Source organism: Sebastes fasciatus, chromosome 20, assembly GCF_043250625.1.
Source record: "Sebastes fasciatus isolate fSebFas1 chromosome 20, fSebFas1.pri, whole genome shotgun sequence".
Lineage (NCBI taxonomy): Eukaryota > Metazoa > Chordata > Actinopteri > Perciformes > Sebastidae > Sebastes > Sebastes fasciatus.
Genome location: NC_133814.1, coordinates 21,382,594 through 21,526,772, shown reverse-complemented (window position 1 = coordinate 21,526,772; position 144,179 = coordinate 21,382,594). Strand labels below are relative to the sequence as shown.

At 41.0% G+C, this 144,179-nt stretch overlaps 2 protein-coding genes across 2 annotated transcripts; both read right to left on the bottom strand.

Annotated features, from left to right (window-relative positions):
* Nucleotides 1–33,977: 33,977 nt before the first annotated feature.
* hs3st3b1b (heparan sulfate (glucosamine) 3-O-sulfotransferase 3B1b) lies at nt 33,978–60,246 on the bottom strand. The gene is made up of 2 exons (XM_074620705.1): nt 59,403–60,246; nt 33,978–36,958 (listed from the first exon to the last, which is right to left on the bottom strand). The coding sequence occupies exons 1-2, from the start codon at nt 59,951–59,953 to the stop codon at nt 36,340–36,342; spliced, it is 1,170 nt and encodes a 389-aa protein (XP_074476806.1). The 5' UTR covers nt 59,954–60,246; the 3' UTR covers nt 33,978–36,339.
* Nucleotides 60,247–67,763: 7,517 nt separating this feature from the next.
* On the bottom strand, nt 67,764–109,494 carry cox10 (cytochrome c oxidase assembly factor heme A:farnesyltransferase COX10). Its single transcript, XM_074619936.1, has 7 exons — nt 109,342–109,494; nt 107,703–107,845; nt 107,181–107,580; nt 106,144–106,268; nt 75,790–75,860; nt 71,816–72,048; nt 67,764–68,879 (listed from the first exon to the last, which is right to left on the bottom strand). The coding sequence occupies exons 1-7, from the start codon at nt 109,370–109,372 to the stop codon at nt 68,449–68,451; spliced, it is 1,434 nt and encodes a 477-aa protein (XP_074476037.1). The 5' UTR covers nt 109,373–109,494; the 3' UTR covers nt 67,764–68,448.
* Between the last annotated feature and the right edge of the window lie 34,685 nt (nt 109,495–144,179).

Genomic DNA, 144,179 nt, shown 5'->3' with positions numbered 1-144,179 from the left:
AAGCGTGAGAGGAATATTGATTCACATTTACCATAAAAACAACCTGCAGTTTGCTGCTTAATTCAGTAGCTGTTGGTCCACATATTGCAGTAGATGAGTGAAATGTGAGGGAGGGAGAGATTAACATTCGCCCCTCTGCTTGTCCATCTGTAGCTCCATCTCAGTTCCGACATGTGCTGCTGGCAGGTTGGCATTCCAACCTGTTCACCCTCCCTCAGATAGCATGTTTGACATGCACGAACAAGTTAAACAGGAAGGCACTCCAAAATATCAAAACAAGTGGCAAGGTAATATTAAAAAGCCTTGATTATAGTGGCAAAAACATTAAAAAGCCAACATGTTTCGACCACTGTAGGCAGGGTCTGAAATTAGCACCCGCCACCCGCCACCCGCCACCTGCCACCCGCCAAATGCGGGTAAATTGTTGGCAGTGGCGGGTAAAATCGGCGGAAAAACGCTAGTGATGGGAATAGAGAACCGGTTCCCGTTAGACACTACCAAGAAATTGGACAACTTAGAACCTATCAATTCCTCTGTATTGATGCTTTCCCACAGTGACACCTGCACAATGACGCATACGCCCGCTGTAACATGTTTCAGTTAGTTTGGGACCGGAGCCACGGCGGAAGGAAAAACAAAAGCGTTCAACAGCATAGCCTGAGGTGACACACCCTGTTTCTTCCCTGACAATGCGACACTGTGAACGACAAATCTGTGTTGAAATCAGCAAGAGAGTTAGTAACGTTACCTGTTAGAAGCAGGTGGGCATTACAGTCCTGCTTGGCTAAATAATGGAGCTACTAATCAGGCACAAAGGATTAAAATATTTGGGTTTTGGAGTGTTAGTAGGACAAATCAAGCAATTAGAGGATGATGTCTTGTGCTCTGGGACCTTGCCAAGAGGAAGCGAGTGAGTACGTTCCGTATAATTTGGTCCGGTAAGCCCGTGGGTGCCTGCAGGCCTGGCCAGATGGCCGTCCACCTCTCAGCACTTCCAGTTTGTGACAGGAAGTGTTTGCCTGTGGCCAGGATGTGATCAGTGTCAGCAACCCAGGCTTCGCTAGCCACTCATCAGGCCAGCTGCCTGCCAGGAAACGCCTGACCAAACGGGCTGCATGCGCTCCGCTTTACCACGCCGGCGCTGATGTTTGTCTCTCTGTTCGTTCTCATGGTTACTGTTAATGACAAACCTACTGCCAAAAGGGATCAAGAAAGTTGGAAAAACAAAACAATTTTGAATAAAGACACTGGAAAGCTGTTAAATATCTGATTTCCATAACGTGTGAGAGTGTGAATGAGGGCCAGAAATGACTGTATGCTTGCTTGTTTATTATCTTTTTAATGGAGAATACTGAGAGGACAAACTGAAGATACTGTAAGTAAAACGTTCCACTACTCTGTAGACAGTGTAGGACAGTGTTACGGGGCAGATGGGATGAGCTGAACGTTGCCGCTGGCTCAACATGGATTCAATTAAAAGTCCAGTTCAGGGTGGAAGCCACCTGCTCTGATTTACGTATGCTTGTTTGTGTGTGTGTGTGTGTGTGTGTTTTGGTCCGTTCCTTCCTGACTGTAATATGTTACAGATGTTGTATTTGTTGTGTGTCTCATTGCTGGAACTAAATTCCTGTGTCAGTGGAGGTGACTGTACACGGAGTGTTTTTGTTCTTGTTCTGATGACACACGTACATGAACTGTACATTGAAACTATTTTCACTGATTGATACACATCCGGGAAACATCATCATGCTCCATTCAGACGGGTAATCGGCACCTTACACAAGTGTGTAGTCTCAAATTAATACAAAATCAAATCAATAAATACACATTATAAAAAAGGCCAAAAAAGACATCTTGGTTACCCTTTCTTTGTATTCTTCGTGTACTAAAAATTTAAGTCAGTTATTTCATTTTTTATTGTATTTCATCATGTAGGCTTACTCTATTTGTATTTTGTAACTCAGTTTTACCACAAAATACCTATTATATTTTAATTTTTAAAATTAATTTTCACCCAGATTGTATCTCCCCACACACCCAAAAATAAGTAAAAAAAATAGATAAAAATAAAAATAAAAATAAAAATAAATAAACTGCGAATGGTTACTTTATTTTACAGATTTTTATTTTTACTAGATTTATTTTTAAATAATCTCAATAAATACCTATATATTTACAGATTTGGATAAAGCCACAGCTCTATACAGGCCAGTTTTTTTTAGATAAGATATAGGCTAGGCCTTTCTTTATTTATTTATTTATTTATTTATTCTCTAATTTGACTTGAAACTGTTTTGTTCATTTTGCACTAAAGTTCTTAACAAAATGAGAAAATACTTATTTACTTCACACAGGAGCACACATAAATAGGCTTTACCATGTGGTTATTTCATGTAGACTATTTATTTATTTAATTACAAGAAAATGCGCTATATCGTGAAATATATGGTTATCGAGATATGAAATGACCTGCATTGAGGTAGAAGATTTTGGCCACATTGCACAATCATAATGTGTAATATGTACATTAACTAACATCTCACATAGCGTACCTCTTAATATTTAATAAATGTATCTTTTACTCATTAAGTATGAGTTAATAATCTGTACTGTCATTTTAAGACAAGATATTTTGAAGCAGCTTCTGGTTTATTGTCATATTTTTAAATGGAAATCCTGTGCAGCACACAAGACATGAAGAATCAACACTATACTGATTAATGAAATGAGCCCTGCCTTCAGTAAACAGTAACGTATAATACGGCTTCATCTAACAGGAACTGGAAACTTATTAATGGGAAATGCTTTAACTGGCACTTAAATCAAGAGGATTAGGAGCCATATGTGAGGTCCTAATCTCATTTGGCAGAACCCGAGGGTCGCTCTGCTGGTATGTTTTACATTAGCTGCATCAAATGCTTCAAGCCTGTGAGATGGCACATATACGGGTCTGTCGTCGGGATATATAGGAAGCATATAGAGAGCGTCTCCAAAGTGTCAAAGCAGTTCAGATGAGAAACTGGTTGTATAGATAGAAGAGAGGGAGCTTCCTTTCCACCTTTGCTGTTAGGCTTACATCACCTGTCCCCAGTGTCAGACACAACTGAGAGACGCATTTAAATATTCATAGTATACACATATTAATAGACCATGTATTTTCTGCCTAAATTAACCGTATCTCATCTTGAAGGGTTTGCTCATGCAGAAGTAATAGCATGCTCTATATAAATATTTCAGTGAGCCTCACTTCCTCTGCAAGTTGTGGAGTATCAAAACTTTGCATGGAAATGTACCGAGAGGCTAACAGTTTGCGTTGACGGGTCTGAATGCAGATAAGCTGGGATCCATTAAAGTTAATGGCATATACATGAATTTCAGATGAAAATGTATTGCTTGCTCCTGCTTTTTTTCCTCCCCCGACATAGTCTTGCCCCCTTGCACTTTCCAAATTAACTTTAATTTTAGACTGAACTCATGCTGAACTTTAATAAGTTGCATGCGGTATTGCTGCCTACAAGGATATAACACTTGATGTATTCCAGCCACTACAAGAGCAATTACACTTGAATACGTACGTTTAGCCCAGTGACTGTGCTTCTCTTCCCTCATGCTGATGCATTTTGCAGATGTGTATGAGCCGACTGGTTTATGGATGAGTTATGGGAACGTCGTATCCTTCTCTTATACTGATGGGAAAGAATCACAGACTGTATATCAGAAGAGGACGTAGTCACCGTGACGTCACCCATTGGTTTGAGGACTGCTGTTTTGAAGCCTTGAGTTCGACATTTTGCAACCGAATGCTGAATAAGACATTTTCAGGTTAAAATAAATTTTCATCAACTGAAAACACACCGTGAAAGGGTTAAAGCTCTAAGGCCATACTCCATACTAACACGTACACTGGGCATGCGCGTGCCAGTGTAAACAGGAAGCAGCGCGGTTGGTTGTTCAGCTGCAGAAAATACTACGAAGGAAGTACAGCAATAGCGAAAAGTAAGACCAGATATTTCTTTGCTTGGACCGACAACGAGGTGGAGCTGTTACTGAAATTAACGCACGAGTATAAGGCGTTCAACGCGGTGGAAAACACAGGAGATGTCGTTTGTTTTCTTCCGGTAAAGGTTCACTTGATAGGGTTGTGACGAATCAGGGAGGGACACGTCATGACTGATAAGACCCAATCAAGAAGCGAACGTAAGTGTCTGCGTCATCGTTTTTAAAACTAAAACGGGGTCAGCAACGTTTTTAAATGTCTCTGTTTTAGAGGCTCGAAAACGACGAAGTAGTGTGGAGGCTAGGCATAAATGTAGCAAAGGTAATGTGTTTTAAAACAAAAATGTATAAGTTTGTGGTCGCCGTGGTAGCGACCTGTCAATCACAAGGTAGCCACGCCCTAAAGCATCCCCTGCTTTATGGTCTATTTGACTCTAAATGGGACCATAATTTACTAAATGAACATCATGTTGTATTGAAGAAGACTTGAAACCAGCGATTGAGACCATAAAATCATGTTTACAATGTTTACTGAGGTAATAAATCAAGTGAGAAGTAGGCTCATTTTCTCATAGACTTCTATACAATCAGACTTCTTTCTGCAACCAGAGGAGTCGCCCCCTGCTGGCTGTTAGAGAGAATGCAAGTTTAAGGCACTTCAGCATTGGCTTCACTTCTCAGATCGTGGAGTTGCCCACTGGAAACAATGCAAATTGTACAATTCTAGGATTAAACCTGGCATGTTTAATGCAATCAACTCAGAGAGGAGAACAAAATCAAGGATAAGAGTTTCGATCTCGTAACTGAACACCATTTCTCCACTTCTTCTTCAAACAAGCTCACACATGTCCGTAAACACAATGATGAGATCTGGAGGCAACTTGAAAAGCCAACGAAGCAATGAGCTCTTCAGTAAGGAACGGATTAGAGTTCAGGTCGCTCTATCAACACAATAATAAATCTGAAAATGTATTTCTCTTGAAGATGAACGGCCAACTCGATTACCTCCAAGTTGTGAAATGAGCTGGAAAATCAGAACCACGTTAAAAAACTATTCTGGTGTGTTTTTTTTGCTTTTATTGGTCAGGAATAATTAGCTGAAGGCGGTCGAAGATGACCAGATGATTCCAACGTCTGCTACGGCAAACTAGTTTGTATATGGAAAATAGTCACAGTGTAGCCAATTCTCATTGCCGTAAAATAACTCTTTGTGTAGCCCTCACTCTCGCAGCCAGCTTTTAAAGTGCCACATAAAAGTCACCCTCACACTAGATGAAGGCTCTGATTTGAGCTGCTGAAAATACTGCACAGTAAGACTTTAAAGTGACATCCTCTGCAGACAGGCCACATTTTGGAAATGTTTCCTGTTTCTGCCTTCATCTTGCTGTAATATATGAGATTAGATTTCAGTATCAAACTGTAATGATGCCCGTGGGGGAATTAGACAGCGGAAAAGAATTGGATACAGATAAAAAATAGAGCAGATACAGCCACTGAAGATGAAACAACTGATAACTGCAACAAAAGAACACTGGAGATAATGCAGTAATAATCCAGCTGTCCGCACATTGGCAGGTGTTTGCAAATGAAAACTCTGCAAAGGACAAAAAAATAAGCAGAATGTACATATACTAGGGCTGTCAATCAATTCTCATATTTAATTGCGATTAATTGCATGATTGTCCATAGTTAATCATGATTAATCACATTTTTTATCTGTTCAAAATGTACCTTAAAGGGAAGTTTGTCAAGTATTCAATACTTTTATCAACAAATATGCAGCTTTATGCAAATGTGTGTATATATTTATTACTGGAAATCAATTAACAACATAAAATAATGACAAATATTGTCCAGAAACCCTCACAGGTACTGCATTTAGCATAAATAATATGCTCAAATCATAACATGGCAAACTGAAGCCCAACAGACAACAACAGCTGTCAGTGTGTCAGTGTGCTGACTTGACTATGACTTGCCCCAAACTGCATGTGATTATCATAAAGTGGGCATGTCTGTAAAGGGGAGACTCGTGGGTACCCATAGAACCCATTTTCATTCACATATCTTGAGGTCAGAGGTCAAGGGACCCCTTTGAAATTGGCCATGCCAGTTTTTCCTCGCCAAAATGTATTGCAAGTTTGGAGCAACGAGCTAGTATGGTTGGTACCAATGGATTTTTTAGTTTTTCCTAGTTTCATATGATACCAGTATCTTCACTCTAGCTTTAAAACTGATCCCTCTACAACCTAAAAAACGCGAGTTGCGTTAATGCGTTACAGAAATTAGTGGTGTTAAAACAAATTTTCTATTATCACATTAACTTTGACAGCCCTAACATATACCTTATTTTGCATGATCAAATCGCTCACTTCATATATCTAGCATTCGACATCCACAAAACAAGGCTCAAAACAAAGCCCATAAGGAAAAGTATTGCATTACAGAATGTAAAGCAATGTCCGGATGACGTAAAAGATGTAAAGTTAAATTGGACAGAACAGGAAACACGGATTTAAAAGAATGCAAAGAGCACAAAGGGGGTTCAGTGAAAGACTGGGCTGTGACCAAAACGTCTGGGCCCTAGAGAGCGAGGATTTGGGGGTTCATCAGGTGTTTTCTCCATTACGAGAGCTGGAAGAGTGGAAAGGTGAAACGGCAGGAATTATAGCATGACTTGCAAATCGGTTGGTATTCCCATCAGGAGTGACAAACGCAGTGTGGGAGAGAGTCCAGAGAAGCTGCTCCACAGTTGAGTGACTGAACACAATCACAAAGTCACAGCATTATTATGCTGGTATTGTTTTCAACTTGTGAGTCTGAGTGAGTGTGTTTCATCATGGCAAAATGTGGTCTTGGAGACACCTACTGTAGAGGGAACTATCATGGAGGCGGTTCTGAGTACTTTGCCATATGTATGTGGACAGATTTCGTCACTAGGGCAGCATCCAACCACATAAGATGTAGTCACAATACTTTACAGGTGTAGTTGATATCAAAATGAAGGAAGTAGACGAGTAGGAAGTCGGGAAGGGGCCATAGTCACACCACGAGCCCGATTTGGGCTCCGGTCAAAAAGTCTTTTTTGCTTAAGAAGGTTCCTAACTGAGTGAAATGACCCGGAAGTATCTAAGTAGCAGCCATGATATGAGCTCGTTGAATTCTCTAAATGCCAAGGAAAGGTGCTTCAATGCTTCCTTTCTTCTCTCCTTTAGCATAGGGTACACTGGACCATCCTTTACGAAAGGAAAGGAGATAATGCCGTCCCACAATTCCTTGCGGCAGCAACATTTAAAGCGACGCACCATTTAGACGTCAATAACATCCGCCGTCATCGATTAATTGTACATTGAAAGCATCCTTCTTAGGAGGTTTTATTTTTCTGTCGATTGACTAATCGATTAATCGACTAATCTTTTAGCTCTAATATTTTGTATTGATAACCTGAATCTGTTAAGTAACTAAAGTTATCAAATAAATGTTGTGCAGTAAGAAGTACAATATTTGCTTCCAAAATGTAGTGAAGTAGAAGTATAAAGTAGCATAAAATGGAAATAATCAAGTATAAGTACCTCAAAATTGTAACTAAGTACAGTACTTGAGTAAATGTAGAGCAGTAAAAGGTGAAAGGTGAAAGGTATGTTATGAGTTAAGGGTAAAAAAGATCAGATAATGGCATTGGTGCCTTCAGCTGCTTCGACATGTAAAAAAAGAATTTACCCGAACAAAATGAATTACAGAAGATGAGTTTTTCCTTCTCCCTTTCATTGTGAAACAAACCGTCGTGACCATGATCACCTCGATTACTAAATCCGTTCCCACAACCCCCCACATCCCTGACCACTGTCCATTATTCTGCATACCAATAAAGAGTGGGTCACTGCTGGCCACTGTCCATTCAGGACACTCTGACCCCGTCCACCCCCTCTCATAGGACAACGGGGGCTGACCGCAGCCTATTGTGGGCCCATTGTAATGGTCTCCAGAGAGGCAACCAGATTTGTGTGGCCACCCCCTCGGTGATTGATGCTGGCCTGACCCCAGCCGTGGCCTGTCCCGAAGATTGCGGTGGACATGCAGCTGCAATTAGCCTGAATTTGTCCCTTTAAGTGTCCTCGTCTGCAACAAAAGGTACAGATTCACTTCTTTCTTATGTCCTTTTTTTTATCCAAGAGAACTTTTCTCCAGGACTTTTTTGTCTATATAAAGTAATTTCCCAACATCTAACCCCCCTGCTGCCTCCCCCACCTGAGGAAGTCCTAAAGGAAGAGCTCCTATCACTTCCTATCTGCTTCTGTCTCCTGTCCCGGAGAGAACTGTCACCACTCCTCCCCTCTAGCCACTAATGCCTCCTCTCGCTGTGTTTAAAGGGGTGATAACACCTCTCCCGGTGCCTGTCGTCGGTGCAGCTCCACAGGGTGCGGCGCGGCTCCCTGAGCTAACTCCATACATGGCTGTAAAGTGATGGAGAAGCCCTGGGACTGTCAACCAGCTTGTAGTTTACTTCTCTCCCCATTTCTCTCCTCATCCTCGCCCTCTCCCTCTCTCGCACCCTGTCATACGTTCTGGCACCTTCGTCAGGGGACACTTCAAAAAATAAACACCAGCTCTTCCTCCTGGCCCCGTTCTGTTTCTCGGCAAGAGAAAGGAAAAAGTATACTTACTAAAACCACTGAGGATATACTGGATAGGTCGTGTGAGTGTTTGAGAGAGAAAAGAGCATGTTCTATAAAAAGACTACACTAATCTTTGAACTTTGAAAGTGAATCTGCAGGGAAACAGGTACATCTTTTGCCTTAAGCAAAAAGTAGTGTGTCCCATTACAACACTGATCCAGTAGCTCTGGAAGTTCTTAAGCTGAGGTGTAATTAAAAAATGACTAACGAGCAAAAGCAAATGTAAGTTAGGGCTGTAAAGTTAGGGCAAAATCGGTTTAACGCCACTAATTTCTTTAATGCATCAATCTTTCGAAGGTTGTACCAGGCTCAAGAGTGAAGATAATGGTATCTTACGAAACTACAAAACCTAAGTAATCCATTGGTACCAACCACGTCATAAAAGCTTGTCGTGAAGGAGGCTAAATAATGCTACGAATTTGCACTAAATTCTGGTGAGGAAAAACTGTCATGGCCATTTTCAAAGGGGTCCCTTGACCTCTGACCTCAAGATATGTGAATGAAAATGGGTTCTATGGGTACCCACGAGTCTCCCCTTTACAGACATGCCCACTTTATGATAATCACATGCAGTTTGGGGCAAACACACTGACACACTGTCAGCTGTTGTTGCCTGTCGTGCTTGAGTTTGCCATGTTATGATTTGAGCATATTTTTTAAATGCTAAATGCAGTACCTGTGAGGGTTTCTGGACAATATTTGTCATTGTTTTGTGTTGTTAATTGATTTCCATTAATAAATATATACATACATTTGCATAAAGCAAGCATATTTGTCCACTCCCATGTTGATAAGAGTATTAAGTACTTGACAAATCTCAATTTAAGATCCATTTTGAACAGATACAAAATTTGCAATTAATTTGCGATTAAATATTTGAATCGACTGACAGCCCTGTTTGTATCACATCCTATCAGCACGAGGTTGCACATGCATGTCACTACCAGGGGTGATTCAATGCACATTACATCACTGGGTTGACGTGACACTCACTTCTGCAAACCGCACTGGGTGGTAATGCGCATTGAGAGTTGGTTGCACCATAAATTAGGTAGCAGTGAAGAAGAGAAGAAGCCTGCAAGCTGATGTAAACAAAACAGATTTCAAAACATGCATAACAAATGTTTGCTGCAAATTTTTCGTGATGTTCAAAATGCATTCAACATGTTTTCAAGGCCTCAAGGACACACAGATTGTAAACAGGACTGTTTGTTTACACTGTAAGCTCCTCAGGCTTAAGTTTGCATATTTAAATATTCTTATGGTTTCTACAAAAGTTTTTTTGCCATCAGATGGATCAGATGGTTGTTGTTGTTGCTCCTTATGTTCTCCCAAAGGATTGTCCTTGAGATCCCTCGTGTTGTGCCTGTATAACATCCATATATCCATCAATGATCAAGTAGGTCCTCAGCTTTGACATGATGGATTGAACCGCCGACACATGGAGCGTGGACTATGTGCTCTCGCTTGACCTTCTATTGGTTAAAGGTCCGAGCGACGCCACTCAGGCAGCTCTCTGAGGGCCAGACAGCATCCCCGACGTCACAGACCACACATGGCACGGCAAGCTGAGACCAAGTATTTAGGCACCATAATTAATGAGTAATCATTAAGTCCTTTTAGAAGTGAACAAATGTAGTTATACCTGGGATTTTACAGTGGACTAATACAGTCTCTGCTCCCATCAGCCTACTGTCTGTGTATCTTATCAGAGCTCTGAGGTCAGGATGACAATAGCAAGTAGAAGATGGTAATTCATTATGCAGGTTTTGTGGCTTGGTCAACTCCTTTCTCACATCAGCAGCTGGCATGTTTATTTAAGACTGATCAGTAGGCAGCTTTGGCCCTGTTCAGACCTGGCATTACCATGCATCTTGGGTGATCCGATCACAAGTGAACATGAGTGGATCTCACTTCACGTATATGTAAATAAACACGTAGTAAACACATGGCTAATACAGCAGACGCTGTGACGTAATATTACAGGAATGTCAGTAGTAATATCCTACATATATGTGAATTCAGGTACATTTTATTAACATCAAAATAGAAGGTTATTGTACCGGCGGTCCCCCGAGGATTTCCGGAAATCTGAATTTAATGAGGAATTTGAGCCTAAATGCTCAACGATTAACGTTGTTGTTTCTGTAGCTTTCTGGCTTTGTGCTATAGGTTTGTGTTTTCTATGCATATGCAGTTGTATATTGATTAGATATTTATCTTCCAAGCTGTTAGGGGGTCCTGGCTGGGGTCTGCAGGGGCATGAAGAACAGAGGCCCCCATCCCTCAGGTCACAGATTGAATCTCTGTTATCTGAACAAGCAACCACACACACACACACACACACACACACACACACACACACACACACACATACAAGCCTGTTGATCATCAGGACTTTGTGGGTAAATGATGCACATCATGAGTGTTGTACATATGTATATTCCAGCTTTGTGAGAAGGTGTGTAGCTCAGCGAACACATGCAGGGAGGAAGGGAAACAGTCCTTAGATGAGACAACAGCGGGGCCTTGACTGTGCTATGGAGATGCAAATGACCCAAGAGACAAAAGTGCACTCACAAAAAAGTGTAAATGCAAATAAATATGCAAGTGTGCTGCGTGTGCGACTACACACACACACACACACGGACGGGCATCGTCTGACCTTTCATGCCAAGCCACAAGGGACTGGCCCCCGTGGTCTTGTGACACGACCTCGGCATCTTATGGGGATTCCTTTGCTGAGTAAAAACAATCAACTCCCCCACAAATCCAATCTCATATTTGCCCCTGAAATTAAGCTTGAAGACAACAAAGGGATAACGGAGTGGGAGAGGCGTACGAAGAGGGGCACATGCGTCTACGAGGGTCCCAACTCAGTGTGACATCCTTTCTAATGATCGGCAGAGCAGATGGTAAGAGATAGACACACATATGTGGCCCCGCGCATCTCAAGCTTGTGTCGTTGTTGCCCGCTGCACCGGCGCTGTGTTGGTTGGCTTCTGAATTTATCTGCAGGATTACACCCCGTTAGGTCGCACAATAGGAGGACACTTTTACTATCCTTTCCTATCATATCCTACTATATCTAGCCTGGACTTTAAACGCCTCCATCTAGGCATGAACGACAATTGGCAAAGCTATACACAATCATAAATCAGCTTTAGAAAATGGCAAAACTTCAATGCATGGGATCAATTACAGCTGAAACAATTAGCTGATTAATAGATTAGTCGATCATAAAGTTAATCAACAACATTTTTGATAGTCGACTAATCCTTCAAGTCGTCGATCAAACAAAAATGGCAAATGTTTGCTCCCTCCGGCCTTCCTAAAACATGAGGACTTGCTGCTGTTCTCTGTTTTATATCATCGTATATCGCCGTCAGACAGCCCTTTCCGACGGAGAACTGAAGCCGTTATATCGCTGTCTTCAAAGCCACCAGACTACATTCATAAAAGCAGTAATTTGACCTCACAGTACGCAGGAATATACATACAACCCCATGTAAAAAAGATTAGAACTAGGGCAGCAACGATTAATCGATTAGTCGTCAACTATTAAATTAATCGCCAACTATTTTGATAGTTGAGTAATCGGTTAGAGGACGTCATCTTGAAATTATCAATAAAAAATAATAAGAAAATATATATATAATCTACACAACATGTGTTTATATTATTTGATCCTTTAGTAGGATAGTTGATATTAAGTGTAAGGGGTAAAAGTCAATAGTTGGACATGTTTTAACGGAGTCCAGTGTTTGTTCTCAGTGTTTACTCTGGCTCTCAGGATGCACACAGCAACACACTCCCACTAAACAGACAGCTAGCACACAGAGCGAGGGACTGTTTTGTTTTGGAAACCTGATTCATTTCTTTTTCTTTCCCAGGAGAATCCCGGCAGCACACACGGCGAGGAGGAGGAGAAGGAGGGAGTGATAAGAGGAGCTGGGGAGAAAATGTGGGGAGAATGGGAGGAATGTCTTTGAATGGGGAGGGTGGGAAAAATACAGTACGGGGACAGTGTGGATCCACAAAACCAGAAGCCAGACCCTGCGTCTGTCCGCTCTCTGCTGGCGTCCCGATGCCACCAAGGGAACAGCAGACGGGGCCTGGGGAGAACGGGGAGGGGGGGGGGAAGCCTGCCAAACTCCCATAAAACCCCAACCCCCCCTATACCACACACACACACACACACACACACACACACTCTCACGCACACTGAGTGGCAGCTCCGTCTGGGTCAACAGTGCACCCTTTGACATTCCTACAGTGAGAGAGATATGGGGGTGTCAGCTCACCTGGTTTTGGCTGTGTGGCATAGCAGAGGACAGTAGGGGAGCAGCGCGGCTGTCCACAATATTTGTTTAGCTGTTCGTGGTATCAGTGATGTCTTAATTTACCCTCCTGTTTGCAGAGCTTGCAAAAGTCAGGCCACGGCAGGCCATCACTGAGGCAGTTAAATATAAAAACTCCTCTTTGGAATGGTGTTTTCAATCACCGGCGCAAAACCACTCAAAAAAAAGGTGGATGCATTTGAATAAAACAAGTTGTGCATTTAAATAAATGCAGATCTTGAATAGGGCTGCAATTAATTAACATTAGCACTCATTCTTTGATTTATTATAAGTCACTAAAATGTCAGAATATAGTGAAAAACAGCCCATACCAATTTCAAAGAACCGAATGTGACTTCTTCCAACTGCATACTATGGATGTGACGACACCAGAAATGTAATTGTCGATACCAATATCAGTGAAATTCCACAATTCTCGACACAGAATTCGATACCACGGCAAAAAATAAAAGTAAAACGATAAATCCCATGTACTTCAACTTACACTCCTTTATTACCATTTGCGTACTGGTTTTTGTTAGGAAGTTAAACAGGTCATAATTCCCTCTCTGTTATCTGTTCTATATTGCTGTGAAAACATCTCCTTCAAACAACTGGATTCATCAAGTTTCTCACCAAAAAACACATTTTACAAGACTAGTGTTGAAATCGACAGGACGAGTGCTAGTTAACGTAAGCTGTTAGCTCCGCGCAGCTAATGTTAACTATCTCTCATCCTGCCGATTTGAACAGGGATTTTTTGTTCACTATTTGGCATCATCAGGGAAAAAAATAGGGTGGTGAGTTTACTGCGTCCCAATCACATTTATCTATCGTCCCTGGGATGACTGGATGCCGTAAGTATCAAGTCCTGACAGTAGTAAGGTACCAGCGGTACTGTCGAAAAACAAGTACAATCATGTATTAAGACATGGCATTGACTTGGTACCAAAGTATCAGTTCTCGTCCCTACTGCATACCAAGATGACACAGAAAAGCAGCAAATACTCGCATTTGAGAAGCTGGAAGCAGCGGACAATTTTGCTTGATAAAAGACTTGAACAGCTAATCATGCCAGCTCTGGTCTTAAATTGTAGAATGGTTGAGGACGAAGTGCTGCAAAAATCTTGGATTGCCACATGAAGGTCTGTCATGTGATACGTTTCTGAGAATCGGGACTTACTTGCACATCGTGTTCTTCACTATTACGGTGCAAACAGAAGAAGAGCACTTCAGAAATGGTGGAAAGCCTCTTGTTGGGCATGACACAAAGCAGGCTGCACAAGACGGAAAATGGATTCTATTTGTTCTGGTATTTGCTGTGGGCAACAATATTTTGGAAAGATATCTTAAACCCACATTACTTACAGCTCTTCTAAAAACACATTCGTATGCACATCATGGCTATCTTCCTGCGTTCATTTGGAGCATTAGTTGTGCACATCTGCAGAAATTAATGCTGGCTCTGCCTTTACTTTCTGCCTAATACATTTTGAATCCTCCAGGTGCACAATAAACACACAGGCAAGTATGTGAACGATTAAAAAAAAAATTCTGGATATACACATACATGTTGCATCACTGGAGGTATTTTGCATTCTGACATACAAGACACTTAACCCCTTCGCAGTACTATTAACTTCAAATACATGTAGAGTGCAGATAACTGGATGGTTGTCATGGCACCGTGATCTTCTCCTCTACAGCTCAGGGTTTTTGTATTAGACGCTGCCGGTCCCCTCCCCCCAATTTATAGGCACAAGCACTCCCAAGTTCCTCATCTTGTCACAGTGAGCTTATAGTCTGAAAGCCGAGCAGACACGGACCGGCACAAGCCAGAGTTTATACCAAACGCTGTGTGCCCTTTAGGTGCAATCCAGCTTTAAAGCCACCTTTACTTTGCTTTTGCATGTATTGATCTATTTATTTATTTACTTCAAGCTTGATTCCTCCCTCTCGCCTCTTCTCCGTTCTCTCTCCTCTCATCTGCTCCCGGTCCAAGCACCCAGGGATCTCTCTCTCCCGGTTTAATAATTCATGAATGTTCGGGCTGCTGCCGTAATCCTGACTGACACTAAAAGTCTGTCTAGATTTAGCGTCATGAAATTTTCATCCGTAAATGTACAGTCGAGCTCCGTCTTCCGCCTCCCCTCTTCCTCTCTTTTAAGGAGCACTCTTGCTTTTACCGAGAATCTCTCTCTCTCTCTCTCTCTCCCAGCAAGTCTGCACGGCTAGCCTCATTCTCTCACTCACATGCACACTTGTATGAGCATAAACATATACAGGCATGCACAGCGACAGGTAACACACTGACACACACATATATACAGAGAGCCAGACAGAACGAGAGAGAGAGAGAGAGAGAGAGAGAGACAGCACAACACTTGACATTCCACTTTGCTCCATCTTGATGGGGATATTTACTGTGTCACATCTGGAGTCATTTGTTCATCTGTGCAGCAGCTGAGGAGAGGCGTGGACCCCATGAGGACAAAGTGACTTACAGAACCGTGAGTGGATATTTCAGTGAGGACCGTTCCCACAGGAAATCAACATCCTAACTGAGTGTCGGTCTCATGTTGAGCGAGAGAGAGCGGCACTGAAACACAACCCTAGCAGTTGTGTCCTCTCCACTCCCTGCACTGTCTAACTCTGGTTGTATTAAAGGACATTTTTAACATCACATCCTGAGTTTTTACTGTCTACAATGGTAAAAATCGTAATAGCAAGCTTGTTCCTAAAATGTGCATCACATTGGTGGATGTATCGCCTGGTTCAACTTGCAGAAATGACCTAGAATTAAATTTATTCCAACCTCATCACTGGACAGAATGTTGATATTGGACGATTCTGCAAAAACGCAGATTATGCAACATTTTTTTTTTTGCTTGTTTGTTTGCTTTTAAGCAAGATTAGGGAAACATTGTTATTTTTTTTTTTAAAGCATTAAACTAAAACTATGATTTATTTCAATTTGGGTTGTATTTGCGCAGCTCTTGTTATCAGTTCTATCGGTTATGCTGACGGAGATCTGCTGAGATAAGGGATGTCACGATGCCTGAAATTTAGTAGTCAAAATTTGATACCACGGTAAAAATCAAAACAATATGGGCTGCAACTAAAGATTAATTGGCAATAATCTGTTGATTATTTTCTTGATTAATGGATTAGTTGTTTGGTGTATAACATGTCAGAAAAGGGTGAAAAATGTTGTTTCCCAAAGCTCAAGATGACGTCCTCAAATGTTTTGTTTTGTCCACAACTCAAAGATATTCAGTTTACTGTCATAGAGGAGCAAAGAAACAAGAAAATATTCACATTTAAGAAGCTGGAATCAGAGAATTTTTTCCTTTAAAAATGACTCAAACCGATTAATTGATTATCAAAATAGCTGGCGATTCATTTAATAGTTGATAACTAATCGATTCATCATTACAGCTCTACAATATAAATCCCATGTACTTCAACATACAACTTTTATTACCATTTACATACTGTTTTTTGTGAATTTATTATTAATCCCTGATGATCCGACTCAAGTTTCTTGCCAAAAACTACATTTTAGAAGATTACATTTGAACACATGATAACGTTATAATTTACGTTCGCCAAATTCTCATTTTACGGAATAGAGCCTGAACGTCATTATGTAACTAAATGCAATGATAGCTGTTACTGTAGCTCCATTATTTAGCCAAGAAGGACTCTGCTGCTTACCGGCTGCTAACAGCTACCGTTACCAGCTCTCCTCCTGCGGATTTGTTGTTCACAATGTAGCATAATCAGGGACATTTTCTATCATCCCTGGGACAACGGGACAACGTTAGTCTCGAGCCCTGATCCCTGGTACCTACGGCAGGAAAACGAGTACCGTCACGTTTTCAGAATTTCGGCACTGACTTGGTACCAAAGAATCGGTTCTTGTGACATCCCTAGCTCAGATCTCCGAACACAGCAATGTCATCAAGAATAGGCCCAACAGGGCAAACAAAACCCCCAGGTTAGTTAAACGTAAGAGAAACTAAAGCTACCTTTTATCACTTGGTTCAATTCCCAAAAAGGGATTTAGGGAACTATGTTACAATGGACTTTGTTTTAGTTAGGTTTGTTTTAAAGCCAATTCCCTACAGGGAACAGTAGCTAAATACATTATCATAACCAACAGGCACAATAACAAGAACTAAAAGAAGAAAATAGGACTCACATTGTATATTTCCCCTTAAGTGGTAGCATAGATATACTGAGAAACTGTGTCCCCAGTCTCCTCTAGGCTCCATTCATGTGTGCTAAGCTCACCAAAGTTTGTACAAACTGGTCTTGTACGCACTTTAATTCTGTGCACAAAACTTCAAGCTCTTTTGCTGTAGAATGTTTCATTTTAGAAATAATTGGAGTTAAATAACTGTGAAACTTTAATAAAAGCGCCTGCAATCAAAGAAACTGAATAACACTAATAGCATTTTAGGACGCCGCTATAGAAATGTCCATCAAACTCAACGTGAGCGATATGCTTTGACGTTATTTAATTGTGCATTTGGCATGCATCCAATTTTTGTAGAGCTATGAACGCACTCCCACACACCCTAACTCCGCAGAAAAACAGAGAAAGACGTTTAAGAAAAAGTCTTCAAGGAGACAGCTTGTTGAACAATCCCGTCCTTTTTCCTGGAGGGAGGGAAAATCCTTCATCATCACGCACACACACATAGCGCCTCAAACCAGGCATTTGTACGAGGCAGGAGACTATAACTCCACAACGCGGTTCTTAGAGTTTATGACAGAGCTCATACATTGTACGCCCAGAGCTGTTTTTATATTATACAGTACAAAACAACTCATCCCTTTTTTTTCCATTAAAAATGCACTTGATGGTTTTAGAGAGTAATCAGCTGATAAGACGCCTGGAGCTTAGCCTCTTCGCCGTATCAGTTAATTCTCTCTAGAAGAAAGAAAGAAGTGGAGCCCGGGGAGGAGTTGATAAACTTTCAATGCTCATCGACGGGCATTCATTGCCACAGTTAAGTGCCAACCGTTGCCACAGTATTAATAGCCCGCTTATCAGAGAGAGAGAAAGGCCCTTTAATTGGCTGCCGGGGTAATTTCTCTCCAGTATCAAAACACGGACCAGCAGAATAGATGCACAGATAACCCTCCGATGACAGTAATGTTTCTAATTACCACCCACCTCTGCTTCCATCACTTCCATTTTCCTCTCCATCTTCTACCCCCGCCCCCCCCCATACTCCTGCATGCTTCAAGAGGGATAAGTCAACCTGAAGAGAGAGGTAACCACAGTGTGGAAAAGCACCACTCACACTAATGGACAGAATATGGTAGCGAGGAGGGAAAAGGGTTTGCGGATTCCAGACTCACTCACCCCCAATTTCATATTCCTCTTTTTTGCACTTTATTTAATGTCCTCCTTTTTTTTTTCTCTTGGCTTAAACACTTCTCATACTATCCGCTTCGCTCGGGAAGAAAGAAATCAGGAAGCACCTCTACAACGTGCACCCTTGTAAACTCTATGCACTCTCTGGCAGCTGTAAAATATGCATGGCAGCATATCTTTGGTGATTTCTTTTTTTTTTTTAACCAGGGACACATTTTATGCAGGTTACAATACCACCCGATGACACCTATAAAGACAAAAAAAAAAAGATCAGCCACACTTTTTCTATCTCTCCTTCACCTCTTTAGCCCGGCTGGAGGACAGTCGAGTGGAAGCCGTTATATCAGCAGTCTGGCCGTTTGCTTTTATTGGTGCTTATTAAAAAAGGACATGGAGCGTTGCGGTTAGTGTGCTCTCCTCGCTGTCCTTTCCAATTCTGCTGCTGGACTATGACAATGTTCATGCCAGTTTTTATTCTTTATTTACATGATTCCGTCTAGTATAAATTTTATGCTATTTCTGTGATCTTAAAAACAGCACATTAAAGTTTTAGCATGCTGCTAAAAATGGGACTAGCGCTGCTACATTTGCACCATGTGACTGGCTTTCCATTGGGAAAAGGGAACGCTCCTCTTTGCTGGTTTATTGACGTCGGTTACCACAGCACTGCACTGGGAAGGCATCTGGTGGAAAAGCTGCCGAGATCTATTCCAACAAAGGCATAAATCCTCTTATTGTCAGGCCATTATTGTTTTCATTACAAGAAATAAAACTCTAAAACTCGCAAAGAACATGAGCTGCCTGAACAAGCTTCCAACTGCAAAGCACATTAGCTTGAGGATTCAGCCATGACTGACAGCTGACGTGACCATACGATTTCATACTAGCTTGTAGTGAAGGAGGCTAAATAACACTCAATCTACGCAAAATTTTGCCTAAAGTGAAGCCAAAACATCTCGATCGCCCCCTGGTGGCTGGCTGCAGTATAGGTCATAAATCCCGCCTCCTCTATGTTAGCGGATGAGACATGGGCCAAACTAAAAAAATCTAAATACACGTCCAATACATTTTTACCAAAGATGGTCTCTGTCATTTAAGGTAGTTCTTATCACGCTGATGTTTGTTCAAGTGTTAATTTTTCTGTTAAGTTTGGTTTAATTAGTTATTTGATGCTATAAAAAGGGGTTGAGACGTCATGATTGACAGCTGCTCTGATTGACAGCTACTCTGATTGAAGTAGTCACGCAGCCGGAGGCTCGGGAATTGGACGAGAGAGAAGACATAATTTTAACTTTCCATAACTGTCACGAGTCTGTGCAATAGAACATGTGTCAATTATGGTTAGTTGTTAGTTGTCTTTCTAGCCAAACAGCTACCGTGGTGCTAACGTAGCAGCTAGATGGTTCACACTAGCAAGCTGCAGCCGCGCTCGACTCGTGATTGGCCCGGAAGGCAAATCAAAGGTGATGAGGCCGGGGTATTCGATATTTTTCTTTTTGTTACCAAATCCCTTGAAAAGAAAAACAAGATGCACTTTGGCTAACCTTCCTGTACTTGTGAAACCGTCACCATAACCCTCATCTGTCACACTCACATATGCACGATGACATGATTCAATTCTCTGTGATGCAGATACTATCAAAAGCATGATAATCAAATGCATAACCCCATTTGATGTTTTTCCTTTTTTGTCTTTGAACAAGTGTGAAGAAGCCGTTGCCCCGAAGACGAAAAAAAATGAACGTTTGAACCAGGCTTCAAAACCGGAGAGGACAAATTTAGTCTGGTGAACTATCCGTGACTCTCATCTTTTGATCAGAATGGTAACTAATGATACAGAAGAAAGAAGAATTGTCTCTTATCTGTGCAATTCACATATAGCCTGCTGGTGTCTGCTCAGAAGCACTGCCTCCAGTGTGTAGGAAATTATAAAGGGGAAAGCTGGAGGATGGGGGAATAAAAGAGGAAATACAAATTTACCATGTAATGGAGTGATCACGTTTCATATGACTTGTTGATGGCGAGTTACATATGTATCTGCTGGAGCGGAAAAAATGCATTAGTATTCAATACTGACGCGCAGGACAAGACGCTAAATACAGGTATGACTTGGTATGGGTGGGAGGCTGCTCAGTGACTTGAGCTAATGTGTTCATTTCATTCCCGTGTTCAAGGTGCGTTGATGGCATGCAGCCAAATTTCAGTGTGTGTGACAATGTGTGTGTGTGTCGGAAAACAATGACAAACACACACTCACACTCAGGGTCCTCTGGCCCCCATTTGAAGGAGATGATGCTCGGTGGGCAATCTCAGCAGACAGATGTCAGCGCCTTATTAAAGAAGATGCCTGCCAGCCCCGGGGGCCGGGAGAAGGCTATGAATAAATTTATTACACTAATGTACTGACCTTAAAACTGTAAGTGACGTTCAAACGCTGCGGTGATGCAGGCAATTGATGTGATAGTCATTAAGGAGAGGTGGAAATGTATGGTGGAAAAATTTCTTCAGCCCGTGATATGTGATATTTTGCTTTTGCTTGTCTGCATGTTATGTGAAGTTACGTTTCCATTAAAATGTTGTGCAAGTTTTAAGCAAATTTCAGAAATTTCCGCAAAATAAAATGTGAAACAGTGAGTGTTCCCATCAGCTACCTTTATGCATATAGACGTGACAAGATTCAGAGGTGTGGACTGGAGTCACATGACTCAATGTACACAAATTTGGTGACTCGACCTTTAAAAAAAACAGACTTGAAACTCGACTTTAACTTTAACACCAGTGACTCCACTTGGGACTTGAGCCTTTTGACTTCCCCCGCGCCCAAAGATTAAAAAGTATGTTACCCATATTTAAAAAGTGTGCCATGAATCAATTCATGATTTCCCTTCAATTCCTGAATCAACTGACGTTAACGCTATTCAACACTTAATCCCCCAGATCCACTTTGTTTGAACAAATCTGACAGCATCCAATCAAGTTGCAGGAGAAAACCACGAAGAACTAATGTTACGTTACTCTCAAGGTTCCAGAGTGGAGAGGAGGTCGTGTTGCTCTGGCTCTATCTATTTGGCATGGAGAGGAGGTTGTGTTGCTCTGGCTCTATCTATTTGGCGTGGAGAGGAGGTCGTGTTACTCTGGCTTTATCTGCTTGACATCCTCCTGGATCCACCTTCTCACATATGTTCACATTATATGTATTCAGTTTTGTCATATGGATTGTCTATGCTGTATTTTTATTATGTTGTTACTCTGTACACACGACATCTATTGCACATGTGTCCATCCTGGAAGGGGGAAACTTGAGATCTGTGATTTTGGGCTATACAAATAAAATTGACTTGACTTATTGCACACAAAATGTATGAAGGAAAAATGTCCTCAGTCTGTGTTATCTCTTCATTCTTCTCTCATTGACCATGTCACCACATGTGCATCCACGCTGCCACCGCATCAGCTTCGTCCACGCGTCTCCAGAGGAAAACCCCAAATGGGGCCCGTTTCCATGCCAGGACTGGGAATGCACGGTGGCTGAGGACTTTCCACCACCTCTATCACCAGCAAACCACCTCAAACAGCCCCACAGCCATGCAGGAACGCTGGGCGCTCTCATCAGGGCCTGATTAGGGCTGTGAGTGGGCCGTCGGTCATGGACCAGCAGGAGGAAGTGGCAGGGCAATGGTTTCCAGACTAAAGACTGGTAGCCATTGACTGTGCAGCACTGGAAGCGTTACTATTAAAGTCTGAATGTGACATCACCTAAAAACAAAGATGAAATGAAGCTCTGTTCTCCCCGAGGCCGATGCGGTGGTTTACGGCGATGCCAGCATGTGGAAACGCTGCAGTGCACACATGTGCCCACGCGCGCACGCTCACACACGTGGACGTGCCCACATTTCCTCTTTGATGCACAGACGCACGCAACATGCAGCCACAGTCAGCTTTGTCAAAGGAGAGAAATATCTTTCAGAAAAAAAAATAATCAGCCCCACACATCTAGCTTAAAAGACTCGTAGACATTCCTGTCTGACTTCCAAAATCTGCTTTCAAATGATTTCTATTTCCTTTGACATTAGATAAACTCATAATTCCTGATGACAGAATGATAACCATTAGATATAAACACCGCTGAAGCCGAATAAATGTGCTGAAAAACAGAATCTTTTTAGATTTTCTTCGCTCTGATCACCAACAAAACTGTCACCCCACGTTCCTATAACTCTGCCTCTTTGCCTCCCACTCACACAAACACAGTCGGCATCCGTCTCCCCCACACATTATCATGCCAACAGCTGGGCTCGGACCCCCGCTGACAAACTGTGAGATATTGCCTCATATGTTAGTGAATGCTTTAACCGTTATAAAGACCCACTTTTCCAGCGCAAACACCCAGGCCGTCTCATGCAGGGTCCTAATGTTAATAATCAGGCATTAGATGGGACGATGATACTCACTCATAGACTTGGGCCGGGCTAGTCTGGCAATGGAGGGTTTTTTTTTTTTCTACTTTTCCTCCTCATCAGATAGGAAATTGAAGCCATCCGTCTGCGGAAGGCTTCCAGCAGGGACAGACCAATTGTCCCTGATGATAACGCGGGTTGCCGGATCCTCCCGCCATGTGCATTATTGATGGCCATCAGTCGGCGTGTGTCTGACCACATTTAAGTGTCTCAGCAGGGGGGTGGTGCAGTAATCAAAATACACATACACACAGCTCGCTCTCGCCCTCGCATGCAGTCCATCATCAAGTGTGCATCGGCACATCGAAGCTGGCACTCACAAGTGATGTGTTCATGCAAACAAATACACAAGGATGCAGGGATGGGCTGTACATAAGGGACCTGTTTACTGACACATTTACGATGTATACGAGTTAGCAGAATTTTGCTTTTTCGATGTTCAGCTGATTTTGCTTTAATTTGCTTGCATTGTATGTCAAGTTTCCATTAAAATGTTGCACAATTTTAAAGCAAATTTCAGAAATTTCCACAACAGTAAAATGCGAAACAGAACAGCTGCCTATATGCAGATAGATGTGACAAGATTCAGAGGTGTGGACTCGAGTCACACGACTTGGACTCGAGTTTCAAATTTGGTGACTTTAGACTCGACTTGACAAAATCAAAGGCTCGCGATCGGTTCATGAGGGTGACCTCGATACCACAGCTCCACCACCCGATCACTACCGCGCAGACTCTGGCTCCAAATTATGTCACAATCTCAAGATGACAGCTCCTGTATCCAGGATATTTTGGCTTCATTTCTGTACAGTGGGAGGAAGTGGAGACGCGTCGTCCATCTTTATATACAGTGTATGGTCCCCGCCAACTATTTCTTCTCCAAAGAAGCCTGAGTTCTTTGAGAAACATTAGGTCAAGCTGGTTTTGGCTTTAGCTAACCAGCCAGTAAACCAGTTTATTATAGCACACATACAATTATGCATCATACATTTGAGATGTATTTAACAAAATGTTTGGTAATCTATTCCTAATTTGTTGATTTGTTGAAACAAATGCATGTGTTTGCTATGTGTACAGCCACATACAGTATGTATAGATGCAGAGAGCTGCACCATCTGCTGTGTATGCAGCATACAGCATGTGTGCAAGCAGCATATATAAACCTACACAGTACAACAACATTACTTATGGACCGGGGTAGCAGCACACTTGAGCTGACACAAACAAGGTAGCAGCTATAAAGCGCTTTAAAAGGCAAATAAATCACACATCAGAAAAAGCGATGCTTTCTTCTTGAGCAGGAGCTGAAATGGACTGCACACTGACGCTAAACATAAACAGGGAACAGTAAAATCACTCAAACGCAAATGGAAAAACCAGACCGCCGTAAAAAAATCACTAGCAGTGCTGAACGCTCGAACTGAGGCAGCTCTTGCAGGTGTATCGACACCAGTCCAAACATCTGTTTACCATACAGTTGTTTTACTCATTCTCTTTAATCAGCGGAGCCCACCTGCCTCCTACTCTGCCTTTACATTTCCTCATTCTACAAAACGGCCCCCCTCCTGGCCGCCATGAGCCAGACAGGTGTGTGAGCCAGCTTCCTGCGTCTGCTTGGTAACAGAGACTGTGTCTATAGAGCCAGCGGGGGCTTCGTGTGACCAGAGGGGAGGGTTTACACTTGTGTAGCACACGCTATTCCTGTCAGATATCCTGTCAGGAGATGGCACCGACATCAAGCAGCAAACATGAATCTGCATTCATAAATGAGAGGATGTGACAGACAGGCACGGAGAAAACGAGATGTAACGCCACGAACAGGTTGTCAGTTTGTTCTCCTGGGCTTCCAAACACAAATCAATCTCTTAATCTTCAATAATTGTGTTCATAATTAATGAGTCGTTTTATGTATTACATTAGGGCTTTCAACGTTACCGGTTTTAACGACACTAATTTCTCGAATTAACACAGTCAATGTTTCGGAGGTTGTAGCAGGCTCAATGTGAAGCTAGAGTGAAGATACCTAAGGAGTCCATTGGTACCAAAACATGTCATACTAGCGTGTCGCAAAGGAAGCTAGATAACGCTCCAAACTTACGCTAAATTTTGGCGTGGAAAAACGGGCATGGCCATTTTCAAAAGGGGTCCCTTGACCTCTGACCTCAAGATATGTGAATGTAAATGGGTTCTATGGGTACCCACGAGTCTCCCCTTTACAGACATGCCCACTTTATGATAATCACATGCAGTTTGGAGAAGTCATAGTCAAGTCAGCACACTGACACACTGACAGCTGTTGTTGCCTGATGGGTTTGAGTTTGCCATGTTATGATTTCAGCATATTTTTTAATGCTAAATGCAGTACCTGTGAGGGTTTCTGGACAATATCTGTCATTGTTTTGTGTTGTTTAGTGATTTACAGTAATAAATATATACATAAATTTGCATAAAGCAGCATATTTGCCCTCTCCCATGTTGATAAGAGTATTAAATACTTGACAAATCTCCTTTTAAGGTACATTTTGAACAGATAAAAAATTTGCGATTAAACACGATTAAATATTTTAATCGATTGACAGCCCTATATACCATATAACATGACCCTGGAGTTTCCTGTGAGCATGTATCCAGATTCACCTCAAAGAGTGAGGACAAGCCAAAACCTGATCTAGGGTTGGATAAAGGCGACGGAGGTGAGGTGTAATTGACTGATCTGAGGAAAGTAAACCCGATAGGCCAGCTGTATAGGGCCCCACTGCAACACCACCTTTGTTTAACCGGTCATTACCCCGGCGTAAACCAGCACGGGCTGCTCCTCAGGTGCGTCAGCTAATCTCCTTTTATACCTGCGGTGATAAGATAGACTCCCTCTTGATCCCCGTGTTTCCTCTCTCGCCGTAACATCTCTGGGGCTGAGCCTGTCGCAGCATGTCTGACATCTGTCAGACAGAGGAAACAGCGGAGGTGGGGAAGAGGGGGAGCGAAGCATGATCCAATGAGGCCCCAGATGTAGGCGCTATATTTGGCACGTAGCGGACTTTACATCCACCTGAAATCACTTTAGGCAACTGTTTCATTTCTGAAAATTCAACGCATTAGACGTCTTTATGATCTAAATATGGATTTTAAGTTCAGTATCCAGCGAAAAACACACTAATTCTTCTAAAAACTGACTTTTTCATTGAGGTCACTTTTTGATCTCTTGTGCCGTTTTGTCGACTGTGGGGAATTCCACTGAGACAACCCTGCCTGTTTAGATGTGTGCAAGCTCTTCTTTATCTTCCTGTATCACCTAATTCCACTGACACACGTATAATATGCAAGTCTAAATTTACTGTATGCTATTTCTATTTCATTTATTCTTGTGCCAATGTCCCTGACCTGATATAACACCTACTATAAAAGGATGATGATTATTCAGTTTAAAATTAAAAACACCAGAGAGGTAGCACACACACAATACGGGAATATATCACCAACTTAAAATGCAACAACATCAGAACCGGTCCACCACAGCCCAGCAGCACTAGGTCCAGGTCCAGCATCATCCAGAGTCAGTTCACCCAATGTATATGAAAAAACATTAACTGGTTTTCTTTTTGAGATACCTGCCTCTGAGATTTCTGCCGTGAATGTAGGATTGCAACTAATGATTATTAACATAGTCGATTATTTTCTCGACTAAGCGATTAGATCTTTGGTTTATAAAATAACGATCAGTGTTTCCCAAAGCCCAAGATGACGTCCTCAAATGTCTTGTTTTGTCCACAACTCAAAGATGTTCAGTTTACTGTCATAGAGGAGTAAAGAAACCAGAAAATATTCACATTTAAGAAGCTGGAATAAGAGATTTACACACCTCAGAGATAGATATATATCTCAAAACCTGGGCAAAAAAAAAACTAAAAATATCTGCATGGCAATAACAACAAGAGGTAAGTGAGAAAATGTGTTTTTTCATATTGAGCAAGTGATACCAGCCGAGGTGGCACAGTCTGCAGACTAAACAAGGGGTACAGCAAAGGCCAAAGTGCAAGATTGCGTGTGAAGCCACCACTTCCTTTCTAAAGAGCTGCACCATGTTGAGCTCTCAAAGGCGACGAGGGTAGACAGCTAAATTTTTAATGCCCCCCCCCTGCCATGTTTCCAGCCATTGTGACAAGGCTGTTTGGATATTGTGCAATTGCTTTGCAGCAGCTTGAAGCTAATATGATCAAACACACCACATAGCAACCTGCTCCGGAGGTGGTGTCAAGGGATGAGAGGGGTGGGGGGAGAAGGGGGTTCGGATCGGGGAGGGAGGAGGCGGTGAATAGGACGAGTCAATAGGGGGTTCGCGTGTCTAGTGCTGCCAGGTGTCTGTTCCCATCCCAAAGCCCAAAGCAGCAGCCGCCTGTACCCATAACAGCCCGGGAGGCACCCACGATGACAATAAGACATCATCTGCAAACGCTACAATTACCCCCTGTCATTCTGCTGAGCTTCTCTGTTAATTACACAAACCATTTCCTTCAAGATGGCCCGCTTGGCTGCCAGCCCGGGAATCTATCATTCCCGTATCTGCGGCTGTCTGATCCATGAACAGGTTAATCAGGTTAGTCATGAGTTAATACAGGTGGCATGGATTCAGGGGACAAGCTGGGCGCTCGCCAAGAAGAACATGCTCCACTTCAACCTGCCAAGCCTGGCTCTTTTTTTCCTTCACTCTTTTTATCGTCATTCACACCACATCCTGTTTGTCTTCCTCTCCGGTGTATCTTTCAGTGCTCCAGCTGAGCAATTATCCAGCTCCAGACCTGTAAATATCAACGATGATTTCTGATGAAGAGCAAGTCTCTACCTGCATGCGAGCTGGGCTTGAAAACCACATACTGCTTCAATGGAGGCCGATCGCTCTGTTTGCATTGTATCATATTGTGCTGTAATATAGACCGCTGTTTACTTTGTGCGATACATTTTCCACTGAGGTTAAGTGGCTCTGTGGAGAAGCAGTGCCACTGGCGTACACCCCCTCCCCCCACAGCAGTATTAGCCAATATTTCCAACAGGCAGCGTCTCAGACACATCTGTGTCCTTGTTTGGACATCGGCATTGTCTGTTGTGAGAGAGATTTGAGTCTTCTCTCCCCGTGGAAACACAGTTAGCATGCTGGAATACATATGATGTCAATCTCAATTTTACCCACTACATTTTTACCACACTACAGCTAAAGCAAACTGATTTCAGTTATGAATATAGTTTGGTTTTATGGGAATTAGGGCTGTCAAAGTTAACACGATAATAACTCATTAACGCAAATTTGTTTTAACGCCACTAATTTCTGTAACGCATTAATGCAACTTGTGATATTTAGGTGGTAGCAGGCTCAGTTTTAAAGCTAGAGTAAAGATCCTGGTATCACATGAAACTAAAAAACCTAAGGAATCCATTGGCACCAACCATGTCATACTAGTTTGTAGCGAAGGAGGCTAAATAACGCTCCAAATTTACGCTAAATTTTGGCGAGGAAAAACTGGCATGGCCATTTTCACAGGGATCCCTTGACCTCTGACCTCAAGATATGTGAATGAAAATGGGTTCTATGGGTACCCACGAGTCTCCCCTTTACAGACATGATCACTTTATGCTTACTCCATGTAGTTTTTTTAATGTAGTATGAATGTAGTCTAAATATAAAAATGGTTTCTGCATACTGGCGTCCCTAAACAGTCTTGGAATTGCATAAATTGGACTGGAAATGAGCCAGATTGTATTCAGCAGGTGGGATTTAAGGGGTTAAATATGTAAAAGCTAAAAGAATATTCAATTTGGGGAATTTGGGATCAAAATACCATTTTGCATCTTAACAATACAATACAATATGTGTTTGCTTTTGGCCCGTGGCCCACCATTAAACTCCAGTTCTGGCCTCTCTAAGGGAAAAAGTTTGGGCACCCCTGCATTAGGATGTCTGTGACTGACAGGAAGGAAATAGTTTACCCACCTTTTTAATTTGCCACTACATCACAGCATGCACACTGTGGGGATTTCTGCTATGTTCCACTCATTACAGCCCACCTCTTCCTGGGGGGTTGGAAAGCATTAAAAGGACTATTCGGAGAGTTCAGCCAATACAAATTGGGAAGTTTAATTGCATTATAAAAATGTTTTATTCCATCCGAGTCGGCCCCAGTGAAGTGAATCTGGACTTAAAGATAGAGTATACTGTTGCATATTGGTTACATTACAAAAATATGTCAACTTATTTGAAAAAGCCACATTTTGATTTGCGTACTGCGGCGGGGATCTTTTGTTGGTTTTGTTTGCGCAACCTAAAAAAGGAACACACAAGCAGGGAGCAGGATGTGTCAGTCAGATATAGAGCATCTATACCCAGGAGAACACAAAGAGAAAACAATGATTCAGAGCCAATTATAACTTAAGAAATCTGGATCAGTCCACACTTCACTTGGTAGAGTGAAAATACTGTAAAATATATGAAATATGGCTGCATAGCTGCAGGGTGCAGAAAATGTTAAAATGCCAATTTTCTGACAATATTATCCTTTTAATTAATTTGATTTCCACAAACAGCTTTCTTATTTTGTTGGGAAAATATGATTTGATCACTTGCAAACTTTGGTTCACTGGTTTAGTTTCAGGAACATTAGGGGTGAGAAAAAAATTATTCACCTAGGTATCACAATTTGTTTTTTAACTATTTTGAAATAGATTTTTTTAATGCCAGAATCGATATATTTGCTTCGTTTGAGTCTATGTGGAGGTACAAGGAAGTTACCGCTTTTATTGTTGTAGTCTGAGTAACGTGACGTCATATATGTTCCATATCCGTCACCAAAACAAACCACAGCAAGCCAAAATGAGAAAATACAAAACAAATCACATTTTAAATCCAACGTGGTAAACACTACACATACAGTAAAGTATGGAAACACTTTGGGTTTCACACATTGCCAGGAAAAGCAGAGCTAGACATCACGGCTAAAGCTGCATGCTAACTCTGTCATGGACAGGAAACGTTATCGTATTGCGGTAACATGCGGTCAAGCCGGCCGTCACTCGCATCTCCGTGGTCAAATCGGCCGACGCTACAACTTTAGAGCACCTATATACTGACGTTTATGTTAAATGCATTCAAAAATTGTATTCTTGACAATGATTGATATATTTGACTTCAGGACATCTCTGACTACATACATGCTGAAAATCAAACATTTTTATTGTATTCATTTTGATATTTTCCAAAGTAAAAGTCCCTAAAAGTGAACGATTCAACTTTTTCCCATGGTTTAGTGTTAAAAAAGTTAACAAAAATCACAATAAATCATAATATCGAATAGCAATACTTTTAGAATCATAATATTTAAAAATCACAATACATACGGAATCGGCACCCAAATATCATAATAGTATCAAGAGATAGATGTATTGTCCCAGCCCTAAAGAACATTGTATTAAAAATGAGAAAATTATAAGAAGTTTTGAACAAGTGAATAAAAAATGATGTGCCAACATATTCTGAAATCAAAAGCAGCGAACAGGACAAAAAAAAAAAAAAACAGCATTTTTCTCAACATTGTCCAGCCATAAGTTACAACTTCATTTTAGCTGTGTGAGTGTAAAATCAAATATAAAACTGTGGTATAACTGTCAACAAGGTCCTCTGCACTGCACCATTTTGTGATCTTTAACTCGGTGTGTGATATTCATCTGTTGGGATAAATACCGGCATATGAATTGCCCAAATCCCCGTGACCATGAAAACTTCACCCCCAATTTGCTGCGGAAGTCAACATCTCTGTCCGTGGACAGGTTTGTAAATACATCACCTCCGATATTGTGAATGGACGCCCTGTTAATACACAGAGGTGTTTCAGAAGCTTGTAAATAAAACAGCCCTGAAGGTGTATCTCATTATGAGCCATAAGGAAACACTGGCTGCTTTTACAGGGAGTGAGGGTGTGGGCACCGGGAGGGGGGGGGGCATTTCCGATAAGCAGGCAGACCCACCACTACCAGCAACCAAACCTCCCACACAGCTATGGGTCACCTGAAACCACACAGACCCCCCACTTCCATAACCACAGTGCCAGGCTGAGCAGGAAGCAGAAAAACTAAAAAATTAGCCCCTTTTCTTTTTTTTTTTTTTTGCATCCACTCCACAGAAAGCCAGCCCGACACATCACACGCACTGTCTGCCTACTCTGCTTACTCAGTCACACCACATGTATTGAACAGGAGGCTGGCTTCAAATCTTGTTTTTGCATGCTTTATAAGAAGTGTAAATAGTGAATACGGCCAAATAGTTCACAAACATACTGTTTGAACCGCAAGAAAAACAGACAGACGCAAGCCGCACTGGACACATTAGAAACGCTTTAAAGCAAATAGTTTGAGGTATTCTGTTTACTCCTGTTTGGAGGTCAATTCAGTACATCTACTGCAAAATACTGATTTATAGTAAGGTTGTATTCAAAACCATTCAACATCAAGAGAAAGTATCAATTTAAATGAGGGATGTTGATGCAAAAAAAACACTGAATAGGTAATGTGGAATATGACAAATATACTCTTTGAAACGCCGGTATGGCATGTCAAGAAAAAAATAATGTTTTTTGGGGGTTGCTACTGCATCAGGATTCCACGTTTGAAAGATTACGTGTACAATTCAGTAAGCCAACATATATGGAGCATGATTATTACATGACCACACAGATACTCAAGAAAGCACAGCAGAGAATGGGGATGACAGGAAACCTCCTTGACCAAACGGCATTAGACACAATTGTTTTTATCTTATGACTCACTGGAATATACTACGTAGTGAACAGAGATGGATAAACCTTAACCCAGCAATCCACCTGATATGCAGCAGCAGTACAAGATACATTAGTAGTGCAACAGATGCATGTCATTTATGTACATTAAAATCACAAGAATGCATTGCTTGAAACCGACAGATGTAGTATTGATTAAACAGGAGAGAACAATCACTACCAACCTGGATATACGCTTCAGGAAGAAGCAAAATGTTTGGAGTGTAATAACAGCATAAAGCACAGAAACTGAAGGATAGCAGTTAAGATGTATGAAGAATAATGAAAACCAGTTGACACATAAGATCATTGCTTTTGAGCTGCAATATCTCAGTGTGTGTGTGTGTGTGTGTGTGTGTGTGTGTGGAGAAAAGTGCATGTTACTATCTAGCATGTGTGTGTGAAAAGCTGAGTTGAATTTCCAACCTGAAGTTATTATTAAAGTACATTATTACATATTATAGTTAAGCAAATGGGTCAAACAAGTCATATTTAAATCCCTAAAAACCAACATGCAGACACTAGCAACATTTTTGGCAAGACAGGAGCCAAAAATAAAAAATAAAACAGCAACAACCAAGAGGGAAACATGTCACAGAACTAACTCCACAATACTGAAACATGATTATTCATATGTTTATCAGCACTTAAACATGCATGCAAAACATGCATGTTAGCACCAGCAGTTAGCACGTAGCTTACCTTGACCCCTGGCTTCTCCTTTAGGAAGGAGGAGTGTCCTCCTGACCTGGTACCAAGCTGCTACATCATGGCCTTACATCTGGCTTCAAGTGCACCTGTGTGGCCCACAGCTGACAGCTCCACAAAGTCGTCTTGAAGTGATAAAATCACACTTGTTGGTGGCTTGCTTGCTAATGAAATGCTACTTTAGCTGGCAGTAAGCACCTGCAGCATCTAATTGAAGTGGGCGGAGCCTCTAGAGCTTCACTGCAGAAGGTGTGTTTGATTGGCTGAACTGTTCACCAATAGGTGCCAGGTGTCAATTAGTCAATTAAAGGGTCAGTTCACCCAAATGACAAAACATATTTCCTCACTTAACTTATTTGTACTGGTATCTAGTCATGTGGATAGTTTTGGTTTCATTTACCCAGGTTCCAGTATATCTGTCTCCTCCACCAGTTACATACAGGTGAGTGGGTTTTTGTTTGTGGTGACAGCGTCGATCTCCAGAAACAGTTTGTCCCAATTTAAAGCCTACTATTCTTGCATTTTAATACACTTAAACATAGATCCCATTTTTAGCATTATTATTATTTGCACTGCTGTTGTATATTGTAGTAGGCTATACATTTTTTATTTTTACATATTTACATATTTATTATTATATATTGTAGTATAATGTGCATACTTTAACATAGTTATTATACTATACATATAATTTCTCTATGTTTATATTTATACTGGGTCATGTATGTCCCTTGAAATAATTTGATGTAGCCTATTTTTTACACTTCCATAGTTATGTAAAAGAACAACACAAGAGAAATGTATTAGAAAGATTTGGAGAGAGTTAGAATAATAACAATAATAATAATAATAATAGTAATAATTTTATTTATATAGCACTTTTCAAAAATAAGTTACAACATGCTTTACAAAGCTATAAAAAGCAAGAGAAAAATAACAGGTAGTAATAAATTAAAAAAGCGTTTAATAGAGACCATTAAAGATTATTATAATATTATTTTTTGAACTATGAAAGTACACACACATATACAGTATATATATATATCCTCCATATACGTATATATATATAGACCCCACAGACCCCACTTCGAGAATCACTGCTCCCAGTGATCCACAGAACATGAATTGAATGGTATTTTGTAGGTATTATTTCTTTAATTGAAAACAGTAATGAAACCAGGACATTTTCTATGGAAATGCATGTTTATGTTGAAGTTTTTCAAAGTTTTGGGAACCACAAATGAAATCCCATTCTCTTTTTGTATTATTGTTTTGTATAATTTGGGCAAACCAGCACATGTCAACATCCCCAAGTCGTGTTTTATCTGCACTCATAAATTACTCCCAGTAAAAACAAGTAAGAAATGAAAACACTGGAGTTGTACATTCCCTCTAAGCCAACAAAAGTACAGTGAATGCCTGCTGGTTCTGCTTGTACACTTTATGTCACAGCTTTTACGAGAGATTTCATGAAATACAACCTTAGTCATCATGCCCTTTATTCATAAAAAAACATTTGAGAATGTAATTTGGCACTTAGATAATAATAAAACTCTGGGAGAGAATCAAGGAAATAAAAGTCAGGCACAAAAAGATTTGGTAAAATATATACTTTTTTATTTATTTCTTCATACAAAGAAATATTTTGAATGTTCAGTATTTAATCATCTAGAAACATCTGTTCCATTTTGCTTTTGCATTGTGTAAAATTAATTCCTTTGATGTACATACCACAAAATACTTGATTTACATGTCTTTTTCATTTTTGTACATACAGATCTGCTAGTCTAAATACATATTATAGTATGTGGGTAAGACAAACATTTTTAACATTTTTTTTTTTTTAGATCTCAAAACAGGTTGAATAAAACTCAACCGTAACCGATGCAGCAACACGGAGTAAACCCATGAGTGCCAGTTGTTTGTTTTTTCAGATATTCCCTCAGTTACATGAACTTGAATTCAAATGCAGTTCTCCATCAATTAACAGGGGCGTTCCTTCCAGGATGTGAGAGGTCATCATAAATGCTTTTTTTAATAATCAAACATTGCACTAAGGAGAGAAGAGAGGATGAATTTTCACTAGGAGAAGCCTCCATCTCCTCTGCTACCAACCACTGGTTTGAGACTAAACCAGACAGCAACTGGAAAATAAGAGAAATAGCTGAATTGGGGTCATTCTCTCTGTCTTAATGACAGGAGCAGGCTAACTGTGTTGTATTGGTTAAAGAGGCACAACATTTTCTTCACAAGGGACAATTAAATGTAACTTTTAACTAAAAACTGAGTGACAATCTGACCTTTAAAAATCGATTTGAGGGTCTTTTTAGTGTGAGGATAGGTTGTGTACATTCAGTCCTGGGCCCTGCTTAGCCCTCCTCTGGATGCTAATTCCCATTATCCCTGCATTTTCACCACATTGAGCATGCATAGCATAGCGTAGCACAGCGTAACATAGCATAACACGGCCCGCCTCCCTCCCTGTGCCCTTATAATAGCCGCTGCAGAGAGATGGGGCATCGCATCAAAGAATGATAACTACGCGTTTTCTCCCTCTTGCATATCAAGAATTCAAGTAGAAAGACAGAAAAAAAACAAAAAACAAAAAGAAGCGATGCAGGGGGAAAAGCAGAGATAGCGACTCAAGCTGTGTGATATCAACCCAGAGGGTTTTTTTGTTTTTTTTGGCAACAAGTAGAGAGTTGAGATTGTGAGACGTGTGAGGATGATGAGAGTGAATAAGGCATAAAGTATATAGGCCATGGACGATGGCACATGAGGTTTTCTGACGACACCAGAGAGGTCGAACCCCCGTCCCTCTGCCTGAGGCAGTTCTTGCTGTGCTGAGAGTGCTTCACAAAAACCTTTCCTCTTCATTTGATCTCTGGGATCTGAGATGGGGCCTGGTGGACTTGCGTTTGAAGATTTCAGCGAGGCGAAGTTGTTGTTTTGCCTGTCATCTTTTCCATCTTTACGCTCGATTCCTGACAGATAAGCCTCCGCTACCTCACGCAAAGATTTCTTTTTTTTTTACCGTGAAAACAAGGCACACACTCGCCCTGACCCTCGGTGCTCCAGCTCCGCTCTCCTCCAACAAATCAAATGCCTCTCAAGGAAATTTGATTGAGACTTTGTGTGACCTTTGAACTGCGCGGATAGGGCAAGAGGCTGGCTCTGAGCCAACACTGCTTCTAATGGGGGAGTTAGAGAGCGGAGGCTCGATCGATCTGCCAGTTACCTTTACCCGATTAGCATAATGTTAACATGGGCCCTTATGTGGTCCGGGATAGGATTTAACGTTTGATGGATGGGCCATTCATTAGAGCAGGCAGCAGGAGCACTGAGAATGAAAGGGCAGCTGTATACTTTAAGCATGAGTGACACAATGAGGATCAATTAGGCCTATTGATCTAACTGTTATTGAGTGGACGGGGACATGAGATCTGCAGCTCAGGCCTGCGCCAGTGCAGGAAAATTGGATTATAGATAACTGTGTTGCAGTGAAACGCGTTATAGAAGAATGAGAGGGTTTGAAAAGGATAAAGGTAAATGAGGATGCAACGTGGTTAGGTGTTCTCCACTTCTCTGTGAGCACTCTGTACCCGTATTATGGTGCTTTTACATTTTCCACCCTAATTTCTACTTCAGTCGTCGCTGATTATCTGCATTACGAAGCACCGGTAAATCCGCTGAGTTTACAGGACCGCGAGGGAGGAGCGAAAATTAAAATGAGGAATGTTAAAAACAACACGTGGGCCAGATGTTATGTACAAATATGGTTAGGCAGCTTAGTGAATTAATTGCTTAGAAATAAAAATAAATTATTATAAAATAGATTTCTGTACATTTTACATATATATAGCAATATCTCCACATCTTGCCATTGAATTACAGAGGAAAAAAAAATAACTTCTCGACAAATTAACAAAAAAAAAAATGTCTTTTATGAGTTTCACATCAATCCCAACCAAAGTTATGTCCCGTCATCTGGTAGAACTTCATGTTGAAGGGCCGGTAGAAGTCCCGTAGCCTCTGCACCACCTCAGGGTCAATGTTGGGATGGGTCCTCCCTTTGGTTTTGCCCAGGCAGTGGGGCTTGCTGCTGCCCTCGGCCTTCTTGAGGCACGGGAAACCCTTGGTCTGGTTGAAGTAAAAGTGTTTGTCTGTGATGATCCTCTTGAGCCCCAGGAAGTCCTGCACGCGGCCCAGCTCTCCGGCCGGGTCGCTGATCAGCCGCTCGCCGCTCACGAACAGGATCTGCTCCATGGGGAAGTACTGCAGCCAGTTGTCCAGGTGCTTGGCGTAGATGCCGATCTGGATGGCGCTCCACGAGGTGTCGATGAGCCCCGTAGTCCTGTTTTTGAAGGTGAGGCTCTCGAACGAGGGAATGTCGGGCTTCTTGGACAGCGTCTGCGTGTAGTCCGAAATGGCCCTGGTGACGGGGTCCCTCACCACCACGATCAGCTTGGTGTCCCGGGACATGGCGGATATCCTGGCTGGAGCCTCTCTGGTCACAAAGTAGCTGGGGGTTTTCTCCATGGTGATCTGGCCCTCCAGGGTCTTGGGCATCAGCTCCCTGCAGAAGAAAAAAGACACAAAAAAGGAGGTTAGGAGAAGGGTAAGGTGGAGCAACGACGTCTTGCATAATGTAATCAAGTTGATGGAGTGTACTGTGTTCTGTAATCAATGACTCACTGGGCCTGTTTAGGCTTATTATAGGGCTTGAAAACCTATTAGTGCAGGCAGCTCTCCAACATCAACAAGCTCACTCACTCATAAGATATCTCACTTCTGACAGAAAACAGAGAACTCTTATTTACTACATAATCAACCACAGGGAAACATTTACAGGAATTTCTAAACATGACCCGGAATTTAACCATATTAGGGATTAAGAGCTGGGTTTGCTCAATCCTCCTGCTCTGTTAAAACGTTAATTAAAAGCAGTGACGCAGATTATCAAAGTAAGCTTATCAATAAGGTTATGAATAATGTGAACAAGTCAACGTTAGCTGTGCCAAATTTGAACTGTTGAACTGTTGTATACTCCCGTGTTCTGCGAGGTAAATTGACTGTTTGTGTGCATGGAGTCTGGTGGCTTTGAAGAGAGCTATATAACAGCTTCAGTTCCTCGTCAGAAAGGGCTGTCTTACGGCGAGGTAAAGCGGCTGTAAACGGGAGCAGCAGAAAAAAGTATTTTCGCCACCTAAGAAAATCGATATCAGTTTAAGTGTACACTATATTTAGAATATTTTCATCGCTTTACCTTGCCATCAGACAGCCATTTCTAACGGGTAACTGAAGCCGTTATATCGCTGTCTTCAAAGCCACCAGACCAGACTCCATTCACAAAAACAGTAATTTTACCTCGAAGAACACAGGAGTTGTTGGTCTACCGCTGCATCGACTGCTTAGTTAGTTAGTTAGACTTTCGGATCCGAACTAATCTGGCATCCACACAGCAGTACATTGCTGAGCTTCCATGCCGGTACTGTCTCCTTCTCAAAACTAGGAGCGTGCCAACCGCCATCCGAGTTACCGTATGTAACGTTAATACACTGACTATAAGGATTTATATATACTGTACATGTAGCAGCGTCATCATGCAGAAACCTACATCAGGACATGAATGTTTGAATTCGAATACATAAGAAACACCACAGTGAAGCTATAGAATGAAATGAAAACCTAAAAAAATATAATTGTCATTGTGATTAGCCTTACAATGCATTTTTTTAAATAAATTAGCTCACAACATTATGTGAATTCCATTATCTGAGCCCTGATCTCGTCTTTCCTCAAACCTCACTGCTGGATGTAATGATCCAAAGTGGTCTGACTTAATCTAAATTCACTCTCCCCTCTTTATACCATTGGAGCAAAAAAAAACACTCTCAATCTGCTTTGCTGATTCAGGCTCAGCCCGGCCACGGTGCCCCGCCCCCTATCCGACCAGCAAAAAGCGCTGAAAGATGATGAGGCTTGTTTCAGAAAGGGAATCTGGAGTGGGTTTGGTTTAGGGTGAGGGCTGGCTGATGTGCTCCACACAGATATGTTACAGGCAGACGTATAATCAAGAGGTACTTGAGAACAACTGGTTTTGAAGGAAAAGTGAACGCGCTCTGCTCTCTCAGCATTAGGTTTCACAAATTGGTGGCCAACCGCAGCGTCTCGATTATGGTGGAGGCGATAAGAGCGGTTTGACTGACATTGGGGACGTGGATCACCTTTCCCTCTTTTTGGGCCTCCGCACCGGGAAGAAAACTATGTGTGATGTACGCTGGATCTAATGTGTTTCTGGTGCAGGCTAGGATAGTGGGGGGGTTCGGATTATGGACTGGAAACGTTTCCACCAAGCAGTTCAGATCAGTTTGTTACACATTAGAACGGTTATTTTTGCGTTTCCATTAGCAAAAGTTGTGGATGGTACCAATAGAACCACCCCATTTTTGGTACCATCTCAAGTCGAGGTTCCAAGCGAGCTGAGCTGACACTAGAAGGTGGAGTTAAAATACCGCAGACCCTTTTTTAAATAGCCAAGCTGCCGTCTATAGCAACCGTAATTTTTATTTCACTCGACCCTGATTTTAAAAAATGGTAGCTCGCAAAACTACGCCGTGCAATTGACGAAGTGCAAATGTTTCTCTGTTTGGTTGCCGTTGAAATGATTCAACGAGTGTCCCGTTGAAGATGATGTCACAGCAGTTTCATGCGCCACCACAATGGTGATCAGCTGAGAATCCCGCCTACACTGATGGGGTACTATCTGCAGTGGAAACACGGCTAAAGAAAAGGACCGAACATGAGTCGAGTCGATTTGAGCAGAGCCGTACCATGCAGTGGAAACACGGATAAAAAAGACAAGCAAAAAAAAACTCTAAGGGACACACAGACGACTAAAAACAGCAAATATAAAGCAGTTTAAAGCAGAAAAAAAACAAAGGATGGACGAGATAACCTGGGTCACTTATCAGGGTGAACACGCTCTCACAGATAAGACTCCTGTTAGCCTGTTGTACCCTGAGCCCCGCCTTTGTTGTTCAGCACTGATACACCATTGTGTACTATTGTAGTCCATCCCATTCACATTGTGTGTAATCCTACACTGAGAAAGGTAAACGACGTGGAAACTACATAACATCGGACACATTCTGTACACTCGGAAGTCTGTAATACTCGATTCGTCCAAGAGCTTCAGCTGAAATATCCTCTATAAAAGCTGGAATCTAGTTCACGTCCATCCAGCTCATGGCTAATTCATGGAACATCGGCTCTCCATCAATGCACATATTTGTGTGCAAGAAAAGAGGGACTGGTGAGGGAAGGAAGAGAAAACACCCAGGGTAACGTCAGGTAACCAATAAAATGCCTCGCTGAAATGGTGTTGGCATATTTGTGTAATCCTAATGCAGCGCCAGTGATCTAATTATGATAATATCTTCTTGATTGCTGACACATCAGAGGGGTGAATGGAGTAGATGGAGGGGGGGGAGCAAAGCCGTTTCCAAAAGCTCATTCAGGGCCAGACTGGGATGATAAATAAACAAGCTGGGAATTTATCGTCAGCCCGGCTCGTTTAGATTTATTACTAAAAACAGCGAAGTGCGTGCAACAAATCGTGTGTGATGACAGGCAGCAATCATACCATCAGGTTAAAACACAATGACTACAACGTGCTTTTGCTTGTAATCTGCCAATGGATCAAGTGAGAATTCGCTTGGTGAGATTTCTTGAAATAAGATGCAATATTCAGGCCTCTCAAGATAAAAGAGATCTTGAAATTAGCCGGGAAAACTCATTTTGAGCTATATTTCGCTAGTATTAATGTTGTGTGTCATAATAAGTCATAATAATAATCTGTAATGCTCAAAAGTAGTATTTTTTTCACTTAACAAGATATTCAATGTCTAAAAATAAGTCCCTACTGTACAGTATATCTCACTGATATGTTACTTGTTAGGTGATTGTGCAACCCGTTCTCACTCCCAACTCATCAAATACCGCCGTTTGGTAAGCGCCTCCATGCGTCGGAGACCGACGCATGGAGGCACCCTTTAGCAAGAGTATGTGACGAACCGGGCTTTCAATAAAGTAAACCCACCTGTGGCATTATTTGATGGTCAGGATAAGTGACATAGTATTAATAGCGTGAGAGTCAGCTTCGGGCGGAAGGGAGGTCAAACAAACGAAAGACTTTCAACAAGGAGACCGATGTTCGTGTCCCATGTGAAACTAAAAGTAACGTTGACTTATTTTGTCGCATCAGTCGTCGGTATCGTCAGTTACGTGAGTCACGTGAGTCGACAGTCAGTGAAGTTGACGTCAACCACGACCATTTCCTAACCCTAACTAAGTGGTTGTGTTGCCTAAACCTAACTTCCTGTGAAAACGAAAGTGTATTTTGAAAGGACACTATGCATGTAACAAGTGTATATTGACACGCCGTCCCTGGTCCGTCCATTGTGTCTTATATTAAGTGTTGTGAAAAAATTGGACTAGTAATTAAACAAATATACTTGGTATTATTTTGCATTTTCAGCTGCCCCGTGTTGTTTTCACTTTAATTTACCCATTTTATTTTGCATTTATAACACAGGCCTGTCAATCATCTGGTCAGGCCACCAGAAGTTCTCTCGGTGCTCCCGATGGTCAGTCCGGCCCGAGCTCATTAATAGCCTATTGAAATCTAAACAGACACAGCATGTCGTTTTATGCAAGAGCACGGCAGATCTATCCGCCAGCAAACTATTCCTGGAGATAAATGCAAACAACACATTAATTCTCTGCTTAAAACTGCTCCCCTCTTGAATGTCTTCGAGTAATATAAACCAAACATGCTCGACTTAAACTGCGCGCTATTCGTCATTCTCTCGATGCACAATGGCGATACTGCCTGCAAGCTTTTTGTCATTCCTTGTGCTAACATACAAAAAGAGTCCAGAGCCGTTACACAGAAGAAGCAAATGGCTTCCCATCTAATCCGATTTCAACATGACAATACGGCGTGGAGATAGGGAGGAGGCCTGAGTTACAATGTGCATAGTGATAGATTATGCTGATCCAAGCTCGGGGATTTTTGGGGGTTGCAGAAGCGTAAAAACAAGGAGATGCTTGGAGAGCGAGGGAGAAAGAAAGAAGTGGTGAGGAAACCCCTAAAAAAAAGCGCCAAATCCGCAAGAAGAGACCCCCTAATAAAAAATCTCCACCTCTGACTTTGCCCGCTCTCAACGCCAGAGAGAAGAGAGAAAAGAGAAGAGAGGGGAATTTTAGTGGGACAAGTAGCTCTTGGAGAAACAATGCCTATTATGCTCTTTTTTGATTTATGAGGTGCTGCTTTTAAAGATCCCGTCAGCAAACAGGCAATTCTGTGACACCGGGCTCCCCTTTTTTCCTGCTTTTCTTTGAAAGTGAGCCATTGTTCCTGAGCGGAGGGGTGAGCAGGGCAGTGGTCAGGGCAGCGGGGCGGGGATGGGGGCAGGGTGGAGAGGGGGCAGATAGAGGAGAAGGAGGGAGAGAGGGAGGGAGGGAGGGGTGCTTATCCAGGGCTGAGTGGAGCACTTCTACATCCTTCTCCACCTCGAGTGAGAGAAGCCTTTTGGAGAGCTCTTAAGTGGAACGTGTGCCTAAATTGCCCTGCAAACATCACCCTGTTCCCCTTAGATACCGAACACTCCACTGACTTCCACTCTCTAATAAGGAAACGGATCCTCATACAACGGCATCTTACGAAAACGTATTGCTCATTTTTTTGCGTTTTCCTACGAATGTCCAGCAACATGTGTCAATTTCCGCTTGTTACATTCTTTTCAAAATAAACTTCTGTCTTCACAGGAAACAAGTTGTTTAGGTTTCGGCAACAAAACTACTTAGTTAGGTTTAGCAAAAGATTGTGGTTTAGGTTAAAATAACTACGGAAATGGCGTTACTTAACTACGGACTGCGTCACGTGTTGCTGGACATTCGTAGGAAAACGCACGAAAAATACTCTGTTGAAAGTCACGAGAAAAAAAAGGGAAATTCGTGTTTGTGTACACGAATCAAATAGATTAAATTTCGTGACTATTTCACGATCTGCCGTGAGACTGTGTTGGGATTATATACAAAATAATTTCGTGGGATATATACGAATTACAGTGCTTTACTTTTTGTAGAATAAGGGAAACAGTAATAGTAAAAACTGTAAATAACTTGACCTCAAACATCATGATGCACAACTTTTTCCTTGCTTATTCTTTCACACGATATATATCTGTCGACTTTTTCCCTCCTTGCCTCCCTGCACCTTTGTCCATTGAGAATATTCTCAAGTTAAAAGACATGCCAAAAACAGCGATAAGACACAAAGCAGAAGCCTTTGTCACATGACAGCATCAGACGGGGGCCGGCGGAGTGGCCCTTTGGCCTCTGTTTTAAAGAGCCCTCATCCCGGAGGAGATAAACGGCAGGCAGGAAAAGGGTTATTTCTGTCTGATGCTCCTGCCTCCCTCCTGTCATGTTTGATTTGATGATAACGGGCTGCCACTGTCACACAGCATCCCTGACTAAATGACTGGTTTGCTCATAGACAAAAGAAAAAAAAAAGAGCTATTTGGCGTGTTTGACTGTCAATTTTCCGTTCGATACAAAAGGTTTTCAATTGTCTCACGTGTCTGGATGTTGAAAGCATTTGAATGTCAAATTAGGGTTTGTTGATTTGAATACAGACAAATCAGAGGGCACTTTGTATCCACCAGCGAAGGCAGGGTGCGGCTTTACTCTTATGGGAATGTAAAGCTATAGATGTCTGGTTTCTATGGCTCAGAGACCCTCAAGCGAGTGTTATCTCCCCGTGGGAGGTAACACCACCCAGAACAACAGCGTACTCTGAACAGTACTCCAAGTAGAGGCAGAATGAACCAAAATAACTGACATTCGTTATGAACAATTCACTTCTACGTGCTGAGATCCTGAGTTTTCCTCACATTAAAACCCTCCACAGTGTCCACTCTTCACCCCGCTCTCTTTCCCATTGATCCCAGAGGTTCCCCCCGACCTCCCCGACAACCAGGCCTTGAGGTCCGATAGCAAAGTGACATTTCACAAGTGGGAAGATGGAGAGGGAGGAAATGAGGGAAGAAGTACTGAAAGGCTCCCTTTCTTTTCCGAGGGCCTCTCAGCCGAGTCCTTCACATGAACCGACGCGGCGGCGGACCTACCAGCATTTTCAGGAAACACAAAGAAACATCTTTATTCCTCGTTGTGATGATAAAGATCTGGAGCACCACTTGTTCACTCACAGTTGAACGTGTTATAAATTAGATCTTTTCAACAAGCGTTTGAGTTCCTCCAAAGTCAAGTCCCAAGTCAAGACTTACTAGTCCCAAGTCAAGTCCCATGTCAAGACTTACAAGCCCCAATTCAAGTCCCAGGTCAAGACTGAGAAGTCCCAAGTCAAGTCCCAAGTCAGGACTGACAAGTTCCAAGTCACGTCCCAAGTCTTGACAGGCAAGTTCCAAGTCAAGTCCTAAGTCATTAGGGGCACGGCCCAAGTTAAGACTGACAAATCCTGAGTCAAGTTCCAAGTCAAGACTGACAAGTCCCAAGCCAAGACAAGCAAGTCCCAAGTCAAGTCCCAAGTCAAAACAGGCAAGTCCCAAGTCAAGTCCCAAGTCAAGAGGTGCAAGTCCCAAGTCAAGACTAACAAGGCCCAAGTCAAGACAGGCAAGTCCCAAGTCAAGTCCCAAGTCAAAAAAGACAAGTCCCAAGCCAAGACAGGCAAGTCCCAAGTCAAGTCCCAAGTCAAGTCCCAAGTCAAAACAGGCAAGTCCCAAGTCAAGACAGGCAAGTCTCAAGTCAAGTCCCAAGTCAAGACAGGCAAGTCTCAAGTCAAGTCCCAAGTCAAGACAGTCAAGTCCCAAGTCTTGACAGACAAGTTCCAAGTCAAGAGGTGCAAGTCCCAAGTCAAGACAGGTGAAAGTCAAATGAAGTCCCAAGTCCTAAACTTCGAGTTTCGAGTCCGAAACAAGTCACAATGCGCTCTTCACCAAATGTAATGCAATTTTAACAACAGAGTGATAATATATTAAATTTACAAATATCATGAATACTTCATTAAAATTAGTATTTATTTGTTAAAACAAGTGTGACTGAACTTAATCATAAAAAAGAAGAATTGACTTGTGAACACTTTTTAAATAACATACGTTTTAGTCACAAGTCACTGGTGTTAAAGTCCAATATGCAAATTCAAACAAAATGCACATATTTCACAAGACGATGAAATAAGTCTCTTTCCTGGTGTTAGAAACACTGTGGACAGGATGATAGATGATTTATGCAGATATGGAGGCTTCATTGCATGAATTCATGGATGAGTCACTGGTAAATAAAAGCAGTGTTCATTACCATTTAAAGCTCACAGCAGGAGAAGCCTACATGCTATGAAATGGAACTGAAGTGAGCAAAATGTTTATGTAACACACATGCCGACGTGCAGACACTCACACACTGCTATGGCTTCTACAAAGGCAGGCAGGCATGCACGCCTCTGCTGGCTCACTGAATATTTTCAAAGTAAAATTTAAGCGCATACAGAAGCCAGACATTTTGAAATACACTCCACTGTGCCTGGAGTCTGACATTATATTTAACCACAGAGCATGGCTTTGGCTGTAAATTAAAAGAATAGAGAAGATGGTTTATGACCCAGCCGGGACGCAGAGCCGGAGAAGAAGAGCTCCGGCTGCAGCTACAGAAGCTTCATCTGGTCTCTCTTTCAAGCACTTGGAGTGGAGTCCAGGTGTTAGTATGTGGCCACTTAGAGCTTTTTGACAGTTCATTTCCTGGCTGAGAAGAGCCAGAGATCTGTGCTTAAAACTGAGATCTTGCAGGAGTGCATGCTGAAGTGTGTATCTGTCTTATAACGTCTTGTGTTTGGGAACCAAAAAGCATGCATACCTTTGCACTTGCTGTTGAGTAAACGTCTCCATCTACATGTCTTTCACACCTGCTCGTAACTTGATACCCGCATGATGAAGCTGAAGTGATGCTACAGCTTCATCAAGCTGATCAGAGTCAAACTGTCAGGGCTCCTCCAGAGCTCGAGGTCTCAAATTAACGGGCTTCACTGAATAATGGTGTCACTGGAAACTCAGGACGGTGGCTGAGTGGAAGCCCCTCTGAATCATCTGTCTGCTAAAAGGATTAATAATGCAGGCTGGCCTAGTATCACACACTCCTGGATGGCGGGGGGCCCTGCATGGGATGGCGGGGTTTCTCTCCTTTGGTTGCCTTCTTTGTGGTGCCACCGTTATGTTTTAAGATATTGTTAGAGCTACATGAGCACAGAGAGAGGAAGTTATTTTTTGCAAATTTCACAAAGAATTTGGTTTGGATCAGTAGGTGTGAATCAATGTAGCCACATCTCCGATGCTTGTATTTGATTTCTGATATGAATCAGATCAGAGGTCATTGTTTTGCAAGTCACAAGTAAGTCTCAAGTCTTTGCACTCAAATCCCAAGTCAAGACAGGCAAGTCCCAAGTCCAGTCCCAAGTCAAGACTGACAAGTCCCAAGTCAAGTCCCAAATCAAGACTGACAAGTCCCAAATCAAGTCTCAAGTCAAGACTGACAAGTCCCAAGTCAAGTCCCAAATCAAGAGAGGCACATCCCGAGTTGAGCCCCAAGTCAAGACAGGAAAGTCCCAAGTCAAGTCCCAAGTCAAGATAGGCAAGTCTAAAGTCAAATCGCAAGTTAAGACTGACAAGTCCTGAGTCAAGTCCTAAGTCAAGCCAAGCTTTGAGTTATGAGTCCTAAACAAGTCTTCACCAACTGTAATGCCATTGATGATATATTAAATTTACAAACATCATAAATGCTTTATAAAATTTGCATCTATTTGTTAAAGCAAGTGTGACTGAACTTAATCATAAAAAAGTAGAATTGATTCATGGAACACTTTCTAAATAACATTTAACATTTTAGTCACAAGTCACTGGTGTTAAAATCCAAGTCTTTTGTCAAGTCTAAAGTCATTAAACTGTGACTCGAGTTCACACCACTGATGGTTACATCCCGACAGTTACTACATACTATTAGGAAGGAAGAGGGACGTCATTGCTGTAGATCCTCCTACTGTAAAAATATTAATAAATCTAAATATAGCCTGAGATCACAATGTAAGACAGGTCCTGATTTACTAACAGGCATTATGGATAATTTACAGAAGATTAGAACATTTCTACTAACAAGCGGGAGAGAAGGGAGTCTGTCTGGGACCACAGGATCTAAGGTCAAAGTATAATGAAGCGGCTTTCATTTTAAGCTTTTCCAGAAAAACATTATACTACAACTCGTCTTGTTTCTCGCTCAGTGACACTTTGACACCCAAACTCTGGAGCTGGAGTCCTGATCTGGTTGATAAATGCGGCTCCCAGAACCCCTTTAACTCCATCAAGAAGTTGCACTATGTCAGAGCAGCCTGGGAATCTACTGACCCTCCATGTAAACAAAGCAGTTAACCCGGCCGACGCAACCCGTCCATCCATCATTTTTCACTGGAATCGGGGAGTCGTGCTCCGCCAAGAGTGGAGCATTTTTTATCGTAGTGTCTCTCACAGAGTGTGTACGAGAGTGTGTAGGAGAGGGAGAGTGAATGACAGAGAATGTGAGTAAAGGAGGGGAGAGAAGGGGAGTGCGGTCAGAGACCATCCAGACTGGTTTCGGGCTCAATCCCAGACCGGTTTTGGAGACAACATCAGACACTAGTACAGTAGAATAAATAAATAGAGAACTAACCACCACATATAATGTCATGGACTACATGGGGTCAGACACCCCAACAGCATATTACTCCCAGCCACAGCTTCAGATACCCCCTCTGTTACGTCCTCAAAATACTTAAGCGAGGCTGAGACGTTCTACTCTCATGTGGTCGCCTCGTGATGGGCAGCATCGCGGAGGCATGACAAGCGCAAATTATTCAATTCGGCGAGTAATTATCATTTTTTTCCCACTCGGAAAATCTGTTTTTGAGTATATTTGTTGGTATTTGGCACGTTTGGAAAACAACACCGCCATGAGGTTTTTTTTTTTTTTTTGTTCAGGGCCTGGAACCACATCGGCCTGTGGCCATAGACGGCTGCAAGGAATTACCGAGTGTTAATAACCCTGCAGTGAAGCGAGGGAGCCCACCATGTGGTAAAAATAAAAACAGAGGAGTTGGTGAAAGGGACGGTGGAGGGTAGAAAGTAGAAATACCTCCTCCCCCCTTTTCCCCGCTCATGAATGTGCAACAGCATGCTGACAGAAGTGTTTTCTTTTTTCTTCTTCAGGCTTTCAAAGACGTTGCACCCCAAAAAAGCTTCACTTTTCTGGCTTAAGAGAGGCGAAAGATCTCATCGTTTTGGTCACTGACATGCGATACAAGTCGAGTCACCTGGTTGCATGTGCCTTTACGCCACTCTCGCCAGCAGACGCACTTTTGGCCATATTACCCAGAATTTGTTTAGCGCTTGTAATCCTCTCTAATCGCCGTGTTTGCTCTGGCTGTTTGCTGAAGGTGTTAGCTTGCCCCGAAGCTAGCTCACACATTCCGCCCTCTCCATCAGGATCAGGGCGCGACCGGCTGACAGCTCGGACGAAATAAAACCGATGAACCGTGAAAGGATAAAAAACAACAGGGGGAAACAACAATGAAGGGCTTCAGGTGAATGTGTGTGTGTGTGTGCTTTTGTGTGGATGTGCAGGCAGAATCAGCCATTCTGACTGATTTCCTGACACTTGACATGCACCAAGAGGCACACGACTCCTTGATCTAGCTACAGCGAAGATGAATAAAAGATGAAACAGACTCCAGAAGAACATAGGCTACATGCCACCACCCCCACTCCCTAGATGCACACACAGCAGTCACACACACACACACACACACAGAGAGAGAGAGCGAGCTACTTTGCATCCTGTTTGAATTGGCTGTCATCCGTAACTGCCTGCACACCTTTTTGAAGACAGGTGAACTACAAAGTGTGTGAGCGAGAGAGAGGGGATTTCCTCTCTACTGTATGTCACTCAGTGAGCCGAAAACCATCTTCCTGTGTGTGCGGACTATTATTCTTTTGCTTCCTCACACTGCAGCTGTTGCTGCAGGTTAATGGTTTACAAATTCCTGAAGACAGCCTGCCTCGCCAGCTAACGTATAATTAGCTAAATTGAGTAACGATGGCACCGGTCGTGACTATTAACCTGAGATGGAAAGAGTGGCAGCAGAGATCCCCAGGCAATCCTACAGTTGTCTTTGGATTTGAGCCTAGATGTTGTCTACCGCAATATCTCCGAGCACCGCGAAGACAAGATAATTACTGTTAAGAACATCAGGCACCGTTTTAACCGTTTCTGCTACACAAAGGGCTGCCAAAAGCAGACACCGGAGCGAGGAGCTCAGTTTCATGGTTTCGTTATTTCATTCAAGAGACGGTTGTGAAGCGCGATGACAAATGTTTTCACCCCTCCACTGTATCTCTATCAGTAAGCCTCTTTGGTTAGACGTGAAACAGGATCTGCTCCAACTCTGTGCCAGGAAGCTATTTTGTGAAGGGAGTAAAGACAAAAAAATGGGAAGAGATATTTGAGAAATGCTAGATTAATAGTATATGTCAACACCTTAGCCAGAAGACTTCAGAGGGTGTTTGTTTTCAACAGCCAAATAAAGTGTTTTCTTCTTTTTCACTTGATATCCACCTGCAGAAAAACGCACAATCCTCTAAATTTCTCATTTGTAAAATAGAAAATCTTAAGATTTTTCTATTCTGATTTGAATCAAATTATACACACGGAGATACAAAAAAATCATAGGGTACATGTGCCAGTTTTTTTTTCCATTTGAGTAAGTACAGTAGTTTATGAGAAAACCGCAGATATAGTATGCTCAATAAGGCCCTATAAAGTTAAGAGAGCCTGCTAAAAGATAGAAGACAATAAAGGCATCTTAAAGGGGACATATCATGCTCATTTCCGGGTTCATAATTGTATTATAATCGCGGGCCCAGTTTTAAAGTTAGCGTTAAATAACGCTCCAAACTTACGCTAAATTTTGGCGAGGAAAACCTGGCATGGCAAGGGGGCCCTTGACCTTTGACCTCAAGATATGTGAATAAAAATGGGTTCTATGGGTACCCACGAGTCTCCCCTTTACAGACATGCCCACTTTATGATAATCACATGCAGTTTGGGGCAAGTCATAGTCAAGTCAGCACACTGACACTCTGACAGCTGTTGTTGCCTGTTGGGCTGCAGTTTGCCATGTTATGATTTGAGCATATTCTTAATGCTAAGTGCAGTACCTGTGAGGGTTTCTGGACAATATTTGTCATTGTTTTGTGTTGTTAATTGATTTACAATAATAAATATAGACATACATTTGCATAAAGCAAGCATATTTGCCCACTCCCATGTTGAGAAGAGTATTAAATACTAGACAAATCTCCCTTTAAGGTACATTTTGAACACATACAAAATGTGCGATTATGTTTGTTGTTTTTGTAAAAATGAAAAGTCATAGCAGAAATGTAGAGGTTAGATAGCGGCGTCGTAGTTTTGATACAGCGTGCAGTTTCCAGTTCTGCCTTCTGATTCCGATGCAGTAAAACCGGGGAGAGAAAAACTACTTGTGGTGGAAAATAATTGGAAGTGAGTTGACTTTGGCCAGGTTGTCTTGGAGTTGAGCTGAAGTGCTCTTATGAGAGAGCCCAGCAGCTCTGGGAGTACATCTAAATGGAGAGAGTGACTAGTGTCGAGCAGCCGCGGTGCAGAGAGACAACTCAGGGCTTCTAATGAGCTCTGCTCTTTTCCTGCCAGGCTAATGGAAACCTCCGGAGACCTCTCTCTCCCTCTCTCTCCCTCTCTCTTTCTCCTCTCTTCCCAGAGGCAGACACACTCTCCAGCACCCTAATGGCTACCTCTGGGACTTAATACCTGGGACAAGTGACGCTTTACAGGTTTACTGTCATCACTTTCTCCTCTTCCTCCACCTTCTACATTCTTTAGGAAGCAGTGAGGAGTTCCCCGACTAAACTGACTTTAACAAAACCGTATTAGAGTGTTTGTTTCCAGCCTCTAGGGGGGACTTTTTAATGCGCTAAAGAGGAGTTTATTTAACAGCAATGAGTGACCATTAACTCTGGAGGGAGGATGTCTGCTTCTGTTCTGACAACAACATCCAAATTATCACCTCGTTAAAATGGGCCTAATACACAGGTAGCACAGAGGGAGGGTTTGTGCGCCGCTTCCTCCATCCTACGCTTCCTTTAACCGTCCAATTACGCTTCTTTATGAGTATTTTTCACTGTTGTTGGCGTCGAAATCGCAAAGAAAAGCAAAGACGTGTGGACTGAATGAGCACAATAGTCCGCACTTTTTTTTAGTCCACACATGCGCCTGTGTTTTTCTGTTTGTGTGAATGTTTGACAGCAAGTTCCTCTGAGGCTCTGTGGCTTTTATGCTCAGCTCCAGCAGGAGGTTCCTGTCTGTGCCGGCCATATTGTCTTCACTGGTGTGGGTAGTGCTCACTGGACACCATCAGGAGGTGGAGAGGCCACCACAGTGTACTCCCCTCTCCACAGGTCTCCCCTTTCACAATTAACCGCTTGTAATTTGGGGATGAAAGCTGCCTTTTCTCTGCTTCTCCACCCCCTCTGGTCACTCTCCATTCTGGGATGAGCCATGGCAGCTTAGGCAGCAGGGAGAGAGAGGGCCTCCGTCCCTCCACGCTGACCTCTCTGAGAGACTCGTGGTCAGCGAGGCCTGCAGCGAGCCCCGCCCACGATTGGACGAACGACATGTGACACTATTCTTACCCACCAGCAGCAGAGCAAGTGCACAGCTGGACGTAGCTCCACAAGGGAGGGATTTTGAGGATGATGTTCGAGGGAAACCATTAACAAATAATCCATCCTCATTTGGGAACACAAGGTGGAAGTTTCGCCAACACAGAGGCACAGTTTCAAACTGCTTGTTTTTATGCTGGCCTCTGCGGCGGAGGATTTTGAGAGCGGAGGATGTGAACCTGCTGTCAGCTGTACGGTTGGCTGGCCGGGGCGCTCGCTCGCTCCCAGAGGAGCCGTGGAGTTCCAGGAATCAGGAAACAATCAGAGCGCCAAGGCATCTAATCATCTGATCTCATCTTTGTCCTCTCTGGAAGTGGAAGTTGTGCAACCGATTTGACTGTTATCAGGCCATTAAATAGGCATTATCAGTCACTATAAGCACTGTAGATTTGGGTCATTAGTGGCCTACTACACCTACTATGTTGTAAAAGCAAAAGTGAAACTTAATCACAACACGTTCTAACATGTAAAACTGAATGAAACGTCACGTTTTGAACACAAACAAAAAGGCTTCTTTAGGTTTAGGCAACAAAACTACAACTCAGCGCCAGACTTCCACTTCTGCTCCTCTCATAATTACTACGGTTACTAGAGGTTGCTGTCGTGTTCTTTTATACCTTCTTTCGGGGATCTACCATGTGAATAGATGATAAAACCTACTAGTAGGCCTTTATTGACCCACATCTATGGGGCTTATAGCAACTGATAAAGTCTATTTAATAGCCAGACTACAGGTTAGAGCCACTTAAAGTTTCAGTGCACTGAAAAATGCAGAGTTTTAAACCAAAAATCATCCTCATTTACATACTATAAAAACTGTGCTGCCATACTATTGTCTTCTACAAGGAACGGCTATAAAATCCCCGGTGGGGCTTGTAGGTTCCAGCAGCTTCCTGCAGCTCTGCAGATGGTCAACACACAGACCCTGTCAGCAAGCAGACGTGGGTCTGACCCCAGTCAAAGGCCCTTAACCCATCTCCACACATTACCTCCAATCAGGCCTGACCGATCAATACCGGCTCTCCCCTAGGAGCCACGCCATGCTGACATATTGTGTCCGCCGTCTGAGTGCTTCATCCTTTTGTGACCGGAGAGGAAAATGATTTGTGGCTCCACAGCTGAGCTTGTCACCACAGTTTTTCTACACCTATTGGCTCTCTACATAAACACTCCCATGTATGCAAACAAGAGCACAAGGTGTTTTGTGACCAGTGCTGATTTGATGCCCTTCACTGGGGCTCTATAGAACCAGGTGGCCTTTGAGAGGAAGGAAGGAGGGCGAGGTCAACGGCAGCGCAGAGTGGATGGGTCACCTACTTGGAAATAGGAGCACCCCTGTGGTGAGCAGATAAAAAGGACGTGCACCCATCCAGAACTGTCCCTGACATGGCCATGGGCTGCAGTGTGACTCTGGCTCAGCGGCTACCAGAGGGGGTGGACCAGCCTTTAGATAACAAACGGCGCAGACTTCCGCAAAGCATCCAAAGTCTGATAGCGGAACGTGAGTTTTCTTTTTAGGGGAGCCTCCCTTTCAACAGTGCACCACTTGTCCTTTTTTTGTGTGTGGCGCTATAAGTAGCTCTGTAAAGTCTGTTTACATTCACGGTGTTTCATCACAGACTAGATACAAAGGTTGACCAGAGAGACATCCCGCTCCAGGGATGGCGCCGGTTCAATTGCACCAGCCTCTCGACAGCGACTGAAGCATAACCTTTGATCACAAACCACATCACACGGGGGGAAAGAATTCACAAACATTTAACCTTAAAGAAATCCTCCTGCAGAGATCAGAACACATTTCTGATACGTTACAGAAACTGCAAAGGAAATCTAATCGTCAGAAACAACAACCCTCACACCACCCATATGGCCATAAAGTGCCTCTCCGACATGCTCCTTGTTTAATGCTAAAGCCACCCCGAGGGAGGAGCGACAGCGTCAACACAGCCGGGCCCCGACAGCGAGCTCAGACCAGAGCCCACGACACGACAGCAAAACCACAGTACGGTAATTATATATCAAAGCCCCTTCATAGCCAATAGGGCTAAATGGAATATGAAGAGAGCGACGTGCACCACAGACTGACAGGGCGAAATGATGCCGCAGTCAACAACAGTTAGGAGTAAATAAAATACCTCTTGTTTAAGAGAGCCGGAGCAGCGTGGAGAGAGTCAACTTTTATATCTGAGTCACAGTTTGTTAGAAGTGGCATGACTCTTCAAACACACTGTAAATATAGAAATAAATATATAATAAGTCTGACTATTTTGTTGTGGTTGCATTGTGCTTTTGTTGTTTTTTCCTCTTCAACTTTGGTGCAACCTCCCACAAAGTCTCACAGACATAACATCTAGGGCTGTCCTTAGTCGAGTTTCTTCTCAAAGAATCACACAAAAGAACCACTTTAAAGCTTGTGTTTACCAGAGATGTGTTCATAAGTTTGTTGGGAATAAGTCATTCAGCATGAGAAAAGCAAAAAAACAACTGATTGACTAAAAAAGTCTTAGTCGACTGAGACAAAAACAACCGATTAGTCGACTAATCAACTAAAAAGGATGAAATCCCTGTATCTTTTTTAAAATCCTGCATTTCTTCTTTGTTCGTTTTTTTATTTTATAACTTCATATTTAGTGTTTTGTACACTTTGTCTCCTTGTTTTAATAATGTGCCCTTTATCCCCTATTTCTCTTTGCTTTCTAACTTTTAACGCCACAAATTTCATAATAGCAAATTAAAAATACATAGAAGACAAGTGCTCCCACTGCTGACCCTGAGCTCTATTATATACTGGGTATTAGGGCTGTCACAAGATTTTCAAGATTTTCACTACATGATTATCGTGGTCAAAAGAATTCACGATAACGGCATTATCGCAATATCTACAGGAAATTTTTAAAAATAATGCCATCAGTCAAATTCATCTTTAACTTTGTTTATTGTGCGTTTTGTCGCTTTTTTGTCAAATTAATTAGACTCAAAATGCGAGTGTAACGAGATAGAGAGAGAGTCTGCAACCATAACTAAATGATTTAAGAGGCACTGGATTATTTACACGATATTATCATATATATATTATTAACATTATATCAATATTTCATTTTTAAATATCACGGGTAATCGTCAATACCGGTATATCGCGACACCCCATATGGACAAAGAGTATAGAAGTAAAGAGATGAAACTCCGGTGTTGTTTGCCGCCATTTTGGACTGAAAACGCATATTATATTCATAATACTTTACTGTTCAACACAGGCCATTTCGGTAGAATATGAGAATAGAATAGAAATTAGTTTTTTTTTAACTTTTGAACGGCACTTTTTAAGTGAACGTTTTACTGGCGTCCAGTGGTTGCTTTCAGTCCAAAATGGTAGAAGCGTAGAGTAGCTTTGCCGCTCGGCACTGGAACGAACAATTGACTTTCACTTCTTGGCAATATACGTTCTTTGGTTTGGATTATTAATCTTTCCAGGAATCAACTCATTGAATTTGCCATTAGTGTATGTGCTGAAGATAAGTATCGCTATCAGTCGACTTTCACCACACCGCTAAACAGGTGCAAACAGAAAAATGAGCTAAATAATGACCCAACGCTCTCACTCAGTCGCACTGAGCTCTGACTCTCTCTTTCTGTGTGTGTGTGTGTGTGTGTGTGTGTGCGTGTGTGTGTGTGTTCCAGTTCATGCATGACCTCACTATGAAAATGTGTACCTCCTGATACGAGGACCCCTCGGTCAACAGCATGAATCGTGTGTTTGTCTTTGGCACAAATAAAAAGTGTCATCAGAAATCAACAATAAGACTTGTTATCACCACCTCCATTCACTGTTTCCTGCTCCCTCTGTGGCTGCGTTCGCTCTAAATGTGCTCTAATCCACGGGGGGAGGCAGAGATGGTGCAAGCTGGATACAATAGTGGATGGCAGAGGGAGGGAGGGACGGAGGGGATTGTGCAAATGGACAAACAAGGAGAGATGAATTGCTCAACTCGCACACACACACAACCGTCTCTAACCGCCTCCTCACCGTGATCAGATCATATTCCCACAGAATACATTTCAATGCCACGCAATTTAGCCTCTGTCTGGAACATTCCTGCGCTCTCTCCCACCAAGTCATCTCCAGTATCTGGTCCTAATGGGAAACTCTGCAAAGACTTTCTCGGGCCCATCCTCGCTCGAGAAACAGAAAACTTTTTTTTTTCTCCACTACTGCAGGGACTGCTTACGCCAGCTGTTTCACTGAAATATACATTTATTTTACTGCAGTTCTTCCGTAAAAGTGTGTCAAGACAGATTTCACTGTTCAGTCTGAAAGCACTTCAAAGAAGTTGATAGAATTTTGTGTGGCATAAACACCACAGTTTGGGTATCCTGTTGCAGCATTAAATGTCTCATATATCACAAAAATGATGTGAAGTGTTCTCAAATAAGTTTTGTTTTCAATGCCGAATGAAAAATACAGTTATTCTCTGTGTATCTGGTCCTAATAGGAAACTCAGCAAAGACTTTCTCGGCCAATCCTCGCTCGAGAAATAGTCACTAAAACTTTTTTTTCTCCACTACAGGGACTGCTTACACCAGCTGTTTCACTGAAATATAAATTCATTTCACGGCAGTTCTTCCGCAAAAGTGTGTCAAGAGAAATTTCACTGCTCAAAACCCAGTTTGAAAACACTTCAAACAAGTAAATTAGTTTTTGTTTGGCATAAACACCACGGTTTGGGTATCATGTTGCAGCATGAAATGTCTCATATATCACAAAAATGATCTGAAGTGTTCTCAAATAAGTTTTGTTTCCAATGCTGAATAAAAAATACAGTAATTCTCTGTGTATCTCCAGTATCTGGTCCTAATGGGAAACTTTGCAAAGACTTTCTCGGCCCATCCTCACTCGAGAAATAGTTACTAAAACTTTTTTTTCTCTCCACTACAGGGACTATTTACACCAGCTGTATACATTTATTTTACGGCAGTTCTTCCGTAAAAGTGTGTCAAGACATATTTCACTGTTCAAAAATCAGTCTGCAAACACTTCAAACAAGTTAATGGATTTTTGTGTGGCATAAACACCACGGTTTGGGTATCCTGTTGCAGCATGAAATGTCTCATATATCACAAAAATTATCTGAAGTGTTCCCAAATAAGTTTTGTTTTCAATGCCGAATGAAAAATACAGTTATTCTCTGTGTGTCTCCAGTATCTGGTCCTAATGGGAAACTCTGGAAACTCAGACTTTCTCGGCCCATCCTCGTTCACGAAATAGTTACTAAAATTTTTTTCTCTCCACTACAGGGACTATTTACACCAGCTTTATACATTTTTTTTACGGCAGTCCTTCCGTAAAAGTGTTTCAAGACAAATTTCACTACTCAAAACTCAGTTTGAAAACACTTCAAACAAGTTAATGGAATTTTGTGTGGCATAAACACCACTGTTTGGGTATCCTGTTGCAGCATGAACCTGAAGTGTTCTCAAATAAGTTTTGTTTTCAATACCGAATGAAAATACAGTAATTCTCTGTGTATTTCTGTGTATCTTCAGTATCTGGTCCTAATAGGAAACTCTGGAAACTCAGCAAAGACTTTTCTCGGCCCATCCTCGCTCGGATATAAACTTTTTTCTCTCCACTGCAGGGACTGCTTACACCAGCTGTTTCACTGAAATATACATTCATTTTACGGCAGTTCTTCCGTAAAAGTGTTTTCACTGTTCAAAACCCAGATTGAGAGCAAGTAAATAGGTTTTCGTGTGGCACTAACACCACGGTTTGGGTATCCTGTTGCAGCATGAAATGTCTCATATATCACAAAAAGTTATCTGAAGTGTTCTCAAATAAGTTTTGTTTTCAAAGCCGAATAAAAAATACAGTTATTCTCTGTGTATTTTCTGAGTCAGACTGAGAATATATGAGGTTATTTTTTTGGCACAGACAGGAAAGAAAATGGACTAAAATGAGATTTCGCTTCAACAGAAAACTTCGAGTCATGATTTCTTTACATAGAAAGTATTAGATTTCATGACCTAAAAAACTAGCAGACAGCACTTTTCACTACCTAGAAAAGTTGGAGATACTGTGGAAGTTAAATAACAGCAAAGTAAAAGCAAACCTCTGTTTGTATCAAAGCAAGCTCAGGAGAAACAGTGTCTTTATTTTGAACACTTGCTTCCCCATTCGGCTCTTCTTTTCTCATTATGTGGATCATTGCTGGGGCCCCTTCGAGGTCTTCCTGCATATTTAACGTGTAGAATCAGAGCAGCCAGCAAATCCCTTCATTCAAGATTGTCAGATGAGCTTTTTCATTTTTTTTTTTAAAACTTCAAATAAAACTTTGATAAAACACTAGAGTTGACATTTTTACAGCTTATAAAATATGAAGTTTACGCAAAGGGCAGAAAATAATTAATAATTAGCCAATCAATACATTGATTTCAGCCAGCCATAACCTATAAGCCTGATTATTTGTGGATAAAATTATCACAAAATTACCAGCATAATCTAACTTTTACATTATTCAGATAACTAAAAACAAACTGGAAGATTAGAAAAACTCTTTATTTTAACAAGCTGGTGTTTCACATGCAGCCATTAAGTTCCACAGCTCATTATATTAACACTTTGTGATGTAAATGAAAAGGATAATGTTAGTTTGTCGACCTCTGAAGAGGTTTTTTGTTCTAAGAAGGATCCTCACTTTGTCTTGCAGATCCTCTCTTTTTTATAACCCCTTATAGCTGCTATTAGGCCTGTGGAGCTCACTCACATAAGAATAGTCTGTAAATTAGGTTAAATATTCTACATTGCATGATAAAATAATGCAATAGTATCCTTTTTTAATGTCAGAAATGGTCTAATATGTGAAGAAAAAAGTTTGGAGAATTTCTTTGGATCTTATCAGCCAGATTTTCACACACTGTGCCATCCACGTTATATCACAAGTCATTGTAGTAAAGTATAAAATATCAGTGCAGATTTAGTCAAACAGGCGCTCACACAAACACCACAGAGATTAATCAGCACAACTCTGCTATAAAGCCACAATTTGCTCAAAATGAATCACATTCACATAAAAACGCACCATATTCATAGCAAAAAAAAAAAAAAAAAAAAAACTAATTGCACATTTTAAGTGGACAGAAAAGCCTGAAGACACGTCCCACCGTGGAGGTGCAGTGTTGCTCTGTGTCCAATAGAGATCACTGCACATCGCAGGAAAGCCTCACTGTGATCTGCCAACGAGCCTCATAATGCCACACAAAGTCATGACTTTTAAAAAATAAATAATTAAATAAGTCTGCAATCAATCCTGGAAATTAAATAATTTAATTAATAGGGAATAATATGTATAGAAGCCAACAGCCTGGGGTGTAAATGGATAAAAACACAGCAAGAGTCGCAACCAAAGTGTCACCGTTTAGCTTAATATATTCAGTTTGGATTAAACTCTAAACTTATCGCTGCATAATTACTATAATAAAATATATACATTTAATTTTATGGAGGTCCAAATTAGAGTCCTTATAATAAACCAATTTGGAGTTATTTAGCTTCTCAGGCTGAGTCTATAACGGTATTAATGTTTCTGGGAGAATGAATAAGAAAAGCTTTAAAATTCTATGCAACAACAACATAAAAAAACACTTTAATATATTTGATAAAATACATATTTGACAATATTGGCTGAATGATTGATATCAGCATGACTGTTTTGCAGCAAAATCTATTTTGTGGAGTCGAACGGTGTTAATGTTTCTGGGGAATGAATAAAAAAGCTTTTGAATTCTCTGCAACAAAACTATAATATATTTTATAAAATACACATTTGACAATATTGGCTGACTGGTTGATATCAGCATGACTTGTTTTGCAGCAAAATCTATTTTATGGAGTCTATAACGGTGTTAATGTTTCTGGGGGATGAATAAAAAAGTTAAAATTCTCTGCAACAACAAAAAAACAACTATAATATACTTTATAAAATACACATTTGACAATATTGGCTGACTGATCCATATCAGCATGACTGTTTTGCAGCAATTCCCCTACAAATCTCTTTTATGGAGTAATGAAAATCATGTAAAAAATGAGCCATACATTTTGCATTTTACGCACATCCACTCATCCAAACGCAGTAATAGTATAAAATTAGGTGTTTTTTTTACCTGTACCACTCCAGTCCGTTGTCATAGTTGCGGTCGAAGAAGTGCGGCTCTGCTCCCACGGCTCTGATGTCCGGATGAACCCGGAGGAACTCCAGCAGAGCCCGGGTGCCTCCTTTCTTCACCCCGATGATGAGAGCCTGCGGCAGCTTCTTGCTCCCGGATCCGTTGGAGAAGCTGGACATGGCGCTTGGCTCCGGAGCTCTCTGCTGCTGCTTCAGCTTCTCATCTTCCTCTTCTTCCCAGTCCTCTGCTCCTCTGTCCAGCTCGTTATCGAGCAGGTCTCTGGACGCAGCTGTCCTGATGGACGGCTCCTCGTAGTCGCTCTCTATATCCTCCCAGGGCTGCTGCTTGGCGAGCAGTCTGGACACCAGATCCGTCCTGCTGCTGCTCTCTGTCCTCACCACCAGACTGGGCATGGTGGAGCAGTAGCCCACGCATGAGTACAGCATGTAAACCCAGATTAAAAACATGATGCTGAGCAGGAGTAGCTTCTTCTTCACGTTGCTGCACCAGAGAGCATACAGGCTGTGACACACCGGGCTATATTCCATAAGCCTTCAGGTTCATATCCCAGCAGAGGCGCATATTGTCACTCCAAAGTGGCGCCTCCTCCACAATCCTCTCCAAATTACGCACATGCGTAAAACATGCGTAATGACCTAAAAAAACAAACAAACAAATAAAAAAAACACTATTCTGAGTATAAGTGAAGATAGATCCAGGAGTGGAGAGCTGTTGAGGAGTTTGTACTCATAGTTGTGGTGTCTAGAACATGGAAGAGTGTTGAGCTGCAGACAGACGCACCGAGCTGCTGCTGCTGCTGCTGCAGGCTCATCTCAGGTTGGTTCACACACTGCTGCTGGAGAGAGACCTTATAGAGAGGAGCAGTGGAGAGTGACAGCTGCAGCAGCCAATGGGAGCAAGGGAGGTAAAATATGCAGCCTGGTTTGTTGATGGAAGAGGACGAATCAGGATCGAGTTTATTCAAAACTAACTTCAAAATCCAGTTTGAGAGCAAGTAAATGGGGGTTTTTTTACAGTTTTTTTCAAGAAATTTTAGATTTTTTGTCTGTATTTCAAAATGACAAAAAAATGTTTCATTTGTGATTTATATGCAAATGGTCTTAGATTTACAGTATTTTTTGTAATCACAATCGTAATTATCTGTATTTAAGCTTTTCTTGATCATTTTTAAAGATAATTATTCTGTTTTTTTAGAGGTTTATGACTCTATTTCAACAATTAATTTATGTTAGAAGAAAAGGATTTCATGGGATTCTAAAAATATTTTCTTGTAAAAATACAGATTTGTTTTGCAAAACTTCTGAGTTAATGTAAATTTGGGTTTTTGCAATGTAAAATTACATATTTCATTTGTGAAAGATCCTCTGGAGAGCGAGACCGCATAGAGAGGAGCAGTGGAGAGTGACAGCTGCAGCAGCCAATGGAAGAGAGGGAGATAAAATATGCAGACCAATCAGGATCGAGTTTATAACCCCAATAAGAGCAGACTTTGTATGACTCCATTGACTTTTTTTTTTTTCTCTTTTCTTCCTTTCCTCTTCTTGCTGAGAATACTAAGAATGTAATGTAAGCTCCCTTGGTTCTAATATACACTGTTAAGAATGTCCCAGTAAAGTAACAGTAAAGAACTGGCAGCAGGGTTGCCTTTATGTTACTGTAAAATTAACATTATTATACTGTGGCTGAAATTTACAGCTTTGTACTGTTAATGAAAAATACAGTTTGAACTGTTTTTTTTTAAATTAATTTCATAGTATTTTACAGTTAATTTACTGTTTAAAGATACATTATATAGCTGTTTTTCACCTTTCTTTTACATTATCTTACTGATTTGTTTTAATGCACTATTTAGGTTGAATTTTAATAAACATTATTTTTTTTCCTAGATGAATAGACTTAGCAGGTTACAGACATAGGAATAGTCACACTAAATACAATTAAAGGCACTTGTTAGGAAAAAGGCTACAATAGACTTGTTGACACTTCTCCCAAAATGTCTGTCTCTAGCTGGCTACAAGCACAGAATGGAAACCAGAACAACATGTGAGTGAAGAACAATAAAGCTAATTCACTGATTTTACAATCATGTACAATGTACAAGCCTCACATGTGCAGATCAGGTCCCAGAATTAAAAAAATACTGCATGAAACTGTTACTGATGATACTTTAGACAGTTGATCAGCAGTAAAGTGCTGTTTTTTTAAGAATGCATTATAGTTCAGTTAAAAAACAAACAACAGGTTTTCTTTTGTATTAACAGTAAAGCACTGTTTTTAGCTTTAACAGGTTATTACTGTTGAAATCCTGCTGTAAATTAACAGCAATTGTTTACAGTTATGTCTTTAATAGAGTGTGAGATAGGCATATGTAAGAAAAGCTAAATGCAACTGCTGATGGTTTGATGGAGAAGTATGCATGGGCATGTAGGCTGTATGCAACTGAATATGGATGTATATATGTGTAGATGTGTTAAATCTGGACTTGTGGAACACTTTACATGGCTACGTATCTTCAGAAAGTGAGGTTGGAGGTTGGAGGAGCCACAGTTCTCCAGAAGACTGAGTTCACTCACAAGTACTGTGACATCCGCATGCATATGCATATATACACTGTACATGTATATTGAAACAGGAAAATAGTTAGGTATAACTATCTGTAAAGTTTGGTATATACTGTGATAATGCCTTTTCCAAATAAAAAGTAAATTAAAAAGAGTTTGGAAAAGTTTTAAATTGGGCAAAGAAGCCAATGAAGTCTTGTTTGTCCTCCTGGATGCAGACATGTTGCTCACATGAGTTCACTTTAAATGTTTCTGACATAGTTTACACACTGCAAACATGTTGTGCCAGCTTTATATATATATATATATATATATATATATTTATTTTTTATTTAACCTTTACTGAACCAGGATTACTTATTGAGATTAAGAATCTCTTTTGCAAGAGAGACCTGGCCAAGACAGCAGCATTTAAACAAACATTAAAGTTCCAGACGCCACAACATAAAACAAATGCAAATATGCAAATATTACGCAATAAAACAAAATAAACTTCAAAAATCAATTTCAGCAGGAGCTTTGAAAAAATAAAACCAACAGGTTTGAATCATAAATTTAAATCTGAACACACATTTTGTGATAGTTTGACTTTATTCTGACACTGAGTGAGAAGTAATGCAGAGGTCACATGTTGTCAGTTCACTCTCTTATATTTCATAAAACTACACAGATAACTGAAACAGATCGGTAACTATAAACTGACATTGTTTTAATTATATAATTAATGATATAATTATTGATAATGTATTTTGCGCACGTAGTAATCTGGACAATTACGCATGGAAAAAAACTATAATAATAAATAAATAATGATAAGATTAAACGTAATTTACCTCGAGGGGAAATTGCAACAATAAATAATAATAATAATTTAATAAGATTTATTTCAGAATAACTATAAAGAATAACTTTTTTTAATAACTTTTTTTTCGCTGGACATGCGTCTTAATTGAATGCATCTTTACGCATTACTGTAACTTTTACGCACGGATGTTACGCTTTAACTTAACTTGTATTATAAAGCTGGAATCACTTATTCAACAGATTGGACTACTTATTTTAATATTATAACTATTAATGAATGGCTTTGTTGTTTTATAATTGCTTTATTTGTGACATAAAGGCCTCCTATTATACACTTGAGAAGTCTATTCAATAGGCAGTAAATTAGCAGAAAAAGGTAAATTAACTTTTTTAATTTCTTCTAAAAGTGCATATTTACTTGGGAAGATATGAGCTTCATCACAGCAAAGAGTCTGCAGAGTAATGAAAAGCTCTGTCCTACATGTGGATTTAAATTAATCAAAAGTCTTTATAATTTGTTTTTTTCTGGACATAATTCAGAAATGTTCCAAACAACACTGTTAACATTTATAAATACAAGCTCTGAATAAAAATCCCAGCATAATATGAACTTCATTTAGAGAGAATAAGAAGAAGAAGAAAAATAAAGTCTCAGCGACTATTCCTCATGTGAGACTGGAGATGAGTCAAAACAGATCTGTAATTTAAACCCTTCAGCTGCGTTATGAAACAGACCCAGTGACAGACTGGTTTTCATGTTTTAAAACGATCCAACAGATACACTAAATGTGACCAACTTCTACTTAAAAATGCTTTTTATTTAATATGAACATTTTAGGCTTTTATTTTGTAGTTTTGGCTGCAATTCACGTGGTCAAAGTCACGCCGAATTAAAGGTCCGAGTCATTATAATAACACTGAATGAACAGATAATGTGATCTAGTATGAGAAGTATCTTAAACAGGAGATTCGTCTATTTTCCTCATGAAAAATCATCAATAGGAAGTTAAAAGCTAGTTAAAAAGTATTTTTCTTCCATAGATTCAAAGTCATGTTTTACTCTAATGTTCCTTCAGGGACTTAAAGGGGTAGTTTTTTTTACATTAGTGGTTGTATAGTTTCAGTGTAAATGTTGCTTTAGGTTTTTACTGCAGCTCTTTGGCTTTCTATTCTGCACCAGCCAACCTTTGAAGAGAGGCCAAGAGGTCATCCGTCATCCTGAGATTTCATTGCTTGGTTTGAAGAAACCAGGACCATGCAGTATATTTCATCCACTCTTGATGTGAGACTCGGTTGTGGATATTAAAGCTGCAAGCTCTGACTGCAGATTGCTGTTTGGGGACTCTCTCCTGTTTACAGATGCATAATTTTTGCTCCTCAGTTTTGTTGACTCTGGCAGGAGAGCCCAGACTCACACTGAACTGCAAATAACATGAATGATTTAATGTCTGATATCAGCGATGGGAAGGAGAGCCATGTTTTTATGCATAAAAAGAAGAGAAATAACAGAGAAGAGTATGAAATATTGTTGTCTTGTGGAAAAAATAATACTTTTTGAAGTTTTTCTCCTATTTACATGAATACATGTGATAAATCTAAAGTGCACAAATGTGTAAATCACTGCTTCCCAACCAGGGGGAAGAGGGTTCAAGAGGCCTTTTTGAGTTTAAAGGGTATAAAGCAACTTTTTTTAAAAATATAAAGTTGGCCTATATGTCAGCATATCATCCATTTGTATGAATTACACTAAATTAAATTGTTATTTTTAAAGTTTGAATTATTATTTAAGATATAAAGAGGATAAGGGCACGTCAAGCTATATTCCCAGAGCCTCCCCTCTCTGCTAAACAGCTTCGTCCTGCTTTAGATAAGTACGCAGTTAAAACAACCAAAGAGCTGATAGAACAATGGCCAAGCATCAGGATAAGAAAGATTTGTCAAAAAAGAAGCCTATTAAGTAGGTATGATTGTTAAAATTAAAATAAAAAAGACAGAATTGTATTAAAAGTTCATAAAAATAACAGGAAAACTCATCTCTGATGCAAAATTCACAGGAAATAATCAGCTAAATTCATCCAAATCGCTCGTTTTGCACTAACTTCCTGCAGTTATTGTTCACTATTTGGGTTAATTGTACAGTTTATCAGTTATTCTGTATTGTTATTGTTATGCATTGAATATAATATGAAATATCCATAAAATATGTCAGGGGTCGTCAGATTACTGAACGATAGAAAAAAGTTCCCTTAAGGAAAACAGTTGGGAACCAAATCATCTCCATGCATCTTTTAAGATATATTATATAGTATAAATCATATGCTTTGAATAATAATTAGTGTCTGTTTATCCCAGAAAAAAAGTCAACTTACCTCATTAAAATTCTTATTATTATTATATCTCCTCTTTTTCCTCACTGAAAAACTAATAATATGCAAATATGTCTCATATCAAAACACAAGCTGTCTCCTACTTCACTGAAAAGTCCATGAAGGTTTCAAGTTTCCACATCACACTTGGAAGCATGAATAGCTGCCATACTCGCTGTGATGTCACAAAGTCATGACCGTACGTACACGCTCATCATGCGTATACATCCTGTTTACATTCAGTTTTCCCATCTGAAATACTGTCGTCAACAAAATTACAAATTTACATTTCTTTTATATTTACTTACAGTATGTTTATATTTATTTTAACTGCACTATTTTATGCCTTAGATTATCATTACTTGTGTGATTTCTCCTTTAATACATACATATTTTATCAGTATTGTTGAGGGAACCTTAGACCAAAGATTTTCATTGACAATGACTGCTTTGCTGGAATTTACGAATGACAAATAAAGAACCTTGAACGCTGCAAACTCAGATTTAAGGTGAGCTCATAGACACTTTTAGTAGATGGATTTGAAAACATCTCTGCACAAGGAAGCTCAAACACCCAAGTGAAGTTACACACAAAGCACATTTTTGACACCTAGTGGCTTAAACAAAACCCATTTGTTGGTTTAAGTCAAGTTCATAAAGTTTTTTGAACAACTCCCAAGTCCTAAATGTGAGGATAAACTTCTTGAATAATGAGTGAATTTACCTTTCATCAGATCAGCAGCTCAGACACATCTCTCTCTCTCTCTTTCTGCAGGTTGTGGCTTCATGAATCAGTTGAAAGCTACTAAACATAATTCACATGCTGCACCATCAGCAACAGAAGTAGAAGTGACACCAAAAACTCCAAAACCTCCAAAACCTCCTGGCTGATAGGACAAGACAGCACCAGCACCAGTCCACCTCTATAGGAGCGGATGTTGTAAACCATGACAGGCCATCACACTGAGCCCTGGAGGTTGGCTACGACATTCAATCTCCATACAGGTTGTGTGTGTGTGTGTGAGTGTGTGTTGTTTCCCCACATTTTCTCTCAACTGTAACAGCTGGCTCGATCGCTCCCCTCTCACCCTCTGATATGAAACTCTGTATCCGGTCAGACACTTTACGAGGATGTCGAGCCGTTTCAGGTCTCCCGGCCTTGGCTAAATCCCCACAGCGCCCCTTTTATGGAGGGAGGATGGCAGCGGGAGGAAGGGGACGCTGGTTTCTCCGAGAGCGCTGATGGAACTGTAACCAAATACCAAAACTAGGGGTAAAGGGCGGAAGGGGAGCACATGTTGACTGACAGGTGCAGAGGTGGGCTGCTAAATAGAGCTTATTGGAGGGATGGTGATTTGTGCTTAAAGCGAGCATATCCTCTAAGGCTATAATTGAAACTTAAATCCAGATATTATGTGGAGTCAGCACCACCTAACGAGGCTGTAGGAGGCCTCCACTTCAGGTGCACAGTTTAGAACTTTTAAGGCGAGACACCCCCGTAAAAACATTGTTTTTCATGCACTTTTGGGCTATTTTGCTTCCATAACATGTCTTCTTTCAGACTAGTGGAAAGAAAACACATTTAGATGTTTATTTTACTACTTTGCCTCATTTGCATATATAAACATAACATTTCAGAAAACTTGTAATACAAAAACTAATTGTCTTAATGTAAGTAATCAACTGGGGAAGTTTCATGGTGATATCTACGAGTTCAATTTTTGACCTTATTTACCTGTAGTGTCGTCAAAATGTATGAAATTGTACAATCCATATCTTTAAAGGACAATTTTTCTCAGACTCTGAGCCAGAAATCTCTACTTCAGTAGCACTTACACACACCAAACTTTCCAGTTTCATTCCTATCTATATTCTGAAGGTTTTTACAGAGGGGATTGTTCATATATCATTCAAAGCCTGATTAATATCACATTTTATTCCTAAAAACATGGCGAAAATGGATTTCTTTAAATGGATGTTGACAATATTTTCTTATTTTTAAGTGATAAAAAGACATATACAGAATTTCCAGTGTAAAACATTTGACTCTAATCTGTCAACAAAATGAAACAAGAATTTTGAACCTGGCTTTATCCAATGTTCACATTTCTGTTCTGGAAATGTATGCAAATTAGCACATATTTGAAAAGACAATGCCTCATTTGCATATTAAAACATACATTTTCAAAAAACTTGTACTACAAAAAATAATTAATCTTAATGTAAGTAATCAACTGGGGAAGTTTAATTGTGATATATATTCGTTAAAATTTTTTACCCTATTCACCTGTAGTGTCTTCAAAATGTATGAAATTTTACAATCCATTTCTTTAAAGGCCATCTTCTCAAAATTAAATCTCCACTTCAGTAGCACTAACATACACCAAACTTTCCAATTTCATTCCTATCTATATTCTGAAGGATTTTACTAAAGGGCTTGTTCATATATCATTCATAGCCTGATTTATAGAACATTTAGTCCTAAAAACATGGCAAGAATTGATTTTTAATGGCTGTTAACAGTATTTTCAGATTTATGGAGTGATAAAAAAATGTACCTTTATCACCTGGAGCTCTAAGTGGAAACAGCAACACAAAAGACAGAATTACAATCATGACGCGTTTATTGTTAGAGAACATTTGCCCCCATACCGGGGTCAGCTATATTCCCGTTGCTTTGGTGCAGGCGAACCGTGTTGAATTAAACCATTATTATGAACATGATTAAAGACCCATCAGTACATTTGCATGAATAGCAAAACACAATGAGGCTTACTAACCGTCAAGTATCAGGGATCAAGTTAAAGTCCAAACACAATGAACGGATATCAAGTGTCACAGCTGCTTCAAAGAGTTCATATTTTTCCTATTTTCATACGCGGACTGAAAATCAAACTTGTGATTTACATGATGTCTTCATGTCCATTATATATATATCCTGTTGTACAACGCAGACAGTGATCCCCGTGTGGATCCATAGGAGCAATTTCATACTGTACAAGATATATAACATCAGTCATGTACAACATGGAGAGGAACCACTTTATAAATAAATACAGAATATGTACAGCACACACACTGTGAAATGATTACAACCTGACGTGTGTGTGTTTTCTGTAAATCAGTTGTTTTGATCCAAATCATTTCCAGCTCATTTCCTGCAGTGAGCGCCAGTGGCTTCAGTTAAACACAGATAAAATAATGCGTCCGTCATCGCGACCCCTCCGAAGCACAACAAGTGGTTAAAGGAGTTAAAATAAAGCTCTCAGAAGCGTTCAGGCATCTATGAAACTAGCTCTGCAGCGCGAGCGGTGAAGCAGCCGGAGGTAGAGCCGGTTCCTCCCGATCCCTCCGAGGCTTCTTGCAGGTGAGCGCCAGCAGCAGCAGCATGGGCAGGTGCCAGAGGCTGCAGAAGAACAGCTTGCGGGCGCTGCTGCGGTCCCCTTTGCGGTAGAAGCGGAAGGCCAGGTAGCTGATGTACAGGTTGATGGGTAAGGAGATGACGGGGAAGGTCCAGGTGGTGACGTCCAGCACGGGCGCCACGGTGGCAAGGCCGATCAGGCCCACGCTGTGGCGCAGGGCCACCCGCTTGCACATGCCAGGGTGAGTGACGGACATCATGCGGTAGCCGCCGCGGGAGTAGTCTTCCCTCAAGTTCCAGCTGAGGGCGTTGAAGTGGGGGAACTGCCAGCAGAACAGGAAGCCGCCCATCAACAGAGCACCTAGGAGGTGTGAAATAAAAGTTTTATGTTGGTAATCTTTGGGTAAAGAGTAACTATTTTTTAATGGTGCAATGTAGAGCTGCAACGATTAATCAATTAATTGTTAACAATTAACTGAATCACCAACTATTTTGATAATTGATTAATCGGTTTGAGTAATTTTTTAAGAAAAAAAAAGTCTAAATTCTCTGATTCCAGCGTCTTAAATGTGAATATTTTCTGGTTTCTTTACTCTTCTATGACAGTAAACTTTGAGTTGTGGACAAAACAAGACATTTGAGGACGTCATCTTGGGCTTTGGGAAACTGATCAACATTTTCTGATATTTTATAGACCAAACAACTAATCAATTAATGGAGAAAATAATCAACAGATTAATGGACAATGAAAATAATGGTTAGTTGCAGCCCTAGCACAATGGTAACAAACAACACCTTCTCATCCCAACTCGTCATATACTGACGCTTTGTCAGACCCCTCGGAGTAACTCTTTTCGGTCGCAGTAAAAACGTGGTTAATGTTGTGAATTAAACAAAAACACTTGCTTAGGTTTAGGCAACAACACCACTATAGTTAGGTTTAGGAAAAAACAACATGGTTGGGATTAAAACTAGTACGTTCGTACAGTGAAAATTACACTGGAAGTTGCGAACAAGGGACACGAACGAAAAGTCGATTGTAATGTGACGCACGGGATACGAAAAGCGGAACAGCTTTTCCGACGTCACAGCAACTGAGATAGATAGAGAATATAAGGTGTAGGGCTGCAACTGACGATTATTTTCATTATCGACTAATTAAAATAAATAATAATTAATCCTTTTGTCTATAAAATGTCAGAAAATAGTGAAAAATGTCCATCCCAGTTTCTCAGAGTCCAAGGTGATGTCTTTAAATGTCTTGTTTTGTTCACAACCCAAAGATATTCAGTTTAATATGATATAAAACAGGAGAAATGCAGAACATCTCCATATTTGAGAGGCTGAAAACAGCATTTTTTTTTTTTACATTTCTGCATGAAAAATTACTTTACTGATGAATTGATAACGAAAAGAGTTGATTATTTTTCTATTCAATTAGTGGATTAAATCGTTGCAGCTCTAAAACGGTTCTTTAGTTCATGACTATAGCCAGCTTTTTGCAATAAAGACCAAGACAAAACAAACTTATAGTAGTCTAGTAGAGACAGCTGTTCTCAGATGCATCACACTGTTTGGTAATCATTAGTGTTACATTTAGTTTCAATGAGTCAAACCAGAAGAACATGTGTATAGACTGACGGGAAGCTTCCCCCTTTGTTTTTTTAGTGACCGTGGCTTGTGTTTCTCATTCTGCGTGAGGGCGACAGACCTGTTGACTGTCATGTTCACTGCAAGTACTAATCAGAGTGAGTCAGCACAACAAGCAACAGAGAGCAGCAAACAGAGCAGCAAATACAGGTCTGCTTTTGTCTTGCTTTTAGTAAACATGTTAAATCCTCACGTATGAAAAGCTTTGGTGTGATACCGGGCCTGATAGTTTGCTCTGCTCTGAGGGGACATTTAGAGAACATATAGATATATTTACTGTAATCATTGGGCTTCATCATTTAATAACACGCAGTTCACTCAGAGGGCAAGTTCATCCACATCTACATTATGTTTTGAAGCATGAATCAGGGCTCCTTGAATAGAACAGAACTGCTTCCATTTTTACAGATGAATAGACGAGAAATTCATTAAACGTTATGCTGAAAGAGCCGACCAAATATTTGGAGCGTAAATATAAACTTGTGTGAGCCCTTCTCGGGTTAACGGCAGCAACATGATGAAACACATTTCCTACAGTTGCCATAACAGAACACTTAATGTGTCCACCAAAACAAAGCTGATAAGCCCCTCCAGTTCTCTGTCTCTTCACTAACTTAACATCACATTCATTTGGCCGACGCTTTTGTCCGAAGCGACTTACAATCAGTGCATTCAAACTCTGCAGGAACAGGAACAAGAGCACTAAACAGCACAACAGGGGTTTTAGGCCGTTTGTAAATAAAGCTTTATGTAGTGTGAGATCAGGCCTGGTCAGAGAGGTCCTGATGAAGCCAGTGAAGAGCAACAAACAACAACAAGTATCAGTGCAGGAACACAGCAGTGTGATTTAACTAAGGCTGCAACTAACATGTCCAATGTTGATTCATCTGCTTTTTGTTTTAGTCTATAAAATGATTCCAAATTACTTGTTTTGTGCAACCAACAATCCAAAACCCAAACAGCTCAGAAGACTATTTGAGTAACTGCTGAATATATGTTAACAAAAGCTGTCAACTGATTAAAATATCGCAAATTATTTATTAATGGCACATTTTTTATCAGTTCAAAATGTACCTTAAAGGGAGATTTGTCAAGTATTTAATACTCTTATCAACATGGGAGTGGGCAATATGCTTGCTTTATGCAAATGTATGTATGAATGTATTATTGGAAATCAATTAACAACACAAAACAATCACAAATATTGTCCAGAAACCCTCACAGGTACTGCATTTAGCATAAAAGATATGCTCAAATCATAACATGGCAAACTGCAGCCCAACAGGCAACAACAGCTGTCAGTGTGTCAGTGTTTGGAGCGTTTTTTTGCCTCCTTCGTGACAAGCTAGTATGACATGTTTTGGTACCGATGGATTCCTTCTAAAACCTCTGAAAGATTGAACAGCAACCGGGTCTGCCGGCGGGCCGTCAGTGTTTTGGAGAATTGATACAGTATCACAAAACATAATATCGCGATACTCATGTGTATCGATATTTTCTTACACCTCTACTGTGCACGCAGCAAGAGGAGAGGGAGAAATCCTGTGGATATCCTCTATTATTAGTATTATTATTATCCTCTATAATCAGCCTCTAGTACACATGAGTCCACCAATCCCCCCGTATATCTCAGCTGATGAGTCGTACCTAGATCCAGACAACCTGTGGCGGCCGTCCAGCCCATGATGGGAGGTATCGCCCCCACCACTGCTCCCACCCAGGTGTTGGTGATGCTGAGCCTCTTGAGCGGTGTGTAGCAACAGGTGTAGAGGAAGATGTTGAGGGCGCCCAGGAAGCCCGTCAGGGGGTTTACCGCCAGCGTGAGCAGAGCGACTCCGGGAATACCACAGGCCAGAGCAAAGGACACAGCATGGAGGGGACTGATGAAAAGAAAGGACAGAAAAGGAGGCAGACAATGTGAGAATCAGATAAATCAGACAGGGAAAGATGTTTAAAAGATGAGTTTCAGATGTTTTTTTTAATAAAAAGCAAGTTACAATACACAGATTCAGGCTCAGACAAAAGCCCGTCACCGCCATGGGATCTATGGGATGATAAAGTTTTGTGAGGCTTGTGCAGACACCAGATAAGACAATGATAGCTCCACATGTTCAGCACACACACACACACACACCCATGGGGGCCACACACTAGCAGTCAGCAGCCGTGCATGGCTGAGTCTCAAAACGGGAGGCTTAGAGGAGCTCATCTGATAAGAGTTTGTCAGGGATAAAAGTAGCCCTGCAAGATGAAGAGCATGTGCACACGCCAGAGATCAAAACTAGCAGAAGAAAACCACTGCGGCTCAGGCTTTTAGCCGGATGAAGACTTCCTCCTCCTCCTCCTCCTCCTCCTCCTCCTCCTCCTCCTCCTCCTCCTCCTCCTCCTCCTCCTCCTCCTCCTCCTCCTCCTCCTCCTCCTCCTCCTCCTCCTCCTACTACTCCTCCCCCCCCCCCCCCCCCCCCCCCCCCATCTTTTATTGAAAGCAGTGATGGCAAGGTCTGGTTCAAATTCACCAGTAAATGCTCCATAAATTAAAGAGAGGGTAGATTAAAATCTTGACCAAACGCAGGCCTTTTTCTTCAAAAAGCAAACGGGGCTTTTATTTTGGTGGTGTGGCCGAGCGGGGAGATTGGTACATTAATGTGATTAGTGGTGTTATGTCTGTTTTATGTGGGTTGAGGTGGGGCCGCGCAGGCTGGCTACGGGGCTGTCGACAGTCTGGCTGTGGGCTGGCTCAGCGGGGGTCAGGGAGGGGAGGGAGTGCGTCACATGGCCTGAGGTGGGTTTACTGTCCTCTGCTTTGAGTCCGACGCAGCCGCAGTCATAACGTCGAGTGATGAGGCCGTCTGGTTAGACCGCGAACAAGGCCACGTATCCAAAAAGATTCACCCCTCAGGTTAAAGAAACAGGATGATTCTACTTAAAACCTGTTAAATATTCAAGTGGTCAGTAAAGTAAAGCAATGAACTTTCCAAATGTGTAAGCCTTGTCTACAACACAGTGGCTTCAGGGACTGGTGTAAAACTGGGAACAGAGAACAGATTATTAAAACCTACAAAGACTAGTCACTATTTCCACAAACATACACAGATATTTTGCTTATTGACAGCCAGAAAGGTGCACATATTGAACTCAAATACTGAGAACACCCTGTAATAACTAATCCTGCAAAGAGAACACTCAAGTGTTCGTGCACTCAAACACAAACCCATTATAAAAAACAGTTTGCCTCGCTAATTTATGCAGCAATTTGTGCAGGAAAGGCAGAGAAACCGAGGAAAGATGCTACTTTTGGTTTAGATGGTAAACTATGCAGCGAGAGCAGGAGGTAAGTGACATTAATAAGAATGAGGTGAACTTTAGCTGAGCTCTGCGCTGAGAGCTAGATTAACTGAATTATAAAATAACTCAAGAGTACACTGTAGCAGGGATCAACGTTAATGTTGTCCACACATGTGGAAGCCTCAAACACCACTACAAAGGACAGGGGGGGACTGTCATCCACATTTTACAAGAGAACAACAAAAGGTGGGAAAGATGATACACTGACTATTGTAGTCCAGACAGAAGATGACAAAGTATTTCCGATGCTCACATCGTATTGGGCAGACAGACTTCCGCAGTAAGACAGATGTAGGGGAGAGACATCAATTGGCTCATAGAAAGCCTGAAGACAACACGGACAATGTGTAAAATGTGGCCTTCTGATGGTTTGTTTGACAGGAAAGTCCAACCTCCCATCTGCTCGCCATCTCCACACAAGATTGTATGTGAGAGAGAGAGAGAGAGAAGAAGGGCGAGACAAAGAGCGAGCGATCATGTGTTTCTATGCGTCTCGGAGACAGACAGACACACACCTCCTCTCTCGTCAGGGACCGGCTAAAAGCCAGAGAGGAGAGTCTGTGTTTAGATAGCGAGAGAACATCTTCAATCACCAGCTCAACAGCACGAGAGTCCACTTCTAAACAGCATGTCAATGGAGGATTCCTGAACCTGGGATGAGATAGCTGCGGGTCAAGGTCCGGTTATAGTACTAACAGGCTGTTTTAAGTGCCTATGGTTGCTGGTATATCTCAGTAAGCATGTGGATCGGACTGTTGTGGAAGGCGTTTATGTCAGATTGTTTGCTTTTGTTCTTCCTGAATAAAAATGAAAAGGGCAGATAGAGGTCTTTTCCTGTGAGAGTGAAAAGCAAAGGAGGCAGTTTCCTGGCACTGACAATGGGTGAAGAGGACATGTGGTTGGTTTGTGTTTTTTTATGGTTTATGCATCAGTGAATATCTGTGCGTCTATTAAGGATGTCAGTCTCCCAGAGGGGCAGGTAGAGACGGGCATACAGTCAGATTTGTAGGAGCGAGGCGATGCACGCAGTTCACTGAGCATCAATGCAGAGGTTATCTGACATCTAAGCAGTAAGGGTGTTCAGGTAAACTACACCCGTCCTTCCCAGCCTGGTACCAAGCTCGCATTACACCTGACAGGTGTACAGCAGAGGTTCGTCAGTGCTGGCATGCAATTCTGTTATTGGCAGCTATGGTCTGCTGCTACTCTACATACACAGCTTTTTAGCACCATGACAACTCGATAACTAAAAGTGGAACAGAAGGGTGTAAATAAATAGGGATGTTTGCTCAGTGCTACTGTTTTATTTAAAGGTACTACGAGGAAATGTTGTGTTGATTTTGGCGGCCCCTGTGGACAAAAGCGGTAGTGTTTCCGAGCACCAGCGTCCCTTTAGAAAACCTCTCATTTTACTGCAGCAGGTTTCAACAGTCTGCCCTGCGCAGTACTGTTTCTGGTTCTCCTGTGCCTCCCTTCTCTCCAGCAGGCCCAGCAATACGGCTTGGGTCTCCAGCAGCGTGGTGTCTGCGTTGGCTCCCAGCAGGGATCAGCAGAGCAGCGAGGCGAAGCTCTGCTCCTGGCCGGAGGAGGAGCCACTGAAGCCGGATCTAGGTCTGTCTGCGGTGGGCTGGTCGCTGCCAGATGCCCCGCTGGAGTCTGAGCTGAAGGAGTTTCTAGTGAACCAGCATGATTTCATCTGATTTTGTGCGGAATATGACCAGGTGGCCCCGATGACAAGCATTAAGTATAACTATATAGAAATAGCCAATCTTCTCGCTGATGGTCTCGTTTACTTATGTAGGTCATGTAGAGGCATCAGTATAACATTGAAACTGTTTCCTAACCAGTTAAATGTTCCTTACAGTAACTTTAAGGTGTGGTCATTATAATATTGCCTGCACATACACATATGCATTGACATCACAAGCCTGTTAGATCATGTTTCGTCACTGGAAAAATGTCCCTCAGCAAACCTCGACAAGGATAAGGTCAGTGAGCATTGAGAACAGTAGCAGACTCTGACATTCGTCCAGTATGAATTGCACAAAAGGCAGCTCGGGAGGCTCAGTTGCTGTCATGTAGTGTTGCTGGGCTGCCTGCCTCAATACCGAGCCGAACTCCAACTCATGCTGAGCTGCTGCGTCTCTCTCCTCCTGTACACTCGACTCACTGTCTTTTTAAAAGCAATAAAAAGTGCATATGGGGTTGCTGTGCCAAATTTTTCATACCATGAGGGAAAAAAGCTGTTTAATAGGCACAAAGACAGAAATCTGTACCTGATTTGCCCTCTGACGAGCGGGCGGTTCTTCGTGCGGTTCATGTTGGAGTCGAAGGGCACCTCAAAGTACTGTGGAGACAGAAATACAAGTGGATTAATGCAGGAGACACACACTATATCATGAACTACTTCAGGCAGCAGTGAAAATTAATCACTTTATTTGTTAAAATGCATCTATAGTGTTGCCTAAATTCTGCTTAAGTGGGGTTTGTTTTATGTGTGGTTCTTGCACACCTCCTACACCGCAGTACAGATGTGGTTTGGTTAATTTTCGAGGTGCAAAGTTTGGGCTGAGATACAATACAGCAGACAAAGATTTATAGCGCAATCCCAAAAGGTGTGAATGGAAACAAACAGTCACTATGATGCAATTCTCTCTGATGTCGGTTGTGCTGAAGTTCACATAAATGTAAAATCAACTTGGTTAATTTATAATCATCACAGGACGTCCACCACGGCTGCCTGTGTGAGTCTTGCTATGCAACATCTGGAGAGAAACAATGTGCTTAAGGCCCGGTCATAGCAAATCACTGAACCACCCTGCACTTGGAGAGTAAATGGACTGGAGGTGGAAGGTGGAGGCAGCGAGCTGTTGGGTGGGAGGTGGCGGCGGCGGCGGTGGTGGTGTGGGTGGGTGGGGGGTGTTCTGGGATACAACTATGTGAAAAACTACTTATACTCCTGTTTTATGATCTGCTCTGGAGGAGTATGCTTCAAAGTGCTCCCATGAGATTGGCAATGTGTGACTAAAATGCAAACACATGGGGTGCTTAAACGCAGGAACTAGCTAATCTGTGTGTGTGCAAGTGAGTATGTGTAAGCGAGCACAGGGATGTGTGCATTTGCTTGCCTGCATAAGAGCCTTTGACTAATGAAGAAAACAGATAAAGCACTTAAGACTACGGAATATCGAGATCCATCTCCTCTGATATATGGCTCACATAAAATATCTAATAAACAGATAATCCACTTTTCTCTTCTCTAACCCCAGTTCCTAGATTTACCGCACCTCGTGACATCGGAAAAAAGCCACCATATTATTAAAAAACTCCTGGTGGAAACAATTGCGTTTCATTTCGTATAGATTTTTATTTTAGAAGAACATTAAGGAGAAAGCTGCACCATTAAGGTCTGATGCACAAGATATCTCACAACACTCAAATGAGACTTGGAGTTGAGATCCAAATACAAATCAGCAACGGAAAGATCAAACATGTCTGATAACAATTTGACCTTCTTAGATGAGGTTTTGGGAGGAAGACCGATCTTCTCAGAGCCGGTGGTCAACAATACTTCAAAATGACTGCCGAAATGCCAACCTGGAATCTCTATTTCAACTGTTAGGTCATTGCATTACATTTTAAGGCAAGTGTTTCACACCAAGCATGGATTTTTGCCAACATTTTTTCGAGACAATTAATAAAAAAATGATTTTGAGGGTTCTTATGAACGCTTGCACACATCTGCGGAACATTCGTGCGGGAAAAAATATTCGGACGGGCCTCAATTTTAGCTGATTTCCACCTGCGGAAGTATATGTTTTACTAATGAACTCCTTTGTTCCAACTCTTTGCCATCATTATGCATAATAATTATCCATGTGCTTCTGTTTGTTGAATGGAGAGTGTGTATTTTTGGCATGATGGGCGTTTGTTTTTGGACACGACTATCTCAACAACCAGCTTGAGATCGCCCAGCAACAGGGATACGATGAAGATGGTAATGTAGCTGATATGCACCTGATAATGTTATATGTTGGTCACGGAACAAGGCTAGCTACAACAGCTAACGTTAGCTTTAAATTGGGGTTTGATTCGTTTATGTATTGTGTAGTTAAGTTAGCATAGTAGACATTCTCGGTCTGGATAGGTTGTGTGGAGCAACGTGGATAATTCACACCGGACTCAATGTGCATTAGTTGTCAACGTGGAAACATTTTTGCATTGCACTGGTGAGAAACGTCATTTACCCTGGTTTGCATGAGCCAATAGTGAGTTTCCTCAGGATTCCTGGCAAGAAATCGATCACAGTGACCTGGTACAGCTACCGCATAGTCATAGGTGAAGTTATACTACTATTTTGTACCATTTTCAATACAAAATTAGCCTCCGTATCGAGAGAAACAGAGCCTTTGATGGTCGAGTCTACAACAGTTGGACAAGTAGGTAAATATATCTCCATATTTGGCTCCAGTTACTGCTGAAATTGCAGAGGCACTAAAACCCTTCGAGCACCCAAAGACATTCAAATTAGCGGTTATAATATAAGTATATACGTATATAATATATAATAAGCTCTCTCCATACGCTCCAAAGAAAACCTCCTGCTTCCCCTTTTTCCGTCTTTGGTTCAGTTGTAGTGGAGCACCACCTAGCTGGGTCTGACTGGACTGGGCCAAGCTAATGGACAGCTGTGTATGCGGCTGTGGGACCCCAAGGCCCGGGCTGAGGTGTTAATTCTATTTCCTGGGTCAGGAAATGCGTCAGGAGGTCAGGGGCCGCATGAGAGAGAAATGCACTTTGTGGCCAGGCCAGAGCAGAGCGGTGCTGAACCAGGCCTCGGGCAGGCCCGGGGCCAAGCTCGCTGCAACACTGCTCACATAAAAAAAGGATCCACTTAGTTTCCAATAACATCATCCCACATGTAAAAATAAAAAAGACCCCAATACTCTGTGCATAGCTGTGCACTATGCCCCAAAGGCATATAAGACACCTGTACAGTATATAAGAGTGAGAAAAGTATCTCAAAACCCAAGAGCTACAGCGTAGCCTTTGTTTGGATGAACCTGCCGTGTGTGTTTGCGGATGATTTCATGTGAATGTCAAAGTCACCCCACTGCGTGCGCTGTTGTCATTTTACAGTTTGTCCAGTTCTGCTCTCGTTCCTCCCTCTCTGCCTTTTAAGTCAGAGTGCCTCATCTGGTTCGCATCAGTGGCCCTCTCAGCCCATGTCATTATTTCCGCCCAATGCTGCCATGTGTTACAGTGAGTGAGGGCATTAAAATAATTGGGCCATTTGTGTTTTTGTGTGAGCACGTGTGTTGCTAACAGGTAGGTCTAAAAGTTTGGTGCATCAGTTTAAAATTGACACGTCTTCACCTGCTTTGAGTCGAGGTAACTTGACTGTGTAATTAGCTGGAATAACATTCAGTGGTTATAACGTTTAATCTCAAGTAAAGCTCTTCTGACCAGTGTAAATTTACAGCACCATTTCTAAATGCTAATAAGCCTTTAATCAATTGTTATAAAAATTATGCTTACTCCCAAAATACTGTTACTATTTAGACCAATGGTTCCCATTGTTGTAACTTTTTTGGGGGTGATGTCAGCGGGGGGCTCAGCTTTTCTTAAATACAAGTAATGGGGGGCTTCAAGGAAAATAGGTTTGGAACCACTGATTTAGAGGCCAATAAATATATTATTTACAATCTGTCAAGGCCTTAAGTTTTTTTTTTATTAATAAATACAATTGTATTAAATAAAAAGTAACAACTCTTAATATCAGGGTAATTATGTTGTTTTACTTTGTCTTATCACAGACGAAAATATCTTAATTAGTAAGGACAGCTACTTTTTTGAAGCACACAGCATTTTATATCTATTTACTTTATTGATTCAGTCCTCATTATCGAGTACCTGGTGCTCCTTTTAATGTAGCTTCTATTGTGTATTGTAGTTTTATGTTTATGTGTTTTAATCAGTCATGTCTGGATATGATATGTTGTGTACACACATTTTGCACATGCAAAACCAAAGACAAGTGTCTGCCTTTTGCACACAAAAGGTAAACAAAGTATTTCCTATTTTATTTCTTTTCTATTCTATTCTATTCATAGGCCTACAATCAATTATTAAAGTAATATAAATGTTTTTTTAAATAATATTTTGTATTGTGTTCTGTAGCATTTTTGAATAATATCTGGCATTGGGCTTGTTGTGGCAGGAAAGTCTGGACATGATTTCCTCTCTTCATTTCCAGCATGAACAACAATGTTCAAATTCAGTTTTCATTGTGATGATGTGCACAATGCCTCTGGCAAACAGACATTGGTTTGTTTGTTTTTAACCCAATGTGTCTCTCTAATCGCTCACCAAAACACCATGACATATCTGATTGAAACTGCCGGCTACTGTTTATTTTGTGAACTCTACAGCCCACTCGTGATTCACTCTGTGACATTGCTGAGCAGTGGAGTATCATGGTGGCGTACCTTCATCTACAGAGAGGCAGTAAGGAGGCTGAACCGGAAGTTAAGGAGAGCCTGGCTGCTGCTATCAATTATGAGCACAAACACATACACACACACACAAAAAACCCATAACTGTAGGGACAATTATCTGCCAGATGAGGACGGAAAACAGGCGAGACCAAAGTGAGAAGCAAAGGAGAGGGGGTGTGCCGTCGCCAGATTCTCCGAGCGAGCAAAGACAGAACGTGATCCATCGCCAACCACCGGGGCTCAATTGATAACAGGCCACAGGGACGCATTTCCTGTTCTTGTGTAGAAGAAGATAACTTGGCTTTCATGATATCATTTATGGCGACGCATTAGCAGAAGGAGTTTAAGGGCTGCCTAGTTTTGACGAAGTGTGTAAAATGTTTCACTCAGTGGTTATCGTGGAGTTGGCCTGTATAACTATTAGGGGTGTAAGAAAATATTAATACACATGAGTATTGCAATATTATCTTTTGTATCGATTCTCCAAAATGCTGTATTGATTTGTAATTAACCTATTAAAAAAAACAACGGACGCTATTCTGTCTTTCGGAGGTTGTAGCGAGCTAAATAACTCTCCAAAGTTATGCTAAATTTTGGCGAGGAAAAACTGGCACGGCCATTTTCAAAGGGGTCCCTTGACCTCTGACCTCAAGATATGTGAATGAAAATGGGTTGTATGGGTACCCACGAGTCTACCCTTTACAGACATGCCCACTTTATGATAATCACATGCAGTTTTGGGCAAAAACCAAGTCGTTTTTTGCATGCAGTACAAATGTGTTATTTTCGCCTATTCTATAATGATGTATTTGAATATTTCTGCATACTGGGGTTCCTAAACAGTCTTTGAATTGCATACATTGGGTATGACTGGAAAGCTGAGACTCTTGTGGATCCAATGAGTCCAACTGTATTCATGTGTAATGATGTTAGTCCCCATAGCAGCCATTTCACATAGACTTTGTTTACTCAGATTTTATACATATGGTGTGTTCTTTGTACTATGACAGTTTTCCTACAATAAATTGAAATAAATTGCAACATATTGAACCGTTGATACGCATCGTATTGCCAGATTCTTGCCAATACACAGCCCTAATAAATATTAAGGAGAATGAACAAGACTGAAAATCTGACAACCTTATGCTTGGATTGTGCACCAGTTACTCCTTGTGCTCCCCATGTATGAAGGAAGGGTTGCTTTACCAACCCCACGCCTCCTATCTGCCGGCAAAAACAGCAATCGGAAGTGCAGTGAAGGTCGGAGACGAGTGATACAGTAACTACACGTTTACTGTGTTTACTCCTAAACACAGGCACAAGAACACACACAGCTGAGCAGCTGTGTGGCTTTGGCTCACAGGAACATCAGCTGGCCTAAACAGTGCGTCTCTATCGAGGGAAACCCAGGTGCACAGCGGGCTAAACCCAACAATAAGACCAAGTCATCACTTGTCAGAATGTCACCTGTTTGCACACTGGAGTTGAATGGCAGACTCAAACATCCACGGAGGCGGCGGCGGGAGGGGGTGAGGGTGGTGCTGCGCTGCACGCGAGCCAAGTCTGCTTAAAACAGCACGAGAGCTCTCAAAGCCCCCTTGAACGCCAACTGTGAACTGTCTCTGATCAGCCACTTGACAAACAAGCAGCCAAAGATTTACATAGATTAAGCTTTCCTCAGAAGTCAATTCAATGGTTCTGGCAGACATTCACAACGGTTTGAAGTCAAATGAAAGAGATGGAACAAAACAGACGAGGCATGCAACCTGACTAGTCACAACACAAAAATGCTGGAATGGCAGATTAAGGTTATTTCAAGGTGTTTTTTACGGTAGAAGTGGGACTACTCTGTTCTGTCACAGAAATGCTACTGATGTCTCTTGAGTCAAATGAATAGTCCTGGAGCTATGTGAGCAATGCTGTGTTTTTACACTGCTTCCCTGAAGAACCTGTTAAACACTTCCAAAGTACTTATTAAACTGTTAGCAAGAACCTGCATGCGTATCAGTGTGGAGTTATGAAGCAGTGGGGAAAAAAGTCAGAAAATATAGAAGACAAAGCAGGAAGATGAAAGAGGGGAGCTGTCACTGAGGAACAGAGTGCATTGTAATTAGGGATGGTATGGGTGGTGGTTTACAACTAGGGATGCAACTAATGGTTATTTACATTGTCAAATAATCTGTTATTTTCTTGATTAATCGATGAGTTGTTTGGTCTATAAAATGTCAGAAAATGGTAAAAAATGACGATCATTGCCCAAGATGATGTCCTCAAATGTCTTGTTTTGTCCACAACTTAAAGATATTCAGTTTACTGTTATAGAGGAGTAAAGAAATCAGAAAATATTTACAATTTAAGAGGCTGGAATCAGAGAATTAAAACGTTTTTTCTTGAAAAATTACTCAAACCAATTAATGGATTATTAAAATGGTTGGCGATTAATTAAATAGTGGACAACTATTGATTAATCGTTCGGCTCAAGCAGGTACAGAATGGATTTTAATTGTCACATTACATAAAATGCATCATGCATCTGCATGTTAACCTGTGCAACTAATAGTGTAGGCTTCCCTTTAGGAAGTCAATTAGTCGACTAATGGGTAATTTTGATCTTGTTAACTAAGATTTCTTTAGTCGATTAGTCATTTTTTATGCTTTTTTTGTGGTGAATGACTTATTTCTAAGAAATTTATGAGCACATCTCTGGTAAACACAAGATTTAAAGTGGTGCTTTTGTGTGATTCTTTGAGGAGAAACTCAGATCTGTCGATTAAATCAACTCATCGATTAGTCCAGTGGTTTACAAAGTTCTACAGCGTCCTCAGCAAAAATCTGATTAATTTATTTCCACTATAAAGCCATCCATAAGTAATATAATGACAGAATGTATGACTGTTTAGGTCATGGATTTAATACACTTTCTGTAATAAAACATCTAAAAGCAAAAATCATATCAGATAGGGAGACCCTGGAACAAAATCTTGGGGGTCTCTGGTTTAATTTGTGTCAGTTTGGGAACCACTGGATTAGTCGACAAAATCGTATGACTGTCAGTCGACTAACAATTTATTCTGTCAAGGACAGCCCTACTTTCCTTTTATACTAAAAACACAAAGATGAAATGATGCAAAACGATAATGAAATCATCCAGAAGTTGCACATGGTCTGGTTGTAAAAAAGTCTGAATATAAAATACCTTCATACAGAAATACAACTAGAAACTGGAGTTTGGCAATAAAGTGTTTATAAAAAGAGCACTGAAGACATCTCCATCACTTCATTGCTGTCACTGAGAAAATAGTAATATTTAGTTCACACTATCTGCAGCGGAGGTGAGAGATAAAAACAGGAGACATGTGTCTGTGTCTGGAATGCTGCATATGGACAGCTGGCAGATGTTTCTGGGGCTCCTCGCCCTCTGCGATCCTTTGATGTGATGAAATGATAGGGGATCGGCTGGTGTGATTAGACATGAAAAGATCAAATTGTTTGCGCTGTTCAATTCACGAGAGAAGAAATCACATAACCATATGAGTCAGACATCTTCTCACAACTGAATAATCACACTTCTATATATCAGAACTGCTGCTCTGCATTACAGTCTCCTTTCGTTCTTCCTAGAGCCTGCAGTACTCCGTCTGGCCAAAGAGTGGATCAAGTGTCCCTTCCAGCCGAGTGCTGAACCCTCACCTCTTCTCCCTCTCTATACAGCGGTCTGTGTGGAGCTGTTGGCAGCAGTCCAGCTGGCACAGCCTCTCTCTTGATTGATGGCCTGAGTGTGGGACAGTGAAGTGCTAAACTGTCCTTATGTTAATCAGCCAATTAATGCCGAGCAGAGCCACATTGCCTTTGCCCTAATCAGTCCCTTCGCCTGTGAAGATACGGTCAGGATCTGGGAAAGCTTGCTGCAGAGCAGCGGCATGCTGTACTCGCACTGCCTGGGCCATGAAGAGAGGGAAGGAGTGGTGGAGCAAAAAGAGGATGAAGCTTGAAACAGAGACATTGCTAAAAGTAGAGGATTATTCTTACATGCTGATTTCTTCTAATCCATGTGATCAAAAGGAGGCTTTGACAGCTCCTGCTCTGCCTCCACAAACAACATAAAACAAGTTTTTGTGTGTAACAAAAGATATGAGAGTGTTATTTCTGTTCTGTGTAGAAGACCGCCTTAAGCTGATAACGCAGGAGGCCTGGGGGAATATTTTCCTTGTGTTTAGAAATCATGCCGTGTGTCAGATCCAGTGGGCTACCTCCAGGTCTGAGAAGTGAAGCCAATGCAGAAGTGCCTTAAACTTGCATTATTTCTAACAGCCAGCAGGGGGCGACTCCTCTGGTTGCAAAAAGAAGTCTGATTGTATAGAAGTCTATGAGAAAATGAGCCTACTTCTCACTTGATTTATTACCTCAGTAAACATTGTAAACATGAGTTTATGGTCTCAATCTCTAGTTTCAAGTCTTCTTCAATACAGCATGATGTTCATTTAGTAAATTATGGTCCCGTTTAGAGTCAAATAGACCATAAAGCAGGGGATGCTTTAGGGCGTGGCTACCTTGTGATTGACAGGTCGCTACCACGGCGTTGTCCGGTCTGGCAGTTGTCTGTGTTTCGTCTTACAACTTTAACCCTTTCAGTGTGTTTTCAGTTCATGAGAGTTCATTGTAAAATATTTGGTCGCCTAAAAATGTCTTATTCAGAGCTTGGTTGTACTTAGCTTCGCCCTCTTATGTCACTTCTGGTTCCGAAAAACCATGAACCACTGGAAAACTGGGCTACTTACTATATGATGAATCGGATCATATCACCATTTTCATCATTAATGACGACCAGGCAACAGCGTCTCCTAGTGTGAGGGAGGATTCTGATTAAAAGCTTAACTCCTGGTAGATGGCAGCAAATCTTTAAGATCAAGAAACCCTCTCTAACATAGAGATTTTTCATTACAGTGTATGTTTGTTTAAAGTCACAGAAAGTGCACCTACCACTTATGACCCCAGGCCTTAATTCATTAATTTGCCACTTTAGTCAAAATATACGTCACACCAGAAGAATCTTTGGACTTGGAGCCAAATCTTTCAGTGAAATGGAGTTTCAGTATTAATCTTCATTTGTAGAAAGCGGTTTGGTATCATTTGCCACTGTACTAGATACCGGGCCATGCCGGCTCGCACATACATTTCCACTCCACTGTAAATATACCAACTGTGCAAACAAGACAAATTCCTTTGTTGGAGTGCCGGCGAGCCATATCTCTAGTCTGAGCCTGATAAGTTAACCGTCTTACTAATGAGGGCCTTTCACTCCAGTTCCTGATTACAGTTAACTTTGTGCACACTTGACTGCTTTCCATTCAGCCTCACATACTGTGGGAAAACAGTAAGGTCAATACATAGAACTAGGCTCTGTGTGTGTGTGGTCATTTGTTTAAAGAGAAATAAACAGTCTTTTCCGCCATCAGCGGGCATTTGCAAATAACTGAGGGTGTGACTGACATGACATACAGTTTGAAAGGCTCTCAACAGTTTGGGTGCAGTTGAAAAAGAGGCATGTGCATGACCGTGTGTATGTTTGAGAGAATGCGAGTGTTTAGATTTTTCGTCTGCAGCTGCGTCCGACCACAAGGAGAATGGAACGGGTGTGAATGTGTGTGTGTCGGCTTTAATGCTGCTCCGATACGAACGGTCCTGGAGATCTGGAAGAAACGCACTCCTTGGAAAATTAGCTAAGCGATAAGGTGCGGACACATATGAAGGCCCTCACTGTTCTCTCGAACATGACAGCAGCCATCAGCACCTCTGGCAGATTTGTATTTGCGGCAGTGACCCCACGGCAAAATCCAGCCCTTCATCTAGACGGGCTCATTCAACAAGCCTTTCAAATCAAAATGATGAGGACCGCAGAAGACACACAGCGAGGTCTAGTTCTCTGTGTTTTCTCCACTCATCCACAGCATTACCTTTTAAGGACATCAAATTTAAATTCTGCATGAAGGTCAACAACCTATTCATGAAACAAGTCGACTTGGCAGAAAAAAAAGCTTTCAATAAGCTACAGTGTTAGGAATACCACAAGATGCCTGTCATGACACGCACTCTAAAGAGTAGGGTTGTAATGGGTCAGTACATTTCCGAAAATTTTAAGGAAATTTTCCACAAGAAAATTAAGCTTGGAGCTTTTTTCCCTCACAATTTCAATATAAAAAGCATACCTTTTAATAGTGAACTTATTTGGGAGGTTGGGGGGGAATACACATACAAAGCAATACTAGTTCTTATGGCATGTTTTGGTTAAAAGCATGCCTAGGGTTGCAAAGGTCTGTTCATTTCCGGTAAATTTCCAACATTTTTACAGGGAAGTTGAACTTGGGAATTTTGGAATTTTTTTTCTTACAATCTCGACATAAAAATGTTACCTTTCAATAGTGAATTTATTATATAATCTGATATTAAGGAAGCCAATAGAGAGGATATGGAGGCTCGAGAGGAAAAAGATTTTTTGGAGAGAAGCAATTATTTTGGAGGGGGGTCATGAGGTCAATGTTAAATGCGTCAACTAATTTAATTAAAGTCCAACTAAACTAAATTGTTGATTTTTCTTTTGTATTAGAAGGGTTTACACTTACTGTATGTCTGGTTATGATATGGTAAAAGGTTTGTTTCTATCTGCAAAAATAACCGCCACATTTCCATTTTATTACTGTTACTGTTAGTTCATGTTTCCACCTTGAATATTGAGTTTTACAACCCTAGTAAAGAGCGAATCAGCCAGCTGTGATTTTTAATTTCTAACAGGAAATTCATTTACTTGTAGTTACTCACAACTTGAGACAAGACAACCGGTGTTTTGGCAAAAAAAAAAAAAAAAATGCACACCAAACAGATGATCCATCTGATTCCAACCTCTCTTTTTCTTTTGCCATACTGAAGTAAAACAAAACTGATTTTGCCGTTTCTGTTAGTTATTTTATCTCTGGCTTGTGGTAAGCACTCTGGCATGATGGGACATGAGTCACAGCTCTCATACTGGTCTCATACATCCTGTAAATCCAACAAAGTGAACACAAAGTGACACAGACTTTACATTGTTCAATCAGCATCTTTGTTCTCCCTCCCTTTCTCCTCGCCAGCATGTTCTGTAAACTAGACGTCTGATAACACACATGCAGCTCAGGTTGGTGCAGTGCACAACAGTCTGGCTCAGGGACAAGGCCAGGAAAGACTATTGTATTCTCCCTATAATGTGAATGTGACAGTAGATTTGCAGGTTTTGTCTTTGCAGTGAAGTAAAACTAATAAACTGAATCCCATCCTACAAAACTTCACAACCACCTCCTTCTTGATCCAAATAGGAAAAGACAAAGAGAGCACATGGTTACTATCAAGGTTCTGCAGGGGGTGCACTCTTCAACCATCACATTGGGCCGGTGTTAAATAAAAAACGTTACATCTCTGATTATAAACTACAAAGAGCTGTGGTTTTTCAGCCCATAAACTCAGTTTAATGCAGCCTCCCCCAGTGTGCTAACCTCTTTCTTTATAGTTTCACGTTTGAGTGACAGGAAACAGAATGAGGAAAAGATTGAACTATGTTTATACAGAGGTGGAACATTTGCTGATACACTCAACGCAAGGGCACAGACAGTAAACAGTGGCAAAAAGCAGCAGGATGTAAATAATTTATCCATGAGTTTCAATCTTGTTTGCCAGAGCAAATGGGAGGAGACTGTGTGAACTGGGTAACAAAGTTCCTGTCAGAGTCTGTCCTCCTCTTCTGCCAGAGCTTTAACCCCCGCGAGACCCATCCTTCTTCCTGCCATATTCTCTGTATCCCCTCCGCCTCTCTCACTATCCCCTCAAGTGGAAAGGCAACCAGTTAGCTTCTCAACGGGTTCTGGGAGTGAGCTGTCAACCATCTGTCCTGTGAATGTAACAGGAATTCTTCCTGTCAGGATGTGGCGTGACACAGCTTCCAGTGTGTCTGAATGGGGAAGAGTAAGTGCTGGCACGGTTCCTCGGGGTGAGTCGCAACGATGGTCACAAACCCGAGACACTATTTTAGTCTAGATTATTGACAGACAACTGGAGCACAATGGTGAAATCTTCCAAATAAATATCTGAAAATGTCATTTTACTGGTCTATTTAGATAAAAAAAAAAAAGAACTTACATGGCTACGGGATAATGGAGTTAGGGGGGAAATAAAAATCGATTCATGTAAGAATCGAGATTCTTATCTTCTAAAATTCTGAATGGATTAACAACTTCCAAAAATCAATAAAAAAAATGTTCTAGAAAAAGTACCTAGATATTCTTACTGATGGACAGTAATCCTTCCCACTAGGGCTGTCAACGAATGCTCTGACTAAATACATCCAGATTTACATACTGTATATAATACAATATTCTCTATATATAACAAGTAGAAATTCAAATATGAAAATTAATATTCGATTGTGAAAAAAAGCAGCACTACCGCGTCTGTCTGCCGTGCGCACACTGAATGCACCGCATGACAGGAGTCACACAACGTCATTTGTCAAAAAAACAACACGAACGCTGTTCAGCTATAAGCCATCATCAGCGCGATTTATGGTTTATAGCTGAAACACGTTCGTATTTTTGCCCAGAATAAATTAAGAAAGACCCTTTGTCTGTGAGTGCCGGTGATTTGTTCCTGTTCTTACTACTACCTGGCACCTGATACTGTTCAAAATTTGGAGACGTGCTCGCTGCTACTTTCTATTTTGACACCGAGTTGTAACAGCAAGCGTTACGTTACGTCATGTAAACAAACCACGTTCCTATCAGCTGTGCGCTCCAGATCAGACCGGAGACGTAACCATTTAAAAGATGGGTGAGTGGTCCTTGCTATCTTTCGATGGTTGTACCTTTTAAACAGAAAGCGACAGCAATAAATAGAAATAGGAAGTCCGACAAAAGTTAAGCTCAAAACTGTGCAATGCTGCGTCGCTCGTGGCCAAAATCACACAAAATACCTTTTTTACATTGTTATTTTGTTTACAATTCATTATTTTATCAATGTAACGGACAGCATTTCTTATTTTTTGTATAACTTGAAGTTGTTAATCTTGAAGTAAAATGTTAAATGTTAACTTTTGCCTTTGCGTGTTAACCACACCACCTTTATTAGTGCACAGAGGACTGGAATAGATCCTAAAACTAGCACCCCCAATGTCTAAAAGTTAAAGACATCTTGTCCGTATCATATCATTTGCTTCTGGAGAGCAACATTTTATCTGCCTCCTTAAAGCTGGTGTTAAAAGATATATTTCCATCTCTACTTTACAGCACACTGACTGTAAAAAGGATGGAACAAAGTCTTCAACACAGACAGATATTTCAAAGTGGTAAAGTGCCATTAAAAAGAGTTGGCTGGTGAAATCGGAGCCACGATTCCCCGACCCACCCTGTCTCTTCATAAGCAATTACTGCAAGAGAAGCATACAGATAAAAGGTCTACAGCACAGGACCTAGTACCACTACTAATGCACACACAGCGGAAATGTTTAATCCCCAGGATCTGGATAACTGAAACAAAGACTTTCAAAGTAACACACACACATGTATGGGTATAACCACTCATGGACCCTGATGTCTATCATTCTCAGACTGATTACAGTTGTGTGGGTGTAAAATGAATGGGGACACAGCAGTGGTTACTTCCTTCTACTTGAATAATGACTGTACCGTGACATTAATGGTGTTCAGAGTAAAACACGTGTTGTGTTTCAAGGTCTTTTTTTTTTTTTTTTTTGTTCGTGGCTGTTGTGTTGGAGGCATGTGGGCAGGCAGATAATGCCATAGAGGATGAGTGCAGCATGAGTCTTTGCTGAATTGGACCTGAATGATTATAAAAGGTCTCCTTTATCACATGGCAAAATGTGCTCCTAATGCTGTTGTAGACACAACTTTGAGGGATGTATAAAACAACACAGCCTTAATGACAGAGCACCCAGACTTAAGTTATACAGCCACACTTACAATAGACACGTCACTTTTGTTTGTGGGCTGACAATGCAGCAATGTTTCTAAAAGCTGGCTTACAGGTGAGCATCGGCAATGAGAGAAAACAGTAATTAAGACGTACAGCATGGAGGGGTAAAGTAATGTTATGCTGTAGACATAAACAAAGAAAGAAAAAGAGTGTTGTTTAACAATCCTTATGTAATCCCCAGGTGGGGTTAGAAATAAAGCAAAAAGTACAGCCTCATATAGAGAGTAGAGAGATACTGTAGGTACAGTTATGTTCAAGTTGCTGCACACACCCAGAGACACACACTTTAGTCTGTCTTGTGAACGGTAATCAACAGTTACTACATGACAGAGTCTGACAGACTGCCGTGTCATCATATAGCTGAAGATCCTTTTAACTATGTGCGGTGTCTCCTGTGACACAGAGACAGACGAGTGTCCACACCCGACCCAGCCAAGCAGGAAGACTAACTCAGGTGAGACAGGAATGGCTGGCGGAGGAGAACAGGTGGACCGACATGCTGACAGAGTAATGCTACACTGAGGCACAGACACAAAGGCAGACATCCTAAACCTTTTGTGCTCTGTAGGGGTGGAAAAAAATCGCAACTGTTTTTTTTGTGATTTTGAAATAGATTTTTTAATGCCAGAATCAATATATTTGTTTCATTTGAGTCTATGTGTAGGTAGAAGAAAGTTACCACTTTTATTGTTGTAGTCTGAGTAACGTGGCGTCATATCCGTTCCGTGTCCGTCAACCAAAACAAACAGCAGCATTCAAACGGCGCAAATGATTAAATTTAGAGTGACAAAAGCTGGTTTAATTAAAATGGCGTATGCAAAAGTAATCGACAGAAGTGAAGCACGTCATAAACTCTGACTGAGGGTGAGAAACCTTTCACTTTTCTCCTTAGTTTGATGTTCAGTTCCAGATTTATATATGTACTTAAGTATTTATTACTATCACTTAGAGGTCAGTTAGTTATATAGTTTGTAATGAAGATTGTTCATTTCTGACAATGTCAAATTCTTTCGTGGGGGGTATTGTACAATTAATTGTCGGCTTTTTCCTGCTTCAAACTATCGTTACTATATCGGCCTTTAAAAATCCACTAACGGTCGACCTTTAGCCACGAGTGCACCAAATATAGTTCAATTTAACCTTTCTTCCCCAACTTCACAATGTCTAATCACTCACTATTTCAAGTAGCTAGTGATGAAAACTGTTATCTGTGTAACCTGACTGATAAATTAACAGATTATTTTAAAAACTGGACTGAGATTTATCACACAAAAAAAACTATTAATGTTGGGAAACAGGGTCCAGTGAAAAGGGAGGAAGCAGCCTTTTCACTGCCTCATTTCAGATACGTCCAATGCTGAGATTAGAGACTGTTTTAATGAAACAGTGTGCAGTTTGCTTTATCTAATCACCTGAGGTGCACCCATAACATACACAGTGAAACACACCTCTATCCTGTATGCATATGCATTTAAGGGAAGATAACAGAAGATTTGTGTATTATGAGAACGTTTTGAGAGAGAACAGAAGTTGTTTCATGTACCTGAATCTCAACAGCAGTAGACATTGATTCAGCTCGAGTGTAAAATAGAAAAGCTTTCAAAAACGTTATATATTTTTAGAGTGTCCTCTGGCCCTAACAATGAACAGTCTTGGCATGGAAACAATAGTCCTGAGAAGAATATCTCTGCTTTTAAAATGTGACTATTATGAGCAAAAGCACCAAAAATCATATAAAACACAACCTTTTTTGTATGCTAAATATCACCTGTGGCTGTTTCCAACTGTTCAGGGTACGCTGTGTGACTACATAATGAAGGACGGAAGACTTGGGTGGCACTTGAGATTCAGGAAATTCAGTCTGAATAATAGTCATTGGAGACCAGGCATTTTTAAATTTCAAGTATTAAGAGCAGAAGCTGAAAGCACGGAAACAATTTCTCAAACTACAGCGGGGAGAGAATTGACAGCGAGTCTAAATCTAAGGCACCTCGTAATAATGTGATGTCTTCATAATGCTCAGGCGATAGAGAGCACTTTACAATAGTGAAGCAAAAGGAGTTCTGAGGAGTTTTTCTTCAATAGATGAGGTGAAATGTAATGCATTCAAATTTAGTGAGGACCTTTACTTAAAGGGCCAGTGTGTAGGATTTAGGGGGATCTACTAGCAGTAATGGAATATTTTTCATCAGTGTATTATCACCTGAAAGTAAGAATCGTTGTGTTTAAGTTAGCTTAAAATGAGCCCTTCATATCTACATAGGGAGCGGGTCCTCTTCACGGAGTCCGCCACGTTGCTCCTAGAGAGAGCTTTTCACGTTTTAACTTTACCTGTAGGCCACCGTAGTTTTCCGACACCCTTGTGAAACTGCGGTAACGTAAGCCGCAGATTGTAAAACTGTGGTACCGCCAGCCGCTGTCCGACTTCCGTTGCTCCTAAAGTAGTATTATTATGGTAAAGATAGCTTCTGAGTGAGGCAAACGTCGTTACCATGGTTTTGCACTCGGCGGCTCATGTTACCACAGTCTTGGAAAGGGAGGATTGAACGGAGGGGTACTCAGTTAATTGCAATCTGCAACCATACCACTAGATGTGGCCAAATCCTACACACTGTACCTTTAAATCAGAAGGGAGACGGTGCACTGAGAGTCAGTTTCCTGTATCTTTTGCCACTGCCCCGCCTCTTTAGGAGACTAGCAGCAAGTCTTGAGTGTAACGAAGTGAACACAGATTATGAACGATTCTTTTGCCCTATAGTCACCAAAGTAAATACTGGACCCATTTTTCACAAGCCACATATCTTCTGCACATTCTGATACTAAAATGACATTTTTCAGACCGACAAATCCGGACAAAATTAACTTTGTTCGAGACCTCTCTCTGTCTCAAAAACACATTCTCACGAGATCTGACAACTAATGTTCACTAACACCCTAGCTAACGAATTTTCGTAACGATACATATAGCTGTGTAAATATCTAATGTTAGCAAAAGAAAATATAAACACATTATGCAAATATAACCCAATCTGCTTTCATCCATCCACACAACGTACACAACACTTCCAAACGAGGAGGGGGGATGGAGGGGAGAGGGGAACACGCCATGACTGCGCCACACCATTTCGTACCATTGGCGGAGCTTGAAATGGTTGATCTTTGTTATAGAGTATCTTTGGTTTAAATAACTGCCACTAGCAAGCTTTAAGATAACACATGCCTCTTTCAGCAAGTGGGAAAATTGAAAAATGTATTTAACCCTCCACGTGACATTTAGAAATCAGTCACATACTGTACAGATTGTAAAGCCCTATGAGACAAATTTGGGATTTTGGGCTAAATAAATAAACTTGACTATTAAACCGATATTTTGAGAATGTGAGACACACCCGAGGCTTAGGGAAAAGCCCTGGTGCATGTCGGTAACCATTTTGTTTTCCAGCAGCGATGCCCTTGCCCTAAAAGCTTCTCGGTTTGAATCAAATTAGCATTCAGTGTTGGCTCACGGGCACGCCATAAACAGGGCTGCTTTTGTTAATTATCCACGGATCTCAGCTTTACAAAGAGTGTTCCTACTTGCCTTTGGCTAAGTTACCTTCAGATAGAGAGGGTAAACTTGAGTTTAAAAGGGAAGAAACGGTAAACTTGTACACAAATACAAAAACGTGATGTCTTAAGTGGATGCCCTAAATACGTTTTTTTTTCTCTGAATCAACTCAGCCTTGAAAAAACAAACCATTTTCTAGCCGCCGTAAAACCAGAGAAACTTTGTCATGGTTTTTATTCTCTTAATTTTTTTTTTATTTATCTGCCCTTTATATCTGAAAAAGGGTCTCAGATCAAAAGCTTGTGGTGTTATCAAAATAAAGTTCACATATCAGCGAGTTTAGGAACCGTCATTGTATCCACGTGTACAATTATCTCTCCAGCAACTGAACAGAAGAAGGCAGGCCAAAAACACAGAAAGCTAAATAACTATTAAATTTCAGCTCAGCAGAAAAGAGCATTTGTTTTTCACCTCTCTGTCACTGATTTTAATGCAATACAGTGCCACACATCAAAACACAGTATCAGCTGAATATCATTAGCATCACATAAGACAGTCATTGTTTTTTCAGTCATAACACTTTAACTCTCTTCATGTCATAATGGGTACGTCGGAGCTGCTCAGCTAAACTAAAAACATTTGGGCTAAGGCTTGGCAATATCCAGTGATATTACATCCACTGAATAGGCATGCAAACCTCCGTCCGGCCCCCGTCTGCTAATGTTCAGCAGTTCAAGGGATTGATGAAAAGCAGAGAGAGCCACTTCTAAAACGAGCGCATCTTCAGCAACCCATTATCACTGTTTGCAAAATTCTTCAGTGTGGCACTAGTGGCAGAGGAACGGTTTGTCCTCTAGACATACAGGGGCCTCTGCACTGACTGTCTCCATTCACTGATACCTCCACAATGCATGCTGGAGGTGCTGACATGCCACTATCTGTTTCAATGGGAAAGCACGTCCACAACGGTCGAAGGAAACGGAAATTGAGACACTGACAGCACCAATACTGTTACAAAATTGTATATTTCAACCTTGACGAAGGCAGTGCAGCCCAGATCCACTGCTTCCCTTCTTACCTTTCACAATAAAAGCCCTACACATATAGTATTTGCGAGTATTTTGCATTTTCATGTCGTTTATTCATCTCTCCCCCAATGTGTAAAAATGTTTTTGCTGCATTCACATGGAATCAGGCAGACAGTAGACGGCAAACCGGATATCGTGTTAGTGGACGAGAGCAGGACGGTAAAATTAGGTGAGGCGGGCAGAGAATACCAGCGATGGTTAACGGTAGATGGCATTGCTGTCCAAAGATGAAATATTTTAACTATTTGTTGACCTCTGCGATGGGATTTACAACCGGATGTTACGTAGCTCCCTCACACCTGAGAAAGTTGTTTAAGTTTGCAATAGAATATTAAGAAAAAGCTGCATTTTATAGCTACATGTATTACTAGAATAATTACATAAAATAGTAGACATCAAATTTAATTTAATATATTTTATTCCTGCCTGAATCCATGTGAATGCAGCAGAATTCTGATTCAGAAATATGGTCCTAACATGTTGACCATAAATATTCTGACTCTACTTTTAACCTGTAGAAACTACTGCCACAAGCACTAACACATAAGAGAGAAAACAAGTACATCAGTTGGAGTGTCCTAGTTGGTGTAACAACATTTACTCAGCTTGCATGAGGTCAGACGGTACCAAATGCAGCGTGAGGTGTAGAAAGGTTCATTGGTGCCAGACAGTGCTGAGGTGGGTGGTTCCTCACCCCTCTGACTCAAGTCTAAATGGTGTCTGCAGCGTGCCGTGTTGGTCACTGAAGCCCATAATCACGGTGTTTTGTGAGAAAACTAAAGGCTAATCAGGGAGGTGGAGAGGAGCGGCTCCACCTGCCCGTCAGTCAGTCAGTCATGTTCATCCCCTCGGGTCACGGCAACTCTATGGCGTCGAGGTGTGTTTGCCCAAACAAGCCGTGGCATTGAAAGCTCAGAGAGACACTTTGCGTGTGAGTAGTAAGTGTGATCTTCAAAAAAAAAAGATGACGACATGTTGTGGACAACTCCAATGACAAGCCATGTTTTCCTCTTCTTTTGAAGTACGCACCCTGTATTTGTTTGTAAAGGCTGGAGCATACTGGGATCAAAGAGAGTATGTAGAACAAAAGTCATGTATTTTAATTTGTATATTGAAGCAATATGTTGTATGCCTTGTTCTCGTAAGATCCCTCTAAGACACAGAAAATTAAGACTGTACCAATTGATTTGTTTTGCAATAATGCCAACTACTTTTATCCTTTATGCTAGCTAAAGTTAACCCTTTAAAAACAGATGTTGTTTGCTTAATCCTGTTTAAATCAACCTAAAATAAAAACCATAATAACGAGAGTATTCATTCTTTTTGCAGGAGAATTCTAAGGCTTCGGTCATTCGTGTCGTTGGTACGATGTCATTAATATGCCATTAAGTTACATTACGTGTCAAATCTATCAAAAGGCCTTTGCACTCGATCTGCTCATAAAAAATTTGCATATCTTAAAAACTAAAAATGTGCATAGTTCAAATAACTTATGGAGTGTTGGGAAATATTTTGTTCATGTTTCTACATTTAGAAATATTTTGGAACAATAAGTTTTGTGTGTTAATTTAGCAACATATTTTTTTTTAATTTATGACAATTTCAATACTTTTGTCAATTATTATGGTATATATATATATATATATTATTTATTTTCTTATGTCTTTTAAATAACTGTACTTGAAATACTTCTTCCTATTTTTCTACTGTATATTTCACTCTGACCCTGCGAGAAATACCTTGCTTTAGCGGTTTCCAATATCTCCCTAAATTCACTCATTAAGTTTGATAAGGCGGGTTTTATTAGCTGCATGAGATGAGCTGGTATTTTAAGGCTTCACATCAGTAGGAGAGCTGCGCCACGTGAAAATCAACACTCTACAACTACTTCATTAGATTGCTGTTGTTGCCTGCCAACGCTCTGTTATAAATTAATCGCCTCTTGCTCCATGTCCATCTACTCCAGTAAGTTTATCCTGCACCTTTAAATGTTTTAATTCCTCCACTATGATTGAAATGCATACGGACAATGTCAACAGCTACATCACAGACAGCTGGTTTTAGAAAATCTTCAACTGGATTCAACATTAATATCAGAACCAGGACTTTATCAGTGCGACTTTGGCACTGGTTTTGAATACACACTATGCTCGTGTAAAGCACCGACGTGGCCAAACTCAACACATTAAAGTGATATAAGATAATGAATACAGGTGCCGTTCAACAGTAACACTGATGCCAAATCCTTTTTAAAAGAAACGTACATTAGAAAAACACAATAACTAAAAGGCACAATTGGAAACCAGCGTATCTTTGTATCTATGCCTAACTAACCCTCTGCCTGGCAACAGTGTTTGCTCCCTCAGGCATGAGCTTGGGGGTATATAATAGGTGGATTTACCCTTCATGACTCTATCAGAGGAAAGCATCTGTCTCACATCTGAGGCTGCAAGTGATCCATTTGTACAGTTTGAAACGGATTGGCACCCCGGGGTTGACAAAGACAAAAGCCTTTAAAGAAATTAACTATTAAACGGGGCTGTCTAGTTAAATATTCATTTTAATCCAGCACCGAAAGAGAGACACACACTGTCCTTTTCGTGCCATCTTGTTGGCAATTAAAAAGGAATTTCCATTCCTTCTCCCAGGCTGAACTAACAGCTTGATGGAGACCATGAAAACAAAAAAACTCAAAACTATCAATGTCAAAGATCAGCTTGCTCTTTTGTTTTAACTAAGCTGTTGGAAAACAGGATCTTAAGAGCAGCATCTGCACGAAGGAAGGGATCTCGTTTTATGTTAAATCGCCCATTTGGCTAAGCCTCTGATGTGTTTGACCGTTAACTCTGAAAAGCACCCCACAAAAATGTACAAAACATAATCCTTTGACAGATAAAACTCTTTTGAACAGTACATAGCCAGTGGAACTAATATGACAAGCACTGATACTTTTACAACTCAATCTGTCTCAAGATACCTTTGAAGCTTTCAATGTGAGAAAAACAAATACAGTACCCCCTCAACGTAGGGCTTGTTTTGAAGGTATCCACTGCAATTCATCAACTGGACTCTGGCATGAGAATGGTGGGGGGTAATTCTCAAGCCGAATGAAAATAAATTGCACAAAAAGGATGGCAACATCATCATGCTAGAGGTATTCTATAGCACCCGTTTGAAACCGTATCTGCTGTCGCTACTTCTCAGCAGGGAACCGACACAAATCCAGCGGTAGAAGGGTTTCATTTTCTTTGAAGAGCGCAATGGATGGTGGGGTTTTAGCAGCTATGAGGTCTTGTTACAACTAATGATCCTCTCAAGAGGTACTGTGTTATGCGAGGTGCCTCAAACTACAATGAAAGGAGCCCCATCCTGGAAAATTGTTGTGGCAGCCTTGACTGTTGGGGGCACAGCAATTCTGCCGCCAACCCAGGCTGAGGTAGACTACTACCACCTACCACGCTGCTGATGGACCATTATCTACATCTGGAGTCTGTCTAAAGCTGCCATAAAACATATCGGTGTAGTCAAGAAGGTATGCATCACTGTGGTCACAGCCAACCGTCTTGGAGTACATCAAAAAACATTTTATTAAATTATTGTCTATAACACTGGCATATGGACACTGTCGATCTGGCAGCCCATGCAGACCAGCGCCCGTCTACCAACCATGACGGTACAGGTTGAGCGAGCGAGGAACCCCGGCAAAGGGACATCGTTCATCTGATATGCATGCGAGCTCGCGCTGCTCAATGTTTGGTCATTTTTGACCTGTGGTATCGAAAAATACCTATTTTTCAAGGTATTGTATCAAAGTTAGAAATCCCAGTATTGTGACAACACCAATAAATATTACACAATTTTACTGTGCTAATGTTACTCAATTTAACCAAGTGTGATTTAAGGACTTTCATCAACACCAGCTTGAAAATTTGCATCAGTACCCTTACAGATTCATAGATTACACTAGATAATATGATTAACATGATAAAAGAACAATAAAAATGGTAGATATAAAGACAACAAGCCTGCAGTGTAATAGCATGAGCTTGAAATAGTATACTGTGGTATCATTAGATTCTGAGGAGCTTGACAATGCTTTTAAAGTTGAAAGCTTCCACTAGATATAGTGGCTTTATATGATGGTACTGCATTGTGCATTAAGATCAAAATGATATCTATCTAAGTGCTATCAATTTTAATTAATTTCCATTACTTTGCTGATTAAAAGCTTCTACGTGTAGCTTCAGTAATCATCTAAATCACTGTCAAAAAATGTGCTCATTATAGAGCCTTTTTTATACGGCTTTGGTGTAATTCAAAAAGTGGTTACTCGGCCGTCATGGTCCCGTCACGGTTTATATTCACAGAACCAAAGGTTATGAAATAATTTGATGTCGGTAAAATCCTAAGAAAACTGTGTTTTTGGCTGGACCGCAGAGGACCAGCCCTACAAACACAAAAGTCTGTCACTTAGTGATGAAGTTACGCGATAGGTCGGCCGAGTGTTGGAGTTCCCTCATTGGCCGTCGCTCTTTCAAATTGAAAAGGCGGGAACAGTCCTTTATGCAAATGAGCCCGTCCAGCGCAGCACGTCCGGCTCACGAAACTTGGACCGAGCTGTCAAACAAGGCGATATAGTTCTAAAATGAAACGAGATCCGGCGGTGGCATCACCTGTTTCTCAATTAGACGGAATAACAGAAAGTTTCCGAGCAGGCCACCATGTTGTTTCCAGTCTGAAACGGCGAGCAGAAAACCAGGGACCAGTCAGGTGCATTCAACGATAGAGTACGGCCAGTTGAGTGGAGCAGCGTGTCCCCTAGCGTCCTCGCCGGACCTGGTGGACATGTACCACTGGATTTAACATTATAGACATGACCACTGACTATTTGTGTCTTGTTTTATCCTACTAAATTCAAGAATTGCATCCCTTAAAAAGATTTTAAAAAGTAAATCAAACACATTTTCTTAATGTACTGATAATTGTGTGCCTAACCTACCCCCATGTTCAGTCATGTACCCAAACACTCTAAGGGGCTGACCAAGATGCGCACAGAAGGAGGCACGCAGGAGGGTAAATAATGCATGCCTGCACAGGACAAGAGAGAAGGGCGTAGCTTCAAGTGGTAAGAGTGGATGGGCTGGGGGCTTGTGGGGGCTCGCGTATGCGTGCCAGCCTCAGACAGCTCACCGCAGGAGAGACGCAGACACAAAAGGAAACTCACTGTCATGGTCACGAAAGCAGGAATGACACTCGGCAGCCACAAAACAAGCCAGCTTGAATTTTCATCAAAACAAACACGCGAGCTGACATGGTGTGACTTACACTATAGCCGCTGTCAAAACAGCCGAGCGGTACTTATTTGACAGTAAAAGGCCATATCGGGTCTTGTTTACACTGCTGGGGACCTCAGACTTCCCCGGGGTCTTTTAGGCTCCAGCCTGGAACTCTCATCTGACCCAATTATCCAATTAGCTGAAGTAGTGGCCAGACTGGAAGGTGATGACGGCTGGAACACCTGCGGAGGCTGAGCCTGGTGTGGGGCCCACGGGTCCTGACAACCAGACCATCCAGCACTTTTTCCACCAATGTTAGCCGGGACTTTATCCAGCAGGAACAGAAGGAACTCTGTAGTGAAACTTTGAGACGGCTGAGCTTTTTCTCTCAGAGCAGGTTCTCTACAGAGTATTACTCTTTTCAGCTGCACACAGGCTTTAAAGCTGAAGTAGGTAACTTTGCGCAAATATGACATTTGAGGCGAGAAATAGGCATTACAGTAACAGAATATTGATTCATATTTGATCAGCGCTGCCTAGTTTGACCGTTTGATCGGAGTTCACGAGTTTCGCGAGCAGTGATTGACAGCTGCTTTAGAGACTGCTCGGCTCTGATTGGTTGTTTTTGTTCGGCTGCGGTGAAAACTGCAGATGCCATTAGGAGCACTAGGAGGACACAGAGGAACATGATTTTTTTCAGATTACCCGTCTCATGCACTACTGTCAGGATACAGTGACCGTTTTATAAAAATAACTTTTTATCATATTTGCACAAAGTTACCAAGCAACAAGAAATAGGTGTAAGCAAAACAAAACATGCTAAGAAAAGTTCATAATTGCCAACCCACGAGAGCTACTTGAACTGGAAGCTCAAATAATTACATCCCTTTGCTGTTGGAGCTGACTGTCTTCTCTGATTGTGAGACAGACATGACAGCATCAAGTCCTCTGACTGTGGTGAGAAACCCTAGATGGTAAAATGCCATTGTTACGTGACTCCCAGTGCTTACACCCTTCCGTCAGTTTCCTAAATAGAGTAACATTTTAAAGGGAAACCACAACATTTCTGTTTGCCCTACGGGCACTTCCCAATGGGACAAAGAGCAGCCTTGGTTTTTGACAGCTCCACTGAAGGTCCGACTGCCACTTCCAAGAGCCGAAGCATTTTTCTCCCCTCTTTAGGCATTTTCCTCCTTTCCTCAAGGTAATTCAGCAGTTGTGTGGTCACATACTTGCACACTCCTCTACCTCTTTAGATGCCGAGCATTAAGGGATTAGGACCGAGCAGCGGAATCCATAGGAGGTGAACTTTCTCTGCTGCGATTTGTTTGTCAAGCTTTTGTTTGACTTTTCATATAAAAAGACGTCTCGCTTTGATCACAACTAAACACAATGATTGTGAAGCACTATAGTTTCAAGATGAAAGGGAGTACGAATAAAAAAAATTTGGCATCAGATCTGAAGGTAGGATGTTTTGTGTTTGACTTTTTCTTTCTAGGATTATGAAAAACAAATGCATGACCAAAGTGTTGAGGATCGATTACACACAGGTGAGGGTGTGTCTTTGACACAAAGAGCCGACACGGTGTGTTGTTAGTTATCGCCACAGTGGCAATTATCTGTCACGCACGACATCCCCTGTGCCTCTGTGTGTATAATTACACTGAGGAAAATGACAATTCTCCAAACAAAGCAACACCAACAACTACTGTTACATCGTATGCAGAGAGGCACATACTTTTCATACCAGACAAGCAGAGGGAGACAAGACACTACCAGCTACAAGTATGTTTTCTTCCCCAATGATGTTTATCCTTTTAACCACATTTTAAATTAAAATGTGCCTTTGCACGACTTTGTCTACTTCAAAGACAGCTTCACTACAGGGCAGGTGGCTAATTTGCCTGAAACAATAATCCCATCTCCAATTCTTGCCAATTAAGACTATGATGACATGCAAAATGTCCCCACAGAGAAGAACAAGGGATAAGGGAGCAGAGTGAATCTGACTAGGGCGAAGGCTCACATACCAGCTACCAGCCACAAAAAAGGAGCTCTTGGCCTCAAACAGAGTAAGCACTGATGAATTTCAGGCTAACACACACACAAGTCCATTTGTGCAAACAGAGAGAAATGTTGAAGTAATATTCCACCAGGATCTCTTTACAACTCGCTGTATATTTATCTACAGAAACCATGTGAAGCATTCCCAAAATACCATACATTCTATCATAGAGCACGTTTTACCCACATGTGTAATGCAAAATGAACTCAGAAATATTTTTAGATATCCACAATCTTGTCATATCGTCACTATCAGAGGGTCATGACTTCACAATAAAGTTTTATCACTAGTCTACATTAGGGGAGGGAAAAAAAATCGACTCACCTATGTATCGCAGTTTTTTTATTATTATTTTGAAGTACATTTTTTAATGCCAGAATCAATATATTTGCTTCAGTTGAGTCTATGTGGAGGGAGAAGGAAGTTACCGCTTCTTATTGTTGTAGTCTGAGTAACGTGGCGTCATATCCGTTCCGTATCCGTCAACCAAAACAAACCACAGCGAGCCAAAACGCGGAAGTACAAAACAGTGGAGGTTCCGCATGGATACAACTTTAACCCTCATACTTTAAATCCAAAGTGGTAAACACTACACATACAGTGAAGTATGGAAACACTTTGGGTTTCACACATTGCCAGGAAAAGCAAAGCTAGACATCACGGCTAAAGCTGCATGCTAACTCTGTCATGGACAGGAAACGTTATTGTATTGCGGTAACGTGCGGTCAAACCAAGTTATTTTTTAATAGAACTTGAAAAGTGACACGGCAATAAGTTTGAAACACCTTTTACCGGCTTAATTCTGTCATATTTTTCTAAATTCTGCTGTAATTTAAATTTTAAATTTAAAAAAAATGCCAAAATTGACCTGCTTTTGAAAAATAAAATGTGTCTGTTACAAAAAGCCTGGAAAAGATTGATAGACGCCCTGACTGTAAGTATTTCCAGCAGGTTTTAACACACACTTATCTCATTTGCGACTAGAATTGGGGCTACATCTGCTCTGAAATTCACCTTTGCCCATGCTTTACCTTCACCGTAGATTTGAAACTAGACCTGACTGGAGGAGGCTGAGAGAGAGAGAAAGGCACTGAAAGGCAAATAACATTGTTTCAATGAAACATGAAGCCACGTCGTATCCTAACCTCAGGCTGAGTTAATGGAGAAAATGAAGACTGACAGGACTGATGTGAGGGTGGGCCCGCAGATAAAGGGACACCCAGAGTACGGACAGTGGCAGCCGCCTCTTACATCACTCAATGTGCTGAACGTCTTGGAGCTGCAGTCTGGGAGCACCAGGAGGAGAGGGGGGACATTTTTCAAATACCTGAAGGATATTTACACACCTGCTCAGTGTGAGGTAGAGGAGCACAGAGGAGTTTCAGGCCACTGAAGAGACAATACAGTTTTAACCAGAGCGATGGACTGATTGACACTATTCAGACCGGACCACAAAAACTAAACTGTGTAAACATTTACACATTCGAATCCATAGATGTAACTCAGACTGTACTCTCCTGGGTGAGTGTGTGCAGCTAATGAGCATGGATGTGCGTGTATGGGGCGTGTATTTGTATCTGGAGGGAAGCAGGGAACAGGGGAAGAGGCTGGAGAGAGCGGAAGAAGTGAAGCGCCAAAGTTTATACGTCTTGAGGTCGGAAAAGGTGACGGAAGACGCCAGCCTCCACTTCGAAAGAGACAGTCAAACTAACCCCCACGTTGTTCTGCGGTAAGTGTATGTACTAGGCATTACGGTAAGAGCATGTAAGAACTGACTTCAAAATAAAAGTGATCTTCCAGTGAATATGAATTTCACATAAATTCAAGAAGTCAGTCAGTCTGTCAATAATAAATAAAGAAATAAAACAAAATGAATGAATATCAAATAACAAATAAAATGAATAATCATTTTAAAAACTACCACCAGCAAACTGTAGAAGAAAAATGTAACTTAAATTTTGTAAATAATTAGTCAAACTTCAAAAGAATACATTTCCAACGACCAATCGGACTTCAATATGACAGTACACCACCTCAGAGTGTTCAGATTAGTTTGATCACACTGGTATGATCATACACATCAAAGGGTTAAATCAAACGGTTATGTTATTTTAGAGAAAACATGAAAATATGGAGATATATATCATATATCGTGATATACCCTAAAAATATTGAGATATTTATGAGCCATATTGCCCAGCCCTCATGACAGTACAAACTAGGGATGGCTCGATACCACGATTTAATGTCCGATACCGCTACCTGGAGTATCTGCAGATACCAATCAGACACCGTCTTTTTCCCTCTCTTAAACAACTAAGTTTAATAAATTGAATAACATTAGTTACTTTGCAGATTCAGGTTATTATTACAAAACATAATGAACTAATAAATGATGATGTATTGTTATAGATTAAACTTCCTAGCTGTACTATGTTTTGTTGACTTGGTGGACTTCATTATTGTTGTAAAACGATGACGACAGCAGTTGGAACGTAGTTGTTGAGGGTAGGAGGAGGGCGGGGGGGGGTGGTTGGCCCTAAGGGCAGGAACCTGCAGTATAATCAAGGCTTGGCTAAATTACAGGCCAAAGACACTACTAAGCAGAGTTCAGTCTAAGGCTGAGGGAGAGGTCACCCATTATACTAATATTCTTGAGTCACGGAGCAAATTCCTATGTACAACGTCAACACTAGACAGCAGAGAGAGGCCCAACTTATTCTAGGCATCCTAAGTGTCCTCGCGCACTAGTTCACCTTCGTTTATAGCCTCGAAAAAAAGCTTTCAGCAGGGAAATAATAACAGCATTACAGTCAGCTCAATGCATTTTTGAGAAGCGTAGCAAAAGAGGAATGCGAGAGCGGCTCAAAAAGGGGATGTGCTGGCTCATTCAGCATTTTCTAGAACACAGACATCACTAACAGGAAAACTGTGGAAGTGGTTGTCTGTCAACAAGCAAATTCATGTTTGTATAACATGTCAACAAAAAACGTACGCCGCATTATAAGACCAACAGATATCTTGCCAGCTCTGAGAACAACTTTCTGTCCAAAAGGAAATTGGTACTTAAAAAATAAACAGATTAAAGACCCGAAACATCTGTATTATTTACTGCAATTCTTGAAACAATTACGCAAGCCATGTGTTTAATATTTTTCTGCTTCATAGGATCTTTGTAGTAAATTAGCTGTAGTCAATAATTCATTTTACACAGTTACCAGTTTATTAGATGCACCTGTATAATCCTGCAGTAACTCTCATTTTTGGGAAGCTTATTCATAACAATGACTATGTTTACATGCACACTATTATTCCACTATTATTGCAAATATGACAATATTCAGAATTTGATACGGGTCAGGTAAACAACATATTCTGTTTGGCTATTCTGAATTGGACCTTGTTCTTGATGGAGCATTTTCTGATTAAAACATGTGGGATATACTGATATTATTTGGGTTTAAGGAGCATTCTTTGGACATGTATACAACTCATTCAGAATATGCGTCTCAATCTGGGGTTTTTACGTCAGTTTGCGAAACACGGCCACTTGCCTGTTTGCGTCCAGCTCTGTGCGTTGTACGCAAACCAACTAGCCGACAGTTTGCAGAGATGCATGCCCAAAAGAAAAGCAAGGAGAAGGAGAAACACACCTACTTTTAAACATTATGAAAGACTTGGATATCAACAGTTTTTTTGGATACGTGCAAATATCGCAGTATTTTCAAGAAGGTGATCGAAGGAATGAAAGAAGGAGGCTGCATTCGCATGGTGAAAAATCTGCCACCAGTTACGTTATTCGGAGTATGCACGGCTGCATGTTAACCGGAATATTAGTGGAATATTCATTTTCATTAGCCATGTAAACAGCTTAGTAGGAATATTGTCTTTTTCATAATAAGGGCAAAGAACTGAATATTTTGTGCATGTAAATGTAGTCAATGTGTTGAAGAGGTGTTGATTAAACTCCACGGTCAAACAGTGAAAGGTGAATGAGATTAATCACACATTAACGAGTTTTACATTCAGAGGGCTTGTGTTGTGATTAGAGGTGTGGTGTGCAAAGAGCCAAAACAAAACACACACTCATACACAGAAATAGACATGCATGACCTTGTTTTACCTCTTTTTCTGAGGATGACTGACCTGGTTGATTGAATTGGCAGTGCAAGAGGCAAGGCCTGTTCCCAGAAGAGACACGAAGAAGATGAGGGGGTCAAAGGGCACTGGAGCCATTGCAAAGCCGGCTGCTGCACTTGTAACCACCAGTGCTGAAAACACCAAGCAAGAATAATAGAATAAATTAAAACATGAGTTTAAAAGTGTCCTTCTTAAAGTAACAGGCAAAGAACAATGTGCATGCTTTATGGCTGTAGAAGTCTGATTCAATGTAAAAACGAGGAGAGCTGTTTGTGTGCAAAATGAACTCTTTTTACTTGTTGGAAAACTATTTAAAATCAGTTATTACGTAAGTCTTTTCATGACTTCTAAGGTCAAGTATCATAATGCTTATCAATATAATTATACAGTTCTATGATCAGATTATAACGCATTATAAGTATGTTTATAATGCATTATAGACATGGCCGCGATGGAAAGTGTTACTTTTTTCTCAGATACATTGGCTGTCTTTTTTTCTTAGGAAGGTTCCTAACTGAGTGAAATGAGCTGGTCGAATCCTCTAGATGCTAAGGAAAGGTGCTTCAATGCTTCCTTTTTTAGCTTCTTTAGCATAAGATACTCTGGACCATCCTTTATGAAAGGAAAGGAGATAATGCCATCCCACAATTCCTTGCGGCAGCACCGCGGTTGTCATTTCCTAAGCCCTTATGAATTCTCCTTCATATCTTTCCTTGACCACATGACCTTTTCCAACGCGGTCAAGGAAAGGAAGACAGGATGCATTTTTTGACTATTTGACCGCAGCCTATGCTTTGCATTGCTATGAAATATTCATGCTTGTTCTAATCTGTACATGGCAAATAAGCAATTATGTTCGTACATGTAGTAATGAACATCTCTGTATTTGCTTCATTCATCCGGCTTATTTACCAATTTCTGGCATAATATTCAGAGATATATGAGATTCTGCATGTGTTTTGGGTAATTCCTTGAATGTGTCAACCTCCAGATGTAAATAGTTCATATTGTATGACCAAAGAAAGATGTGCTGTGTACTCTACCTGTGAGTTTGATTTTGGCAAGCTTGGCATAGACATCTGGCAAATCAGCCACATCGACCTTCAGCTCCTTCCACTGTCTGTCTAGACGTTCCTCCTTTGCCCGCTCCGTCTCCACCTGGATGTGCGGAGTCTCATCTGAAGTACCAACCAAACTGGACAAAGACTCTTTTTGTACTTCCGCATCTTCTGTGTTGGGCTCCAAGGTGGATATTCCAGGCTGTGCTTTACTGGTGATATCATCCTCTGGCTGTGAAACAGTATCTGTGACCACAGGATTAATAGTTGATATTCTTTGCACCTGTCTTTCAACGCTGTCGTCTCGCTCATCCACAATGGTCAAGGCGGGAGCCTGTTTCGGGATGGCACGTTGGTGAAGCTCACTCTTGTTCTTTGTTACATACTGAAAGGGAACCAGGTGCAGAAGGTGAGTTATGGGATAATTTCCTGATATGACAATAAAACTGAATGCAGACATGTGTACATTTTTGAAACTACAAAGGAAGCTGAAATTAAGAGAGATACCTGGCGTTTCAGGAAGTTGAGGTGCTGGTACGTCAGCCAGTTTGATGGATCTCTTCTGTGCAGCTGAATAAGGCTGCGAGCAGTCTGGTTACATTGATGAACATTTTTAACTAATTTCTGTTTCACGCTTACACCAATCAGCCCTATAAGAAATGTAAAATACAATGTTTAGACATTGCAACGGTTAGGAAAAGACATAAGACAGAATTTGTTTTACTATTCGACCACAGCCTATGCTTTGTATTACGATGAAATCTTTCCTGCTTGCGTATATGTATGTATATGTATGCATATATATATATAGATAGATAGATAGATAGATAGATAGATAGATAGAACACACTATTTATAAATCTCTATATACATACCAACTACTACTTTAAACTAGATAAAATAAATAAAAAATATATAGTAATATAGAATTAAAGACATATCTCTGCTGCGAAAATTGAAAGTAAAATATATGCTGTGCAAATCTAAATAGTTCTAATCTGTATGTGGTACATAAATAAGCAGGTAAGTTTGTACATGTAATAATTAACATGTCTTTATTTGCTTCATCCATCTGCCTTATTTAACAAAGTTATAGCTTCAGAGATATGTGAGATTTTGCATGTGTTTTGGTTTGGTTTAATTGTGTCTGCTATAAAACAACAAATGCACATGAACATTGAAAAACAAGACAAAAACATAGATTCAATCTTGCATGGAACATGGACATACAAAGACAAATAAAATAGCACAATTTATAATCAGTATGCAACACAAACAATGTGTTATGCATAAAACTGAAGCATGACAAAACACTGAAAGTTAATATAACTCCTTAGAAAATCATAACAACAACAAAGAGTGCTGTGCCTTAGACCCTCTTTGTGCCTGTCATGTATGATCAGTAATGATAACACATCTCTACACTTCTCATTTCCTCACTAAGATGTTGTGATATAACGTTAACAACAAGGGGTTATGTCTAGCTATAAATAAATACACATGAACAAAGAAAAACAAGACAAAAACATAGATTCAATCTTGCTCATCATCTTGCATGGAACATGGAAACACAAAGACAAATAAATTAGCACAAACTATAAACATGTATACAATTGAAGCATGAGAAAACACTGAAAGTGAATATAACTCCTTGGAAAATCATAATAACAACAAAGCCTGCTGTGCCTTAGACCCTCTTTGTGCCTGTCATTTACATCTCTACATCTACTCTTCCCATTTCCTCACTAAGATTGTGTGATATAACGTTAACAACATGAGGTTATGTTACCCAACACAGATGTCTTATAGTGTTCTTAACACAGTTATGAAAGGCTTTGTATGCTAGTTTTTTCACCTTGTTTGATAACACACATATACATTAAAATAACTAAAATGTTGTTAATATAAAAACACTCAGTCAATAGCTGATTTTGTTCTCTACAGATGAGGTTGACTTCTCTCTAAGGTCACTGTTAGCCTGCTGCCAAACATCCAGCTGCTATACATAGATACATGCTAAGCTACATGCTGAGCTACATGCTAAGCTACATGCTTTAAAAGCTGTTTTCAGCAGGATACAATTTAACAAATGACTTTAAAATGCAGCGGAATGTTAAACGAAACTCCACATCTCCGTGTGAGTTACCTGACAGTCTGCTACATGGTGTTTTATACATGTTCTCGACTCATAAAGCCGGCTCCTCGTCTCGACCCTTCACATGCAGCGAGCTGCCATTACGACCTCGTCCGTTAGGTAAAGAGAAACAACTTCCGGGTCACATGACGTCACTAGTCTGCGTCGTCTGTGTGCTGCAGGCAGGCTGAAAAGTATTATAAAAATAACCATCAAAATAATAATATATGTATTAATTATAAAAAAATATTTACAATAAATTGTTACAAAAATTACTTTATTTATTTTTTTATTATATAAATTTACTTCTACTGCTTAAAGCTGCTTAAAGATGAATGAATAACTAATAAGTATGTTTAATTTAGAGTCATATTAAATAAATAACACAGTAAAAATAACTATAAATCACTAAGGGAATATGATATAAATGGGTAATTTCCATGGTAATTTCACCAATTATTTTAACACCTTAAATTGTTTCTATTTATTTATTTATTTAATTTGTCTTGTAAGACACTTTGAGCTGCATTTTATGTAAAGTGTATTATTATTATTATTATTATTATTATTATTATTATTATTATTATTATTATTATTATTATTATTATTATTATATTGGATTTTTGTTTCAGTGATATTCCACTTTTACTTTTACACCAGAAAATCTCTGTCACTGACCAATAAATCTGAGTTGAAGACGGTATTCAATTAATTCAAAATCGGCGTCTGATTCAACGTCTGGCCATTTGCCTCCTGCCCTTGTACGTCCTCTGACTATAGCCCCGCCGTTTGGTCTGTTATTTATGTGTACGATCATCTCGTCGGCCCTGGCTGCCACGGCCAACGAGATGGAAACCCTCTGATTAATACCCTCTCCGCTGCTTTCACTTTGCAGCCTGGCTTTATTCAAACAAACATAATGAAACAGTATGATTGTCTGTTTAGGCGCAGTGTTTCATTTCCTCGAACAATAACATTTTACGGACGCAGGGGGACGATTACTATGCTGCTCTGATTGTAGACATCATAAAGAAAAACTCATTCCTTGATGTTTATTTGCTAATTACATTTAAGGTAATCTCATTTTGCAATCATCTTGCACTGTACAAGTGTGGTATTCAGTATAATATACATGACATGCATCATTTGTTTTATGAATGGTGCCTTTACAAGTGTTGTCTATGTACTGAAATCCTACTGCAATCCAAGCTGAGCATCCAATTCTCCTGATTCATCTCATTCATTCCACCCTGCTGCCGGCTCCTCCGTCCCTGCTAAGATTGCATGGTGTAATCTTCATGCACCATCAAGATGCAGGGGATAGCGAACGCCAACAATGCACACGACGAAGCCATCCAGCACAAGAGCACCTTTATTACAGGAGATAACCACCGTGTGCTGTTCTACAAGATCTCATTCTGCGCTGACCCGGTCAACCTCTTTAGGTTCTGTTTTAATGTGAGTGCTGAAAGGGAGGTTTATGGCTTGGTTTTACACCATATTATTTATTTCCAGGGTACTGTTACGCAATTTCAATGCTCCATGTTTTTCTTCTTTTTGCTTCTCTGCGGCTGCAGAACTACAAGTCTCTGGGGGTTTGGGATCAAACCTGCCAAGTTTATGGCTGTGCAGGGCACTGCGTCAAACCATAATCTTTTGTATAGCAATCTGTAAGCCACCACCACAGATGACTGACATCCTTAACAGAATGTCAAGGCCTCATGTTAACAAACCGGCTCATTCATGAGGACGCCGTCGCCCCTCCTGCTCTGGAGCGGGATGGAATAATATTTGTTTATTGCATCCAGGAATAGTTTAGCCTCTGCCAATGAGTGTGAGCTGGACCAGTTCAGGGAAATCAATTCCAAGGAACCGGTTATCCCTCTGCCTGACCATTAGTCTGGCAGCTGGGGCGAACGCAATTTGACTCTATGGTTTGGTGTTTATTATTCGTGTTTATTACTGGTATATCTTTAATTTAAAGGTGGAAAATACAATTCATCATTTACAAAGGTGGAATGTAACTAAGTAAATTTTTCAAGTACTGTAATTCAGTACACTTTTGCAACCCTGTCTCCTAAAAATTACATTCCCATACAACTAAATTATGTTGGGAGGAAACCTATTTTGTCGCAGATTATGTTTGTCTTTTACGTATCACAAAAAACGCTGTAATGGTACGTGTCCACAGGGGCGTTTTCTATCACGAGGGATCGCCTCGCTCCCCAGCATTGGACGCTTGATGGGTTGCAGACACAAGGCACTAGGCAGCTGATTGGACAAACACTTTCCCTCGTGGGCTGCTGCTCCCAACTTTCAAACTGGAACCAGCATGGCGGCTCGTTTGGAAAACTTTCTTCTCTAATATTATAAAAAAATAGTTCACCTATTCCACTACATTTCAGAGGGATATGTTAACATATGAAGAGTTTGACTATAAGAGCAACTGTTTTGATAATCAAAAGTCAGTATTCATACAAAAACATTACATGGTTCCAACTTCTCAAATGTGAAGATTTGCTGATTTTCCTTTTAATTATTTTAATAATTTATTGTATCTTTATATATATTGACGGCACATTTTGACGTCATTTCTCACTATTTTAAGATGTTTTACAATGCTTTTGGCTGCATCCCGATACAAAATAGTTCAAAATGAGCTCCACCTCAGCCAACTACAGCAGTAAAATCCTGCTTTTTACATTAATGCATGAGTAATAATGATGTAATGATATATAATATAACAGTCACAGGGAAACATTTTCGACATTGATACTGATATACTTACTCATAATTTTACACTTTCAGGACTTTTACTTGTAACAAAGTAATATTACAGTGTGGTATTAGTACTTTTAATTAAGTAAAGTATCAGAATTCTTCCTCCACCACTGGTTATTGAGGATTTGTTGTGAAGACACGTTTCTATCTCAGATTCGGAGAGTTGTTGTCCTGAAGTCAGGAAGCTGTCTTTGTTTAGATAATTGCACGATGCACTCCAGTGAGTACAGACAAAGCCCGACATGCTTTTAAGGCCTTCTGTCCATAAGGTGGACCAAGAGACAGGACCTGAATAACAGATGGACAAAATGGAGTGGAATGGCTCAGTAACAATAGGAGGAGTTTGCGAGGTCTGTTCAGCCCAGAGGGGTCTTTGAAAGCATCTTTACAGTTATTCTACCTCTGGTGGTGGTCTCAGTGTGAGGGCCTTTTATCACGCTGCTTTCACTGCATCTTGAAAAAAAAAAAATGAAATGGCTGTAAACATCCTCTCTGGAGAGAAACAAAGACACAAAAGAAGTCGAGGCTTGTGTTGTGTGAGGGTGATGACACGTAGTTTATCAGAGTAAAAGCAGCCTGATGTCAGCCGGAGAATGCTAGACGTGGAGTGGTGATAGCTGCAGGAAGGGTTTGGATTTCTGTTTTTTTGGAGTAATACTAAAATAAAAAGGAAAAAATAGCCAACTTTTAATATGTTTAGGCTGTAATATTTCTAATAAATGAAGATGTGGTCATTGTTGATTAATCTGTTGATTATTTTTTCGATTAAACGATTAGTTGTTTGGTCTATTAAATGTCAAAAAATGGTAAAAAATGTCGATCAGTGTTTCCCAAAGCCGAGCCGAGACGACGTCCTCAAATGTCTTGTTTTGTCGAGAACTCAAAGATATTCAGTTTACTGTCATAGAGGAGTAAAGAAACCAGAAAATATTCACATTTAAGAAGCTGGAATCAGAGAAATTGGATTTTTTTTTTCTTCAAAAATTACTCAAATGGATTGGGGATAAGGTGGATAGATCCAACAAACACAGGACTCTCCACCAGGATACCGTTTCACTTTACAATCAGCTGATCGTTCGTGTCCTGTGTTCACAAAGTCAAGTCACATTTTCACCGTACAAACGTAGTCATTTTAAGCCCAACCATGTTGTTTTTTTCCTAAACCTAACTAAGTGGTTTTGTTGGCTAATCCTAAACAAGTGTTTTTGTTTAATTCACAATATTAAAAACGTGTTTACTGCCACCGAAAAGTGATGCCAAGGTGTCTGACAAAGCCTCAGCATGCTGACAAGTTGGGCTGTTCAACCAGGAGACCGGTGTTCATTCCCCAAAGTTATGTTGAGTTATTTTGAAGTTACGTTAGTGACGTGTTTTTTAGTGATGTTTATGACATGTTTTCCACAATTCTGTTACGTTGTTTCCGTACGTATTTTACTTAGTTTACGTAGTTATTTTAAGCCCGACCATAATGTTTTTCCTAAACCTAACTTAGTGGTTTTGTTGGGGGCTGTGACAGTAGTTTTGTTGCGTGTCGTAAAAATGACACACAAAAAGGCTCAAATATGTCCTCGTGACACACAGAAGATCCTTGTAATGTACTATTTATACGCCTTCACATGAGGTCGGGTTGGGCAATATTTAAATATGGGTCTGTGTATTTCTTCACAAAACAACTAACCATCACTTAAAATCCTTTGTTATCTTTGCTAAATTGTTTCAAAATAACATATTTTACTTTCAAGGCTAGCAAAGACAAATAACTCTAAAGTGGAGAGCAGATGTCAGTGTGATTGATGGGCGAGCACACTGTTAGGATCTCTGGTCGTCTGGTTTACTGGGAAGCTGGTGTGGCGAGAGGAAAACGGGTCTCTTTAGCAATTTCAAGGGTCCAGGAATTTACTCGGTTTTCTATTTGAAACACAGCTTCTTGGCACTTAGTGGTGAAAAGGTGACATGTTGAATCAATTGAAGGTAGCATGCGGGCCCCAGGTCGTGTAAGCAAAGTACCGAAGGGTCATTAATAGACATTAATAAGGAAGGCCTCCACACAAACAGCCTGCTGCCCACATATGGTCCTCACAAAATGGCCAAATCATTTTTTAAGCTACATGTCTCACACTGGGGAAGCGCCTATATAATGAGACACCCCCCCTCCCAGGAAGCCCCAATAAATGGCGTAGTAAAATAACAGAGGCCTCCCAGACCTGTCATCGCCCCAGTTCATCTGCTCTGATTTACAAGCACCGTCCCAGAGGCTTTAGTGCCATCACTAATCCCACAGGGATGACCATCTGAATGGCAGTGGAGTTAGACCGTCTAAAAAAAACCCAGAAAGAGGCAGACAGTGTTGCATAACTCCAAGCAGAAACAGATGCAGAGACGCTCTCCTGTTTATAATTGATTTTCAAGGGCAACATCTTGTTGTCATAGTTTGTCTAACGAGTCCCTGGCTGGCGCCCTGTTGCTCGTGAACCGCAGGGTGTCAGATGGAACCGCCGCCCGCCGCCCTACCCCCACTGGGATGGCACCATTCGAGGACATCACCCGTGGAATTTCCCTGTCGGACTGACTCTTGCTCTCTTTTAAAATCTGACTTCTTTTTAAAGATATTTTGAGTCGGCGAAGCATCCAAAACCTCCAGCGGAGATCTGTCGTCCTCTCCCAGCTGCCGGCCGGAGACCTGCCCTCTTTCCACGGACAACAGGTATCACCAGGCCGCCAATGTTTATGTCTGAGATGTCTTTGTGGGCCTCCGAAGCTAAGCCTCTAATTGGCCGTGGCTCATCAATCACACAGAGTCAACCCTTTCAGCCAAAGTCTCATCCAAAAAGCCAACAGGAATGAGATCCGTGGAATGGACTCTATGCTTCCCAAAGGCCTAAAAGTAGGCTTTGGGAGGGGCAAGTGGTTTGTGAGAAAACCACACTTATTCCAAGTTGATGTCAAGCAATGTATGTCTGTCCTTTGTCTTTCCTGACATGCTTCAACCACTTCCATCGAAAGCTCAGCTCAAACTAGACGACTTTCAAAGTCGTCAGATCGCTGTACTGTTCACACTACATAACTTGGTGTCTTTTAATTGGGAGTCTTGAAGTCATTGTGGTTTTCACACTACATGACTGACTGGAGACAGGGTGTGGCACCGGGAGGAATCCCCGATGAAGTCTCCAAAAACGTGTCGCAAAAACAAGAAATACACTGTAAATTATGTGATCTGGATTGCATTTCTGCCAATAGATCCCCCGAAATGTTACACACTGTTCCTTTAACGCACGGGACACAAACAGCGGTCTCCTGGAAGAAAGCCTTGTGTTTGTTTGGGTCCATCCTCCTCCCTTCCCGCCCGCCATGTGTGTCATTACGCTCTTTAAACAATGTCAGCACACTCCTGGAGCACAGTGTTAATATTGCCCCGGATGGGTTTACATTGTAGTTAATTGAAAACCCTGTGTGTTGCTAAAGGGTGCCTTGTGCGTTGGTATCACACACCGAGGGGCGTGAAAAAGCGTCTGTAATTTACGCCCTGGGAATGAGAATGGGCTGTTTTTTAATAACGCACAAGATGCTCAGACTGGCATACACGCTGTGTAAACCAAATGATTGAATCTCATTACATCCGTTAAACGTTAGTTCAAGGAAAACAGACAAACATCTGGCTTCACTTTGTTTCTTATTTGCTGTTTTCACTTGAACTTGACCTCACGGTGATTTATTGAGCGGGTGAGAACAAGAGCATTTCTTTCATTCCACTTTACTACTGTGCTTTAGTTTGGCAACAGCGACTGGCAAGTGGGCGGGGAGCCATTTCATGTGGCATCGGACAAGGTGATACTCTGCTGGTAAAGTGCGTCTGGGACCATAATCCAGAAGCATGCTCCAGACAGGGTCAGAGGGGTCACAGCAACTCCTCAGCCATTGTGCAGCCATTATTTGGTTTGGCTGAACTCTCAAAGTCAGGGATTTGGCCACAGCGTAACGCCGAGCCCACAAATTTGTCAAGAGGAATAAGGAAAAGTGCACAGCACATGCGGTTTACGGGGTCACGGCAAAGTCTCCACATTTCCTCACATCCAGAGACGGCATGCGCAACACTCTGTGTGTTTTTTCCATCAGTCCGGGTGTGTTATTTATTTATTTATTCTTTCATTCCTCTGCCCCTTCATTCAATCATTCATTTACCACAAGTCATGAAACCTGGGCGACGGAGGTCATGGATGTTTGATGAAGAACAAGTCAAACAAAACCACGTTACTGTGCTTCCATTTGCAATATCATAAACACAAATACACACAGTAAACTTCCCTGAGGCCGGTCCACGTCCAATTCTCTCCAGTAACCGAGAGTAATCAGCTGTGTCATCCTCGTCATAAATCTCAGAGTACGGCAGTGGCTCCCAGCCCAGATGGGAACGGGCCCTGTTCAGTCGCACTTGCCTCCGCATCATAAATCCATGGCCGTCTTCGCAGGATCGGTTTCCTGCGTTTGTGCGTATCTCCCAGCAGAGGAGTGCATGGGGGAGGCGAGGATATTGCAAGACCGCAGCCTCCTGAAGGAGTCAATTTGCAAAATGGACTGTCTCTTCCTCCCTGCTGAAATAATGTTGGGTTTCCAGGCAATTTTTTACCATCAGATGCAGATTTTGCAGCTCGGTCTCAGGGTGCATGAATGAATGGGAAAACATGACCACAGAAGGTCGACAATGCTTACATTTTTAAACTGAAATTCTTCAATATATTTTAATCGTAGGTTTGAACATTTATTGCTGCACATGTAATGGCAACCGAAGCTTTTATGAAGGAAACAAATATGTGTGCTTGTCCATTTTGAGCCCCTCTGGCAAACTGAAATTGCAGATGGTGAATCTACGGATACAAAAACATACCATACTATAAAATGTTATTTCTATTGAAGGGTTGTCCCCAGTCTGTCTGACATTTATTGTTACGAGTGGGGAATAATTTCCGATTGACCTAATCATAAACTATAACCTAATCCTGCTCCATACCGTTTTCTGTAACTCCCGTTTACATTCCTGGGAATCTAGGTCTACTTTCATTACAAAATAAAATACAACTGGTTGTTAAACATAAGAAACAAAGTAACCTAATCTTAAAATATATTAAAATATTTTAGATATGCAGTGGAATCCAGCTGAAATGTTCCTGGTAAGGTCATTTTGAGTCAGTTGTACCAACCCAATCTCATGGGAAGGCGTATAAATAGCACGACATGTCTGTGTGTCATTACAGCGCTTTTTAGGCTGTTCACGTGTTATGTATACGCCAAAGGCTTAACGTTGTGAAACGGCTTTTCACAAAGCGGTTATGTTTAGGGGACAAAACCACTTAGTTAGGTTTAGGAAAAACATCATGCTTTGTCTTAAAATAACTATATAAACTAAGTAAAATATGTACGTAAACAAGGACAAAGGACTCGGCAGGCCATAAGACTGGCATAAGAGTTTCTGAGCTCATCGCTTGTGACTTTACCTTTATTTACCTTTACATACTGTTTTACAAACTGTTACACATCTGTGTGTGTGTAAATATATATATATACATATTTATTACTTCTCTATAGATACCAAAGATGTTCATTGCCAATGACTGCTTTGCTGGAATTGACATATGACAAATAAAGAACCTTGAACCTTAAAATAACTTCATAAAATAAGTAAAAAAAACGTACGTAAACAGCATAACATAAGTACGGAAAACACATCACAAGCTTCACTAACGTAAATTCAAAATAACTCAACAACACTGGGACACAAATACCTGGTTGAAAGTCCTGTGTTTGTTGGACCCATCCACCATAAGCAGTCTTTTTCACTTTTTATTCTACGTCACTAGCTCTAAGCGTAGCACATTCACATGGATGTGTTTGCATTGCAGGCAATACAGACTACACGGCCTACACATGACAAAGGTGTTGTTATTGCATGCGAAAGTACTTACAAAATACATTCATTCGCCATTGGGTGAGACCGGGCTGGTTGTACAGTTGATTCTTGTCTCTGCACTTTCTCTTTTTAGATCCATGTAAATTGACACTTTAACAGTCTCTCTGCAACATAAATTGGCTTGAAACCTGCAGTATATTTAACCTTTTATATCCCCCCTCTGTAATGACTATGAACCATCCCTTTATTCTCTGAGAAACTGTTCTAATCTCAGTGGGAACCAGTTAGTTTTACACAGCGTGTGATAGCCTCAAGGCCAGAGGAGGACCTTCCTGACTGCAGGTCAGTGAGCATGGCTGCCTGTCTGACAGAGTCTTGGCAGCTGTGGTCTAAAGGGTCTTGTAAGGCAGAAAAATATGGAACATTCCTGGATGCTGCTCTTATCTATGGGGACAAAGCTGTTCCACACATTACCGCCTGTACTGTGGCGGTGGTCTGCTCATCATTTCCCCAACCCCTCCCCCCCAAAACCTCCACCCACCCACCCACACGGGATGTAGCACAGGGAGAAGTGATAAGATTACACTCTCCAATTACAGTAATCATAATCCAATTCATAATGATGATGACATTATTTAAATTAGAACCATTTTTATAACCAAATTATTACTAACAACTCATTAAATACATTGGGATGAGTTTTAATCTATTTACCCAATGTGCCTGAATTACAAAGACAGTAAGTCATAGTTTGAATATTCCAGTAGATCACATTTCTGATCGCAATTAAAAGCAGCATAATAGTTTTTAAGAAATTGCATTTTGAAAGTAAAGAGAAAAACAATAAAGAAATTAAGAATATGACCACGGAGCTTGTTCCGTGAGTGGTTATCGTCTCGCAGCTGAATCCCCGCCCCTCCCTTTTTGGAAAGTGCCAGAATGACAAAGTGCACAAGAAAAGCACGGTGGCAGAAAACGAGGGAATCCTATCAGTGCATGAATTTAATTACCACTCAGATGGCTCCACATAATGAGGAAAAGGTGGATGTGTGAGAGACTTGCATAATTCATTTTTTGCTTTTCTCATTTAAACCATGCCCTCAGCCTCCTCGCCACTCCTCTGCATTTCCTGCCTGGTGCCACATTTGATCTATGATCAATAATTTCTTTTCAACCAAAAACATTTGCATAGAGGGAATTATCTGTGCAGTATGAGCCGCTGAGAGAGAACTTGCACAGCAATTTGGAATACAGGTGGTTGAAATCAACTTTCATGTTACGCTCTCTCGCTCTCGCCTCCTAATTTTTCTTCTCCTGTTGTAATAAATGGCGGAGCAGCACCGCAGCCTGACCACCAGAGTTAATGCTGTGGAATAACACTTATACCAGGCGCCTTTACACCAGCCCTTGTGGGCAATAAAAGGGACAATAGTCCATTTTCTAATTAGACAGTGATGTCATACGGGTGAACTGAAAAACATGAGCAGCAGCAACAAATGTATGGAATCAATCAGTTGTACATTTACAACACAGTTGCAAGAACATTTTTTGGCATTGTACATTTCTGCAAACCAACGGACCATTTGAATGTCAACAAAAAATGGTTCATGAATACATGTCACATCAGCCTCGTAACATGCACAATGATGCGTGGTTAACGTTGTCATATAATATTCACGGAGTATTTCGCATCTTCGTGTCGTTTATTTGTCAAGCCCCCAGTGTGTAAAGGCCTTAAGGTTAGAAAAAAAGATGGTTTGTGTTAAAATACTAACGTAATGACGCAACGTAACGACGTAACGTAACAACGCAACGAAACAACGTAACTAAACAACGTAACTAAATAAGAAACCGCCCATAGCAGACATTCTTACAAAACATAATGTAACAACCTAACAGTAACAAACCTAACGCAACAACCGTAACAATGTAAATCTCTTATGTAACATTATGTAACAAGCGTAAAGTCAACGTTTACTTTCGGTTTCACAAGGGACAAAAACAGCTGTCTCCTGGGCGAAAGTCCTGTGTTTGTTTGACCCATCTACCACCACCACTCTCACCCGCTCTTAGTGGACTTTCTTCCTTGTTATACTCATTATTATACCACATAACTTTCCACCTAACTGTCACTTGATATACTATGTCACTTGCTCTGACCGAAGGCCAAAACATCCACATTCAATGTTTTTTCAGACTTTTTTCAGACTTTTTTTTCCCAACATTTTTCAGACTTTTTTTTCCAACATTTGTCAGACTTTTTTTTTCAGACTTTTTTTAATTTATTTTTTTACCTTTTTGAGAGATTGCTTAGACTTTATTTTCCAGCATTTTTCAAACTTTTTTTTTCAGACTTTTTTTCAGACTTTTTTTTTCCAACATTTTTCAGACTTTATTTTCCAACATTTTTCCAACTTTTTTTCAGACATTTTTTATACTTTTTCTTCAAACTTTTTTCAGACTTTTTTTTCCAACATTTTTCAGACTTTTTTTTTTTAAAAATTAGACATTTTTCAGACTTTATTTTCCAACATTTTTCCAACTTTTTTTCAGACATTTTTTATACTTTTTCTTCAAACTTTTTTCAGACTTTTTTTTCCAACATTTTTCAGACTTTTTTTTTTTAAAAATTAGACATTTTTTAGACTTTATTTTCCAACATTTGTCCAATTTTTATTTCAGACTTTTTTTTTTCCAACATTTTTCAGACTTTTTTTTTCAAACATTATTTAGACTTTATTTTAAAACATTTTTCCAACTTTTTTTTAGACTTTTTTTTCAACATTTTTCCAACTTTTTTTAAGACTTGTTTTTCAATATTTTTCAAACTATTTTAGACATTTTTTCAGTATTTTTGATACTTTTTTTACCAACTTTTTTCAGACTTTTTTTTCAACATTTTTCAAACTTTTTTTTCAGACATTTTTTCGACTTTTTTTCCAACATTTTTCAGACTTATTTTCCAACATTTTTCAAATTTTTTTTCCAGACTTTTTTTTAAGAACTTTTTTTTCTGACATTTGTTTAGACTTTTTTTTTTCCAACATTTTTCAGACTTTTTTTTCCCAACATTTTTCAAACTTTTTTTTCAGACATTTTTTCGACTTTTTTTCCAACATTTTTCAAACTTTTTTTCCAGACTTTTTTTTAAGAACTTTTTTTTCTGACATTTGTTTAAACTTTTTTTTTTCCAACATTTTTCAGACTTTATTTTTCAGACTTTTTTTTTTTTTTTTTTTAGCTTTTTCAGACATTGCTTAGACTTTATTTTCCAACATTTTTCAAACTTTTTTTTCAGACATTTTTTCGACTTATTTTCCAACATTTTTCAAACTTTATTTTTCAGACTTTTTTTCAGACTTTTTTTTCCCAACATTTTTCAAACTTTTTTTTCCAACATTTGTCAGACTTTTTTTTGCAGACATTTTTTTTTTTTTTTTTTTACCTTTTTGAGAGATTGCTTCGACTTTATTTTCCAGCATTTTTCAGACTTTATTTTCCAACAAATTTCCTGGCAACTGGACTGACATTTAATATAATAATTTGTCCGTTTTTTTTTTAATAATATGTTGCTGTAGATCAAACAAACATGCAAGTTAACACAACTTAGTAACAACTACAGGCTGAATTACACTGAGGACTGAATTCATAAAGACTCAGCGATGGTTTCTGCATCTGCAGCTCAGTGAAGCTTTAAGCTCAATGTACCATATGCTTGAATCCCAACGGCTCTCAGCAACATCCCCATGGGAAGCAATTTCCAGTAAACAAACTCACACAAGTTTCGGATATACAAGATTCTGGTTTACTAACATCAGCGATTTCATTTACCAGCAGTACACCATCTCCTCACAGCTGTCCGAAAAAAGAGACATCCAAAAACAGACATATTGTCATAAAAATATTCAAATAAATGATCGACAAGCTAAAATCAGCTTTTGGAAATGTAGTTAATTAGCACAAGGAAAGTTTCCATCCCCAGATCTACTACTGTATGCAACCATTTATGTGCAATGAGGTGATGGATGGTAATACAGAAGCTGTGCAGCGGTCCATCTCCCTGAAGGTCTTTCAAAAGACCTCTGGGTTCATGTCACCTCATTTACAGAGCCTTAAAGCTTTCATTAGGGCTGAATTCCTGAGTTTTTACAATAAACTACCAATTGCTTGATGTTATGAGGTACATGTCTCCACACTAAACATTTAACACATGCTTTTCAGTGTGTTGTGCATCTAATGCAGAGTGTGTGAGTTTGCAGGATGACGGGGACCGGTTGTTTGAAACTTGACCCCCAGAGGCCGGTTGGATTCATGAAGGGCCTCTTTCATGTCCCCTTCCCATCCGGTGTCTGACTTGAATCGTCCTGCCTGAATCAAGTGCTTCCTTATGTCAAATATTTACTCGGCTACTTAAGAATATCAAACAGGTCTTTCAGTGATGGGGGGAGAAAAAACACTGGCGATGTGTTGCATGTATGTGTTATAGGGTGTCAGTCAAACGCCTGCGGCTTTCGACAGAAAATAGACACTCTGTCATCTTGTTTTTCTCATTCCTTCCCCCACCTGACCAGTCAGAGACGTCAATTCAAAACTCAACAGAAATCCATATGAGATCGCTTAATGCGTGTATATGCTATATCTGCCACGGCATAACGAATCGCATTGATTTATTTTTTTTCTTTCCCAACTTGATTCTGTTTCTTTTTAGAGCATTTGTGCCAGGTGGAATAGTCATTATCTGGCATTCGCGGCAGTGCTGTTACTCGGGGCGGGAGGAAGACAAGAGGAGTAGATGGACCCTTAGGAATCTCCGGGATACTTTATAGGACTTTAGAGCTGTTGTGGCGGTCTCCTGCGCCGCAAATATAAGTTTAACCGTCAGCATTCCCGTAAAAAACAACACTCACAAATCGATGCTGTGTCGACGTAGTGAATTAAGTGAGGAAAGGAAAAGGATGTCTACAATTCCAGATGGGGAGAGGACGAGAACGTTTTCTGCTTTTCCAAAGTTCAATATGTCAACAAGGACATTAGACAATGCATACTATATGCTCTATTGTGCGTGCATGCCTGTTTGTATAAATGTGCGTCAAGTCCCACCTTCAATGAGGACCCTGTACGGGATAGAAATAGGCAGTGCATGTGTGTGTGTTGTAGTTAAAAATGTCTGTTCTCCAGATTCAGGTGTGTGCACACTTTGAAGGGCCTATAAATACTGTAAGACTAATTTGATTTAAACTAAAATGGAAAACATGTTTTGACCTCTCAATGAAAAGCAGCTGTGTGCTTGATGTGGTAGCCAGGTTGAGAAGCCATCTTTTCTCTGTGTGTGTGTGTGTGTTTTTATTCCCCCAGTGGCACATTGTCTCCAGCTGGATACTTTTTAGCACAATACAGACACGTTTGATAGTCTGAGGCTTTTGTTACTCCCGTCAAAACTTAGTTATAAAGAAGTGCCGGCAGGTTGAGAACACCTGCGCTTACACTTACGTTGATGCTCCCGTCTTAATGAACAAAAATGGTGCTGTGATTTATGATGGATTTCCTCTTTTGCATTCCTTTATCTGCATGTGATATTGTGCTGTGGTAGATATGGTATCGTTAAGATTTGAGAAAGAATAATGTTGAACATTTATCCTGATCTTTGCAGACTTCTCTCTCAGCCCAGTCGCCAAGAATTTTTTTTGGCATTGTACGTTTCTGTAAACCACGTATATGCTGAATGTCTAAATTTTTTTCTTTCGGTCTGAGCAAGTGATGTAGTATATCGAGTGACCGTTATTGAAAGTTACGTGGTATAATAATGAGTGTAACAAGTGAGAAAGTCCACGTTTTACGTTACGTAAGAAAGTCCGCTTAGGGCGGTTGTTATTTAGTAACGCTAGTTATGTTGTTACAGTTGTTACAGTTGTTACGTAACGTTACACAAGAAAGTCCACTAAGGGCGGTTGTCATTTATTTACGCTAGTTTTGTCGTTACAGTTGTTACGTAACGTTACATAAGAAAGTCCGCTAAGGGCGGTTGTTATTTATTCACTCTAGTTACATTTTTACAGTTGTTACGTAAGAAAGTCTGCTACGGGTGGTTATTTATTTACGCTAGTTATGTTACTTTGTTACATTGTTACGTTGTTACGTTCCGTTGTTACGTTCCGTTGTTACGTTACATTGTTACGTTACATTGTTACATTACATTGTTACATTATGTTGTTACATTACGTTGTTATGTTATTATTTTAACACAAACCATGATCTTTTTTCTAACCTTAACCAAGTAGTTTTTTTGCCTAAACCTAACCAATTGTTTCACAACGTTAACCACGTGGCATTGTGCATTTCTGCAACTGTGATGCGAGGTTGATATGAAATGTATGTACGTGTTTTAGTTCAGAAACATCGATATTTAACGTATCCTGTGGTTTACAGAAACGTACAATGCCAACAATTTTGTTGTCTCTCTTGTCAAAGACAGAACCTTAGTCTGAAATGTGCAACAGGGACCTCTACAGCACTGTTACACCGCAATCCTTCCCAAAGCAGCCCAACATCATAATTGCATGAAAATGGTTATGAATCTCCACAAATATGCCAAATCAAATTGCCTCTGTGGCTGGTAGCACCTGCGTTTAGTCACTTAATTCTAATCTAAAGCCTAGAAAATTAAATTTGCTAATAAAACTCTGAATCTGCCATGGCCATTTCACTAAGCAAATTTGATTTGTCCATGTCCACATCATCAAGATGAACACACGGTGTGCATGGTATTAAGTCTATGTAGTCCTGTAACACACCAGCAGCGTGCCGCCGTGTGGGACATTTTGCCCTCTGGACCTTTACTGGCCTGTACACAACCCCTCAGGGAATGATGGAGGAAACCACAGACAATCACTCATATTTCCCGGTAAGATGTGTTTTGACCTCTGCTGCTAAGTGTGAGGAATGTCCGTTAGACACATGAAGGATTTTATTCCCTCATGGCAAGTGTTTCTAATTTCATCCAGAGCATCACTGCTCTTCAACAGCAGATGTAAGAGAACACATTGATTTGTTTCCCCCATGGGTCGTGTTTTTCTTTGGAGTGGAAACAGACGGCGATGCTTTTATTAACTTGTATTTTCATTTCTTTTGTACTTATTAAAGGGTAACTTCTGTATTTTTCAACCTGGATTCTATTTTTGTATCGAAGTGACTAATAGGGACAACAATTTCTGAAACTGGTCCAGTATTGAGGGAGAAGGCTGTAGACTGCAGCTGCTCACGGGCTACAATACGGTGCTATTGGGGCAAGCAGGCACCGTCATTTACGTCCACTTAAAGTACTTATTTTTGTCATGACAAGCTCTGATTGTTATTATAAGTGTCTGACATTATAGAAAGAGTCTCGCTCAAGTCTCGATCTGAAATCTGGCGAGGTTAGGTTGGAGTGTTGGAGTACAGAAAGCTTAGATTAGGGTTATCTAAAAGACTTTCAATGTCATGGCTGAATATTTAGATGATTTCCACAATGTGGATGAGGTCTTTGAATTCGATGGTTGCTCGTATTTATTGAGTCAGGGTATACGAATATTCAGACTTCACAATGAGGCTCCTTGGACACAATAACAAACAGACCAGATCAAGCGAAAGTTAAGAAAAATGTTTTATTTCTCTGTAGGGTCCTTTTCATAATGTTGCCAGACACTTAAAATAACAATCTGAGACTGTCAGTGGCAAAAACAAGCACTTTCAGTGGACGTAATGCTGCACATTTGCCATCGTAGCTTGTTTCGTGGCTGCCGGTTACCTTCAATACTTGGACCAATTTCAGAAATTGTTGTCCCCATTAGTCACTTAGACACAAAAACATGGGAAAATAAGGTCAAGGATGAAAAATACAGAAGTTACCCTTTAGCATCTTTTGTTATTGCTTAGATGTCTGGTGAATATACTGTCCATTTCCTGACATAAAGTGGTTCACATTGCTGGATTCTTCCAAGAGGTTTTCCATAAACAAAGTGTTTACTGGCAGTTTTTCAAGCTCAAAAGGGGAAAAAAATCCTGAGGTCACACCTCTTAGCCTTGAGGACAAAGCAGGAAGAGATTACATGTGAAACAAAACAGCCTCACATAATGGCACCGGGATCACATAATATCCATTTTTGGACATTTTTGCACAAACTATTAGTGTGTTCAGGAGCAGTAATAGAGGGGGAAACCATCAAGGTTCAACAGAGGGCAAACTTCTTTATGAATGGGTATCATTGGAGCAGCTGAGTCTTTTTAATTAGGACGTGCACTCCTTGACTGCAGCTGGAATTCCAGCCAGTTTCATGCACACATACTCCCATCGTTAGGTGTCGGAGGAGTCTCTGCCAGCGGTTTGGATCACGTTCAAATGGAGGACTGGAGAGGTTTAAACAAGGAAACAAGGGTTTGGGGAGACAGTTATGTTTAAGTCAGGAATGAGAGTGTGTTGAGGAGTTCGTCGCCGCTGAACCTCCCTCCCACGCTTGCACAGCGTTATTGCCTTTAGGGAGGGAAACTACTTGAAAGGATAATATTGACAAGACCAGGATGGCTGTTTGAAGCTTGTGCCAATTATTTAGGATTCCTCTCTCATTTACCTGCTGATGTCTGGGCTCATTTTCTAATATTGAGGAAGTCAAAAATGACAACAAACGGTATATTTTTTTTTCAATGAGGCTTGAAAATGTGCAGTAGCTCAAAAATTAATCACAACAAACACAGTTTTTTAATTTGGTTTCATGAATGTTTTTCCTTTAAAGACGCACTGAACAATATTTCTAAATAAATAATTGATCATATTTCCTCAGGCTGGTTTCATACACCGTTTGTAGCTATACCTACGAAAATGTGGATTTGACAATATCTAGTGGTGTGGTTGCAAGTTGCAACCAACTGAGTACCCCTCTGCTCATTCCTCCCTTTCCAAGACTGCGGTAACGTGAGCCCCCGAATGCAAAACCGTGGTAACGCCCTTCGCCTCACTCAGAGGTCATCCTTACCATGATATCACTACTTTAGGAGCAACGGAAGTCAGACGGCGTCTGGCGGTACCACAGTTTTACACTCTGCGGCAGAAACATGGCGGACTCCGTGGAGAGGCCTCTATGTAGATACGAAGGGCTCATTCTAAGCTAACGAAAACACCATGATTCTTAGTTTTAGGTGATTATACACGAATGAAAACATAATATTATATTCCGATTCTGCTAATAAATCCCCTGAAATATTACACACTGTTCCTTTAACGCAGCTTTAAATCCTCATATCATTGTGTCGGTCAGTCACACGACACCCACAGTGCAAGTAGAGGCGTCCATCCTAAAAAATAACACACACAATACAGATTTCACAAGATTTCCCTCCATGTACTGACGATTTGTGCATCTGTGTTTGAGCTGACTGTGTCAGATATCGATTGGGCTCTAAAGACATCGCATGCATGCTAAACACTCAGCACATCCTCATACTAGTGAGTCTCAACCACCACGCAGTTATTCCATCCAGCTCATGAATAACTCAGCCACTTGTCTCATGTTTAATTCAGTCTCAGAAAAGCTGTTGACACACGCTTTATGCCAACTGCCCATTGCTTTTATTACACTTTTATCACCACTTGGAGAGAAAATGAAGTGTTGCTGCAAGTGGGATCGTTACGAAACAACTCTGTCAGCAGTGGGAATTCCTACCTGCTCTTTCTGCTGGCTTATTGGAATCATGCTATATTAGATCTAATTGGTGTGTAAAAAAAAGTGCTTGTGTGTGTTTCCACGAGTGCAGACGTGTAAAATTACCTCTCCTCTCGTGTTCCTGTGCGCTATAAATGTCCTGTGGAAGACGGAAAGTTGAGCAAAATCCTACGAAAATTAGTCTTGGCTTCATTTCAAAAAGAAGCATTTTAAGATTAAAATGATAGTGTTAGCATTAGTCTTCATGCGTGCATGTGTGTGTGTGTAGCTGCAGCCGTGCAGACACAGCTAATGTATAGATATTGTTCTGCTTGGGTGGGCTGAAGACCTCGAGGTAATCTCTGTCACGCAGCTGCCACCAGCGGCGGATAAACTAGCGCCGGTTAAACGGCGGTTGAACCCCAGCACGGGGGATTTGTCTGTGACACAGGTGTCATATTTAATACCCTCATATATCAATAATTGGCTGGAAAAGAAAAGGAAGGAGCCATATGTGCAGGAAGGGCTCAGAGAGATCCCTAAAGATAATCTTGTGTACATTTAAAAGCCCATTTACTAGTAGTCGGCAGGCTCTCTTTGGGGGCGACAATAACATTACTCTGCACCGCATGGAGCCAGCGTGCTCCTCATGAGGTCAATGAGTATTTCTGTTTGACCTTTAACCTAACAGGCAAATAGCGACGACTGAAAATAATGGGAATTACACTGAAGACAAGATCCCCTTAAATGGATATGCTACTCTCCTATATGTGTTTATGGTAATGGTACACGGTGTTATCTGTGGGCTCGATTCAGTTACAGATATGGGCATAAAATGAAATCAAAAACAAATAGAACTGTAAATCTTTCGTAGCTATTCATCAGTTATGACCTCAAAAAGTCCGCTAGAGTCGGGATGACAGTCTAAAGTCGACGACGCAGGAAGGAAACAGTCTCCTCCCGGTTGTCTTTGGATCTGATATCCGGGAATTTAACATGGAGCAGTGGTATCTTACTGAACTCTATTTGCAATATTCCTGGGAAAACACGATGGGGGCCGGACACCACTTTGCTATCACTCAGAGACTAATTACACTTTCGATCGTCCTCCCACCCCTCCTCCTCCTCCTTCCCGGGGTTAAACACACGGCCTTATTTCCCTTATCTGTCTTCTAAGCCGAGGCCGCCGCACCTCCCCAGCCACACAGCAGTCAGATGTCTGGCTGCCATTTCTCTCACTAATTTAAAGCTACTGTACGGTTTCCTTCGATGTCCCCGGGCAGATTTCCCTCTTCTCGCTCTCCCCAATCAATCAATCACGCTTAATTGCTCAATTACTCCAGTGAAGAGCTAAGGAAGGAGAGAAGGAGAGGACGTTTTGTCAGCTTGGGTTGCTTAGTCTCCTTTGGTAAACAGACACAGGCTGGAGTGATAAAGTGTGTCCTCCTAGAGGACGTCAGGGGATGAGACTTCCTAATTAATCCAAACATTAGGCAAGCCGGGGCTTTCCAAACGCATCAGACTCTCTCTCACTGTCACATAGACCTGCTGTATAATGGACTCACTGAGAGAATACAGCACACTCTGGAGCAACACTGTTGCAGACAAAATGATGTTCCAACACAACTAAACTGTATTCTCAATTATGTTTCGAGGGAAACATATTTTTTCCCAGATTGCGGTCAATGTTTTAAACACATGGTTAACGTTTAAAATGAACCAAAACAAAAAATGCAACAAAACTACTTAGTTAGGTTTAGTAACAAACGGCATGATTTGCCTTAAAATTACTAAATTTGTTACGTTATTAAGTTACGGACGTAAATTAAAATAAGTAAACTTTTGGTTTCATACGGGACACGAACAGCGGTCTCCTGGGTGGAAGTCCTGTGTTAGTTTGACCCATCCATCAACCCCGACAATCTCCCTGTACTGACTGTCACGGACTACCATTAGAAACATATTTGTGTCGTCAAAAACAAACGTAGTCTGTGACAAAATATGAATTCATTTTGTGGCATGTACACGAATTATAGTGCATCACTTTTCATAGGTATAGCTAAGAAGGAGAACAGCCTGGTTGTAGCGATGTCGCCGTGTTCCCAGATCTCAGTAATTACTTTAGTGAGTACAATGTTATCATAACTGATAAAAAAAACTTTGTAGTTCTTTGAAGTTTGTAGACAAAACTACAAACATTAAGCCCAAATTGTAATAAATCATAACTGTCCTTTAATGTCAATGATAGACTTTCACCAGACACCAACTAGAATATCCTAAAAACAGCTTTTAACTTTTAATCCCCAATTACAAAGGAAGGATCCCACTATCTCTCTCTTTCTCTCTTGAAATGCACAAAGTTCTCACAAAGAGAAGAGCAGAGCAAAATCTTCTCTCTTTCTTTTATAACTAATGCAAACTGTCTTCGGGGAGACAAATATTTTGAAACTGAAACTTGGTAGTGCTGCACTTGAAGTTTCATGTTTATTCACTCAAACTGTCATCAAATACAAATGTTGTCGCAGAGGAGATTGCATCGAGGAACAGCTGCGAAAGCTAAGCAGCTGGGCCTCAGCCTGAGCGCAGACGTTATTGCGGGCGTTAGCTCGCCGTGTCAGGGCTGAGTCCTCCCGCAGTCTGATGAGCCTGTTAGTTCTTGTACACGGCTGCCCTCGCTCTGCCGAGCTGGCACGGCGACTCGGAGTCTAATGAGACACTGGCACTCGCTTTTATTAACGGCCGCATCGCCTCGCTCATAAAAGTGACACTTCCAAGATAAGCATCCCCCGTGGCAGCGAGGTCATTCAACTCATCAGTGACACTGGGTGGCTCTCTGTGTGTGTGTGTTTGTCTTTCTCTTCTGTTAAGTGTGATGATGTTTTGCATTGCTATGCATTACACACCGCTCTGCTTTGCTTATTTAATCCCTAATTTGCATGCAACGTACGCTCATTTGTCATATTTCCATTAAAATAAGAAAACATGAGCTTTTCCCAATAGAGCCTCCGCGATGAGCAAATCTAAGGGAATGTGCATGTCCTTGTCTGTTGCTCTCATCTAGATAGACCCATATTAATCCGCTGGGTGATGTGATTTATCTCCCGTCTGTCCTTCGCTCTACAGTAACGGAAAGACATATTGGACTGAGGGGTAGGATTTTAAGCTGCGTTTTCCCTCAAACGCCCTTTTCTCTTAGTCCCTCGGCTCGGCGTCTGTTCTCCAGGGTGAAGCGAAACAAGGCAGAGGAGGAGCAGACTGCAGAGGAGAGATGATGGAGGAGAGACTCTATGAGGCATCGGAGGGATTGGACATGTCAAGTGAGAAGAGCAGGATGGGGGAAAATGAGCATTGACTAGCTCATCAGGGTGGGAGGGCCAGGAAAAACTTTTCGGTATACCCTGAAACCTGTGTGTCTATTCAGTACATGACACTGGAAGAAAAGAAAAATCACACAGGACTACGAGTGGAGTATAATTTTGTCCGTTCAGGAACAAATTAAGTGGCTTGGCCGGCGTCCAGAACTCTTCCTGCACTCTGCGATTGCAGCGCTTGCTAATTGATTTTCAGCGAGGCACGACGTCAAGAAAACATTACGCAACAGGATTAGGGCCAACAAGAGGCCCCAGGGCGCTTGCGGTTGTAGGTGGGGAGACCTCCAATTAAATCTCTTCTCGGCAGAGTGGAGTTTGGCGGGCGGTGTTAATAATATTCTGTCTTTTCTTTTTTTTTCAGTTTCACATGCACGCTGGAGAATACAGCTAGGAAGTTTGTGAGTATAAGAACAAAGTTGCAGGTGGTTTATCGGCTTCTTTTCGTAAGCTTGTTTCAAACGGCGTGCTTATTTTGCGAGAGGGCAACTTGCCAGATCGAGTGGTGTTTGCTCCTGATACTTTAGAGCCATAAACATGTTAGGAGGAAGAGAGGAGGAAGAGAGGAGGGAAGTGAAATTGAGAGGAGGATGAGCTATGAGGTGTCTTTAGTCTGGCTGCTATTATCATCATCTGTTCAGTGGTCATTACCGCCTTGGGAGTCTGCTGTCTGGACCAAACCACTGATGGAGGGCGCCAACGGAGCAGCTGCAGACAGAGCTCATCCCACCTCTGCAAGCTGTCACTTCTCAGCCCGGAGGAGGAAGAGGAGGAGGAGGAAGAAGAAGAAAAATGTGAGGAGATGGGAAGGTGTAAAAGAGAAAGGTATCAAGAAAACAGGTTCACTTACAGAAGCTGTCAGCAGTAACAGGAGAGAAGAGGAGGAGGAGGAGGAGGAGGACAGGGAGGAGGAAGGTGAAATTAAAGAGTCAAAATGGAGAAAATGTAGGAGGAGAGGTGAGGAAGAGAAGGAGGAATCACGAGCAAGAAAATTACATTAGGGGTTGGCTCCATTGTGTTTGAACTCATCGCGCCTACGCATGCTTTTAGTCATCAACAAGAGGAAGAGCTAAATGGTCGGAGTGGGGGAGGAGAGAGGAGTGTTTTTGTGTTTACTTCGGTATTACTGGCTTCTATAGACACTCGATCACTATGATGCTCTCTAGTCTGCTGATAATACCACGAGTACAAGATGGAAGAAAGATTCAACACATTGTGAAATACAAGTTAAACCAAAACCCTGGGTCAACATCTTCTCCTTCTCGTCCTGTCTGAACTGCAGTAGGTTGGCGAAGTCTAACTTAAAACAGTCCTGTTCATTTATCTTCATGAGTATAATGAAAAAATGTCATAAAGCTTTTGGGTTGGACTGTCGGGGGGTAATAACTAAGAGGGAGTTACTGTGAGGAACTTTTAACTGGTTATGAAACAGACTAAATTCAATACTGATGCCCCTTTATGACCTACATCAGTAAACCAGGCCATCAGCAAGAAGACTGGCTATTTCGCCACACTGCTGGAGGCTCAGGCCGCCCTTGGCGTCACGTCCCTTGGCATCACGCTATTTTCGCCATCAAAACCACTATAGTTACCCTCGGTGTCACATTAGGTTCAGGCAATAAAACCACTATAGTTAGGTTTAGGAAAAAACAACATTGTTGGGCTTTAAACTACTACGTTCGTACAATGAAAATGACACTGAACGCTGTGAACACGGGACAAGAACGAACAGCCGATTGTAACGTGACGCACAGGACACGAACGGTGGTCTCCTGGATGAAAGTCTGGTGTTTGTTAGACCCATCTACCTCGTCTCCTCCCCACTCGGTGTGTGTCTTTTCGCTCTTTAAACTACATCAACACACGCCCGGCGCACTTTCTCGGAGCGTTTACTGTTGCCGCGAGTTAATGGAACGGTGCCGTATAAGCCGACACCGACGGCCGTGACAAAGCCTCAGTATTTAATGTCCAGGGAATGAGAACGGGCTGGACTGTCAGACCCCGCTGCAGTAAAATGAGTCTAAAGGGACTCTGATGCGCTGAAAAAACTACCGCTTTTGTCCACAGGGGCCACCAAAATCAACACAAAATTAAAGAGGTTAAAAAATAGAGATTTACATGACATTTCGGTCAAGTTAAGCACTCAAAGAACGCCAATTTGACAGTACTGCCAAGTAGCATGTGAAAAGACATGTTGTAGACTATGTACTGTACAAGAAGGGTCAGATATCACAGCTTTACAAATCTTCTGGTATCAATTCTCTCTGCTTGGAAGTTAGCTGGAGGAGTCGTGGCAGAAAACAAGAGTGATTTAATTTGCCCCCTTCCCCCTGTTTTCTCTTCTCCTATTAGTAAATTTATGGAGTTGTTCAAAGTGCAGCGCCCGGTATTCTGCAGGCGCCACAGCAACTCAACAAGTTCAGCACTTTTATGTATCTCCAAGAAACACAGTTTGGAGTTGTTTCCTCTATACAAGCTGGAGGGAAATCTGAGAAAAAATAGCTTTGGATTCTACAATAAAATGGAGTGCTGATGTTGGCAGTCTTCCCTTATGGGGTACTCTGTCTCTCTTTTCCTCCCTCTCTGTCTGCTGTTTCCCTTTCTCTACCAATCTTGTTCACTGCCTAATATGTTCACTGTCTGCTGGATTAGGTTTCACTGTAAGAGGATCCCTTCGGCCCATTGTTCTTCTGGTTGAACCACGTAGTCAGAGGTGAGCAGCGCCATTTATTTCCTCATCGTTGTGGCATCTATTAGGACCATCTCCCCTGTGGTGCTACGTATTTACTGTATGTGTTACATTTATATTGCTATTATTGTAAATCCTTAAATTAAAGGTACCCTGTGGAGTTTTCTGTACATTTAGGGGCAGATTCACAAACGTTGGATTGAAAGTTAGTACCAGGAATTGTGCATTACTTGCAACCACTATCTGCCCCGTCTCAAGGTCTGATTCGCAAAAGATATTGCGCTAATGATATTCAGCCAATTAGACTGTTGTCAGGCTATTAAATAGGCGTTATCCGTCGCTATAAGCCCCATAGATGTGGGTCACTAGGAGCCTACTACACCCACTAGTAGGTTTTATCTTCTATTCACATGGTAGATCACCGAAAGTAGGTATAAAAGAACACGACAGCGACCTCTAGCGACTGTAGTAATTATGAGAAGCGGAAGTCAGGCGCTGCAGTATAGACAGTATGAAACTCCATAAAGGGTGGAGGTCAGGGGAAACACAGGGTTTTCACCCAGGAAACTGGAGTTTGCATCCTATATTAAACCAACAAAGTGAAGTTATTCATAGTTATTTTAACCCAAAACACAATGTTTTTCCCTAAACGTAACTGTTTTTTGTTGCCTACACTTAAAGAAGTTGTAGTTTTGTTGCCTAAACCTAAAGAAGCCTTTTTTGTTTTGTTCAAAATGCGACGCTTCATTCAGTTTTACATGTTAGAACATGTTGCTTTTAAGTTTCACTTTCACTTTTACAATGTAGTAGGTATAGTAGGCCCCTATGACCCATACTGTATCTATGGTGCTTACAGCGACTGATAACGCACATTTAATGGCCTGAGTCTGTCAGTGCTATTGGTGTTTTTAAACGCACACTTTCAGACTGTATAATAATAATATTTGTTTGTATCTATAGTGCACTTTTCAAGCCATACGCACAAAGTGCTTTCCAAGGTGAGGAAGTTTAAAAACATTCAGCAATATCAGGGACAATTGCAAGAGGTAAATTACTTATTAAAAGAATGATTTGAAGTGGAGGAAAGTCTGGACGTGACATGTCTTATTAATGTGCTTCAGTTACCACCAACTCTCTGAAGACACTAATAATTTGTGGCTATTAGCGCCGATTTTTGTGTACTGGACTATTTTTTGCAGAGAGGCTCATTTGCATAGAAAAGGGCCAATTGTATGCATATTACCTAATTTAAATAAAATAGCACAGGAGCAACAAGACGTTTCACCCTTTTCAGGTGCTTTGAGAATTATAGAGTTTCTTTTTGTCATATTTGTGCCTTAATTGTTTAGTTGCAGCAGATCCACAATCCTTTTGTGAATTCGCCCCTTGGTGTCTCTTAACAAAATGCATTGTGGGTATCCTGTAGGCCTAAAAAGGTTTTTGAATGCATTTCCTTCCTCATAAAACATTTGCAACACAAAGCTGCAGAATATTTTTGAAGCTGTATTGTTTCTTCTTCTGCGCCTCTTAGTGTCTTCTTACGTATTTTACAAAACCTGTCAATCAGTGGCATTTAATCTTTGAGGTAAATGCCAGTTTTATTTCACATCTGGACAAATTGCCGGGCCTAGCTGGCAACTGATGAGATGTTTCCAGCAGAGTTAAGAAGTCCTAATAGCGTGAGTCAACTCCCCTCTGCATCTCTTTTCACCCGTCAACCGTCTCCAAGAAATGACATCTGCCAAGTTGCGAAATGTTGATACTTTACATATTTGCAAAACATATTCCGTTTGATTTCCTGACAATATCCAGATGCTAGCTTAAGCATTATTAATGTTTTCAATGGTTATATTTAAGCACTCAAAACACTTTCACAAAATGCTTTCAAATATTGAAAAAACAGCGCTTCCTTCGCTGAAAATAACTGAACAAAACAAATCCTGGAATTATTTTTCCTGATGAATGATAGTTTGCAAAACAGATCAGTGGGATATAAACGCAATTTTTAGGAGACAGGGTTCCCACTGTTTTTGTTCTTCATTGTTTTATGGCTCGCATGCACGACACGTTTGCATTAGGGCCCTTTGCACGCGCTAGTAGAGCACAAAATACAAACAAACCGAGGCCGACTGACTCCCCAATTATTGCTCCATGGCATGACTAAAGTTTAAAAACGCCACAGGGTACCTTTAATCGTAAGTTTTCACACTTCAAAACTCAAATAAAACATATAATTAAATGTGACAACCTCAGTTAAATTAACAAACACTGCAGTGTTCATAATGCCTGATGAGGAAAACTAACCAACCACTACAAATAACATTGTATTTCTGAGCGTTAACCAACAAACTGCTGATGTGTGTATTCTCCAGTTAGCATCTCCATCATGTTCCCGCTGTGTGTCAAGGAAAGAATAATACTACACTTCCTGGGAAACCCTTGAAATAGCATAACCATTCTGACTCATTCAGCTGAATTGTCAAGCACCTGAGCACCCTGGAGTTGCTAAAACACCACCATGGACAATTCAGCATCAATTTCCGGAGAGTAATGCATTATCGCATGGGGGTTGTGTGGTGCATCCACCATCGCACTCAGTTTATTTTTACTTGGATTGTTTTTTTCCTGGTAAATTAAAGTATTTGTGGAGCAGTGATGCAAGGTGATGCTGTTTCTCAGCTGACACAGCATGCACGCGGAAATATACTTGAAAAGGCTCTCTGCTTCGTCTTCATAAACAGCAAGGAATATTTTCTGTGTGAATCATCACAGAGGTCAATTTCTATGTCAAGATGAGTCCCAGAATAGTCGACTTTCACAAACATTTTGTCAGTTTCCCATGCAGAAAACTCCACTTATCTGGTACTACAAGTTGTTCTAAACAACAACAACAAAAAACAGTTCGGAGCCCATATGGTTTCCTGCTGCACTTGTATCCCACCAAAACCAGAGCATCCCTACCTATCTCCATTCACTAGACGGCATCAGCTGGTGTGTTGCATAAAGCCGACAGACATGAGCACAATGTTGGTACGACGCAGCGGTCCTCAGGCAAAACAGCGTGGCATTGAGCCTAATAGAGACATCGCAAAGGCCTATTAGCACAGATGGTTGTCATATGTATGCAAATAAGGAGCAAAGTGAATCACGTAGCCCCATCAGCACCACCTGTCTGCCTTGCACAGCTACACCAAAAAACCCCCTTCAGCATCCACACACACACACACACACACACACATACACGCACACACTTATGTACACTCTACCTACCCTCCAAATCCCTTTGGAGGCCAGAGACAAGTCTGTTCTTTCCAATCTACAGCTGTGTATTAAAAAGAGTGCAGACATTAAGAGGACATTAATCATCATTTTGCTCTTTTTCAAAAGCAGACATGAGAAGGAGGGACTGGCAGAGGAGGATGACAGATACGAGCAAAACTGGCGAGGAAAGGGGCAGATCAGTTGTTCTTTGTCTTTGTTGAGGATGTGTTGAGGGTGTGCTCACTGGGGTGAGGTGTTAAGTGTGGGTTTTGTGGTCAAGGAGCATCACGCCCCAGGGAGTTGGCACATTGCCCATTTCCTCTGTGTGTGTGTGGGTTTTAGGAGGGAGAGCATGCAATTATACCTTCCTGTAGATTTGCGTGTAAGACGACTGAAAGAGTTCCTCGATGCCCCCTGTGGCTTTAATGCTCATTTTCTACAGCTGCCAGCCGATATTTCCTATACAAGAAGAAACCAAGAGTCTACAGCCATGCTAAAAGCCCTGGGAGGTTTTACTTTGGGCTAAATGCTAACATTTAACAAATGTCAGCCTTGTGGTGCTAGAGGAAAGGTCAAGGGGTCGTGAATATCTGTACCAAATTTCATGGCAATCCATCCAACAGTTGACAAAACATTTCACTAAAAGCCAAAAATGTCAACCTGCTGGTGGCGCTAGAGGAAAAGTCAGGAAACACCAATGTCCGAATCCATCCTCTGGGGACCATGAATATTTGTACCAAATTTCATGCCAATCCATCCAACAGTTGTTTAGACATTTCACTAAAAGCCAAAAATGTCAACCTATTTGTGGCACTAGAGTAAAAGTGAGGGGGTCACCAATGTTTATAGTATCTATCCTCTGGGGACCATCAATATCTGTACAAAATTTCATAGCAATCCATTTCACTAAAAGCCAAAAATGTCAACCTATTGGTGGCACTAGAGTAAAAGTGAGGGGGTCACCAATGTTTATAGTATCTATCCTCTGGAGACCATACATATCTGTACCAAATTTCATGGCATCCATCCAACAGTTGCCAAGATATTTCACTAAAAGCCAAAAATGTCAAACTGCTGGTGGCGCTAGAGGAAAGTCAGGTGATCACTAACGTCATTAGAATCCATCCTCTGGAGACCATGAATATATGTACTAAATTCCATGGCAATCCATCCAACAGTCGTCATGACATTCCACTAAAAGTGAAAAATGTCAACCTGTAGGTGGCGCTAGAGGAAAAGTCAGGGGATCACCAAATTCATTAGGAGCCATCCTCTGGGGAACATGAATATCTGTTCCAAATGTCATGGCAATCCAACCAACATTAAAGGCTTTTCACTCAAATCGCAAAGCCTCAACCTGCTGGTGGCGCTAGAGGAAAAGTCAGGGCATCATCAAAGTCGGTAGGATTCATCATCTAGAGACCATGAATATCTGTACCAAAATTCATGGCAAACCATCCAATTGCGATGGACATATTTCAGTCTGGACAAAAACGGTTGACCAACTGACCGAGAGACTGACATCCCCAGAGGCTTCAGCCCTGCATGGCTGAAAATACTAGTGGCGTAGAGCTGAGTGTTGCATGTTGCAGAGCAATAACAACGGAGGGGAAAATGTCATTTTTTCTTTCCGTCCTGTCTGAGCAGGATTAGTAATGACTGGGCATATTCCCATGGGACCACTGTTTTGATAACACCATTTTGCTGGTATTCCTGATCGAATGCCAATGCAGCACTGCCAGCAGATGCCTTAGCATAATATTTAGACTGTGGTTTCCCATATTCCACTGTAGTAAGTAGTATTTGAGTTGACATTTTGCAGCACATTTTTTTTATTTTGAACAGCCAGAGTTATTCTTTTTTTTTTCTATTTCTTCACATTCCTTCCATTGTTGATGCTGCTATGGAAGCGACTCTGCTGTGAGACTTTTGAACAGAGAGAGAGAATTCCCAGTGGAGAGTAATTACAGTATTTTGTGCTTTCTGTATTTTCAAAAAGTCCTGTTTGCTGTCCACCGTGACTGTCAAAAAAACTGATATCACAGGAATATATCTTCCCATTGAAGATCAAAACTGTCTTTGAAACAAAACCTCGGCCATGTCAGCGTTTTGACAAGAATATAACTGGACAAAAATAGAAAAAGTATAATAAAAAATGATTCCCTCTGCTCATCTGTTTATTTTAACTTATCAAACAATGGATCTTTTGGAATAGACACAAAGAGTGTCCAGTGTTGCTTACCACTACTGTATGAATTAAGGCAAAGTAAACTTTATAATCCCATGGGTTTAGCAGCTTCGCACTCACGTTAATCCCATGTTATACTAACAAAGAACTTGTTCTCCTAAACCTCCACAGGCACAAACCAAGCAAGGATTACAGCAGAGAAAGAGGGGGGATTTAAACGCTGTTAATGCAGAGATAGAATTTTTTTAAATTGTGTACTCGATGCTAACAACCCCATTTAGGTGCTAAGTGTAATACACAGTAACTACCTAATGACAAACCAACGTTATTGACGTTCTGCTACTGAAATGCCCTTCATCCCAGACGGCATCCGTCGTTCTCACTCAGGCCCAAAACATTTCCCGTGGGTCTTCTTCATTTCCTTTCACAAAACACACTTCAACACTTTCCAGAGAATCATTGAGCATGAGCATATGGCCCAGAGGAGATTGGATTAGCCAGATTGGTATCTACTTTTAAATCTCTTCTTAAAAACACACTTTTTAGGACTCGCTTATAAGCTATTTCTGCTCAAGTGTGCATCTGTGAGTGGTTTTAACAGAACATATATAGTGAGAGCAGCATGTGTGTGATGAGCCCTGGGAAGCCCCCATACGCCCCCGTTCTCCACCACATCAAGACTCCCATACAGCAGCCTCTGTGGACCCACTACCATGTCCCAGAGATTTCATTTCACGTAGCAATCAGAAGACTTTAGTGCCACCAATGGGAGAAACCGCTGAGTTACTACCCATAATAATGACGGCAGTGAGAGGGGCCACCCATTGATGAGTCACCACCTCCATATACTGCATGGAGGTCCCACCGCCACTGGGCAGGTACAGCTGGAGAGGGCATCATCAGGGGGGATGTGAGGAGAATGTCGTATAGTCGCCATATGTTCTCATTATGAGCCAATACCGCAGTGGTTTGAGTTATATATTGCTGTTCGTTCTTTCTTTCTCACCGTACTAAATTAAAGGGACAGTGTGTAACATTTCGCAGGATCTATTGGCAGAAATGGAATATCATTTTAATAACTATGTTTTCATTAGTGTATAATCACCTGAAACTACGAATCGTTGTGTTTTCGTTAGCGTAGAATGAGGCCTTCATATCTACATAGGGAGTGGATCCTTTCAACAGAGTCCACCATGTTTCTAACAGTAGCCCAGAATGGACAAACCAAATACTGGCTCTAGAGAGAGACTTTCTACATTACCTGAAGGCCACCGTAGCTCCCCCACACACTTGGAAAGCGAGGGGTGTGAAACTACGTGAGCCGCAGAGTGCAAAACCGTGGTCGTGTCTAGAAGGTAACCTGCAAATTGCTAAATCTGATCTGAAATGAGCAAAAACTTGCAAAAACTCTCACGTGACTCGTTACACGATGACCTATCCTAACCTTGACTATCTCGGGAGACTTCCCCCAACTCGCGGGTTCCCTTCTAGACATGACCCAAACCGTGGTACCGACAGCTGCCATCTGACTTTCGTTGTAGTGTTAATCATAGCAGAGATGGTCTCTGAAAGAGGCGAACGGCATTAACATGGTTTTGCACTCGGCGGTTCACGTTACCGCAACCTTGGAAAGGGAGGAGTGAGTGGAGGGGTATTCATTTGGTTGCAATCTGCAACCACACCGCTAGATGCCACCAAATGCTACACACTGCACCTTTAAAACCACTTAGTCATCATTGTGCTTCGGTTTCCAGAGTTGGCTGTCCACCATCATTGGTATATTATTATTTATGATGCCATTCCAACTTCAGTCGAGTTAATTTTGCAGTCATTGCTTCGAATCACAAGGCGTATATTTGCTGTCTGTCCCTAATGCTTAGACAGAGATGGGAAAGAAAGCCTTCATATTTTCTGCTCCATCCACTTGGAATTCTTTGCTGAAAGAGAATAAATGAGGAAACTGGTAGCTCGGGCCAAACTGGAGCTATAAATTGTATGGTAAATGACTCCATCTGTAAATGGTGTCTGTTATTAGCTCTTGTCCTTTTTAGTGCTATTTTGTCTATGTGACTGATTTGGAATTGTTTTGTTTAAAACTTTTTAAGTTGCCATATTGTACAGGTCTTCCTTGCAAAAGAGGTCAATGGGACTTGGGATAAATCAATGGGATAAATTAAGGTCATATGAAAAAAATAACAAGCGTTAATAGCCACACTAGTCACTCTGTAAGACTGTATTTAGGCTCAGCTGCTAACGTCAGCCTCAGTGATCTGCTCTTTGCGTTTATTTTACCCAATTTCAGAAACGTCAAGCTCATATCTGACAAGTGCCTTTCAGTAGATCGGTGAGTTATTCATCAAAGGCAGCAGGAAGGGGAAAATGTGCAGATAAAAAGCACCTCAATACAATATTTACAACAGCAACGGTTGTTATCACAATCCGCAACAGTGATGCAACCTTTTGAAATCTTCAGCGCAAAATATAAAGTTTCTGGTCACCTCTTGCAAGAGAAAAAGATCATTGTTGGTGCTGCTCACACAGCTGCAATGGAATTCATCACAGAGTGTAAAACCTTCATTGTTAATGGCCACACTCACTCTCGCTCTCACAGGTGGGATTCGTCTCCACCTAAAGTTTACTTTGTGGAAATATTCTGGAGGCCGCAGCTGAGAAAACACATCAAACGTGAGAAATTGGGTGTCTTACGGGTGTTTGACAGCGCTGGATTTGCAAAGCATACAGAATATGCTTTGACTGGGTTATAATAAGTATTCAACAGTGTCGATTTTTTTTGGGAATTAGCCCCCTTTGATGGACATCCATCATTTAATTCATGCCATAAAATAAGTGACCTCATTTTGACTTCACATTCATATCGGTCTCCTTCAGACGAGACAAAGCAGCACATTGTTGAGATACCTGTGTAATCATGAGAGTCTCTGGTGCCTCTTGCCTTTTGACCTTGCTTGTATTATCCACTCCACTCCCTCTCTTTCTTATCCCAAGTGTGGCCTGAGGAGGACTGTCAGCCGGGGCTAATGGTGAAGGCACAGCTGAGAAGCATGACATAACGACCGTGTAAAACTGACCTTGGCGGAGGGATTCACTTCTTAACACGCACGGTTATATAGCGAGACACATCATTTGAGGTAATTTTCAGCAGGAGTACCAAAAACCGTGATGCATGGCAGACCATATGTGCTCATTCTATTTCGCTTAATTGCCATTTCTAATTTCTCCCTCTGCCGTTCGGCCCAAAACAAAGCAGTAACATAGATACAGTGCAAACTTTTCAAGGCCACGTCCTTTATTTGTCAAAGCGCCGTGGCAGTTGTTTGGCAAAGGGAGCTGAGCTTGAGTCTGATTAGTCTCATACCTCTGTCTGTAACGCCTCCAACTTTACAGCAGGAGTTCCACCGAGTTAATAAAGAAGCTGGGAGCCGTCACGTAAAGCAGCTATGTGGATGAACGACGTCTCACCACAGCATAATGGTGCCTTTGTGAGCGCAGCGGCGGTAATATGGAACTTCATCGGTCTGACGCGTCTGCTGGGGCCAAATTAACTTTGTCATCCAGTCTTTGCAAGGTGCTTGCCACATTTATCACTTAGCGGCGTGAAGCGTGCATGCCAAAAAATACTGTTTGCATTTGGGTGTTTCTGTATGAGCGTATTAACATGGCTTTGATTGTGTTTTCTTTCCCTCCAGAATGAGAGCTACTGATGTAATGAGCAGAATCACATTCGTTTATTCAGCTCATCTAAAACCACAGTGAGAATTCCCCCGATGGTTCCCCTGTCTGCTGAGCTTTCCAATCAGCGCAAACAGTTTACAAATGTGTTCAGCAAGCACCTCACTTTGCCAGAAGATATTTATAACAATGAGTCAGAAGATGACTTAATCAGTAGAAAGAGAGTCTGACTTCTAGCTACTATATCTAGCTTTGAATACATTTTTAGTGAAAGGTGAATAAGCCTAAGATTCATTTTTTTCCTTTACATCATCTCTCATTCAAATCACAGCATGCCACAGCGACCGCAGCCAGTTATTGATAAGTCATTAACGCACATTTCTCCAGTAAAGTTGACAGGCTGTCGTAACCTGTTGTCTTTGTAATGAAAAATGACAATCCTGCACATCCCTTTGATTGATTAGCGTGTGCAATTACTGTCTGGGCCATATAGAGCTGCAAGAAAAACAGCTCTGCCGTCCGCTACTCCTTGTGACATTTTAATCTACTGGCAGATTAATGGGACACTGGTAGAGTGGAAAATATTCCACTATTGATTTTTTTTTTTTTCTGATGAATCAAATGCCTCCGTTTTAGTGACAGGTTTCCCGTTTATCTAGTCAGGTCTGCTAGGTTTTGAGGAAGGGAGAAGGTAGCTACAGTGCAAATGAATGATTGTATGACTGAGTGTGTGTGTGTGTCCATGCAGCCGATTAGACTGTTGTCAGGCTATTAAATAGACGTTTTCAGTCGTTATAAGCCCCATAGATGTGGGTCAATAGGGGCCTACTACACCCACTGGTTGGTTTTTATAATCTATTCACATGGTAGATCACCAAAAGAAGTAATAAAAGAACACGACCTCTAGCAACCGTAGAAATTATGACAGGAGCAGGAGCGGAAGTCAGGCGCTGTAGTATAGACAGTGTGAAACTCCGTAAAGAGTGGAGGTCGGGGAAAACACAGGGTTTTCACCCAGGAGACCGGAGTTTGCATCTGGTGTGAAACCAACAATGTGTAGTTGTCTTTGTGTTTGTAGTTATTTTAACCTAAAACACAATCTTTTTCCCCAAACTTAATGTTGAAAAGAAGTGGGTTTTTTTTCCTAAACCTAAAGAAGTTATAGTTTTGCTGCCTAAACCTGTTTTTTTTTTGCCTAAACCTAAAAAAGTTGTAGTTTTGTTGCGTAAACCTAAAGAAGTTGTAGATTTGTTGCGTAAACCTAAAGAAGTTGTAGATTTGTTGCCTAAACCTAAAGAAG

Bases quoted from the DNA above. Each gene is read 5' to 3' on its own strand.
- hs3st3b1b (XM_074620705.1), bottom strand. From the start codon at position 59,953: ATGGAATATAGCCCGGTGTGTCACAGCCTGTATGCTCTCTGGTGCAGC. The intron at 36,959-59,402 runs GTAAAAAAAACA...TTTCTTCTGCAG, and splicing joins AACGGACTGGAGTGGTACAG to GGAGCTGATGCCCAAGACCC.
- cox10 (XM_074619936.1), bottom strand. From the start codon at position 109,372: ATGTATAAAACACCATGTAGCAGACTGTCAG. The intron at 107,846-109,341 runs GTAACTCACACG...CATTTCTTATAG, and splicing joins ACCATGTAGCAGACTGTCAG to GGCTGATTGGTGTAAGCGTG. The intron at 107,581-107,702 runs GTATCTCTCTTA...GTTCCCTTTCAG, and splicing joins TCAACTTCCTGAAACGCCAG to TATGTAACAAAGAACAAGAG.